This window comes from Pezoporus flaviventris, unplaced genomic scaffold, assembly GCF_033815535.1.
Source record: "Pezoporus flaviventris isolate CSIRO_AGI_PZ_B2104156 unplaced genomic scaffold, CSIRO_AGI_Pfla_v1 ptg000002l, whole genome shotgun sequence".
NCBI classification, from domain to species: Eukaryota; Metazoa; Chordata; class Aves; order Psittaciformes; family Psittacidae; genus Pezoporus; species Pezoporus flaviventris.
In genome coordinates, this window is record NW_026892550.1 from 28,728,685 (window position 1) to 28,872,863 (window position 144,179).

Consider the following 144,179-nt stretch of genomic DNA (forward strand, 5'->3'; position numbering starts at 1 on the left):
GTGAAATTTGTGACAGTGCAAGAAATCTGTGCAGGACTGTGCAATTGTTTTAATCAGGTGTGATGCCTTTGATATGGGGGTGCATTTTGTACAGTAGGAATTTAATTCACATGACAGCTGGCATGTGTTATTTGGTTACAGAGAAAAACTAAAAGCACCTTTGAATGCTCTCAGGCCCTAATTCTTTCTAGACTTGCCAGGAAGTCTAGACCAATTGCAGTGTGTTCATTTAAAGCACGGAGATTACTCAGTGTTAGGCAAATACAACAGTGTAGGTGGAATTTCATATAGTGTAGGATACTTGTATTTTGTTTTAGTTACCTGTGCCTTTAGTATTTCTTTCTGGTATATGTTTTGAGAACCTCTGCATTTTTAGTAGTTGGACCTTTCAAAAGCGAACTATAATGCCTTTACCATCTCCTGATCAGTTTTCGAGTTTTAGAAATTTTGAAAACATTAGCTAAGTTGAAGGTTTCTGTGCATAGACATGCATTACAAAAAACTGTGTATAAATATCTTTATTTTTATTGCCATTTGGACAAGTTCTGTTTGTATGTTTTCATTGAGCCTGGTGCCAAGTAAACTCCAGCTTCACCAGGTTTAGCTGGAGTCAGGGCAATGGATAAAAGGATTTGAATGATTAGGAGGGATATTTTTCTTTTGTGTTACCAGAAAGTAAAGCATGAAATGTGTTACATATCTTTAAGAGTAGTTATATTTTAAAGAACAGTAATGCTCATATCCATTTTAGCTTTTCTCTTTGTTCATATGTACATTGTAGTGATTATTTCTGTATTATATGCTGCTGAGCATATAAAATGTAGATAGAATGATTATGATGCAACTTAAGCTACAAATTCATATTTCATTGAAGTGCTCTACCAAAATGAGAAGTCCTGAATTTTTATGAATGTAAAAATGCTTATATTTAAGAATATGGTGCTTGTTTTTTCACTTTCACAATACAGTTGTAATCACTGGTATTTTTAGTTACCTTTGTTCCAAATTCTGAAGGAAATTACATTGCTCTTCATTTACTGTAAAATGTGCTTCATGGGACAACGATTGTGCACTTGTTCCGTATTTTTTAAATAAAGTTGAATATTACTTGTACTTCATACTTGTAACCTAATTCTCTAACTCTGTGACCCCTGTTACCACTGTAGTTTTAGTAAACACTAAAATTATCATTAGTATGTCAGATATCTCATGTGATGACATCATACAAACCATAACTCATTTAAAATGAAAAACATGATAACTTGTCTGATTTTACAGAAGGGCAGTAGTCTGGAGATGGGGATAGTAGCAGTGTTTGTTTCATACTTGCTTCCAAGACCTCAGGAAGACACTGAAATAGAGAATAACACCCTTTGATTTGGGCATTGTGTCTTACGGTGCCAAACCAGAGCTGATGACAGGTTTGATTTCCAGAGGGAGTGAACAGTCCTCAGCATTCATGGTGCTCAACATTCTGAAGCACCAAGCCTTGCCCTGGCAGCATCTAGCCTCAAAGCTGGATGGATAAAAAACCCTGTTGTCTCTTTTTTATCTTTTTTTTTTTTTTTTTGGGGGGGGGGGGGGGAGGCAGGGAAAGAAAAAATAACTCCCTGAACTTTGAACAGTAGTGTGGTTATATCGGGAGAATAAAAGCATGAACTAGAACTAGATGATCTTAAGGTCCTTTCCAACCCTAACTATTCTGTGATTCTATGAGTATACTGTACTTCTATGTAATTCCTTACAAAGATTTCAAATGATTAATGATTGTACATACAATTTACCAAGACTGACCTTGAAAACCATGGTCCTATGAAGAAGTGGTAATATGGCCACCGATTTAAATGAAAACAAGTCATTCTGCAAGTATCAGATTTAAAGCACTGGGCTGAAAAGATGTATTTAATGTATCAGTTTACTCATGTGGAGAGCTATGGTCATTACAAGAAGGTTTACATTAGTTCTTCTGATGTGACTATAAATGAAAATGTAACTTTTTTTTAGGCACACCCATTTAAAACTAAGAAAATTAAAATTCATAAAAATCACTTTATTTCTTCATCATACACATCTATACAGGGAAAAAGGTTGCCAGCTTAAACATGTCTTAAAATTAATGCAGTCTGAGTGTTATTTCAAAGTGCTATTACCATGTTTTCTAAAATATATTAACATTTGGAGCTCAGTCATCATTAGATCATTGGCCTACCATGTGTGTGAAAGGAAAATGGAAATTTGACCTAGGAAGGCACATAAGAATTTTAACTAGCAGTTTTGCTGATGACAGACAAAACCCCACTCTTTTCAGAATATAAAACTTGGTGGTATTCTAACAGTTTAAAGTGGGAAAGACTTTTAAAATACGTTGTAGCAACAAAAATATCATTTCTGCTCAATGTGTTACAGGTAACTGATGACATGTTCAGGTTACACTGATGTGTACTCAGGGCACTGCATAAAACCCCTGAGAATTGTAATAGAACTGTAGAATGAAAAAGAGACCATGAAATTTCATCATTTTACTCCACACCTGGGCCCTGCTAGCTCTTTTACTGGTAACCAGGTACCCCATGGTGAAGTCTTGGAGCAGGCTCAGTCAAGCAGGTCTGGAACTCCACATGTATATGTACTTTCGAGGGTAAGGGAGCATTATGTATATGCCTTCTATTAATTCTTTTTTTATTATGGATGCAGCTAAAGCCCAGACTTCCTTTAAGATCTGTAAATCTTCTGCTCTTCTTACATCTACTCAGGCCCTGGAACTGTGGCCAGGGCCACCATTCCCCAGGCACTTCACCTGCACCAGACTGTGGTCTTGTCTACTACAGGATGTGCCTGTGACTTCCGTCAGCCATTATTTTTCCTCCTCTCAGTCCAGTGTCTTCATCCTGCCCTGCATCTACCTTTGATGTCCCTCCAGTCACATTTTCCCAGCCCTTCTCCAAGGAAACCCTTACATTTCAATAAACAGCTTTTGAGAGCTCAGTGTGGGTGTAAACACACTCCCAGCAACTGTCAAATTTGCCATGTTCATCTCTTAGCAATGAAGGGATACCTGCACACAGTCAATTGTACATGAAGACTCTGTCATGGACTATGGAGCCCTAAATACCAATGCATAGATACTTCACAGTATCACAGTATGCTAGAGATTGGAAGGGACCTCAAAAGATCATCTAGTCCAATCCCCCTGCCAGAGCAGGAACACCTAGATAATGTTACACAGGAATGTGTCCAGGCGGGTTTTGAATGTCTCCAGGGAAGGAGACTCCACAACCTCCCTGGGCAGCCTGTTCCAGTGTTCTGTCACCCTCACTGAGAAGAAGTTTCTTCTCAAGTTTAAGTGGAACCTCTTGTGTTCCAGTTTGTACCCATTACCCCTTGTCCTATCATTGTTTGCCACTGAGTAGAGCCTGGCTCCATCCTCGTGACACTCCCCCTTTATATATTTATAGACACTTATAAGGTCACCCCTCAGTCTCCTCTAAACTATAGAGACCCAGCTCCCTCAGTCTTTCCTCATAAGGGAGATGCTCCACTCCCTTAATCATCTTTGTTGCCCTGTGCTGGACTCTCTCCAGCAGCTCCCTGTCCTTGAACTGAGGGGCCCAGAACTGGACACAATATTCCAGATGTGGTCTCACCAGGGCAGAGTAGAGGGGAAGGAGGACCTCTCTCGACCTACTAACCACTGCCCTTCTAATACAGCCCAGGATGCCATTGGCCTTCTTGGCCACAGGGGCACAGTGCTGGCTCATGGTCATCCTGTCGTCCACTAGGACCCCCAAGTCCCTCTCCCCGACACTGCTCTCTAACAGGTCGTTTCCCAACCTATACTGGAACCTGGGGTTGTTCCTGCCCAGATGCAGGACTCTACACTTTCCCTTGTTATATTTCATCAAGTTACTCCCTGCCCAACTCTCCAGCCTGTCCAGGTCTCTCTGGATGGCAGCACAGCCTTCTGGCGTGTCAGCCACTCCTCCCAGCTTAGGGTCATCAGCAAACTTGCTGATAGTACACTCAATTCCCTCATCTAAATCGTTGATGAATATATTAAATAATACTGGTCCCAGTACTGACCCTTGAGGCACTCCACTAGTTACAGGCCTCCAACTAGACTCCGCCCCATAGACTACAACTCTGGCTTCTCTCCTTCAGCCAGTTCACAGTCCACCTCACTACCTGATCATCCAGACCACACTTCCTCAATTTAGCTGTGAAAGATACTTCAGCTGTGAAAGATATCTTTCTACTCGAAAAATACTTCCTCTGGTTTTTCATTTTTCCTGAGAAAGCACCTGGGGATCTCTTTGCTGTGGCAGGCTGGAATGAGTGCAATAGTTTGACTGTACTTTTGCTGTCTTAGGCCAGCACTGACGTGTGCCTCCTGTCCACTCATAGGGTCACCAAGTGCCATATAACTTACCACTCCCCTCTGCAGACCCAGCTACAGGCCCAAAGACAAACAGTTTCCACCTATGCAAGGCTAAGTATGGCAAAGAGCAGCTGCCACCGATGAGCTAATTCCAGCACTAAACCTCTACAGCTGGCCCTAGGGTCATGACTGTTTGGGAGGCAGCCCGGTGTGAGTGCGCTGGGTCTGACGGCCGGGGGGTGGGCTTGTGTCATTGCTCTCAGCTGCCCGGTCAGGAGCTGCAGCAGAGGTGCAGCAGCAGAGGGAGGCCGCTGACGCGAGGAGCCCCGGAGTGACCGGTGAAACGCGGCAGCAGGTGTCCCGGCCTGCGAGGAGCTGGACCCGTCTGCCGCGGCGTCGCGGCTCTTCCCTCCCTCAGCCAAGCCGCGCTGGGCGGCGAGCGCGCCCTGGGGCACTGCAGTCGCGACACGCCCTGCCCAGCCCCGCTCCCAGTCCCTCCGCCGGCCGGCTCCTCCCCGCGCCGCGGTCCGTCGGGGCGCCACGAGGCCGCTTCCCACAGCCGCTCCGGCCTCGGCTCAGCCCAGCGCTCCGGCCGGTCCCGCAATGCGGCTCTGGGTGCTCCTCAGCCTGCTGCTGCTGCAGGAAACGCTGCCGCACGGTGAGCCGCGACCCCCGCCGTCCCGCCGGGTTCCCCGGCTTCGCGAGTCGCCTCGGGCTTGCCTTGCAGCTGGGTCCCCTCCCTCGCCCTCAGCGCGGCCGCCCCTGCCCAGCTCGGTCCATGCCAGGTTCTGGGGCCGGGGCGGAGCCATCTCGGGGTCGGCGGGGCTGCCGTCCTGCTGGGCAGAGGCTGGGGGAAGGCGGCCGGCTCTCGGTCTGTGGCCAGCGAGCCGCCGAGGCTTTGCTCCCGGGACTGAAGACGAGGTTTCAGTCTGTGTTGGAGTTGTGGGGGAGGTGTTCGTCCCCACAACAGCCGCCCTTTCTATTCAGGGTCGACGTTTGAACCTGTGCTTAAATCTCTGTGCGGCTCTGGAGGAGGGTCAATGCTGGAGGGGGTGCTCAGGTTTAAAGAGTAAATGAAGTGGTTTTTTGCATGGTTGTTGGGTTGTAGAGAGAACCAGACTCCACTCCTGACTTAGCTTCAGGTTGTGATGAAGTCTTGGTGGGAAAGGAGGCAAGTTTCTGACTGGAAAAGGATAGTCATAACCGTTCCTTTTAAAGACTATAACTAGGCAAGAGAGAGGCTGTTTCCATCTTGTAGAATGCAAACTTACTAAAATGTGTTCAGAAGGAATAAAAATAAAAATCCCTTTGTTTTGTACCACAGCAGGCGTGTGTAGCTTGTGGAAGGGTTTGTAGAGAAATCGGAGGGAGGCTCCGAGGTGCACGGTGGGAGGCAGAGAGGTAGATACCACCAGCAGCCCAAGAGGTTATCAGGGAAGAAAGTTCTTGTAAGAATGTAAGACCTTCACCCTGAGAGCTCTCAAGCACTGAAAGAAGTTACTGGAGGAGGCTGTAGGGTCTCCAGCCTTTGGGATAGTTGGACAAGGCTCTGAGCAACTGAACAGGGCAGGAAGGGACTTTGAGAAGTCCTTACTATCCCCATCCTTCTTATGACTTAAGTGCAAAGGAGTTGAACTCCAGACCAGTGTGGTGCAGGAGGTGATTTCTGCTGGAAGACCCACTCTGTGGGTGTACATTACCTCACAGAATCATAGAATCATAGAATCGTTAGGGTTGGAAAGGACCTGAAGATCATCTAGTTCCAACCCCCCTGCCATGGGCAGGGACACCTTACACTAAATCATGTCACCCAAGGCTTCATCCAACCTGGCCTTGAACACCGCCAGGGATGGAGCATTCACAGCTTCCCTGGGCAACCCATTCCAGTGCCTCACCACCCTTACAGTAAAGAACTTCTTCCTTATATCCAATCTAAACTTCCCCTGTGTAAGTTTTAACCCATTACCCCTTGTTCTATCATTATGGTCCCTAATGAATAGTCCATCCCCAGCATCCCTATAGGCCCCCTTCAGATACTGGAAGGCTGCTCTGGGATCTCCATGCAGCCTTCTCTTCTCCAGGCTGAACAGCCCCAACTTTCTCAGACTGTCTTCATATGGGAGGTGCTCCAGTCCCCTGATCATCCTCGTGGCCTTCCTCTGCACTTGTTCCAACAGTTCCATGTCCTTTTTATGTTGAGGACACCGGAACTGCACACAATACTCCAAGTGAGGTCTCACGAGAGCAGAGTAGAGGGGTAGGATCACCTCCTTCGACTTGCTGGTCATGCTCCTTTTGATGCCGCCTGGGATACGGTTGGCTTTCTGGGCTGTGAGCGCACACTGCTGGCTCATGTTCATTTTCTCATTGACCAACACCTCCAGGTCCTCCGGACATCAAGAAAAGTGTTTCCTATTTGAGAGTCAATAAAAGCACAGGATGAGAAATGTCTTGAAACTTGAGCAAAAGATTTCCCAGGCCTGTGTTCTTAGTTTGTCTAGTTTATGTTGAGGTTTGACTGAGTGGTTCCCACTATATCATCCATGAGCTTAGCTATGGGAGAAGGTAACCTGGTGTGTTCAATGCTAGTTCCTTGTTTAAAGCTAGAGGTGTAAGTCGTCATATAGACGTTGTGATTTCAAAATAGCCATTCTAATTTAGCTTGTGTTATTAATGAACAGTGAAATATGTCCCTCCAGTTTGTGTCACCATCTATTGTCTTTATGAGTGTTTGGATTATTAGCTTTTCATTTGAAGTACTGTAGAGATGTGGCCAACCTGCTTTGTTACGTTAGTTGTGATTACAAAGGCTCTTGCCTCTCATCTTAATCCTGGTGGTTAAGAATTATTCTTTATGTTAACTTCTCATTTGATTTATTCTTTTTTTCAAGGAAGAATTAACCAGTATTAATGAGTTGAGAAGTTTCCGATGCTGCCAAGATGTAGCATGGGGCTGCATGGAATGGTAGGTCTGGCAGACAGTGAGCCCAATTCCTTTGTCCCTGTGGGAGACCTTGCTCATTCTGTTCTTCAGCAGTTCTCTAGGTGGACACCTGAATAAGATCAGGGACCTTCTTGAGTTATAACATGTGCAGCTATGAGGCTGATGGAACATGCATGTGGGCATAGGTGATGTCTGTCTGAAATCTAAACTGGATGCTTTCTAGGACTCTGTGACAAACACTTATTTGGGGATTGTTGTGTGTGTAATTTCTGTGAGAACAAGGGGCAGCAAACAGTAAAGGATAGGATGAGAGGAATACTGTGAACGAGGAGCAGAAGTGCTGCACTGTGTTATTTCTTTGGTGTATTGATGCATAGTCTCCTGCTTTGGAGACTGTTAGTAGGGGCCATGAATGTACTGCTGTGGAGGAAATCAGTATGGTGCATCTTAGAACTGACATTGGGAGCTGATCAGAGGTTGAAAGAAGTTTTCTCAATATTTTTCTACTAAGTCTTAATTTTTTATTTTTATTAATTTTATTAATAAGTGCCATTGCTAGATGAAAACACTGAGGGCTCTGCACATAAATCTAGTGAGACAATACCAGTAGCCCAACATGTACTTGCATAAACGAGCTTGTTGAGTTTGTTCCCTTCCCTGGGCAAGTCTTACAGTTTGGGTAAAGAAATGGAATTCTATGTTTCTAGAGGGATTTGATTGTGTGTCCTCTTTATTTTAGGTGATAGACTATGTTCCAGTTATTTTATTTGCTGGGCATAGAGATACTTAATTGAGTGATGAGAGAAGGCAGAATTGTGAGGCACAGAAGTGACAGTTTCAGTAGATACCTGGACAGGCTGATGGGGAGTGTTGGGGGAGGAGCACAGTCACTACTTGCTTGGCAATTCACCTCTCGGATGTGGCAACTGAGGCACGGACTCCAGTTGTGGTGCAACCGAAATAGTTTATTATGTGAACTTACAGGCTTTTTATAGACCCCTGCCTAGCGGTTAGTAATTGTTAGTACGGGTTAGTTTCTTTTTGGTACTTTTTGCAACATCATATGCTTTTCCCAGCCAATGACATTACTGATCACGCGCCTTTTCAATTAATCACATTATTGTCCACGTGCCTTTGCTTGAACAACTTATTTGTTCTTAGATGTATAAGCAGGTTTTTCTGTTACCACTTTCTGCTACATTATTACTTTCCATTTTCCTTGAACACGTATTTTTTTCTCCCCTCAGCCCACACTGGAGACTTTCCAGTAGCTCCTTGAAAAGTCCCGGGTACAACGTCTCATCTTTGTCTTTCAGTAACTTTCTTTGTTTCAATATCTACACTTCTTGGAAGTTATCTCGATGCTCTAACTTTGATTCCTCTTGACTCCCGTGGTTTGCAGCTGATGAGGGTCAGGATGTTCGTGCTCTCGTCCAGGTCTGCTGGCGCAGCTTCCTGTTCAATATTCCCCACACTTGGGCAGGTACAGCAAAGAGGCAGAAGCAGGTTTTCTCTGTAGGAACGTAAAAGCTTCTCTGATGGTGTTTTCTGAAATGCCCCTGCTGTCACCTGCAGGGAAGTCCAAGGTCAGACAGACAAGAGTCTCACTGTGTGGCTGGGAGTTGGTGTAGAAGGAAAGTGTTCAGACTTGCTGGGAGCTACAGGAGTGTGGAACAGAGGGAGCTTGTGCAGAAAGGAGAACCTTCGTTTAGAGAAAATCAAAACCAGGCTTCTGGCAGTTAAAATTGAAAAGCTTTCATAGGGGAGCCCTTAGCAGTTTCTTAAAGGCAGAGTGTCAGGTGTGGAAGAGCACACAGTTTGGGATGATGCATTTGCTTGGGGTGAGGTTTTATGATCCATGTGCCTTCAAACAAGTGTCAGGTTTGAGGCTGGTGGAATGTAGTAGAGGTGATCAAGAGTAGTTTAAACAAATAGTCCAATTTCAGTAGAGTTTGGGGTAAAAATAAAAGGGTGGCTGGACCAAGGCTTATGCGCTTCTAACAGACAGATTTGGAAAGTGCAACAAGGAATAGGAACAGCGAGTTTGAAATGGGGATGCTTAGCTGTTTATCAGGTCTGTCAGTGGGACCTTCTAATACTAGGGCACAAATTACACAGGAAGGATGGAATAGCTCAACCCAAAGGAGAAGTGGCAGTATGTGTTGAAGAAAGCTTTAGTGTTAAATCTGATTCCTGGTGGGTTTGGTCAGCAAAAGTCATCTGGACTGAAATACCAGCTCAGTGGAGAACAACTAATGTGTTAACTGACCGCCCAGTGTGATGGAGGGAATGACCGCTCTGTTAAGGAAAATCAGAGGGGCAGGAAGGACTGAATAGGAAAGAAAAAGGAAGAATTACCCTCACATAGGTTGGATGACACATGTCGGGTTTGATGCCAAGTGCAATTGTTTAGATGCCACAAATGATGATTTCAGAGAACCCCTGAGGAAAGCAGCAGTTCTGGACTTGATCTAGAGCAGTGCTCAGGTAATTGGTTTCGGATGTTGCTTTAGGTCAGCCAGACAGCAGATTTAATATTCTTGCAGGAATAATAAAAGCCAAAGAAACAACTGATGCATTTAATTTTGGAAGGGGGAGTTACATAAGATGAGGAGGCTCATTAACTCACATATGGGTTAAATATAAAAAACAGAATAAGGCAGATGAAAAGAGTTTGAGAAACAGCTTGCACAAGGGATAAAACCAACCATAAATCCTTTTCTTCCTGTGATGTGCTGGGGTGGAGCAGGGGGAGATGGCCCCAGAATTTGTAAGGCTGGTAGGAACAGGGATAAGAAAGAACACCTACAGAAAGTGAAACTTAAAAACTCAATTGTGTGCACCTATGGAGATGCTTAGCGAGGTTTTAATGGAAAATGGTGACATGGATAAGCATATTGGAAACCTTGAGTGCAGTATTCTACTGAGCACTGTAATAGCAGGCTCCAAGGCAGAATGTTTGCCTATAGGGAGAATCATTAGAGGACATTTCTCATTAATATGCCAAACTAACTGGCTTTAGAGAAAATCAACAACATGAACAGCGTTTAAGTGCAGTGAGTTGATGATACACACCTGAGACTTAAATTTGAATCTGATATCGCAGAAGTCTTAACTTGGATGCATTGCCCATCACGTAACTGTTCCTTTCCAGGGAAAAAATATGCCAGTATTGTAAGATTTTTGAGGGAGGTATGGGCACAAAGTCAGATCTCTGTAAATTGAACTCATGAATAAATAAATGAAATACAGAAGTCAGTATGGCTTTATATGGTTGCCCACCTCTCCCCCTTCAGAAATGTGTTTTGTTTTGTTTTATAGTTATACAGTGTGGCCATGGATGAGCTGGTTGAAATATTTGGATTCCTGAAGGCTTTTCATAAGCCTGTTGTTAAAGGCTTCATGGGAACTAAGGTGCTGCAAGACCTCTAGCAGCGTAATAACTAATAGAAAACAAAGAGTAGGAGTTAATCTTCAGGTTTTGCAATGTGAGCATAGAATTGTTTTTATCCAGCTGAATTTCACAGGGATCTTGTAAGGCACATGCTTTTCAGCATATTGATAAATCTGCTAAAAGGAAACTTTCAGCAAAGAGTTGCGGAAGGATTACTCCATTTTGAAAGACTGGGTGGTGAAAATTGTGTTGGTAGATGCAGAGTAACACAGATGACTCGAACTTCATACACACATTGATGTGTTTCTACTTAGGAATTCTAACCAATGATTCATACTTAGGAAAGTGATCTTGGAGTTATGCTGGATTATTCTAGAGAAAGTCAGCTCCTAGTACTACTTTCTTGAAAAGTAATGAGCTCTTTAGACATGAAAGAAGACACTGCTAATATGTACAACAGTGATGTGACTGTATCTTGAGCCTGGTGTGCAGTCTGCTTTTGTCTTCATTACCCAAGCTTGTTGTAATTGAACTGTTGTAACATGTATTCTTTACAGGGAAAAAATAAATAGAGTAGGACTTGTCAATCCAGGAAGGATATGTTTGAAAGACACTTAAATTTTGCTAAAGTACAAGTGCTGCAGAGAAAGCTGTTGAAGAAACCATGGATATTTATTCAGTTAATACAAAACCTAGGAGGCATCTAATATTTATGTATAATTTATGTAGCTTTGAAAACTGACCAGTCTAATCAATGAACGAAAAATCCACCAAGGACAACAAAACAGCAACTGCGATTCAGATTCCTTGAGCTAAAGGTTCTTGGGAAAGAGGAGACTAGTCTGAAAGGAGCAGAGATGGGTGCCCTGTTCCCTGGTTGACATCTAATGCTGGGTGGTGTCAGTGCAAAGATGTTGGCTAGGCAAACATTTGGCCTGACCCACTGTTGCCTTTCTAATGTAATGCAGGTATAAATGCTCCTGCACCGTTTGCCCCTGTAATACACACACTGTGTCACTTGCTAGGGTAATGTGCTCCGAGTGACTAGAAAAACCCTACTTCATGCTCTGCTGTGGGAGGCAGCAGCCATTCTCTGAAATTTTCCTTTCCATCATTCCCCCAAGTCCAAAAAAGTTCAGAATGCATTGGGCAAACCAAGGTGATTACAGCGTTGCTGTCTTCCAGTTTATTTTCCAGTTGGTGTGAGACCTGAAGGCAACTGCTTCTACACAGGCAGCCGTCATGGAGTCACAGAATGGCTGAGATTGGAAGAGACCTCTTGGAATCACCCAGTTCAACCCACTGCTCGAGCAGGGTGCCTAGGGTGCTGTCCAGCTGGGTTTTGAGCATCTCCATTGATGGGTACTCCACTACCTCTCTGGCAACCTTGATCACCCTCACAGTAAAATGTGAAATGTTTTCTTATGCTCAGATTGAATTTCCTGTTTTTAAAATTTGTGCTCATAAGGCTCTGTGCCATTTAAGGGATGTGGTGTACCTTAGCCTGGACTTACAGAAGTGGAAGGCTGAAGCAGTGCAAGATATCCAGGCAGGGTATGGGAAGTGTCATGGGAGCCATCAGTGGCAGGAGTCTGAAAGTGCTGCTGTTCATGCTGCAGCCAGTACCGGTTTTAATTCTGTTAACTCAATATACAGCAGGGCTATTTTTAATTGCAGAGGGAGCTTTTGGATTGATTTGTACAATAAATTACCCGAGCATTTTCATGTGGAAAGGCAGTGTTCAATGTGTGAATTAGCTGTCAGGCAGTTATTGGAGTTTTTGGTGTCTGGGGCAGAAGTTTTACACTCATCTTGCAGATCTGTGCTTCCTGCCATCTGTCAAAGTAGGAGTTTTCTTTTACCTTTCTTGAATTAGTGACACCTCACTTTTCCCTTGCTTTGTTTTTAAAGGCAGCAGGACGTCCCTGTTGTATCTAGCAGGTAGATCCACTGTTTGCCTCTAAATAAGGTCCTGTTTTCATCTGGACTGTGAAAATAAATGGCTGCTGCAGCAGAGAGGTGATGAATTAAATACTACCTCCAAGTAACTTAAGTGCAATTTGTGTTTTCACAGTACTTAACTGAAAAGAAGAAAGCTACATTGCTGTCAGTATATTATAAATCATCATAAAGCTTCACACTTGAAAGTTTCTCTTCATGTGTCTGTCTTGGTAGCATGGTGTGTGAAAAGGCCATGCAGAATTGATGTGTGTGTGGCATCCTTATGAAGGTGGAGAACTTGAGTAGTGTTGTGCACTAAATGGCAATGACATGAGGTAGAAAAGACAAAAGTAACTGGAGATAGAAATGCTGTATTTCTTTCCTTTCCCATTTCTAAAGTTTTCATACCTCACATATTTGTCTGTTCATGTCAACTATTAAGTATAGATTTTTCCACATGTTGAAAGCTGGTTTTTTGTTGTGTTTTTTTTTTTTTCCCTCAGGAAAATGGGTCATGCCAGAGACTTCAGAAACTTATGGAAATTAGCTCTTACTTGTTTTATGAATCCTTTATAGGAAGAACAAAACTTTAGTTATTTTATTCTCTGTGGTGAGGAAGATTTCTTTTTGCAAAATGACTGTGTAACCTTTTCTGAATCAATAACATTGCTACCTTTTCTTTACTAGTTATGGGACAGCCTGCGAAGAGTAAGCATCCCAAAGAACCTGGGGAAAACAAAATTAAGCCTATTAACAAAAGAGTAAAACCCAAGGCTTCTAAAATGAAGGAGAGAGAATCTGTTGACTCCTCTTTGAAGTTCCAGTCCATACTGACACAGGTGATGGATAAAGGTCACTACCAAAAACTAGCTCCCACTTTAAGCCTGGCTGCAGGACAAAGCATAGAACTGCGATGCAAGGGGAGTAATGTTACTTGGAACTATCCTTCATACTTAGACACCTTTAAAGACTCCAGACTCAGGTAAGCTGTTTTTCATGGTTTTGAGGGGTTTTTGTTTTGTGTTTTGCCACCACATTCAAGACTATTGGGGTTTTCGTTTTGTTTGCTTGTTTACATTTTTACAATCAAAGTATTTCATCTCGTGATTTCTAATGCCAGCAGAAAAGGATGAGCATCTTTCAGACATCGCGAGTTACTGCTGTGTGGTCTGCACTGTGGAATAGTCTTGTATGTGTGAACTAGGTTTCCCTCAAATAGATCTGAAATAGAAGATGCAGTCCAGCAGGACACCAGTGTGCTCCAGCCATGGACAGGGAGCCATATTAGAGCTAGTCCAAAGTAAAACTCTCAGTGGGTGTGATGTCAGGTATCACTACCAACTCTGTAGCTCTACAGAGGCCTGCTACTGGTGGCCTGTACTGGTTGCCAGTGTGGCTACCACCTGAGACACTAAGATTAATTTCCTGAAGAGGCTCAAACGAGATACTCTTGTAGCATCTGAATCTCTCAATTAGCAAAAACATACACCAACCACCATGCTATGGAGCAAGTAAGAGCAGTCTTTACTTTTTCAGTCAGTTATCTTTGTATGACAAAAAAAAAAAAAGGGATTGTGAAGTCTGTGGTGTGGCAGAGTATAATGCTGAAGATAGTCACCTTGGGGTTGGGAATGGTTTTTCTTCCATGTAGTGACATCTTAAAGGAAATTGCATAAAGAGTTGTTAGAGACCCCTTATCATCTTTGTGGCCTTCCTCTGGACTAGCTCCAACAGCTCCACGTCCTTGTGTTGAGGACACCAGAACTGGGCGCAGTGCTCCAAGTGGGCTCTAACAGAGCAAGAGCAGAGGGGCAGGATCACTTCCTTAAAGATGAAAGACAAGTAGTGAGGAGACTGTGGAGCACTGTGAATGATGCCCTAAGAATGAACTGTAAGGAACTTTTCTTTCATTATTAGGTGAGAAAAGCACAGAGGTATGAGGAAATCGACTCCTGTTGTCCTTTTGTTCCTAAATTAAGTGTGTATGCTGTTTGTAAACAACTGGCTGAGGTTATCTGAATCTCTGTAATCCATTTCCCTTATTTACAGTATGATGCTACAGTCACACCCAGTTAATTAATTTTTCAGATATATTCCTCCACTTAGCACTTCTCTTTCAAAGAGTGTTGAAGATTGGCAGTTATACACTGTTTTCTCGTATATCCTGACATTCATAAGCCAGTTCTTCTCGAGTATTTATGTGCTTGTCCCGGGATGGCTGAGGAGTTCAAGAGCTACCCTGGCTGAATAAACCTCTGTAGCTAGTGCAGTGCTTCTGTCGTAGTAAGTTACAGCAGCAAGCCTGTTTCTGCTGAGGGCTTATCGCAGCAGCAGCTCTCAGATGATCTTGTGTCCCGTTTTAAACAACTATTGCTTTTTCTTCTGCATTGTTTTATCTGGATGTATTCCAGTAGGTGGCGTTTATCAGCTGCAGGACAGACCTGGCCTTCAGCAAGCCAAAGCTGAGCCTGCAAAATAACATCAACAGGAGCCATATGTGTGCTGGTTCTTGTTTTCAAGCGTGTCTTATGTTTTGTGCATTTGCAAATAGGTTGGTGGAATGATTTGGTCCTGTATATATAGCGGGTCATGCTGTCTGAGTATTAGCATCTGGCACTTAACAAAAGTAAGGCAAGTATTCACATTTTTGAAGAGGACTGTGAATGCTACTTCATTATTTGACTGTCTGTTCCTCTCTTGCAAAATGAAGTACTATTCTAGTGATGCACATGGGACAGAATACCAGTATTTACGGTAGTTTTGGGTTGGGGGAAGGTATGGATTTCCTAAGCATGTAGTTTGGCATTTTGTAGTTGAAGTAGTTTGGGGTTCTGTTGCTTCAGCAATTTACCTTTTCTGTTCTCAGTCATGTTCACAGTATTTGTAATTTTTTAACCATATTACAGAAATTAATAATGTCAGACAAAAAAGCTATAAAAAATTTGTCTGGGTGGATATAACTTGTCAGAGTATTCTCTTTTAGAAGTATGCTAGGCTTATATCTAAGGGTCTGTATTGAAATATGATGATCTTTTTTTAGAAAAAATATTTTGAAATAAGTTGTTGAGGCAGTAAGTGTAGACTGTAAGTCTACATCTAAAGACTGTACTCTAGTGTATATCTACATCTAAGTGTAGCTATAAGCAGAAGGTCCTGTAATCAACTTGAGAAATTGAAAGCATAGATGAGTAGTACACTTCAAAGTCACAGAATAGTGATAATTTATGGTGACAATTGACTGAAGGATCACGTGCAGTTACATTTTTCATCACATTTTTAGCGTGACTTTGGTAATCATCTCAAGATCTTTTCTAGTGTTAATAGATGCACGTGGAGCAAAGTCTGCTCTACAGAATGTGAAATCTGTATTCTGTGGGTTTAGAAAGCTTTGATTTGAATGTAAGTAGAAATGGCATAAAGAGGGCGTGTTATTTAGTTAGCTCGGTTGGTAAGTGTATTGGCAGCAGCAAAGGTTAACTCAGAGGAGCCTAATGTTCCTCACAGCATACAAGACCATGCACAAATAACCAACTGCAACAGGCAAAACTTGAAATTACATTCATTATTTAAAAACAAAAACTGAATATAGGGCAAAGGGGGGGAATCAGAAAAAAATACTATCAAATGACCTACAGGAAAAAGTGGTTTAATTGTCTAGGTAGATTTATGTCCTGTATCTTTTAACATTTTTTGAGTGCATAAAGACCAAGTCTGATGTAATCCCTTTGTTGCCAGTTAGGTGTGGGGTAAAACCCAAGCTAATTAACTGGGCTGAGCTCTTTTTACTTTGTGTTTTCATGCTGGTCTTGCTGGAGTTGGGGCATTGGTGCAAACAAGAGTTGGTGGCTGCACCAGGGGAGAAGTGATTGAGCTCTGAGGCAGTAATAGAAAGTCGAAGAGCCTGTTGCTGGGCTCAGAGGGTAAGTGTGGAGGAGGGACAGTAGTGATGAGGCCCATGCAATTGCTGTGAACTAAGGACTATGATTCTTTTGTTCATTTGTAAGTGTACAGTAACAGATGCTCAGGTATCCAGTTCATGGTTTTCCTTTAAGTAATGGGAGGGATGCACAAATTCAACTTGTCTGGTGGGAATTTTAACAATAAGCAAGGTGTTTTGTATCTCCTGGAAGTGCTAACGTCCTCTAGCTGCTACTAGAGAGCAGGATTTAAGGACCCTGACATCTAACAGAATTGCAATTAAAGGAGGCAGAAAAGACCTTTAAGGTTCAGGGCAGTGAGGGCATTTGTAGCTTGGTTGCAGAGTTTGTTAACTCTTCTTCCAGGCCAGGAGCTGACACTGAAGAGGCTCACTGTGTTCTGTTTTCCTGTCTGTAGCTGTGGGAGAAGAGGGTGTTTTGTTTTGTAAATAGTTAAATTTAGCATCTATATAATGTATTTCCTATGGATAATTGCAGAAAGTAGGGATAAAAGCCAGATGTTTTGTTTCTGTGCCATGCTTATCATATTTTTAACTCATCCATATGGTAAGGAGAATACAGCAGCCTGGAGGACCATATGACTTTTCAAAGAAGGAAGGGATTATTATTAGAAAAGCCATTCCTGTAGTATTAGTGGCTGTGTTTTCTTTGAGTTTGTCTTTTTGGGTGTACTTTACAACCTGTTAAATAAGATATTTTTGCTTGCTGTACCAGAGAGTCTCAGGTTTTAATAGGTCTGTAGCTGTTAACATGTTAAAATTACCATATGAGTGGAGGGGAAAGATGCTGAGTGAAAGGAGGAAGGAGGTACTTTGGCTGTTTCTTTTTGAGCCGGAGGAGAAATCCTCTCCACTATCCTAATTGGAGTAAATAACAGTACACACTGAAATTATTTACTTTGCTTTAGTGACTGCAGCATGCAGTGCAACTCTGGGGAGGAAGCTAGAATCATGCAAAGTTGGCTCTTGAGTTAAGGACGCACAGCAGCTTTCTCCAGGTCTAGCTTATTATCTGTAATGCTGTCTTGCCTTTTGCAGTGTAAATGCACCCTGCAGAGAACTTCTAGTCTGAAAATTTTGTGTACTGGCTGAACTGGCCGAAAATCTGGGGCCTGTTAATGATCAAAGGTAGGTCATGCACCTCCATAACAGAAGGGCTGGAATGCTGTTTTATAAGACTGTGCATAACAAATTAATGACAGTAGGCTGGCCTAGAAACTGGATCTGCAATGTATGAGAAGGATCAGAAACTGACAGGGATGAAAGAAAAATAAGAACAAGCACATTTTCCTTTTCTCATGTGTTATAGCAAAAAGCTGCTCTAGATGATGGCAGTCTTAACTTCATACAGTCTCTGCTCTGCCTGACCTGGAGTTTGAGTTTCCTGATGAAGACCAGCTGTTTTTATCACGGGACTTTACCTGATAAGTAAACTCATGTGAAATGGAACTGCTTCAGTGGAAGAAGCTGGGGCAAGAGCTGGATATGCATCGTATGTGTGTGCAGGGGATGTATGGACAGGAGCATTCTCGCAAGTATTGAGGAACCTGTATGTTGTGGAGGGCAAAATTAGACTGCTTTCAGTGAATGCGGGCTCCTCCTGGCTTTGTGGGACATCAGTTATGTTCATGTGTAAGTGAATTCCATTTTGTTCCATGTGTTCTGAAGTCTGAAAGCTAGGATTGGTTTTTCTTGCGTGAAGCAGCAAGACGCTATGTCCTCTACTAGTGAGCTGTGTTGGAGATAAGCTCTGTTTTGTTGGTATGAATGTAGCTGCTTGAGAGGAGTTTGCTAGGTGCTCTGCAAGTATGCAAGTAATGCTGTGTACACTGATTTCTGTCTTTTTTTTTATTTTATTTTTAAGCTTCTAAACTTCGCATAATTTTTCTGGCAAAGATCTTTCAAACTTCAGATACCTAAAGCTTAATAAGGTGAATATATGGAATAGGATTTTGGGGTAGTTTTCTAGTTCATTTAAATAGTCTTGAAATGTTTGTATATACGACGTTTCTACTTAGTGATATGTAGAGCACAGCAGATTTTTGGCTTTTGAGTCAGATTTCCCAGCACCTAAAACAGTACTGAAATGAAAATTATCCTGGAAATATTGGTCAGCTGCAGGATTTACTGTTTAGAATTTGCTCCTTATGGCCTGTTTTGTCTGCTTAATGTGGTCATGTCACAAGTTTCATCACTTCAGCTCTCTGTTCCCAGGTTTTGTTAGTGCATGCTTGTGGATGACTACCTCGCTAGACTATTTCCATTGATTACTGGATAGCAAAGTTCTCAGTTAAGTAGAACACACTGTACAGTAATTAATTAACTCTGACCTTATTTTTTTCTGTTGAGATTTCAAGCTATAGTTCAGTGTCTGCATTAATGGTTGGAGGGAAAAATGTTCTGGCATAATGATATCTCTGTAGTGTTAACATTTACTACTGAATACCTGCAAAATATTTTATGCTAATATAGTCATGTAGCCTATGAAATGTGAACTGTGAAACTAAATAATAATACACAGTAGGACATGTTTTGGATTTCTCTTCCTGTTGGTTGTGATACACAACATGATCTGTTGCATGAATAGGAATCTCTCAAAGCCTATCCAAAACCTGAAGATCATTTATAATGCAAGGTAGTGTATATATTAAAAATAAAAATGCTGCTTCTCCATGATTACATAGAATCATAGAATAGTTAGGATTGGAAAGGATGTTAAGATCATCTAATTCCAAAACCCCTGCCATGGGCAGGGACACCTCATGCTTCTGAAAAGTGGAATTGAACCATGTCATGTAGGACACACACATTAGCAGGTAAGAAACATAATTTAGCTTGTTTCCTGAGGCAGGCCTCAAAACTGCCCCATGGTGGCTGAGTGTACTAATGCTGTCTGAGGGCTTTAATGGAAGAGAGAATTCTCAATTAGCCGTGTTTGTATTGTGTATTTGGTATGCGTTTAATTTCTAAGCTACTGGCCTTGGCTGGAGGCCAAATGTTGGGTTGCACAAACCATTGTTTATGATCGCTGGTAGTAGTGCAAACTGCTAGCAGAACACCCAGGGAGTCAGAAGTCTGGGAAGCTCATGTAGCTAGAAGTAGTGGCCTCTCTGTTTAAGCAGTTATTCTGCCTGAAATGCAGATGTAAACATAACATAGCATTTAGAGCATACAGTATTCAGGCATGTCTATGGCACCACTCTTATGTGGTGACAAGGTGGTGTAGAGGATAAGAATTTCTTCAAAGCATGCTAATCCTCAAACCAAACGATTCAGTCAGGCACATGCCTTACAGAGTAACTGCCACAATAAGAAGAAATGGGAGAACAACAAATATTCAGAGAATAACAGATATTCAGAGAATCCATAGCTGAATGAGAGTATGGAAGCTCTTCAGACTTCATGCAGAGCCTGTTTGAAACACCAAAAAGAAGTTCACTATTGGATGCTTAAAACTGGAAAGATATCTCCTGACTTGGTTAGAACAGAAATGACCTTGTAACTCGGTGTCTTGCAAAAGAAAGTAGAGAAACCTTCATGCTCTTGATGTGCTACCATGTAAAGCCAGTTGGTTGAAAATAACTCTTTTTAAGGGTCAGAGCAGCAGTGAAGTGCATCAGTACTGACAGTGGCTGTCCTCACAGGGTTCCCCAAGAAGTGGTACTGTTGCTCTGTTGCTTTTGCAGTCCATCAAAGGCAGCACATCAGACTGCCAACTGTAACACCATCTGTCTGCAAGAAAGAGTCAGGGAAAGCAAACCTCAAAATAGAAAAGAACAAATGAGACTGTAGCTGAAGAATTTCATCTATAGGACCTTTGACCCTTAGAAACATTGCCAGTACCTACATTATATATATCTACATATTTAGAAATAGTTGCACGTTTGTGAATGTCAGTCCACTGAGAGATGTATCTGGGAAGTTCAGGAGGAGAAAAAAGCAAATCAAGTCTGAAATAGTCACGCAGGCTGTATTTTGTGTAGTTACATGATGACACTGCCAATACGCCTCCAGCAGTTCTCGGGGTCATGCTCTGTAGTAGCTGAGGGGTGATGAGGAAACTTGAGTGAGATGATGCCAGTGAGGTGGCTTAGGGCAGAGGAGTAGGCGATGTGAAATGAATGACTTGCAGAACAAATCCAAGCTGGGCTAAAAGCTCTTTAATGATGGTGTTTGCAAGTGGAAACTTGGAAAAGTATATTAAAGATGGGAAGGCGTCCGCAGTGAAAGCAGGCATAAATCATCAAACAGACTCTTTAATTAAAGTACCTGCTATTTAATGGTCCTGAATTATCTTTGTTACATACTATTGAAGCAGTGGTACAGTTAATGGTATCAAAAAAGGACTGGAATGCTGGCAGGTTAACTTGCAGCATGAAAATACAGGCTTATATATGGACAAATGGAGCTAAAACATAGATGAACAAGTTGTCACAGCAGTTGCAGCCCAGTTTCAAAACAGGGACTGCAAGAAATTCAAGAATGAGCTAAGACAAGTGCTAGCAAGTGCTTGTGTGTAGTTGAAATCAAGAGAACTACTCATGTAAGCAGGTATTTGCTGAAGCAAAAGGGGAAGTTTCAGCATAGCTCTGGAAGCAAAAGGTGGGTCAATTGCAGAGTAGGAATAAAAAAATAAAGTAGAAATGTACACAGACATATATCTGTGCTTTACTGTGCCTTTTGTTTTTCTTCAGTATAAAGCAGCTTGACAGGTATGGTCAGCTGATCCTCGCAAACTCCACTGCAGCAGATACAGGTGAATACAGCTGCTGGCTTCAGCTGTGCAATGGTAACAAATGCAGGAAGGATGAGACTAAAACAGGCTCAACGTACATCTTTTTCACAGGTAATTAACTCACTGGGGGTTTATTAATGGAAATATATTTGCTAATAAGACAGGAATAAAGTTACATCAGTGATTTCACTGTCAAGATTTTTCTTCCACAGTTTTAGTGGCTGTTAAGACGGTGCTGGTGAGCAGAAGATTACTTGCTTAGTGTGATTAATGAGTCCATTTTCCCTATGGATTATGCTAAATGTGTACCCAAAATAATGTATAATGCAATGGAAAGCAAATACTTCTGAAAATACTAACATGTTCTGAGCATCCTCTAAAAAATGAATTAAAAAATGCTTTATTTTTGAAAATGTGTCTGGATAAAGAAAATAAATCCGTGCAGATGATTAATCTTGTCACAGCGTTCAGATGACCCCATGGACTCTTCTTCCTCCTCTCCCCACCCCTTCCAGTTACCTGTAGTGACTTAAGTCTTGACCTTATTGATCCTTGTAAGGCCATTGTTTCTCACAAGAGTCTGTGTAGCATGTTGAGAGGCAAAACACTCTTAAGTACATGTGTTGCCCAGCAGAGCTTGAGATTGACTAGCCCTGACACTGCACAGATAGGGTCATAGTATGTAACTGTGCAGAGTTTACTGCTACGTGGTACATCAGAGCTGTAATCAAGTGGTTCACTTATTCTTCTCATGGAGAGCATTCTCAATGGTAAAACAACGTCTGGTGCCTGATCAGAGTGAAACCATTTTTGGCTAGCAAATATTTTAGTACAAAATCCTAAACTAGGGTTGCTTGTGATATGTTTTGGAGTTAAATTAGACCATGAGACTGTGCAGAAGCCATTGATCAGAAGTGCTTAATGTTCTGATGATACATTCCTTTAGAAAGGCTGGAGCGAACTTTCCACTGAAGTTATTATATAAACACTTGTGCTGGAAAGAGGAATTTCAGTTTCGTATTTCTAAGAAGCATGCCAAATATGGAACTACTCTTTAACTTTCATTCTTAAAGTGCTAAGTATTTTACCTACTTAGAGAAGCAAATCAAACAGTTGCCTAAAATTATGTGTATGAAAAGGCTGTAGCTCCAAATAATATCTGTTTCTAATACTTATCTTACCAGTGGTGGTGGGGGTTTTATGTGTGCTATCCTTTAAAAGTGGTTGAGTGAACAGAATTGGATCCAGATGAGTATTTGGAAACTTGTCAAAAAGGAATTCCGAAGATTTTCACAAGATTAATAAAATTTGATTACAGTGAGGAATACTTTTCTTTTTGATTTAATGTGTTTAATGCAAGCTATGTAAATATATACTCGCAGGTTAGAAAAGTTGCTATTTTTTTTTCTTCTGTGGATGCACATTTAAAGCAAAAAGCTTTGGGTAATTTTTAATACTGCTTATAGCTATTTTCTCTTGTCATATGTGCTTTTGTTTCTGTTAAGCCAAGACGTAAATATTCCAACTGTATCAACTCTTCTGCACAGATAAAGAGGAACTTTTTGTACCTACTCCCAGTTATTTTGAGATTGTATACCTGAACCCAGATAAACCTGCAGTCATCCCATGTCGTGTTACTACTCCTTCAGCAAAAGTAACTCTGCACAGGGAATTTCCAGCAGAAGAAATTGAAACAGATGGAACTGATATTGTTTATGATGTGAAGAAGGGTTTTGTCTACCAGCACCCTACTTCTGATCATAAGGGTATTGTCTACTGCAAAGCAGAGTCACAGGGAGCACCTCAGATTTCCATCAAGTATCACCTACTGTATGTGGAAGGTAAGTTGCAGTTCTCTGTATGCTTACACTGACATTCTGCTGGCGTTGTTTAGAAAACAGTACTTAAAAAAAAAGTAAAATATATAATCACAGAATTTTAAAATGTTGATTAGAAGCATATGTGATAAAACTGTAGGTTTAAATTCCAGCAGTTTCCCACTGTAGAGGGGAGAGTTGCAGGTGCACATCACTTACTTGTTGCAATAAGGAAGCAGAGGCAAAAATTGACTCTTAAGCTTTATCAGTGTATTTAACTTCAGAAACTAATTTTCTTCTTCCAAACACTGTCTTTCTCTTAGTTCCCAAGGGCCCGCCCTCAACCACAATTTCAGCATCATCCAGCAGAGCAGATGTCAGTGACAGCATTCACGTAATCTGCACAGTCCTTGGTGAGCCGGATGTAGATGTGAACTTCAGGTGGCAGTACCCAGGGCAAGAGGTAAGAGATGCATGCCCTGGCTGAAATGGTGTGTGCTTTGTAAAGGTAATGTCTTCAGTGCCAGTCAGTGTCTAGAGTTGGAGTAAAAATTCCTTCAGATTGTGGTGTCTGACTCTCCCTAGCCCGGGCATGCTAGCAGGAGGAGGCAGCACGTTCCTTTTGAATTTTCCTTGTCATTCCCTGAGAGCCTTGAAGTAGCACAGGAACAAAGCTGGAGATCTCTGCCCATGTTAGTAAAAATCAAGCTCAGCAGAGCTTGCTCTTCCCTCGGGTTTCCATTCCAAAGACACTTGGCCTCTGGCAGCACTTACAAAGAAAATCCTCAGACGGGGTCAGAGCCAGCCAGCGTCAGGAAGCTATTCTAGACCAAGCCATAAATCCTCACTGATGCCTCTGCATTTGATATACCTTCCATCTTTGTGGCTCAGGCACATGAATCATCACAGCACAGAATCTTTTAAGTTTAATTGCTACGCACATCCAGAAGCACAGAAATCTGCTTCTGCCCTGCCTCATCTTGAAAGAACCTGTTGGAAACATCCAGTGAATCTTAGAACTTTGGTCCTTTTTCTTGCACAAAAGGTGTATCTGATTGGCATCTTTAGGTGTATCTGACTGGCTTCATTGGTGATCCCCTCTCTTCTCCCTTTGCCCACCCTGAGCAGTTACAGTAGAGACTTATTAACCAGCCTCATTCTGCTGCTGTTTATCCTGAGCAAGCCAGGAGCAAAGGAAGGACTGCTGGAAGATGGAACCCTTCATCAGAGGAAAGGAATCCTCTATGACCTGAGAGTTTGCATTGTATTTCACTTGCTAGCCCTCCTGGTGCTGGGTTGTCAAGGGACCATGTAGAGCTTTCTGAGGAGGTATTTGTATCAACACTGAGGCAGCAAAGAATTAAGTAATTTAACAGCAGAGGTAATTGTTTAAGTGGGAGGTTGGAATTTAGTGCTTACTAGGCTTGAGAAAATTCAAATCTAAAGCTCAGAGGTTTGCTGTAGCTGTTAAGATAGACACTCTAGCACTGATTGAATATGAACAGCTACATACATGCAGGTGATCTCCCATGAGTGTAGTGCATGCTGCAATACAGGGCACATGGTGGCTGGGAGAGAGACTCTGGCCTGTGACCTGACTCTGCTCTAGGAAGGACTGATCATTAGACTGAACAGTCTCAGCTCCAGCTGTGCGTGGGGATAGGGAGGGAAAAGTTGTGTTTGGTTTCTGACCCAGCAAAATGATTAAGTAGATGTCAGAGTAGAAGCACTGCATGCATGTTGGAGACAACATTTATTAAGGAACTGTTCTCATACTGCAAAGGTAGGGGTGAAGGGAGAAGAGAGAGAACAATCAGTCATTCTGGTCAGATACACCTTCTTTTGTGCGAGAAAAGAGACTGGCAGAATTCTAAGGTTTGTTGGATGTTTCCTTTCACTGCAGCTGCTTTCAATGCAGGGAGCTTAGTGACAGCTTTTGTTCCCCAGCACCTGGCGTGTCAACTACCACTTGATCCCTGAGCAGAAGCATCACTTCAATCTCTGCTTGCTGCTAGGTACATTGCATTGGAGAGACCCCCGTCTCTGTAGTCGCTAACCTCTCCCTCGTACATTTTTTTTATCCCTTGCCACTCCCTGACAACTGCATTTGGTCATTCCCCTGCTGTGAATGCTTACTGATGCATACCAATCTACTTCATTAATATGATTCTCTGAAACTAGCTTCAAAGCAGAAGGCAATTAGTTTGAGGAAAAACTGGGCTAGCAGGAGCCCAACCTGGCAAATAGCTTCTGCCATACATGGCCTTTGCCTTCACTTTCACTAGGGTCAGGGAAGTTCTCTTTGCTTTTTCTAAGAACTAACTTAGTCTTGCATTATGTGTGTGGTAGCACTTGATTTTCAGGCTGGCAACAGGTTTGTGCTCTGCTAGGTAGAGTTCTGCAGAGTGGCTTGAGTCCTTCTAAAGGGTTAAGAATTTCTGGGTGAGATGACCATTGTAAGCAAAAGAAGTTCTTGCTAGCTGTAAATGTGTGTCACTTCTTTAGGCATCCCCTGAGCTTCACAAAGACTGGCGGCTTCTCCTGGACTGGTCATTTTGCAAGTGTGAGACGGTAGCTCTGGCACTAGATAAGTGTCTGGTTTACCCTCTTGCTACTATTAGCTTAAGCCTCATAGGATTCATGTTGGTAAACAGCTAAACCATCTATTTTATGAAGCAAGAGGAGATGGTTTCCCAGCAGAAGCCTCTCTTACCAGTTTTATCCAGGTTATTGATGGAAGCTGCTGACTAGCATAATGGCTTTTGGAAGGGAAGAGACTGCCTTATTCTATCTTTGGGCCAGTTTATTTCATGCAGGCCTTTGCAAATTTGTGCGGTGCCAGGGAGTGTGACCTGATAAACAGTCCATCAGAGAATTCACTTTTAGAAAAGCGGGGGGGTTAGCACCAATTATATATGATACCATTGCAATGTAAGAACATCATTCTAAGCATCCTTATTCATATTTTTGGCTTTGAAGTTGCACATTCTTGAAAGCATAATGTGAGGATTGATTTAGGATTTGTGAATTGTTAGTTTGCTTGTATGTTATACAGTGTTTCTGAAACTAGAGGTGGGGGAATTAGTTTGCAACACGTGATTTAAAGCTATTATCTGTGCTAAAGAGAAATAGGTAAAGCTTGGGGAACCCACTGATGCTGCTGCTGTCTTCCTTTTTGAGGCATGCTGAAATTCAGTCTGAAAATAAGCTCACGTCTTCCCTGATGTCTCATGCAGGATACCTTGCCTATTTGTTCAAGTACCCAAAGGCAACCTTAGTAAGTGGCCTACACCTGCAATCAAGTTCATGTATATACTCCAGGCAGAACTTTGGCAGGCCATTGCTTATCTAAAGATACACAGTATCCGCACTTGAGTGGAAGAGCTGCTGTATTTAGTCTTACTTGGTGTAACTTGGTGGTAGGTAAATATTTAGTGCAGGAATGTTGCTGCAACTGCCAGCCACCTTAAGTTTCCTCACTTAAGGCTGTCTATTGACTATAGGCTTCCTGCTATCTGATCTCTCAGGGTTTGATAAGGTGATGTCACTAAATGCACTTTGCAGAATCATGTATTTTCTTATGTGGTTGGTTGTTTTTATTTGTTTCTTTTAAACAGTCTGAGAGGCCTGTGATTATCCAAAACTTCTGGAGATTGATAAACAGAGGAATTGGACATACCACAAGAATCTCAAAGAGTATTCTTCTTGTTGAGGGTTTTGAAGCCAGAGATGCTGGAAACTACATTTGTATAGCTCAGAACCTACAAGGAGAAACAACAGTAGCTACTAAAGTTGAACTGAATTGATCGGAGAGGCTTCTGGACATGGAACGAACTGTACGTTATTTGATACTATAGCCATTTATTTTCTTTAGTAACATTTAAGTGACATTTTTCTCTATCGCTGTCTTTTTTCATGCACTATCAATGCATTCCATATTCAGTAGCCTGACTGGCCAAGAGAGAGTTCCCTATGCCCAGCAGTAGTGAGTTAATAATACTACTGTGAAGCATTAAGGTTTAAGCCTGAACATGCATAGGGTTTACTTTATTTAGGAATAGGTGCTCTTGGGCTTTTCTTTGCATATGATCTTTTTCTTCAAACTCTTTTCTAAGGTTAACCTGCTGAATGGTTTGTGCCTTTTTTGTGTATGTGAGAACTGAGAGGGTATGAAATATCCTCAGAAATTCACCAAGCAGGTCTAGCTCTCCTGGTGCAGTGCAATTTTAGAGTTGAGAGTACTGTACATGTTTGAAACAGTATCAAAACCAAACAAAAAACACCTCTTTTTATGGAATTAGCCAATAGCTAATGTTTATTTTGCAAGAGTAATTAAATTTCTGAATATTATGAAAATGTAAATGTATGTGTGTGTGTGTTTGCATTTCATGTTTGTACAAAGACAAACACATAGAATTCTCATTCCTGGGGAAGATTAATCCTAAATACATATTAAGGTGCTGGAGGGCACCTCCACAGACTTGTAAACTGTTGGCTACTATGTTGGATTTTTCTTCTGTTGTTGCATTCTTGCAGTCTCATACCATGTAGCTTACTGAGAGTTCACTTATGCTTACTAAATCATATAGCAGAGTGTTTGCTAAAGGTAAAACTTGCATTTGTTTATATAGTATCATATACAAAAAAAAAACCCAACCAACAACTATAACATTAGAATAATGTTTGATTATACAGCAGAATCTTTTCTCAGGTTAATAACAAGTGCAACTTGATTGTATTACTTTACTTAGAAAACTGATGTGTCCTAGAAGAAAACTGATGTTTCTTAGGAAAAAAAAGATCTCATTTACACAGAATTGTATATGGATAAATAAGCAACTGCTATCTTCATCCTGGGTTTAGTTATCGGTGCAAGGGAAGAGACTTTGCAGAGAAGAGGTAAGAACCTGGTAAAATGTTGTTGGATATTTTGGCAATGTTTTTTCTTCTTGGCCTCAAGCACAGAAACCATGTAAGCTACACCTTCCAATACAATCAAATCAGTAATTGATTTCCTTCAAAATAGCTAACAAGTGGGAGATGTGTCACCTGCTCAGGCTGGTTCAATAGCACAGTGGATCACAAGGTAGCATCATTTCCTTGGTGACAGTTCAGCAGGAGTGGAAAAGCCGATGCAGATCCGTTGTTGCATCATTGCTTGAGTAGTGACCCTTGGGTGAAATGGTTGCATGTACCAATCACAAGCAGTTCTCAAGACTCATTATGGCTACAGAAGCAGTGCCTTTAAGGAAGAATTTTTGGTGTTTGGTTCCCCCCCTGCAGACATCAAAATGATTTCTGTAATTGTCAACAATGAAAATTAGCTTACTTTGTATTTTACATAGTTCTCATTTTACTAAAAGCCTTCTGGGCAGGCCTGATTCTTTTTCACATTGATGCAATTACACATTTCCACGTAAGTGAACAGTGACATGAGGGAAGAGAATGAAGCCTGGGAACTGAAGGAAGTGACTTGTCAAAGTCACATGCCTAAGCCCACCACTATTATTTCGATGTCTGTACGTTGGTCACTGCTCTGCTATGGTAAGGTGGCAGCAACGGACAACAGGTATTTGTTTCTTAAGGCTTCAATGATTATTCCAGCTTTCTGATTACCCCTCAACTCCAGCTCAGCCCTTAATGATGTCCTGGCTGTCAGGCAACTACAGTTTTAAAGAAAGATGAGTGGTTACTCACTGTCTAGAAGGAATTTCCTGGACACGTCTTTGGTGTTTGTAATGGGAAGCTTCAAGTCTTCAGTTAGCATAAGGAAATGATTCACCTCAAATTTTACTGCAAAACTCATATAAAGACCTTTACAGAAAAGTACTGAAGAGAGGTGAACTATATTATGAATAGTTTGAATGGCTAGAAACTATTTGGTACAGATATAAATGTGACTTACTTCCTTTGAAATGTAGTATTACAGTGGGAACTACTAGTTAAGGCTTAGTACCTGAAGATAATCACTTACTTGCATAACTAGCACTAGACCTTTGGCATATATTTATGGCAGCTGGTTTCTAGCTTTTCCTTGAAGGAAAATTTATGCGAAAGAAATTAACAAAAAACCATGTACAAGTTACTGGATCAAACAAAGCCTTTGTTAACACACAGTATTTAAGTTAAAGCTTGACGTATTAATACTTAGGGAAAAATACTGAAACTGTGCTTACAGGTGAACATAACTATTTAATTCTTCTGAACCAACAGAAGAACCACTAAGCGTCTATTTCTGTAGTCTGATTCCTGTAGAAAAGGATTCTTCATTTCTTTGTTAGACCATTAAAGATTCTACTTGCAAGAAGTTTAGAAGTGAAGAAGCTCCTGTATTGCAGAGGAAAACTATCAACAAATTACCAGTCTTGGTGTTATTTACTATGACACACTTTTCTGTACTAGGAGGTAAGATAAGCTTTCCTCTGCTGTTACATGAAGGGGCACACTGTATTTGATCTTCAAACATTAATATGCAATCTCCTTGCATGTTTCCTTTGAGGCAGTAACATTGCAACCAAGAAAATAAAGTTCTTACGTCTGGCTAGACAGCTGTTCTTGTGACATGACCTGTAGACTGCTAAACTCTATTTGACTTCTCTCACATAACCTCAATAAGGTGAGCATTTTAGTAACATGAGTCCTCTAGGATGCCTTTACAGGCAGATGCACATTAAGCCAACTGTACTCAAGTGTTTTACTATTGCTTCATTCTGTAATATTACCTGCATTGTCTGTCCTTTTTTAAAAACCCAGCTGAAAGTGAGTTGCTAATAATCACAAGCAAGCTCTGTGTAACCTCTGCCTACATAAAGAGTTGCAAGGGTAGAGTTAAATTTTTCTGTGAATGTTTTTAGCTGAACATTAGTAATTTGTTCAGTGAAGCGTCACTATTGGTGTTCTGCTATGATGAGCAGGTACTAAGAGTTTGTAGTACTTGAAGGAACGTTCTTCCTCCTTACTTAAAGATCCTGTGATTAACAGAAGCAGGAGAAAAACCCTTCAATTGGTACAAAAAAATTTATTTAAGCATTCAGCTCAAATACATGTAATCAAATCTTTGACCACAGAAAATAAGAATGTTCCAAGATACACTTTAAGCCCAGCTGTAGCCTGCAGAGGATCTTTATAGTTCAATTTGAAACCCCTAGAAAACATTGTAAGTACTGACACCACTAAAAAGTGGTATTGTACAGTGCCTTAAAGAAGATTAAAAGAGAGCATAATACTCCATAGCAGTGGCACCCCTAGCTTGCACATTAGGGAAAATTAAGTAAATTTTATGATTAAATAGTCAATCACAAGTATATTACAAGTTTTACTTACTGTATGAGCACTGCTAACAACAGTCTTGTTTATATCTTTGTGTTCCTCATTACTAGCCAAGAATTTTCAAGTCTTGGGCAAAATGCTTTGAACTGGTTCTCCAGCTGAGTTACCCAAACACTTCCCACCCCCTTCATTCCTGCCCCCAAGCTACTGAAAAAGACGGAAACTCAGCAGATAGATACCATTTACCAGAGCAGTTACTAGCAAAGCTGGCTAACACCATTAACTAGTCATGTACCATTGGTCCTGGAAGTGGTGCTGTAAACCTCAAGCTACTGTAAGCTTGTAAGAGGCTGTTCTGTAAAACTAATTTGAAGTTGAACCTGTGTTTAGTAGGTACGATGTAGACACCTTAAACAGGTCTGACCAAGGGTAGAGCAAGGCTACATGATTACGTTGTTGAAGCTGAAGCTGAGCACATGACACTTCCAAAAGTGTCCAGTTCCAGCAGCCAGGACAATTTTTTTCCCTACTCTACAGAATCTCTTGCATAGGATCTTTTGCCACATGAACTGGCAACACACTGATATACTCCAATCTAAAAGGGAAGTTATGGCAGAATTAGCAAGCTAAATCGACAGCTGTCACTTCTCTCTTCTCCTGAGGTGGACTTTGCCAACCCTGAAGGTTGTTAATACAAATGCTAATGATTAAAAAGGCAAAGTGTGTTACCAGATACATTGGAACTCACAAATTACTTCAGATTCTTCTTGAGAACTGATTTAAGAATGCACCTAATGACAATTATTGCATTTTTCTCTTTGGCTTTCAAATCTATAGCTAGTTTATCCTCAGCAGATGGCCTCAGCAGTGGACATGCTGTTTTGGGGAAATATGCAATTCCTTTTCAGCAGGTACAATGAGAGATCTAGTTTTCTAAACCTGCAACTTGACTGGTAATCCATGGTTCTGACTATAGCCTTGGAGCTTGTAAGCTGGAATTCACTGCTGGAAAAAGTGTCCCCTTGTAAATGGCAGAGTTGTGCACGGATGTTAAACTGAGAATCCATGCTGCAGTTCAGTCTGTTTTTGAAATATCCGAGTTGCATACTGAGGTCAGCCAAGACACTAAGGAGTCAGTTAACAAAGCTTTTCAGGCCTTTTTCTTACTGAGCAAAAGCCAGAAAGATGAAGGAAACTAACCTAAGTACTAGTGGCAGTTTCTCCTCATTCCCGGGTGAGGGTACTCTCTGCTAAACGCACGCATCCTGACAACAGCGTTAAGGAAGTACACATCAATGTATAGTCTTCAGCTTTTATCCTTTATTACATACACAGCAAAGAAGGCAGCATTAGACACACGCACAGTGTGTTACATCCATTCTGCACATAGCATACGCACGCACACACGCATACACACAGCCTTAAAAAAAGTGTCTATGATAGGAACATATTATAAAGGTGGTGATCTTTATCTCTAAGCCCCTGAGCTTTTCCTTATAGTTAGGTGAAAAGGCAATGAACAAGTCTTTTCTTGCTCTGTAAGTGCTTTGTGCAACAATGTCCATAGAGGTCATAAACAAGTCTTTTGGGAAGAGCAACATGAATGTCTTACTCCCATATTCTCCAGCTCTTACCACCACTTTTGCACCAAATAGCTTCCAGTTATGTTTAGTTGCCACACTTGGCTAATATAGCTCTTGTGATTGAAGTGAGGACTGGTTCTGCAGATCACAATTGAAATGCAATCCCCTCTTTCTCTCAAGAGATGTCATCTCGGTGATACTGTAGGACTAGAGAAATTACCAGAATTCCGTGGGGACTGAAGAGGCACAGATGGAGAACTGGGAGAGAGTTTTCTTGGGCTGCATAGGTCACCATTGTGCAACTTCCACAGCAGTTCTTCATTTTCCATTGACAAGCGCTTGTTCACTTTTGATTCTTTCTCCAGTGACTCCTGTAAAACAGCTTGCTCTGTAGAAAGTTGCCTGCAAGCATAAGATAAGATTCGCACGAGAACATGAAACCCAAGTCGGAGGTTACAGTACTGAACTTAACTGCTAAAGAAATGTTTGAAACTGCATAGACTCCTGGCTGGCTTACAACTACTTTACTTCCTTAGAAGGAGGATTTATAGTTCTCATCCTTGCTGGATTTAAACTGGTAGCTTGCAGAAAGCAGGAGAAAATCCCAGTGAGAAACATCCTTAAAGGCCAGAAAAAGCATCTAAAAAGCAAGACTTGTTCTACTTGAAAGGACAGCAGCTTTTTAAATGGCCATCCTGGAGCCTTCAGGTCTTGTTGCAGGCTTAGCTTTACATAGAGGCTGCATTTCTGAAGTTTCCTTCAAACTGGAAGAGTTTGCCCATCCATTTAAGCAGTAGTTGAAGTTGGATGGATCTTGGACTCATGCATGTCAGATATTCCTATTATTGCTAAATAAAACACACCGGTCTTTTCACTGATCTAAACTGGGGACACATCACTCAACTGACATGGTTAAAAATAAAATCAGGTTTAGCTCACAAGCCTGTAATACTTAAAGAGCCAATCCATGGTAAGATTATATTTTGAGTAGACTTTTCTTCCCCAAAATACTGGTTTGGGGCACTGAAGAACATACCAAGCCTTTAACCCCTTATGATCTGTTCCTGCTTGTTCTCCTACATAGGAATGCACATATGCAGAGATACAAGTGGGGAAGAAAAGGGATGTGTTCTTCTACAGAGGGCCACAAAATCCCAGTCACTAATTAAACAGAATTTTCTCTTGGTCACAGAAACACCTTCTCCTGGTTCACAACAACATCTAAAAGTCCACAGATATTTTTCACCTTGAAAGCTCCATGTGTTTGTCCATCCGAGCTTTTAATTCTTCATTTTCTTGTTGAACCTTCTTTAATTTATCCATTAGGATTGTGTTGTTCTCCAGCTTAGGAAAAAAGGTCACAGTTTAAAACAAAACCCATACCTGCACTCATCAAGACAGATAGTGACTGAGCTATCACAGATGTTCATAATCTGAAGTTTACAGATCTTGTTACAGTAAGTGCAAAAGCCTGGAGTAATGTGAGGCAGACCTGCTATTGTGGCTTCATGTTCTGTAACAGTCAAACAGATCCTGCATGCCTGATCCTTTCATAACACTGGCATTCTGCCCCTTGTGCTGATCAGATGTCAGCAAAGGAGGGCTGGATGAGGGATCTACCAGTTAACCATCACGTTCCAGACACCTCTGCCAGGAATAGGCAGCAGTTTTAGAAGCTGCTGCAGGTAGAACACTGTTGAGAACCCATGTGCTAATCTGACAAATTCAACAGCTACCCTGTGGAAACAGCTCTCCTGGCTGCTCTCCCGATTCCACTTCACTGCTGCAAGATGTTGTCTAAAGGAACAAACAGTGATTAAATGGTCGGATGGTCCAAAGGCTTTTATACTGTGACCAGAGTCTGTCAAAGATGATGAAGGTTTATTAGTGATTTACTGGGAACTGTAGACAAGGGCAACTTAACGATGCTGTGCAATACCAAACAACTGACATGAATGTATTCCTTCTTATCCAAAAGTCTTTCTGTACTTCCCCATTAAAATCCTGTTTAAGCAAGCATTACAGCAGCATTTAACTGCCCTGCCCAGGGTAAGGACCCTGTTCTGCCACAAACTAGAGCATGCCAAATAATTACATGTTCTGCCCCCAAAGTTAATTTTCATGTGGAATTATGCACAGACCAGGAGCAAATCCACACAGCCAAACTTAAAGATAACAGCTAAAATGATTGTCCTAATCTAACCAACTCTAGATTAAAACATTCCATTTCGTATTTGACCTCTTCTTGTTTAATGAGTATCATTTCCATGTTAATGTTTTCCTGACAGTGCAATCTATCCATACCACTCAAGCAAACATAGGAGGTAAGGATTTTTTTTCCCTAGGGAATGAAGGAGAAGGAAAGGACATGTGGAAGAGGCTCTCAGATAACCCTGGACTAACCTAGCAATAGTTTATCCAAACCAGTAGTTGCCTTAAGAGGTTAGAAGGTCATTTACAGCATCTGGTGATTCTTTCCCCCTCTTTACCCTACAGCCTGATACAGTTGTAATTGTACAACATGCAATGTAAGCATGTCCCATCATTGTTTCATGTTTCCTTTTAAACAAAGGAATTAATCTTCGTGCATAAGCCTGACCAGCCCAAGTTCATTATCAGAACACAACACAGACGTGGTCCCCCAAGGAAAACTCACCAGTTTCTCCATCTTCATTAGCTTTATATCCTGCTGGTGGAGTTTCTCATTCTTGATCTCCAGCACTGCTTTCAGGCTCTCCAGCTCCTGTTCCAGGTACATAATCTGTGGGTTTTTCTGAAAGATTTACACAGAGTTTGCTTAGTTCCCTGGATTTCAGAACAATCTAAGTGTGTCTCTGCTATTTAGAAAGGGCAAGAAAATAAATACTGTAACAACAGTTACTTGTTCTAAGCAAAATCAAGTCAAACAGTTTAGAATAAAGAAGATCTGGTATCACTTTCCCCTCTGATTTTGTGTGTCCTTTGGTGTAGATGGATGGCTGCAGTTCTCCTTATGTGCTGTTCAGAAAACGCTTCACACACAAACATGGAAACCCTTGTGAGTCAAAGCCAGGCACTAAAGCTGTCACAGCAAAACTTGTTTTTCAGGAGTGCCCCAAGGCTCCCTTTAAGGCTAGGAGTTCCAAAATATATTTCATATTACTCATAACCCATCCCAAGAAGTAATTACGAGTAAACATTTGAAGAGCTTCCAGATACGGGAATGGTTCAAAAAGCACCAGAAATTGAGAGCTGTGGACTTAACTGCAGCTGATTTTCCCTGGTTTGAGTCCAAAGGTAGCTGGGTTCATAAGCAGAAATTGAAAATTCTTGGGTTTACACTCTTCTTAAAGCCCAGCAATGCAATTGCACGTAAATATCTTGCTCTGCTGTACATCCATGTACTGCACAATACAGGAAGCTAGGGCTTTCTTTTCTATTTTTTATTGCTGTTTTTTGGGAGGAGGAGGGGGACACAGCAGGGTCAGATCTGGTTTCCTCACAGATTCTTTTCCAGAGTAAGGACCCATTCAAACACTGCAGAGTAAACAACATTCTCTACATTGCAAAGGCAAAGTCACAAGCAAAAATTAGGAAATGAAGAGAACTGCAGCAAGTGTCAATCCATTTCCACATAGTGGAATAAAGAGAAGTCAAGCAGTGATCAAGTGTGTTGTGTAACTGAGTTTATCTTTAAAAACAAACAGAACTTGTTTCAGCATATTTGGGTAAGAATATTGGTGTACTGCATTGAGTAACAGGTTCATTGCTGTGCCAGAAACCCAACACTGGGAGGGCAGTGCCTGCAGTTCTGTGGGGCACAGTCCCTCAAGCACAGAGCCAGCAGCTCTCACTGGTAAACAAGGCCTCATAACCTACACATTTCATTCCCCTGCCTGTTTTTGAGGACTAGCATTAGCGATTCTCGTTTAAGTCCTACTTCCGAAGCACAGCGCAGGTGAGGAGGGCAGGGTGTGCTGTGCTGCGCTCCCTTGGAGGAGGAAACAGACAACTTGAAGTTTGTTCCTCCCTTTTGTGGCTTTACATGGAATCTAGAAGCTAGCAAAAAAAAAAAAATGATCGCGAGAAGTTTAAATGCAACTTACAGTATGTTCAAAACTCATTTTTTTCTTCCCTTCTCTGCCCCAGTGGTCTTAAGATGATCTTTTTAAAGTTAAACTTGAGCCACCACATTAGCTACTCATAGAAGAACACAGAGCCTGATAAAGAGACTGAAAGGCATATGTAAGATTTTGGCAAAGAAGCCGGGCATATCCAGTGACACTAAATAAGTCTGGAGAGCTGGAAATAACACCTCTGCCTTCAGAGGACTAATGGGAATTCAGTAGTGCAGGATTTGTGTTTAGTACAGAAGAACATACTGGGTCAAATCTCTATTTTTCCACAGAGAAGCATCAAGCTTGCGATATGTCTCAATGTACATTTGCAGCTGTGTAAAGGCACTTGACTATTACTCCTTTAATTAAACACCCGAGCATGCGTAGGGAGTACAGTTCAAACTCCCAAACACAGTGTACAACAGGGTCTCTTTGGTATCATCTTGCCTAACTATAGCTACATACTGTGGTTGCAGATTCCTACAGCAGCAGCTCTATCCTGCTGCTAAAATCAGTGGTTAGAGAGGAAAAATACAAATTCCAGAGCAAACTAGGGCAACTGCTACTAGAAGCACTTTAAGTGAGTTTTTCTGTATGGAATTTTTCTTGGTGGGATATGCAATAGTCCTGGTATTCCAGTTATTTCCAGGTAACTAGAAAGAGAAGCACATTTGTGTCAAACTCCCAGTGCACGAGAAACCTCTCTCAGAGCACACTGCTGACCCAAGAGCGTCACAGAACACAGCAGCCTTGGGAGGAAAAGGGGGACGAAATGAAAGTTTACCAGAAGAATAAATCAGAAGTGAACCAATGTTTGAATAAATGCATTAAAGACTTAAGTACAGGAGGAGAGTTTTGTCACAGTGATATAAGCCCACACGGGTCATAGCGCTGTTAGAACATTTATCAACTGGCCAGAATACAGCTCTGGTTCTTTGTGCATATAGGTCTTCAATTTAACTTGGGCTATAACTTATACCACTGACCAACAGCTTCACAGATTTGTAATGGTAAAGTTCATACCCAACATTGTAGTGCTTGAGAAAAACTTTTGGCTTGCAAGCCATCTACATAAAATGAAGTATGGGTGCCCCATCAATCCTGATTGCAAAACCTGTCATATGTATTAAATAAACCCGGGCTGGCAAGATCTGCTCATCTGCATTACTTTTGAAGATCAAGACTTACAAGATTGGCTTTTTCTTTGGCTATTTGTTTTTGCTCTTCTAATTTCAACTTCTCACTCAGAGAGTCATTTTCACATTTTAATTCATCGATTTTTTTCTGCAATGAAAAGACAGGGTACAGTTAGGGCAAAAATTCAGTGCACATCTCCAAACTGCGTCTTCATTTTCAGACTGTTGCAATGACCCCAACCCTTAACAAACCTCTAGCGATTCCTGCTTCTCCGTAAAGGAATCTTCAAGCGACTTCCTTTCAGATTCATGAGCACTCTTGAGCTCTGCAACAAATTCATTTTTTCAGATTTTTAATACCATGTAAGACATGAAGATTCTTGTTGAAAAGCCAGCCAATACACATAAGCACAGATGCAGTCAGTGACAGCGCAGGAAGAACATCTATCATCCACTCATCCAAAGCATGCACAAAGTATCAGATTTATTGCTGCTTCCCATTTGTCGATTGCCCCTTGCATATCTATTTCATTAGCTGACTGTGTCAGTTTCGAAAGCATTCAGCTGCATGCACTGAGCAGGAGCCACATCTAACAAAAGCTGAGTTTCTGAAGGGAAACACAGCGAAAGCTGAAACTATCTTCTTGCAAGCTTCTAGAAACACATTTCCTTTCCCATTTTGGAGGTGCCATACAGAGGAGTTTGCTCTTTGACTGCAATGGAAGCATCATCAGTTTTGATAATGCAGAAGTATCACTGGAAACTTGCTTATCAGGTGAGTTGGAGGGAGGATGGAAAGCATCAATTAGATGCAATACCATTTAACACTGAGCACACCCACCAAACCCTCCCTGATAAACCACCTTTGTCCCTGTAGACTGTAAATAGTGTGTAGTATTTCTCAATATTCCCAAGTCAGTCTGGAAAGCACACAATACTACTTATCCTCCATTTCAGTTCCGAGGTGCTCCTTATAGAACTTGGGGGGTGGGAGCAATTACTTATTAACATGAGATCTTGAGAGCAGACTGCGATTCAGACACTTTTTACTGACAGAAAAGGTCATCGCCACACTTAAACCATTTTCCAAGTTCCATTCATCTACAGGTCACAATTATTTCTGTATGTAAAATAAGACTTGCTGATTTCCAAATGAAGGAATTCAGCCAAGGTTTTTAAAGACAGCTGACTGCCAAGAATAACGAAGTGGACATACAGATGGAAAAGCCTGAATATTTCTGCTTGTGACTAGCAGTACTACAGCATTTATATTTGAACACAAAATACTTGCCTGAAAAAGAGGATTCATACTCCTTTTTCAGCTCCTCTACTTTTTCTGAGTGGCTCCTTTCAAGTTCCAGCTTAAAGTTTTCATGTGTGATATTTAAATTGTCCACCTGCATGCAACATGACAACATGATTATTTCCCCTTACATGTGTCAACCCTCATTTAAAGTATTGTTCCTTAAGACTTTATGCAGTACATAGAGTACATTTTAAATGGCCTAGGAAGCACTTAACAGATGATCACAGAAGAAGCTAAGCCACATACAACACTCAGTAGATGAGAACAATACCTTACACTTAACCACTACCAACAGGTTGATGTATGTATCTGTCACGCACATGGAGTTGTTGCAAAGCAAGGTCCAGGCCAGGTGCGTTTCTGTAAATCTTAAAACTCAAGCTGCTTCAAATACCCAGTGGAGGTCTGTAAGCCACTGAAGCTTGCAGGACACAAGGAATCTCTACCATGTTTAAACACAAACTGAAGATCTGGACAGCTTAGTGCAGTAATGAGTGCATAACTGCAACAAAGTGGAGTTTCAATTTAGATGAAAATAACTCCATTATTGGCAAGCCCAGCATTCCATGAAGGCTCCTGTGTAGCAAAGCCAATTGCTAGAGAACACTTCTACTTCGAAGGTTACAAACCTGCTCTTGGAGTTGCGCTTTGTACTTCTCAGCTTCTTCAATGCATATGCTTTGGAGTTTCTCACATTCTGCAGTGTAAAACTGTTTCAGCCTCTCCTCCAGCTCAGCCAAATCATTGTGATGTTGCTCATTTAACTTCTGCAAAAACCCTTCATAAGCAACCTGCAGTTCATTCCTGTCTCTCTCCAATTTCTCACAAGCTGCAGAAGTGGTTACTAGAGATGTCAAAACAGAAAAAAGTAATTGGGTCAAATTCAATGCTCATTTCACCATTTTCGTTACAAGTATTAAGGATACAAACTGCACAGCAACATGGTTATACATAAACGAACATAATTTATCCATGAAATGAGTGCCTCCTCCAAGGACACACGGAAAGATCTCTGCAAAAATACTGAATTCAGTGTTTCTTATGCTGAGAATTAATTGAATCTAGTTAAGCCAGAAACTTACACAGAAAGCACAAGTGTGATGGTTTGTCATGACAAAGAGGAATGAATGTCTCACGAGACACTGGAGTGCCGCAATGAAAAAATTAATTGGATTTGCTACTTCACCTAATTTGATCCCATTTCTGAAGCGTATTTATCAGAGTACTTCACTTTTTGATATATAAACCACTTAGCTAGATTTGAAAGTCTTAATGTCCTGAAGACCATCCACTCAACATGTTACTCTCAGACATGTGGCACAGAAGCAATTCTAGCCTGACTTGGGCTGCCCAATACAGAACTGCCAATCTAAAACGTGCTAACATGCGTGTGCCCAAGATATTTAAATACGTGAGATACAGAACAGTTTCAGGCAGAAAGTGCAAGAGCATCAAGAGAAAGAGGAAGAATCGCCATGTAGTTCTCTTTACATTTATATTAACCCAGGCCAGTTAAGACGACTGCCTTGGTTTGTCTCCCCAGATCTCCAGCTGATTACAAGACAAAACAGAAGTTAGTAACTTGGAACTTTTGAGTTTGAAATTTAGCATTCCTGATTCCAGACAGACAGGCCCAAATAGGAAGAGTCCTTCTCCTACGGTTAATATGACTGGAGCAAGTGCCTCATGCAGTTCCAGCTGCACCCAAAGCCTGGAAGCAAGGTGGAACAGGACCTCCAACACAAGCATAGGGTCACTGAGCTTATGCAAAACTGCTTACATACAAACTGGAGTACTTGGGTTGAAAATAAATTACTCAGATGAGTGTCTACTTAAGAGAAAAATCAACTAAAACGCTAACTTGACCTTCAGTCAAATAGGGGACAAGTCACATGTACATGTACTTTACAGCAGCCTGGCACGCTGCCTGAACAGTCCAAATATAAACTCTGTGTGAAAGCATGGGAAGATTCAAGGATTTTTGTACAGGCAGTACAGCGAGTTCTCATCACAGCTGTGTCTTAGCCTTAACATGTAAATCAGTGTCTTCAAGGACCGATTCTCGAAGCAGTACGGGGCTAGGCTCTAGGGAAAGCAGCCTGCCCCTGCAGAGTGCCTTAAGTTACACACGTGTGGGATTGCTTCTTTGCTACAGCTCATTAAGTGCAAGTAACTCGATGAATGATACTGGCGCTCTCTTTTAAGGAAACTCTACAGACGTCTCGGCCCTCCTGCCATCACCTGGAACCTGCAGTTGACCTACAGAGTGTAAGAGCGTGAGCTGGACTGCATGGGAATCAATCTGTGTGTCTACCCGAATTAGTTTTAACAGCAGGCTTAGCTCTGCACTAGGTCTGTGTGAGAGAGCTGCTGATCAGGACCGATTTAAGCCAAGCTGCTCATCCCATGACTGGCAACAATGCAACTAAGGGCTCAAATGTACCACAACATTCTGTGCAAGCCAAGCAGATTACAGTTTCCTATATTTCCTATACCACCACCAAGGAAGGGTTTTATTGCCATTTTTACTCCTTCCACAAATCTCTAAAAAAAATTAGCATTCATACTTCTATCACATTGCATTGGCTTAAAGTTATTGAACATACTACTCTACATTGTCAGGTTTTGGGGAAGAGGAAACGTTATAGGTAGGGGACATTATTTTACACTGCAAGGAGCCAGGCAGCGAGCCAAACAGGTATTACACAGCCAACCACATGCAGAATGCATCTGACCCTCTCTAGCTCAGTAAGAGGAGTATGTACAGCTGAGAAGCAGGCAACTCCTACGACTCATCTGCAGTAACCCGTAAGGTAGCAAAATGCTTCAAATGATCCACTTTAAAACCAACAAAGGAAGAAGCAAGCATCCAATTCTTTATTTGTAAAGCCAGGGCCATTCCTTTGCCTCCATTTAGCCAAAAGAATGTGCTATCACCCTATCTTCAAACAGCAGCACACACAACTTCAGATGATGCAAAACACTTCATGAAAAAGCAAACAGCAAACCACACCTTTGTCAAAGAAAACAGACACATCAGCTCTCCTTGGGCCAGCCTGCAGTTCCCATTTAGGAGAACACTAATGTTACAAAGGCAAACAAAAACTTCAGACTGGCACTGGCAGTCAAACGCTGTGTTATCTGGAGGGCAATGCCTGGTCTCCATAGAGCTGCTGGCTCCAAAGCTTCCTTGCACATCCCAAGACCTGACCTGACTCCCTGCCATCCACACAAGGAGCAGAACCTACACACAACCAGTGAGCCCCTGGTGTTGTGGTAGTGTGAGAAACTGCACGTGTGAAGCTTCAGCAAAAGCACCCACTGAGGAACTGTCAATTTGAAATCATGAGAAGTCCTGTAAACCAACGTTTGCCCTGTACTTGAGATTCAGGTTCAATTTGAAATCATGAGAAATCCTGTAAACCAACGTTTGCCCTGTACTTGAGATTCAGGTGTCTGCAGCAAATGCTTTGCACAGCTCCATGATTTTCCAGACTGAATCATGTATTTTATGACTGTACATTGCCTTAAGAGAGGGACAAGCCATGAAAAAAACAATTCCTTAGTTTGGCAATTCATCCACTGTAAGGAGATGCTGCAAAACTCCTGACTAACCAACCTTGATGGCTACTCAAGAGTTTTCTCATTAAACTGGTGCTTGATCTTGAACAAAAATCTGTAACTGGAACATGTGCTTTTCCAGCAGAACACAGAAAATCTCTATTTCAACTTCTCATTCACTTCAGAAACACCTGAAGGGCACACTTCAGAGCTTTTGTACACAACTACTGTGCTTCCTTTCCTTTAATAAAGTGCTTCTCTCTGCAATTCCACACCTGCATTATGCCATGCATCAGAACAGACCACAGAACTTGAGCAAAAAAACCCCAAGAGACTTGAGAGAGAAATCAAGCCATAAAGATGAAGAGATGTGCCATCATTTATACGTTAAGTTGTTCAATCTCATCTGTAACCCTAAGCAGTTTTAAGCTTTAAAGATGGAGCACATGGAATGGAGTACTTAGCAGCCAGAAGCAAGATTTACTTTGTTACTCAAATAGCAAAGCCATTAATATTTGTCCCCGCTTGGTTGCCCCAGCCTCTCCTCCCAATCAGACAACACTGTCTCTCCCTATGTTATTACAACAGGGAGCAATATTAATTTGTAATTTTAAGCTTCCTAACACCTGCTTATTATAAATGAAGAGCCTGCATCTTTGGGACTGAACCATGGCCTCTGGCAATCAGAGGAAGTTTCTGAGATTTGGCAATAACGTATCTTCAGATCAGAAATGCTGGTTTTGATGTGCAAAATTAACATTCATCTGTAGTAGCTGACGGTGGCCACCTGCATCTTGGGCATTTCATTGCAAAGCTCTGCATGTGCCAAGCCATAAAACCAAACACCTGCGAAAGAGAAGCGTGGAGAACCAGGCACATGGCAACTCCCTGCAGTTGTGCAAATGGCAGCAGATCCAAACTGCATTAACAGCAGCACCAGCTCGAGAGGACTGCAAGAGCTACCTTGGTACTCCCAAGAAACCCATTTCATATTTTCACTAGAAGCAGCCAAGAGACAAGACCTCACAACTGTGCAGTATCTCCTTCTCACAACATTTAGGGGTTTTTCTTATTTTAACTATAAAACATTCATCATCTAATTCAGTCCTTATGGCTAAACTGCTTACATAAAAACATTTTTCAACTTGAATTCCATAAAGGTCATCATAACCATAGCTTTAAGAGGATAGACCATAATAGATTTTTTTTTTCTTGAATCCTGAATTAAATTGTTTTGAAACAATAGCTATCTTCATAAAATAGTCTAGGTCACTCGCTGCTCTGGTTATGATTTATTAAATGCCATTAGACTGTCTGAGATTTTGAAATAGAGGTCACTAGAACAGTAAACTAGCAGCATTTTAATAGAAGTGGGGGATGTGAAAAGCGGTAATTACCAGAAAACATCGAGTATTTAGCACAGTGTTACTTTACTGCTCTTCGTTATTTCACACTGTAAGATCTATTGTGTATGTTCCACTGATCACTAAGTCTACTACAGGCACAAAGGCTCATTTACTTCTCCATATTTTTTTCTTTGGTTAGCTAGCAATTAATTGATGTTTCTGGCAGATTCTCAATATTGGAAATTCTTCTACCAAAAGAGGCTTTCAAGTTTATGACCAAGTTTCTCTTGGTGTTACTTCTATAATATAACATGCTCCAGGATGTTAAGCTGCATTTCATGGCTTTGTTCTTGGTCAAGTTGAAAAGAGGCAGGTAGACCAGAAAAGCATGCTGTAAGCTACAGTGAAGGGGGTATGGTTGAATGATTGTGTGAAACATTCACATACCCGCCGGGAAGTAAGCTCCTATCCTCTAATGCTGCAAACACTACAGTGCCAAGGAGGCAGGCAAGTGTATGACTTGCGGCAAGTTAGTCCCTGCCTCAAATGATTGACAGAAATGCCTACCTACTATTAGGTGTTTTTAGGGATTGCCAAAACCTGAAAACCAAATCACACTCAATCTGTCCATAAAACACAACAGTCTTCTTTAACCCCATCTCCAAAACATTCTAAAGGTCATTTAGTAATGAAAAAAGTCATGAAGATATTTTGAAGAAAATATTGCTTACGAATGGCAACAGCAAACGGAGGGGAGGGAAAGGGGTCATGCATTTGGCTGGCTGCACTGGGTACACATAAACCTCTCCAGCCCAGTGGAAAAGGCTCACAAGTGGCAATTTTCAGCGGGCCAAGGCAGGCACATGCTGAGCCAGCTTTACACCTGTAGTTCCATAGCAGCACTGAGCTGGATCACATCCAGCACAGTTGCAAAGAGGGTCCCAAACAATGTGGAGCACAATTAGTTTAGAGGAGTCATTCTGTATCTCCCCAGAAACACGCAGCTCTTGCAATTTCTACTTACGCAATTAAACAAGTAACCAGAAATGATTTACACACTAGCCTGCATCTTAATTACAAAGGTGACAAACAGGACACCTGTACCTACTCCAGGCTCTCAGGTGTTCACATTCAAACTCCAAAGTACAGTCTCTGTGGCTGGAGACGTTAAGGAAACCCAAATTCAGAACCTGCCTGCTAATGAGTTTGAACTCCTTTGGAAAAGCCTATCCCCAAACCATTACTGTTGCTAATCCTCACACGTTTCCAGCTGCCGGGAGCAGAAAGCAGGGCTTGGTAACCATCCACCCCACACTCTGCACAGCCACATGGTCACTGCAAAAGGCGGATTCTGGGATTGCAATGCCTATTTAAATCATTATACAAATAGGTATTTTGGTAGAAAGGGTCACTCAGAATAACCAGGCAAAACAGACAACCTGACAGCAAACCGCTTTGGTTTTGCAAGGTAAATCAAGGAGCTTTGGAAACTGAGGAGTCCAGACCATGCTGGGTGCAAGCTGCGGGGCGACTGCATGATCCTCTTACTCAGCAACACACAGGACACACTCTACACCTGGTTCCTCTTTCTAGACTGCCTGTTCCCAAGCTGCAAACCAGCAGACACTGACAACACAGCAGCCAAGGCTCCATGAAACATGTGTGAGTGTCCACACAGCCAAAGTAAGATTTTAAATGTACACTCTGAGCCAATCTATGCCTAGATAATACTGCAAATCAAGATTTACAGAACTTCCATCAAATTACCCCATGAAAACCTTACATTCAGCTATATCCATTTAACAGTGGCAAGAAAAAGCTGATTAGCAGGTGTGTATTTAAACATTATTTTTAGCTAAAGCTATCTTTACAAAATGCTTTTCTCACACCTTGTCAACGAATGGCATCTGGCTGGATTTGTTTTGTTTTTTAATTTGAAAAACCCCAAAACATATTTTTAAAGGTAGACAGAACTGAAGACCTGTGTAGTCTTTTCTGATTAAATCCCCTTTACAAGCTGAGGGGAGAAGTACAGACAAGCTAGGCATGTGACGTGGTTAAGACAAAGGAGCTGCATGAAGATAAATGCTTTGCTGAAACCACGGTCTGGAAAGCTCACAAAGGAAGTGAGCCCAAGGCTGCCATTCCAATGCTCTTGCGGAGCTTACCCAGTAAGATGCGCTCCGTGAGGGGAACAGCTGATGACCTCGTCCAGCAGCAGAACAGCCAGCATCCCTGGCTGACAGCTCTGTGCACTCAGGCATCACACATCCATCAAGCTCTGTTGCATTAGATGGGGGTTGTTTTCTAGTTATCTAGCTACTGAACGGCATATTCTTGTGTCAGGAGTCCCGCATAAAAGCTCTGCAGGCTGTTAATCAAAGCTAGAAGGTAACAAGTTTGAAGGAAGCTCATTTAAGAGTGAGGCACCCTTAGAAAGAACTAAGCTTTCAAAACAAACAAAAACCCCAAACCCTATCTGGTCTGCCCATCTATGCTGAATTTTCCCTTTCCTGGTGAATACTAAACATAGTACCTAGACTGATAAAGGAAAAATCATACTGAAGATGCACATGAAAGGATAAAGAGCTTCTTGCTATATAGCAACCCTTGTGAAGTCATTTTCATTAGAAGGTAAATAAATGGGTTTACCCAGAAAGTCACGTGTATGTACATAAAAAAATAAATCTAGTTTATAATGTTTACAGCACAAGTTTGCAGGAATGCAAGAAGCCTGTTTCCACATTAAGACTCTAGTTCTGTCATCACTTCAGGGTGGAAGAAGTGCTGGCTGCAGATGACAGGGGACACAACCCTCCACCCTGCTGCTTCTCCCCCTTCTCCTGCTCCAACACCAGTGCTCCTCTAGCCCCACTCTGCACCAGGCCAAGGCAGCTTTAGCAAAACAACACTTCAAGCCACCAGTTCTCAGCTGGCTCAGGTCCCCAGGCAGCTCACCACACAGCTGGGCGCACAGCTGCCGAGGCAGCAGTGCTGGCACAGGGCAGGACAGAGTGATGAAATGGCAGTAGAAGGCCAAGCTCTTTCAAAGCCACCCCTACCAAAACCTGCCTGAAACTACTGCAGAGCAGTAAGCCAGGTGCTTCATCAGTAGGAAGGTTAGAAGCTGCAGCTTGGCAGATGCCAGACTGCACCAACCTCTAGAAAACCCTCAGCCTTTTAGTACTATGCTTCCAAGAAAGAAAATGCTACATATTTCTCCAGTATCTTTGGTACTCATCTACCTATTCAGGCTGTAAGGCTTTCTCTGCTTGTCATACTCCCTATTCACACATTTGCAATTTTGTGCAGTACCAAATAAAGCTCCCCAAAAGCTGCATTTTAACATAGCCCTCTAAATTGGATGACAGCAATAGTGACAAGTGGAGAAGATGTACTCATTGCTTCAGCTGTGGGGAAGGGAAGACCTCTCCCTCTTTACCACGCTTCCAACTCTGCCAGGGAATGCCTGCCTTAATCAGGGCTAAAAAGTAAATCTGAGCATTAAATACACCACCTGCATGTAACAAGACCTACATCCATGTTCAGGTTTGGCTGACACAATACTCAGCCTCCAAAGCATGTGAAAATCAACATTTCCAACTTTTCAATAACAAGTGACGTATCTGAAACTGCTCCACATGTGTTGCTTTTGCTTTCAAAGCGTTCTTTTCTTTCTCTTTTTTAAAGGGGCTTCACCATAACAGAAGTGTGCTTTTCTAAAATGCCAGCTTCACTTCCAAGTGCTATCATTTTCAACCCAATGACTTTTTTGCACTCCACAAGATGATTCTGCTTTGAGGTCAAAAAAGTTACATGAAGTTACCATTGAATGCAGTTAAATCAAGCTTCAAAGTTGGCACAACCAGCCCCTGCACATAATAGCTTAATTTCACGTTATAGCTGTCCACTAGGATGAGTTCAAAGATTGAATCTCATTAGCCTCATAGCATTTCCTTCTGTGAATTTTACATTCATTCACCTACAAGCCATTAAGGCAAAATGTAGATTTTGCACAGCATGTTTTACAGGTTTACGGATCTTTGCCAACAGTTCTCTAGAAGACAGCACACAAATAAATTGGGGATTAACAGAAGTGTATGTACTGTCAGCCATCCTCCCATTCTTAAGGAAGTGAGAGCTTTGGTCATCAGACGCATGTTTTTCAAGGAGGCCCTGCTAGGCACAGTCAGATCAGTGCCAGGAATCTGGTGAACCTGGGGTCACACTGTCAGGCCCCAGAGAAATGCATCTGAGAAGAATTCAGGCAGGGAATTAAATGACTGCCATTACAATACCAGGGCATCTGTCTCTCTGCAGCTCTGTTTTGCTGCATTTCTGTTCTCATGTAGGGTACAAAAATAAACTCTTACCTAGTTCTCCTCGAAGGTTAACCAGTTCTTGAGATAACTCTTTGCGCTGCTTCAGTGCTTCCTCCCTCTGCAGAGGAAAAAAACCAACACAAACCCAAACATTTGGTTACTAGTGATCTGAGCAGGGCACCTTCCAGTAATTAACTTACATGTCTTCTGCAGGAAAATAAGAGAAGCGAGAAGCCAAGAAATGAATCATTTAGGATAACAGATCTGCTGTTACAAAATACACAGATGTTCTCCTGTTGTTAAGGAAGTTACACTTTAAAACAAAGAATAGCTTTTTCCAGGATAACACTGCAATCACTTTGCAGCAATTAATTATATATTTTATGATGGGTGCAGCAATATAAGCCTCCAGAACAAATCAACTGATAGCTGTCAAGGGCACACAAGTATGGTATATGTCAAAGAGGCATGCATTAAATATTTATCTTAAGCTTACTCAAACACAAACCCCAGAACTCTGCTAAATGCTCAGTCTTCCAGGAAGAAAAGGCAGAGATCCCTGTGCAAAGTTGAACACAGCCCACCCCACTGCTGACAGTTCTTAATTTTAAGATAGACGATGGGTTTTATACTGACAATCACTGCAAATCTGTGCTAAAACACGCAGAAGCACCCATCTTCCTGCTCTGCCTAGGGGCTGCCTCCAGTCAGGGGAAGGCGGCCGCCAGGCTCCTCTACCCCCAGACCCTCACCCCAGGGAGCAGCTCAGTCGCTCCGTGACTCGGCGACCAGCACCTCGCACCCACGGCGCGCAGGTGACAGGGGCCGGGCTTCCCACTGCCAGGGCGCGTTCACCTTGCTCGCTCAGTCCACGCTCCCGTCCAGCTCCCTGCCCTGGGAAAAGCAGTGCGAAACAAACCCCGGTTACCCTTGCTGCAGCACACTGGGAATAGAGGCACAGTCTGCTGCTGGAGCAGCCCATCTTCCAGCGCCGGCAGCCCCCCGCTCGGCCCCACTGCCCCTCATAGGCGACGCGCAGGTGGCGGCTCCGGCTGCGGCCGAACGGCGAGGCTGGACCTTGGCCCTCCGCAGGTTATCCCGCTTCCGTGCCGATGGCTCCGGCAGCGGCAGATACTGCAGCTTCTGCAATTGGCACAGGCAGCCAGCGCTTACTTAAAGCCACAGCCCTTCTTTTATGAAAGGCGAGCCCCAGACATTACACTGATCGATCTCCGCTTGCTCGAACGGCAGCCGGGATCGCAAAGGGAATGCTGCCCTTCTCTGTAGATAATGGACCTTATTTTTAGCCGTTCCAAGCTTGCTATACGCTGCTTTCACACTTAATTCACTGATGCAAAAAAAAAGCCACGGGAGGCCTGAGCTGAATGGGAGAGCCACAGATACAGCCGCTCTGGGGCTGTCAATGCCCCAGCTCATGTTCACAGCCCCAGCGCACGCAAAGAGCTTGAAACTCACTTTGCATGCTTTTCCTTCAGCTAGGATACATCAGAGGAAAACAGTAACAATGCACTGGCCCCAACATCACATGGGCTCTTCCACCACTGACCACAATAGACGAGTTTGCACACTGGAACGGCCACGCCTGCACCTGGTTTTCCCCAGAGAAAACGTTACCTTTGCCGCAGGTTCCCCATTTGCCCCCCATCACTCTGGCCACAGCTTGACCCCAGGCTAACATCTTAAAAGTGCCCTGTCCTGGAGGCAGGCAATACTCACTGCATGCCTGCAGAGCAAATAAAGCAATAACATGCATCATTCATAAGAAAAAAAATAGAAGGGATGAGCACCAGAAACCAGTGATGTATTAAGACCTGACATAATACTAATCAAAATGAGTGATTTTTATGCATACACTCTCATCTGCTGCAAGTTACAGGAAATTACTCTGCAGCTGAAAAGGCAGGTTAGAAGAAAGGGCAACCCTTTAATAGGAATACTTGGTTTTGACCTTGTGTGGGGAAAGATCCCCTTTTAATGCTAACGGTTACGTGGACACTGTCACACTGGTATTAAGTAGCTGTGCTGCAGTTGTACATTAGGCACTTGTATTCTTTCTGCAGCGGCGGTGGTCTAAGACTGAAAACCACGCCTCTCCTCACAGCGAATCCTCAGGAGAGCAGAGAGCTCAGTTATGGAAAGGACTCGCCCTGCTCTCCCCTGATCAGGAAGGAGAGATGAGTCATCTCGCTCCTACTCATCACCAGCTTAGGCTACGGACACAGCATCCACTGATGAAAACCTGAACGCTGCAGTGGGGATTGAGCTGCGTCCTAGCACACTAAGACGCAACCACATAAGGGATGTGCAAGCAAGGTAACTACCAAAGCACTTTCATTTTCATGCTGCAGGCTCCACATGGGATTTCCCAAAGCTTTTATAGTAACTTTGTCCATTACCAAAGTAATGTACAAACAACACGTAGATTTTATGTTCACCCTCCCCTTGGTTTGCATATTCATTCTTTATTCTAATTCTCAAAAAGTCATCCTTGAACCTTACTACTTCCAGCCCACTCTGTTCGTAAAACAACTCAAATTTCCCCCCTTCAGCTCAGCAGCTGGACCACACTGCAGGCCCTTTGGAAACACTGCTGATTTTAGTTCGTGTTTCCAAAGACCCACTTCACAATCCATGTATTTTGTATTTCTACGTAGAGCAATTTGACAAGGGCACAGGAGATCAGAATATACCAAGGACTGCCAGAGACTAAAAACACAAAATCAAATAATGTTGCCTTACTATATTTTTTAGTGTTTTCTGCTTTCTGCTGCTCTTAGCCCTGTTGCTTTTTACTGGTGCTGACTTTGTGCCTCAACCTCCTGCTTGTCCATTCATAGTTCTGCAAACCAAGAAATCCAGACAGACTTGTTATCACCTCCTACTAAAGAATATATTCAGAGCCAGCCATAGAGACTGCCAGCCTTAAGTAAGTTGCTCGTATGGTTAAGCAACCATATGAACTAGTCAGACTGACTAGCAGTTCATTCAGCTTTTATGGGAGAGAAATGAAGCTCCAGGTGTGGGGGTCTCCCCAAGGACAAAGGAATGTTTGCAAGACCCAAAACACAGTGAAATACTGAAGCCCACTTGAATAATCCAGTAAGGACCACCCTCAGTATTTAAAGACAGGTATGCAAGTGCTTTGGGCTAGAATATCAAGCAACCTTCTTGTTTATCCTTTACAAGATTTTACTTGAGAAATCAGTATCAGAAATTGAAGGAGCAGAACCAGGATAGAAGCATACAAGACAGAGCAATTTTAGCATTGTTCACTTATCCAGATAAGTCTGGCAATAGGGTTCATTCTTGTTTTGCTGTCAGAGACCCAAGGAAGACCTTCATGCAAATTTAAAGCTGTTTCTAGCACAATTTAGGAGTTTATGCCAAGATCATGTAGATTACTGGGTAGCTGTTTTTCTTAGGTCAAAAGAATCTGTTGTAGGTGTACAAGAAATCTGGTTGAGTTTTAGCCAAAACTTTCCCACCACCATAAACATGGAAGCTGTAGGAAGGAACAAGAAGAGAGGCTGGGGATAAAAGCCTTGCCACAGGCAGTAGTGGGGTGGTGCCCCTCTGCTACCACATGCTATAGAAAAATTCTCAGCATAAAGAAGGAGACTTGGACACTTCTTGTTCTGAGGAAGGTTAGGCAGTTCTGAAACTCTGACAAGCAAGTCCAGAGGGCTGTGTGCCCACAGCAAAGACACCTGAAAAGGTAAGGTATGCTCCACTACAACTGGATGGAAACAGAGAGTGTCCAAGGTAGGGGCTTGGAGGATACAGCAGTTTCAAGATCACATAAATGACCAAGTCAGGAACAGAATAAATTACAGAACTTGTCATTCATGTTTGTGTTACTGGCAGTTATGTAGCCTGGATACAGGCTTAAGAGTATTTTTCCTGGCAACCAGCTGTTTTTGCTACCTCTTGAGATTCAAACAGCCCAGCCTAGGGTCATTTTGGATAACGAGGGTGAAGACACATCAATGTCTGAATAGTTTCCAGCACTCTGCTTTGAAAGTGGGAAGCTCTACGGAAGTCCACATCCTAGAATGAACAAAAAAGGTATTTCTACCAAGCATGTAAGCAACCGGCCTTCCTGGCTGTGTACCTATACCAAATCTTCACACGAGTTAAGACACAAAAGACACCTCTGAGAGCTCAGGTTATGAGCAGTTCTCAAGCTGGAATGGGTGGTTATTCCTCAAGCATCTCACAACTCCTTTGCAGATCCCAAATCCAGGAGCTGTGGGGGCCCACCCCATGCTCTGCCTGCAAGTCAGGGCTTTGAGAGCTACAGATAGGCCCTGTCTGGCTAAAAAGCCCTATTCTGCAAGTTTTGCCTCCAAGTTAAGAGCTACAAGTCCTTCAACACCTACTTGTTGTAAAAGAGTAAACCATGACAGAAAAGTGAGGTTTGAGTATGTGTGACCAAATAAGCTAACACTATCCATCTGATAGTAATTAGCCAGACATCATCGTTAGCATTTTAAACCACCACATTCCCTCTGACAACAAAAGGCATACTCTTTTGGAGTTGTACTACAGAAGGAAGAATTCACAAGCACCAACACTGAAAAGTTTGCATTTATATACCAAAATATGGGTTGGTTTAGTTTTTCGGGTTTAATTTCAAGCAGCTATATCACACCAATACCTCAAAAATTGTACTCATTCAAAATCTTGTATTTTCTGGCCATTAACAGGCTCAGAATAGGCATTATGCATTGCTGGAACCAAAAACTGCAGAGCACTGGTGCATTGCAAAGGAACAGAAACAACCCTCTTCTAGGTATGAAATATCCCAGGGAATCAGGTTGTGTCATGCAACCTTGCCCATGACACAAACATACAGCAGCCATACTGGAACATTCCCCTCATAGTGCTGGGATGTGATGTGGTCCCTGTCCAGAGAAGGTGGAGAAAGCCCAGACAATGCTGGTACCAAGCACTCCATGGCATACGGGCAGGCAGCCCTGAGTGTTATGCAATGGGCAGCAACTGCACCTGTCACAGGCAGAAATGGCAGGTGGAAACACCTCTGATCTGGAAGGTTGTAGATGAGCCTTTTAGTTTTATCAGCAATACACTTTGTAAACTAGTGATTTCAAAAGTCAGAACTTAGAGGAGGAGAACATTAAGCGTTAAATATAAAAACGCTGCAATGCTTTTTTAAAAAGCATTTTATTAGACCAGACTAAATAAACTTTGTTCAAAGCATGTAAACCAAAAATTCATCAGCACAGCAAAGAGCGGAAGCAATTAAATGTATTTTACTTAAATGTGTTTTGCAGTCATATACAGGGCCAAATTAATTTTATTCTGGGAAAGGAAAGCCTGATATTTGAAAGCCATGTGCTGTCAAACCACAAGCACTTACTCCTAAAATCAAACTTGGAGAGAAGCACTGAGCATCTTAAAAACATAATAATAAATTGTGGTTATTTGCAAGCACTTCTGTAATGTGCACTTAGATCTTACAGGAGATACGCTTAGATTGTATGGAAGAAAAAAATCATTACTTAAATATTGTTTAATACTGGTACAGACCCAGTTGTCAACTGATATCAATACAGGATGAGTCTTTTTCACCTGAGGAGGTATTGCTCTCATAGAACAGCATTAGAAATTGGAGCCTACTCCATCCTTGTGCTGCACCAGGCATGAAAGATGAACATCACCATTGGCTGTAATGTAGAAACTGAGTCACAGCTTTTCATAAAATCCAGTCACTCATGTGTTATCAGCTATAGCCTGGAAGTAATGATGAGGGGTAACAAAAGGGCCATTCATATCCGTTATGCGGTATTAGATTTATGTTTCTTATCTTGGTCCTTATACTGCAGTATTTGTACCAGACCCTGCTCTTTGCTGGCAAAACACCATCCTCTAAAGAAATCTTCTAATTAGAAGTCAGCAAGTTTAGATTTTTTTCTTAAAACCCCTTTGAAATGTCATTTCTTTCACATCACTTAGATGCAAAAGCAAGCTAAAGAAATGAGCCAGCTAACTACCAGATTCTGAGCCAAAGAAGTGGCCGAACAACAGGATGTACACCCTCTGCTCCATGTATATGTTTGAAAGGAGCAGCAGACTATTACTGCAGTGAAATGAATATATCATTAACCATCTCAAATCAATAAATATGCAGTGAAATGACTACTTCCACATTACTCTTGGCCTTGTTAGTGTTATGCAGTGCCTCCTTACCAAATAAAATAAGCAGTCAGCTTTCACCCTATTATCTCAAACAGAATTCAGTTAAGCCTCAGAATACACCACTTACATGATTAGCTGGTAGAGACCCACTGTTATTTCTAATATATTATTTGCTAGGTACATTTATGGAGAGTCAGATGTTTATTCCCTAATGTTTAGTATGTGAAACACTAAAGCAGAGAGACAGCTAAACAGGATTCCTATGAGTCACTATATATTTAAGACAAGCTATATACTTACAGGCTCTTTATGCTTTTACAAGGTTTACATGGGATCTTATAGTCATATGGGATCCTTGTTTTCCCACTTAGAAGTGATGTTCACCTTCATGCAACAACTTTACAAGTTGTCACATAGAATGACTATGACTTCTCTATAAAAATTCCAATCTTATAATAAGTTTACCCTACCAACTGCTTACTATTTAGTATTTTCTAGGTTTTTTGAGTCTGTTCATCTCATGGGTATTACACAAAGGCTCCATCAGTTACCATGCAGCCCTGACAAGTTATACTGTCATAACTTAAGTTCTCACATCTAGAAAATTATAAAGTTCTCTGAAATGTTAGAATGAGATCCTATGCTTGAGAGTACTACCGTATTTTCTTTACATCATTCCATGCTTAAGGCTGTTTAGAGTTTAATCATAGAAGGCAGTACAACACTAAAGAGGGAAACAAGAAGCAAAGATGCTCCTTTCTTTCTTCCACTAACTACTCCCTTTAATTTTGATGTTGTAACAGACACATCTAAGTTTGATACTGTCATTAATTCTGCATCTTCTTGGAGAGAGAAAAAAAAGAGAAGAAAGAAGAGAAATAACAAGGTAGTCATGAGAATCAACTTCTGCATGGAAAGCAACACTCGGTGCCTGAAATACCAAGTTTGTTTCAAAGATGTCTTTTCTCATGACACCTTTTGCTAGAAGTAGCTATCGACAGGGACTCCTGAGCCTCTCCAGCTGTAATCCATCCTGAATACCCAAATGCACCCAATAAATTGCTTAACTGAGGCGTCTTCTAAAAAGTTATTTCCAAGAGAGCCTAGTTTCACAGTAATTAATGGATTAAAATCTTTTTCTGACATTAGAATTCACAAATCTTCAACCTGTTGCCAGAAATACTCTTGTCCAGCAGTGCTCACACGTTGTAGGAACCCTGAGAATCATTTGAAGCTTCCTTGCTTCCCAACAGCTATGTGTCAGATATGCAAGCTGCCACAGCCTAGGTGTTGCTTTACAAGGGGAAGCTACTGTGTTATTACTGAAATACTCTCCTTTACTGAATGGAAAATAGTTGAATTCCTCAAATTCAGGATATTATCTTTTGACTTCTAAGTGATTTATTTTTTTAAATCTGAACAACAGAAAAAAGCTAAATTAAATATCCTTATTCTCGCTTGTAAAAAGTTACAACCATATTTTGGGAGGCCAGGTTTAAAGAGCAGAACACACTGGATGAAAATCCCAATGACAGCTGGCCAAGTTTGACGTTAGGTTCTAGAAAATCAAAACTACAAGTTTTAAGTCAAAGCAAGCTGTCCTAAACAATAGGCCTGCCAACATAGTTTGAATTTATAGGCCAAAAATCTGACTGTTCCAAACCTCTTCCTTTCACTGTAAATGGTTTTGGGGTTAGCAATGCCATGTGTGCTCCTCTGCTCCTTAAGCCAGATTTGCATTTCTTATTTGATGAATATTTTCTGCTGAACTTCTGTAAAGGCTAGGGCAAACTTTTCTGGTACATGTGTCCATGTATTCCAAGATGGAAACCCCTCCTCTTTCAAGTGCTAAGAAGCTGCAAAGAAAACTACTTTCTCAACTCTTAACTTCACCCACATGTCAGGAAATGCCAGTTATAGTAGCTCATATGCTAATGGTTAATTCCCATTTCCACCTAGGATACTGAAGCCTGTTCCAGCCACACAATTACTAGCACATTCCTGTGTCACATCCACGATTAGTGGTATCTACATATTATTGTCAAGGCTCTATAGCCTCTCAAATAGCATTTATCAAGGAAACTTCTTGAAGATGTCACCACAGTCATTCCAAAGTAAAGCTGGAACTGTAAATATCAGTCTTCCCATAACCACACCAAAAGAAGCACAAAAGTGGAACTTGGTTTCTGTTCATCTCTGTAGCACCTTGGAGCACAGACACAAATTTGAGGCTCATTTCTACAGCAGAATCCGTTGAGAGTTCTCAAAACACTCAATTAGATTCATTTATTAAACTAGAAGCACAGAAACGGGTGTTTATCATAATTAAACACTGTACCATCTAAACTGCCTGAGCAGTTCTGAATGTGGCAATTTATGCATTAAAATAAGAGGATGGAAAAGGCAATATTTGTCAATTCACCCTGAACAGTCACAAAGCTGTTCACGTCACTAACCACACGTTACCGTTTCATTCTAAAGCTAAACCTCCCTTAAACAGTCAAAACCAGATTTAAACCAAGCAGGTACTGTGCTGCTAAAACAAATACCCTCCACCACCAAACACAAAAGAATTTCTATATGGCAGCAAGTTAGAGGTTCAGGCTCCCCAGCTGCAGTGGTCATGCAGCCTTGCAGGCAGCAGCCTTGAGGCAGGGCAAGGGGCTGAGCATCACTCAGGAGGCAGAAGCAGGGGCTCACAAAGCAGTTGTCACAGCTGGTGATGTACTTTTGCAAAACATCACAAAACCATCAGAGCTTGGGGTTTTCCTTCCCAAAGGAGCACCTGACTTGGGCCCACAGCTGCAGACCTCTGAGGTACATGCTGCCACCCCAGCACTGGTGGCTCCTCACTCCCACTCCTTCCCACAGTGAACCACTGCACAGGGGCATACCCATAACACTTTGGGTATGGAGAGACCTATAAGACTAGACCCATCATTGTTTTTTCTGCCTGACTGGATGCCTGAACTGGCTCCTCAAGGCCAGGCAAGCACCAACCCATGCAGACATGAGGACCATAGAAGAAAGGGCAAGTCTGTAGGAGTGCATCCATAGCCTGCTTTGCACAGATGGGCTAAACCATGTATTTAAAGCCTCTGTGAACACATCTGTTACTGAAGAGATGAGAAATACATTCAAAATTAATATGCACAATGAATAGCAGGGCTGCTAAAAGATCAACTCAAACGCAGTGGTGCAAGCAGAAGGCAGCTTTCCTTGGCACTTCATGCACTTACTGTAAATGGCTGATTTCACCATTTCCTCTGTACTGCCACTTTTCCTTTCTCATTTGAGCTTAACAAACAGGAAAACAGTTATGAAGTCACAGGAATTACCAGGGGATGAGGAGGGGAGCAGTAGTCTAGAAAGACTAAGCTTGCTTTTGTGATTAGCCCACAGTTTGACACATGGTTCTTAACACTGCCCATGCACATGCAGCTGTCTAAACAGAAAAACTCAATACAGCATGGTGTTCTCATCAGCCACACACTATTCATGCCAAAAAGGTTTTTATCTGGCAATAACCAGTGCAGCAGTAGCTCCTGCGATGCAGTAACCAAGTTTCCAGGACTTTGAAATTCAGAAGAGATTTTAATTTCTGAATTTTTAGATTCATTCTAAAATGAAAAGCACAGAAACCCCCTGCACAAAGCCTGAAAGCCTGACCGTGAAGGTATTATCAGAGGCGGCTGTTAATATTGACAGCTCCAAGATAATGCTTGTAACAAACAGGTTTGAGCTCGGGCAGAGTTTTGTGAGAGATTCTTGCTCGGCTAGAAAAAGCACGAGCAGCATTGCTCAATCTCCTTTAACCCTTCAACAGCAGCCTCTCGACTTCACTCCAAATGGTCTGGCTGCATTCTTGACAGAAGTCATTGCCAGCAAGTCCTGATTTCGTTCACAGCCATATCCCATTTCCAATGAGCTCGTAAGAAGTAACTTTGAACATTTTTGCAATCAGGATGCACTGGGACATCTTGGGGGAGAAAAGGAAAGCAAACCCAAATGAACCCACAGCTGAATCACCTCCCGGTAACTTCAGCTTTGCAGGGAAAGTGGGAGAGAATGGGGCAGGTCTTACCAAGAAGCTGGGGCTGCCTCTCTCTGCTGCACAGCCTTTCTCCAGCTCTTCTCTCCATTTGGCTGAGCAGCCTGTCCCTGACCCCATCGCACCCTCAAACTGACTCTGACCGCACATTTAGATGGTCCATGTTGCTAATCTACCAAGGAAATTCTCTCGCACTGGGGAGTCCAGAGCGGGACCTGCCCCTGGTTACAGCAAGCAAGCTGTTTCATCATCTTACAATGCGCTGTGTCACTTCGCGCTTGCTCTACTGGGAGAAACAGAAGCACAGTTCTGTTCTTGATATAATCAGCTAAGCATGTTTATTTTATTGTACTTTTAAAGAGAAAAGCTGAAGCTGCTCTCAGTTGGCTCTGAAGTAGTTAAGCTATGAGCCCCTGCCTTACGAACTAAAACCCAACTTTAAATTTCACCCCAAGTTTATCCAAAGAGTTTGCAAATTGCATCAAAGGGATCCCCAAGAAAAATAAATGTATGGCCAGTTGAGATTACATTAGCGACACCAGACCCCACACATCACCATAAAGGAAAAAGAAAATCCCAACAAACAAAACCAAAACAAACCACAAAAGCAAGGTTAACACTTCAGTGTTCCCTGAAACACAGAAATCCTACGGGATGTTCCCCCAGCTAACTAACAGATTCTTGAGTATTCCTTATATCGCTATGGCATTAGAGTCCTTCTCAGCCCTACAGTAAATACACAACAAAACAGTGACTCTTCAGCAAGTGTTGTCTTATCCTAGGAGAGAAATCCTCAGTACCAATAACTGGTATAAAAGTCATATTTAGCCCAGCTTCATAGACTTAGATTTCACGCTCCAAGATTACTGATTTTACACAATTTAATAGAAATACAATTTCTTTTTTCTTTCCATCTTCAAAAGAATAATGAAGAGGAAGAGCAAATTGGCCAGTTTCCTGCATGCAGTTCTCTTCCCTCCATCTCAACACTACTCACCACCCCCCTTTTTTAAATAGCCATTCCCATTCACAGTGCTTATTATACAGTAATTAGAAGATTGCATAGGTTAGCAGTAAGAGTTTCACATATAAATTTCACAATTCATATCAGATGACAGGCACCCAAAAATCCCCTTTCAAATTGCTTTGAAGATCTTGAACTAGTTCCTTAGCAGAGAAAGGTGTTCCATTCAGGAGTTTAAAATGCCCCACCAAACCAAATCCACAAGTCACTGCTCTTAAGAGCTGAACCAGACTTGGGCTTAAATGCAGTATTTCTGTAGAAGAGCAAGCAGATCATCTCACAAGAAGAGAATGTTACATTTCTAGTAGCACACTAAGACAACTCAGTCTATTTTTAATATACCAGACTGTAAAACCTGCCATATATCAGAACACCTGAAATAAAATTGATACCAATCTTGGAACTTTCGTTATAAATGCAACAGAAACTGCTATTAAAGCTTGCATCAACAGTTGCAGTATAAATCCATAACTGTTATAATTTCCATAACTTCACATTTTCCTTCTTTCAAAGGTTTTCAAGGCAGACCAAAAGTTTCTAGTATAGTATCAAATTGGTAAGGTCATTATGCACGTCAAACAGACTAGAACAAACAAACATTAAACCACATCAGATTAATTCTGTTCTAAATTCCAGGGGCATTTCTAATTTCTTTTTTTAAACGACATGTTGACAGTTTTCAGACGCGAAGAGTAACACTGTTGGATTCAATAAATAAAACCATTAACTCATGCTTTATTCTGAACAGCTCAAAAACATATCTACCCCTTGCACACTCTTCTATCCAATGTCAAATAACAAAGCAAGGTCATGCAGATTACCTGTTGAAATTAGTCTTTCCTACAAGGGCAGAACCTAAAGTATATTCTTGGAATGGTACTCAAGCCTGAAGGACCCTATGACTATAAACATTCAAAAACTCATCTTTTAAAAAGGATGTGAAGCTGCAAAGAGGCCATAAACCCCAGTGTCAGGTTTTTTTTTTATCCAGCTGATGCCAGGAGCAGGTTTACTGCTGCTTCCACAGGAAAACAGAAACCACTGGAATGGAAACAGAGATGTTCTGTATCAGTATGCTCGTATGTTCAGACACCCTTGTTGAGAAGAGTTCAAACAATTAAAGCCTAAATTGCTTAGCTGTGTGTTTTTACCTCGGACTGCAGGTGCTGGATCACAACTGTTAACGCTTCAAACTTCTGATTGCTGCTTGTCAGGAATCTTTTCAGCTGCAGGATGATTCCACTTTGGGTCTCACATTTTGTTTTGTACTGTGTCAGCTCTGCTGCTTTTGTACCAAGCGAATGAGCATCTGAGGAGGCTTGAGTTGGTATGCACGAGCTCCTGGGACTCCGCTGCTTGCCCTTGTCAACTGAAAAGTCAACAATAACTACTTAATATGCAACTTATGTTGAATTATCTCACCAACACTTAAAGCACAGATGCAAAAGAAAGTAGTTATAAGTTCTTATATACACAGTTCCTGAAACACTAACTTGGAGAAAGGGTTATTTCAATAGCCCTACAGAGCACATACTGTCATCTGCCAGGTTGATTTCTAGCACCATATAATGTTTTGCAGTTCATTCTCACCTTCATATATACTATGGCTTATTTTTCAGCATGCTCTTCACACTGTGCTCTGAATAAATATTGTCATAAAATGCAAGATCTCCATCATCCTACCTAACCAGTAATTTATTCCTAATGCAAGAGTTGACCAGTTTTGTTTGCAACATGCAGTTATCTCCTGCGCTCTAAAGTACTGGTGAATAAAAACCAAAACAAAACATTTTCCCTACATTTACTTGGCCTTTCACTTGCTTTCAAGATTTTTATTGTAAAGCTCCCCTCTCTGCAGCTCACATTTGAGCTCCATTAACTAGGAGTCTTGCAGCATTTCTGTGTCAGCAATTGCAGTCACAAGGATGAGACTTTTAAGGATGAGACTTTTAAAGATGCTCTAAAATGAATGCATTTCAAGTTTTCACTGCCCCTATTCACCAAGAATTACATCGCTGATTTAATATTCCTACTTATGCTGCAACCTCAATACCTTCATAGTACACAATCACCTCATGTCAGACCACATAACATAATCCAGCGCTTGACTTACAAACATCACAGAGGTTACAGGTTTCTCTGCTGCTTTCAGACTGGAAAGCGAGAACAGTATTGCTGTGCAGATAGGGCCAATCTTACCCATTTGATCACACAGGGAACGAGCAAACACTTTTGCAATAAAAGGCTGATGCAATATATAAATATCCCTTGGCAATTTAATGAAAACACCTAAGCAGATTACTTTGTACAGTTTCAGCTTAACAAGATTTCTTCCAGATAAAGTGAAAAAACCTGAGAGGTGAGATTTAGAGAAAAGAACTGTAGGAATATGTGGAAAAGAAGGGGGACAAACTAACCAAATGAACCCTTTCTGAAGCCCAAGCACTTGAAGGTTGTCAAGTGACTCTGGAATAGTCCAAGCAGTTTAAGGTTCAATCACACAACTGGAGACAGTATTAATAACAAAAGCTTTGCTTCTTAGTCTCACTGACACATCAACCATTGTATTATTACATAGGTCTTGCACAGCCTTCACTTGTTTTCAAAGCATTTGAAAACAAGTTTTGTCTTCAAAATACTGATGTTCTCTGTGCCTCTCTTACTGAACCGGGTATAAAGTGCCTCTTAAGCCCATTAATTTTCCAAATACATCCTCTCTATGCAAGATTTTCCATCATTCCTCATAGTTAGGGAATTGTCCACACATTGCTTTATCATGTTCAGATACTCTTGTGTTCTTGGAGATTTCACTACACTTCTGCTCATAAGATGCTGACTGCTAAAGGGTATACTGTAAGTTAGAAAAATACCATCTTGCAGTTTCATAGTAGAGCTGTTGAAAGACGTAACAACATAATAACCCAAATCAAAATGCAGATCGGGGGGGGGGGAAGAATCAAGGTTGCCTGACCATTCTGGTTATTTTTACCGCTATTTTAACTAATGTGACCACTTCTTTTCTCACAGTGCAGACATAACAACCTTTGAGTAGACCTCTTTAAATGAATGACAGTTCACACTTGAGAGCAATCATGTCAGATTTCCAGCAACCCTGTGGAGAATACTGTGTTTAGGAAAATACTGGTTACCTTCTGAAGCTCCTTCAAAAATCACAAGAGACAATCAAGGAGAGAGGGGAAAAAGAGCAGAGAATAAACATGTACAGTCAGTCCTTCCCTGCCCTCCTGGGTCACATACTCCTACTCTCTCATATATTCCATCTCCCTTCCTGAATGCTCCACTTAAAGTAAGTGGAAAACTAGAGCATTCTTCTTGATTTAAGGGTACTGGGTAAACCCACTGATACAGATGCTAATGTCATCATTTAATTAACTGTATGAAATGCCTTTTACATCCATTTGTAGGACTCTTGACAGAGCTGTGTTAAACCTGAACAAACGTTTGCAGACGACTTCTATTCTGGAAAAATATTACATCATACCTATCACACCTAATAAAGTTATTTAAGTACAGTGATAAAGCAGCTACCCACAAATGACACAGGACTCCAGATACCCACTGTTTCCAGTGTTCAGTCAGCCTTTATCAGTTTGCCAGTTTCATGGCACTGCTTTTATCAAGGTGCCCAGACTACTCAATCCTTTCCTAGAAGCTCATTCAAACATCCAACCAAGCCAGCCCTGGACACTATACTAAAAAAAGCTGAACAAAAAACAGGCACTAGAGAAATTCAGTGACATTCCTGTTGGCAATTTATCATAAACATGTGCTACACACAGCCACTTCAAATGTTGAAACGTGCTCCTCTGCTAGCATGAACGTTCTGTAGCATGAACTGCCTCTACAGATTAACACCAGTGACACTCCGATGCTTATTTATGTCCTACATACCTCTGGGCAATGACAGAGTGTTTCCAGATTGGTACAGAAAGCATGCTGTGATGCCAAAACAAAAACCATGCTTTCATTAAGACAAAAGCATCATGAGCCTAATTACTGATACAACACATCAGTGATAAACTCTAAATTAAAGACAGTACTGGTTACCAGCCTAAGTCCTCCTTATGCTGGCCTTTTTACTTGCCACCTTTATACAGTCAGGCTTGTAAAGCAGAACAATTTCCACCCTTAAGTTGGATTCCTCTCCAGGCTTGAAAACCCTGTACCAAATCTAGCTGAAATGCTCAGTTTCTGAAGACTGAAATCAGATTCGCAAGTACCACACACAGCACAGTAACTAGGAAGAACCAGCAAAACAAAAATCAGCAGGGATTTTGCAAAGCCTTTTGATCACTGAATCATTCACAGAAGATTTGACACCTAGCTGGCAAAAATAACCCCCGACCTTGGAAAAGGTCCAAAAACCCTCCCACCCCCTCTACAGTCACTATGGAGATGGCAGCAGCCAACTCCAGTTCCTTATGGAGAACATTAGACCCATCCCAAGCTTTTCAATGAAGAAAACCATTTACCATAAATAGCTTCTCTAGTTAACAAGCATTCAGAAGCGAGAAATACACAACTGTCTGTACATTAGGGTGTGTTTCATTAAAGTTACATTTAAGTGCTGGGATATTGCCCCAGTACTTGACATTGTACTTTACTATCTCAGAGCTTGCCTGGTACCACTGGGTTTCTTGTGCACTGTTCCTGGATTACTAGACGAACCATCTATCGACCACTTTTTGGTTTGCAGAGCCAAATTGAAGCCTTCCTTTGTTCCCATGTACTAGGAAAGTGTGCAGTAATGTCTACACCAGCTACAATCAGGGTTTTTTAAGCAAGAGATCAAATTTCTAAAAAACTACATTTCTTAGAAGCATTTTCAATAGCCTGAACAAACTACCTGACAAGCACAAGTAGGAAAAACCTCATTTCTCTCCCCACACTTCTGCAATCACTATTGTCTTACCCCTAAGCACCTTCTTCTCACATTCCTCATCCAAACTGTTAGCTTCCACAGGTTTTTCAAAACCCACGTGTGAGTTGCATAAGCAATTTTCAAAGAAAAATCCTTCCTCAACATTTTCTCTTGTAGGAAGATGCAGGCTGGTAAAAACCTTCTGCCTCTCCTCCATTTTCTGGAAAGCCTTGTCTACACATGTTAAATTGGTGCTCACTTCTTTGATCAGTAAGACCAGATCAGCCTGAGTATTTAATCGAGCTTCCATTTCTTCTCTTACTCGCTGGATTTCCTCAAGCACAGTTCTTATATCCAAGTGACTGGACTTCACCTCTGCTCGGAGATCTTCTTTCACCTGTTGCTGGCTCCTCTGCAGTGCTAACACTGTTCTGATTTCCTTCTGGGATGTTTCCACGTCATGCTTTAGCTCCTTCTGCCCAGCCTGCATCGCCTCCTGGCTAGCTTTCAGCTCTGCCAGCAGAGCCGCGAGGCACTCCATCTTAATCCCACAGCAGTCACAGGTCTTCCAGCGTCACAGCTTCCAAGTGGTCAGGGACATTGGTGAGCTGGTAGCAGCTTTCCCAGACAGCAGGAGAGCTAGCACGTAGCCCTCGCTATGGTATTCTACCACAGCATGCTGCAGTGAACTAGGTAAAAGTCTAGTGCAAGGCAAGACAAAGGCAGTAAGAGTTCAACAAGCAGGGCTGTGAAGCCGAGCTGCTTCTCAGGCCTCAGCAGAGCACTAATCAGTTTAATTGGCAGATTATGCCACACCTGAATTTTTTAAAATCTTTTGCTGACATCACTGTACACGGAACGTCACCCAAAAGCCACTCCCAACAGTCACTTGATCTGTGCATCAATCAAAGTATGCCTGGGCATCAGCAACCAGGTTTGTTGCAACACAGGCAAACAATCTGCAAGAACAAGGCAGCCTTTCCTTTCCAACACAAAGGCTCAAGAGGAGCCTGAACTGCCTGCAGGAGCTGAAAGACAAACAGTTCAACAGGGCTTAGTTATTTCAATTGTATATTCATCAAGGTGATTGTGCACCTGTCCTTCTGCTAATGTTTGCAGTGAGAGTTCAGGAGTACCTCTGTGAGCATGATGGATATTGCCTCGCTCCCACCGAGTGCCCTTCTCATTCCCTCAGCTAGCAATGCTCTTTCAGCAGCCTTTGGAAGAACCTAGATCCTGAGGAAGCCCTCTAGTGCACAAACAATAAACAGTTACCAGAGCAATATGGGAAAACTGACTAATGAAGTGGTTTTGGCAAGCTAAGGAGGATAAGCCTTTTAGCTACCAGGGCTGAGTGTTAACTTTTACAGAGAAAAGCTAAGGCTTCTTACTTTTAAGCACAGAACTCATAAAAGGTGTAGGCTTCACGTAAAACCAGGTAGGTTAATGACACCAGGCTGTTAGCTGTTTTTGTTACACAGCAATTTAATTACCCAGTCATTGGATTCAGTTGGAAAAAAATGACCAACACAATGTAGATTTTGGTCTACAGAAGGCGTCACTCTCTCCCTTCAAAGAGCTGAGCTGGTACTCAGCACAACACCAGCAGAGCAAGACCTGGAGCAGCACCCAGGTTTGAGCTCAGAAAAGCTTTTACACCACACCTTTGGAACTGTCATGACTCCAGGATGCTTTCGGAAGCAGTGATGATCCCACAAACACCCCAGAACAGACAACCTATCCATTTAAAACCACAATAATCCCCATCAGCACTCATTTGGGCTGGGAAGCATCACTGAGAATGGCAACAGTTCGTGAATGCACAGATGCAGGATTTCCAGCTCGGCACAGTGCCTCTGGTCAACAAGCCAAACTGTGGAGTCCCACTTGCAGTCAGTTCGCCTCCTACAGTAGTCCAGGCATACTCATACAATCAAGAAGGTATCAGAGGCGCATCCATCACACAGAGCACCTCACAGCTTGCAGGTATCCCCTGACTGTCCTGCCATTGCGGAGGTTGTAACAGCCCCTGGTGGGCACAATGCTGATGGTGGTGCTTTTTTCCAAGTCTCTATTACCTGCCAGAAGGCCAGACATGAGCTTTCTGATGGGATTTCCCCAGCACAGCTATTAGCCACAGGTGTGATTCCTCCTCCCCTCACCCCCATGCCCCATTTCTACCTGGATAGCTATCCCAAGAACTCCTAAGTCTTATTATTCACATATAGTCACCACTGAAGACCAGTACACAAAACAGACTGCAGAAGCATAATCTGAAGTTTGAAGGTAACATCTGTGACAAAAGATTTAGGTAGGTGAAGAGAGCTAGGTATGAGCACTAGCAGTACTTCTGCATCCCTAGACCAACACCTGCAGTAACTCTTAACTCAGCAGTTGAGCTCTTCATTCCAACCTTCACCATACCTTAGCAGTTGCTAAAAATTTTAGAAACAGAGATGAAGCACTTGCAAAAGACCTTGTCAGACACTTCCTGGCAGCAAATGAGTTGTGGTCAATGGCTCAATGTCCAGCTGGAAACAAACGGAAAACTCATTACTAGAAAAGAGTATCAAGTTGTGTCCCTCAGGGATCGGTGCTGGGACCAGCCTCGTTCAACTTCTTTGTTGCCGACATGGACAGTGGGATTGAGTGGGCCCTCAGCAAGTCTGACAATGATACCAAGCTGTGTGGTTCGGCTGATATGCTGGAGGAAAGGAATGCCATCCAGAGACAAGTATCATGCACAGTTCTGAAGTCAGCACAGAAACTCACTAAACCATAGCAACAGTTTTGTTTTACAGTGTTAAGTAATACAGCACATTTGAAATATAAACCGAAAGAATTTACACATAGCTTACAGTGAATCATACAGAAAAAGTCCATTACTTTGACTTTCAGGGTGGTTTCATGTTCTATGAGGTTGACCAGTTCATACAGCTAGGACTGGGGTCAGACTTAAAACAGCAACCAGATATTTTCACTTCCCAAACATGAAAGAGGAAGCCACAAGTTGCATCTGTATACTAACTTCTCTCTTTTTCAAAAGGTTTGTTACACCTAATTATAATTGGTATCTGAACACACTTCCCCAGTTAAAAAAAAACCAGACCAACGAACTATAAACACCACCCCACAACCACCCCTGAACTTCCTAGCATTAGGCTGGCAAAGAGTTTGAGAGCTAAGGAGAAAGACTAAACTAAAAATGAAAACAAGAGTAAAAACTAGAGAGGGCTACAGAACAGAGTACTTGCTAAAAGGAGAGAACACTCAGATAAGAATATATCCTTGCAAACTAAATACATACTTGTATTTAAGAAATCAGCCAAGTTACAACTAAAATACTGAACTAAAGGAAATGCTGCCAACACATCCCACAACACACACTGAACCAAGTTATGGCAAGCCTTATGAAACACGTATCCTCTACAGTATTAGCAGTCATGAAACACTTATAGTTAAGTGTGTTCAGTGGAGTTTTGAGTTTGATCAAAATTTCCTCAAATATACCGATAAATACTAAAGTAAACTTGAAGGTCCACATGTTTTTATTAGAGCCGGAAGAACAGACCTACACCGCTGACCTCTACTCTAGCTGAATTTATCTTTTCCTCTCCTAAGCAAGCTTGTCCCTTCGATGCAGTACTGTGCGACCCATGAGTCTGATTCTGAGGTTTTTTTTCCTTCAGGAGTTATCAAATCTCACTTTCACATCTGACCCAGCCCCTAAGCAAGTACATAACTTTGCCTTGTATGTTAATCTTTAAACAGCTAATTCTGGAGCCTCAACAGGGCTCTACAATTCTCCTGCCTTCCCCCCTGCCACTATGCACACAAGCTATTCAAGCAATGCAGCAGAAAGACTGATCAACAGTTTAATCTCATGGGTTTGATTTTAAAGTTGGCCTCATGATAAGGTAGAGCACTTCAGAGAGGGAGACTTAAGAACATCCATACAAATAAGGAAGCTGTTAGGTTTTGTCTGAAGCAGTACATATGCTGTCTTTGAGAGGACCTGGAAATTTGGCTAGCTGTAAATTACCACCTTCAATTCTTTCAAAACTCCTGCTCTGGGCTATAAATGCAGGAAGCAGTTTCACACAAATATACAGGGAAAGCAGTCACAAAACTAGATTAACGGTGTCTGACAGGCTAGACTTGGGTGGAAGTGTTCCAGCCTCCCCAGCCGCTCCACAGCTTGGGCAGCTGTAATTTTTGCCTATATCATCCAGTTTGGTAGGTGGCAAACATACGCCTTCCTCCTGCGCCTCTCCAAGCCCAGGCTGGTGACTACACAAACACAGACTCTTGAAGGAGTGATGTTTTGATTCTAAGCTGTGCCTCAGGCCTGTCTGTATAAGCTGGTGCATACAGCCCCAACTTGCTCTGTTCACACCTCAAGCACATCAGTCACGAGCCAGTTCTAGTCCTCAACAGAGCGACTTCATTTTTCAGAGTTCTGCCTGAAATAATTGCCCAACTGAAATGCTTAAGAAAATTCTGCATCTCAGGCACTTTTCTAGCTACTTGCTTAGCTGGCCTTGTATCACAGCAGCTGGGGGGAAGATTAACAGCACTTCGCATCTTCCATCTCTCTCTGCACCAATATGGTCTGAAGCCCAAGACAAGTAGATGCTTCCTAAACCAGCATGGCAGCTCTTCCTCTCCTTTACTCTTACTGTAACCTTTGAGTCTCCCTTCTTTAAGGTCAGGCACTAGTCCCTGCCCAGAACATCCAGTTATTTTAGCTGTCATCAAATCCTCCTCAAGTTGTTCTGAACAAAAAATCACAGAATACGTGGTTGGAAGGCACCTCAAAAATAACCTGGTCCAAACTTTCTTGGCAAAAACATGGCCTAGACAACATGTCCCACCACCCTGTCCAGCTGAATCTTAAAAGGGTCCAACACTGGGGAGTCTACCACTTCCCTGAGATTATTCTAATGGCTCATTGTGAAAACTGTGAAACATTTTCCTCTTGTGTCTAATCGGAATGTCCCCAGGACTAACTTGTATCTGATACACCTCATCTTTTCCATATAACTCCTTATAAAACACAAGTCTTCTTACAATCTTCTTCAAAGGCTGGCTACAAATACTGGAATGTGGTGATAAGGTCTCCCATAAGCCTTTTTTTCTCCAGGCTGAACAAACCCAGTTCTCCCAACCTTTCCTCAGATGGCAGGCTTCCCAGTCCTTTGATCATCTTTGTGGCCCTTCTCTGGACCACAGAGTGGTTTTGCACTATCTCCCTCCACAAAAGGCTCAGCAAGTCCAAGCATTCCTTCAGAAGAACCCTTTACAAGGGCTCCTCTGAAGACAGATGCCAGCCTACTCCTGGCCAGTCAATCTGACACATACTTCATACTCTTTCAGGCTCTGAAGTGATAACCCACAGGGTGTAGCAAGCCCTCTGCCCTACAGTGTGAGGGTCTGGACTCTCTGTTGGGTTACAAGCATGCCCCTGCCATCTTTCCATGAGGGAAGGAGTGCCTTCCCTGCATGAAGAGACACTGAGGGCAGCCATAAAACCGAAGGCAAGCAAAATACCAACAATCCAAATGTGACATTGCACTGAGGCTCCTAAATAAGCCACAGTACATTATCCTTCCAGTTCCTACCCAACAGACTCTTACCCACACAACAGCCTTTGAAGTGGGCTCCCTGAGGATACATGCCCATTAAAACAAACTATCCATTAAAACATCAGTATTTCTCAACCAAAAGCATGCCTTCTGTTTAAACACTGACATGTCTTTGTTTCTGTAAGATGTCACCTGTCCTATGGTATACAGCTCTTGAGCCTGTACAACTCTTTTAGTACATTGTCAAACCGACTGCCCAGAACACAGTGCTTTCCCCTCCTAGAGGAAGCATGCTAACATTTTCGTTTGCCATTACTTTGGTATGTTCTGCTCATATACTGATTAAGCATACACAATCTCCACATTTCATTAGCCTTACTAACATATCTGAAGATTATAATTTCTGTTTTAAAACCTACATTAACCTTACACTGAAGCTGTGAAAGGAGTTAAGACTATGTTTCTAAAGATACCTAAACCACATCTGAGGAAATGCATTACCCTCCAAAGTGCTGATGGCTTCCCAAATAAAAGCACAAAGACAAGCGTTAACCCAACTTGTGTCATCAGTGCAACTGGCTGATCAACCAGCCTGTGCATTTTTTAAAGAGCAAGTTTTGAAGGGAAGCCTGGGGATCAAGACTCTCTTGAACTGGGCCCTACGCTGCCTTAGTGTTATGTATTTCTTTGTCATTTCACCAGTAGCTGTTTCTTTTCCAGTCTTAATGATGACAAAGTGAGCATCTGGTGAGATGATATCAAGTGGCCATGCATTTTGCCAACCTGAGTAGTTGTGCACTGGCAAAGGCCATGATGATGGCAGGAAAGAATTAAAAAAACAAAACAACAAATAACAACCCAACCAAACCACAACAAAACCCCAAAAATTTCAAAATACAATGTCCAAGATTTCAAGCAGTTCAGAAGATTGGAAGGGATAATCTTTACAAGTCATGTTTTACAAAGGACTTAAAGGAGTCTCAGACTTGAACATTAAGTGTGTAATACACTTACCAGATAGATGTCTGCCTGTTAAATGTGTCTGACTAATGCTGAAATTTCAGCATTGTGCCCATAACACTTCTTACCTTATATGCCACAGGACTCCTTTACAGAAGCACTGTCTGAGTTTTGAACACTTAACATACAAAGTGATTTTCTTTTAAAACTGCATTCCCAATATATTAGTCTATTAGTCAAGTTTACTGGAACTGTAACACTTAGAATTGAATTGGGTTTTCAGCTAGCTAGTACATATTAAGCATGAATGAGCCACATATCAACTACAAATATGTAAAACAAATTAATAAGTCCTCTCTATGCTCAAATATGACTGCAAACTAAATAACCAAATTTGAAATACCATGTAATTTACAGAAGACAAGTCTAACAAACACCAGCTAGACTGCCAGTGGATCAGGGTTGTTCTAGTTATTTTCTCAGTAACCAAGAAAAATACTGATGCTTGATTTCTTAGCTCATTCTGAAATAGGACAAAGCCTGACACATGCCAGTAAACCATACAGTGCTACCTACCTCTGTCCGTGGGAGAAGAAAAGGAAGGAGAAGATAGTAGAACTAGCTTATTATACTAATAATGCCAAGCCTAGAGCATGGAAGTTTTGATATGAGGAACCTGCTGTATGTACCCTAATGAAACAACTCTACATCCATCTTAAAAAAAAAAACCAAACACTGCTGCAAGTCATCCATTTGTAAGGACACAGATGACAGGATGGAAAATAACTGCATGAGGATGTGTGTTGATGACTTGGCCAGTAAGGACCAAGTTAAAGTTTGACCTGTATCTCAATCTATTATCTTTGGTTTAGGCACTTGAATTTTGCTACGTCAGTTTAGCATATATGCCACAGGCAACTTTAAATCTTTGAATTCCCTAGATTTTCAATGAAAAATAATAGCTAGCAATTCTGTTTACCTAAGGGGTTTACATTGAAGTTTCCAGTTCAGGTATTGCTCTGAGTAAGCAAACAGACATCTGAAGCACTCCTGTTTTTTTCTGCATACCTTCTTACAGCTGCAGCAATGCCTTCTCATCCCCAAAACACACACCTGCCCAAAGAACCGAGCACAGAGTGATGTTGAAGACTGATGTTTGTTACTCCTCTCTGCTCTTATTTCCTCTCCTTTTTCTTTTCTCTCCATTTCCACCTTCTATACAAGAAGTTGCTCCTTGTTGCCTGGTGCCCTCTACTGCTTCATCACCAATACAGGACATCACATATTTTTTCCGTTTGCAGCCTGTGTCTACAAAGTCAGGACTCCGAGTCGAGTTGAACAGGGAATCCCACCATGGTTAGTTCATACCATCCGCAAGCCCTTTCCAGATCCTATTAACTGCCTCCACAGTGCAAATCCTGATCCCTCCTCCTCACCTCTACATCCTTCTTGAATACACTTAGGGACACCCATTTCCCTGTTTGCAGATACTTAAACACAGGGTATCATCACACCCAGGAAAAGACTTTCAGGGGGGACAGCGTCTGTGTTTGTGTGTAGTGTTACAGAAAAAACCTCACTGTATTATCAACGTGTGTGGAAAACCCTCACACAACACCAGCGAGCAGAATGATGTCAAGAGAACCTTTCTCCTTTCCCAGCCTTTCTGAAGATGCCAGCTCTTGCATGCAATCAGGGCTGAAACACAGTCAGAAAGGAAGAAGCTGTCCAAGTCGCAATGCTTGAACTCATTCTTTCCCTAATACTGTAGTCTACCCTACCCTGCTCATCATCAGGAACACAGGGCTGAAAGAAGCCTCCAGAAACCACTTACATTAATCCTTCTTGAGGCAAGGTAAGCACTACCTAGACACAAAAGACATTTCACCAGACTGCTCAACTGTTTCAAGTATTACCACAATACACCCCCCTGCATTTTTTATGATACCTTTTCTTCCAGCTCAAGCCTGATCTGAATTCATGTAGATTACATCACTGACTATAATCTCTCTACATGCCACATATTTCATCCAGATATTAACAGGCTAGCTGAGAAGCTGCTCTCACACATGCACTGCAGTCTCCTACATTCTGGGAAGTCAGATATGTAGACAGTCTTAACTATTTTTCAACTATTTTTTAACATGCTTCCTTCCAAATGGGCTAGCAAGCGTTATAAATATGCTAGGGATAAACATCAAGGAACTGGGAGAAAACACTGTTGCTCACAAATCCCAGTAAAAGAAAGTTAACAGCTTATTTATTTCCATGATAAATTTATTCTAGATCTACGTATCAAACTTGGCTCCAACAACCCTAGGTTTTAACAGCTAGGAATAGAAAGAACTCCAAACAAATCCAAACAGGATTCTTGTAGCATATAGAATTAAGCTTTTAAGTTTTAAAGTCACCTTCTGCTTATGCACTGTGGAGGTCCACTGTGTTGCAATAAAGGCAAAGAAAATCCTAACACCAAACGACCCAGAACTTACTTGGAACTTTAACTGAATCACTGAACTTCATCAGTTATGCCTGCCTCTAAATCAATGAAGCAATTCTTCCTGCACAACCCACACATGATTAGTTAACTGCCGGAACACTTATTAGCCCAGCTTAATATTAGATTCAAGAATTTGGTATTTTTCTCTTTTTTCCTGAACTACTCAAAGTCTTTCAGAGTCAGAGTCTATGCAAAGCTCAGTAATTTGCAAGGAAGCATAATCTTTCTTGAAAACAACTGCGCAAAAGAAACCTGTAAACCACATTTTTGACCACAAGACCAGAACATCAATATGCACCATTTATTCTACAGTACCTGCAGCTATCTTGGACAGAGAGGACAGAGTGGCTTTTAGTTTGAACTCAGAAGCTATTTATTCAATCACACTAGTATGAGCTGATCTTATATGACTGTAACAAATGTCACTGACTTCAGTGTGGCACTGAAATACTGCCTAAGGGATATTATGGAAGAAAAAGTAGGGCAAGCATTAGAATTTAAAGAGCTTCAGTTATATTTTGTATTAATGCGCTTGTGCCAAAACTGTTTCTAAACGTATCCAACAACAGCTTCCTGTGTTTAGGAAACTCTACATCCATTTAAAGACAAATAAATCAGATTAGACCCAAATTCACTCAGGTTGTTCTTTAAAATGTGAGGTGATAGCACTTCTAAGCACGCAGGAAGTACTATAATCACTGCTAAGTTATCCATAATAGTAATACTTTATCTAACAAAACAAACAAACAAAAAAAAAAAATCGCTAAAAAGTTCAATTCCAACATTTTCCTCAGAAAACAACACAGCTGCAGTTTGCAGTTTCAAGTTAGGAAATAAATAGCCAACATCCAAATTTTCTTTTTGGTATATACAGAGTCACTTTTTAGAGAAGTCACAAATTTCTGATTATGAAATGAAGTATAAAGCAATTCAGAGACAAAGCTAGTACATGAACTTTGCCCATGGATTAAAACCCCCCTGACCTTCAAGGATGATGTAGGCATGATTAAGCTTACAGGTTGGAAATAAAACTGAGAAAAGTTTAAACTGCTCAACTGCCCAAATCCCTTCAAGAATCAGTCCTAGAGCTCTTAGGAGCTATACAGAAAATGCTAATGGAGCATTTTCTACACTGTTCACTATGGGATAATGCACCTGTGCTATTCATCCTTTTGATTACACGTATCACTACAGTTAACATGAAGTGATGTCTCTGCAGAACGAAGGAAAATTTAAGCAGCCACCAAAATCAGAGGTAAGATCACAACCTCAGGAAAATGCACTTTAGGAGGCAGCTGCATAGCATGTTTTATTAAAATTAACCTTGAAATGGTACTTTAAAGCTACCCTAGCTGTGAAGCACAATTTGCTGGTCAACAGAATAAAATACCATCTTAATGGAACCACTTCAGTTGCTACCAGTTAAAATCGTCCACATGAATTCAATCTTCCATGCTTCAGTGAAACTGCAAGACAGAAAATGTGGCATCTCAAGTACCCCATACCAGTTCTAAGTGCTGCTGAAATATCCCCTTTTAAAGAGACACACAAAATGCACTTAGACAATTCCTGGCAGTCACAGCACCATAGTCAAGTACTTCTTTGTGTATTTCCTGTTATGTTAAACAGCTTTCCTGTTATTAAGCAGCAAGGATGTCTCCCCAGGGACATGCCTAGAACATTGCACACCATTGTTTCAGGAACAACCTCAGTACAACCTCATGGAGCCCACATGCCAAGCTGAAAACAAAACAGAACAGGGCAGCACCCAGTGCTTTTATTAGCCATAAGATGTAATATGCCTCCACCCTTGGAGAGGCACATAATCCTTCTGCTGCCTGCTGACTGCACCTGGAAGTTAAGGGACTTCTCTTCCCAATGACTCCTACCCAAACTGTGCAACTAAAGATCTCTCTGGAAAAGGCTTCCCAACAGGGACCAGTGCTCCCCTCAAGGAGCAATTGCTTGCCATGCCTGTTGTGGAGACCAGGCAGTTCCTGTGGAGGATATTTAAAACATTAATCACATCATTCTTTGCATTCAATGTTCCCCAGAGTCTCTTCTATTTAAGCTAACAAAGAACCACAAGGATGGCAGAGCTACATTTTTGCATAATTGGGTGGTGGGCAGGGAGAGAAGCAAAGATGACTACAGAAATATTCTTGAGGAGCAAATTCCTCAGGTAAACTGGGGTATGCCCATAACTTACCACAAAGACCAGAACCCACATGCGAGGTTAATCCCCATGAAAGATCTCTAACTACAAACACCTCTACCTGTGTCATTAATAAGTGCAGCAAGAAAAATAGCTACTCCACATTATATACGCATCTTGTCTTCCCTGACCCTAAGTCCTAGTTGAGAGGTCCCTCCAAGACACAGAAATGTATGTTTAACAGGGTTATGCTATTCATTTCATATTAGATCACCTTTTTTTTTTAGGTGGCAAAACTTCTTAATTTGGTGAGTTAAGAAAGTGACAGACTGTACAGTAATAGTTGTGGAAATAAGTGAACCTTGATTTTATACTGATTATACAACAAGTGGCCCATGCTTACAGCTAAGAAAAGCAATGTTTTCTAGCCTTCTGTTTTATTAGGTGTAATTTGCAATTAGGTTAATAGGTAAATTCACACATTCTTCTGCTAGAAGCATTTCCAATACTCCTGGTTTACTATCTCAAATATTTGAAAAGGCTTAGCACAAAGTCTATTCTTGCAATAAATACAAACATAACATTTTTAATAATTTAAAGTGCTTGATATTAGCAATATCAAACATAGAAAAAAACCAAAGGCATGAAGTGAATTCATTAACAAGTAGTATTTATAACACTTTCCCAAATTTTCTACTGAAGGACTGCTAGTTCTCTTTAAGAAAAGGATGAGGTTTCATTAGAAGAATTTCACCACAGATGTTCCCTGCTGTCTTATTTCCTGCCTAACCAGAAGTTTTTCCACAACATCACAAACTGTTTACACAAGCATCTTGAGGAGGAACCTTTAGTTGCCATAAATGCACAAGCAGCATACTACCATGACAAGAAGTAGCAAAAATAAATTTAACCAGGAGTTTAACACAGGACACAGGGTTATTAATGTCCTTGCTACAACCACCAGACATCAGTAAAGATGATGCTGAAGGAGGGTTCATAAATAGCAACTGCAAAGAAAAACATCTCAGTCAGATACAAGCCAGGTCATCTGAAGTGGGTTATTTCTACATGTGAGTATATGGACAGCTAAACTGAATAGGAACATTTTTTTATTGAAGAAGTTCTAAGTATGTAAATTATCCTGCTGATACATTCATTTCTCAGAAGATCAAATGCTATTTTACATTCATTTCTCAGAAGATCAAATGCTATTTTCTTCTCTCTGTAGAATGGAGAACAGAAAAATTACTCCATGACCAGGAAAAGGTAATGGAATGGGGGAGAGTGCTGTTGGTAGACATTGTTAGAAAGGTGCTAGTGATACCATTAACTGTAATCTAAATCATTAATAATTCTGCAGCACTAGTTTATCACATTATCATGGTAAAAGTAATAGCTTTGCCTCCTCTTAAAAATGAGATTTAATTTAATCAAATCTTTCTGACAACAATACTACTCTGTGGGACCACAGAGAGCACGTATATCTAGAGAAGAATAAACAGTCATACAGGTAAACTCGGGAAGCTAGACAGCTTGACCAATGCAGCCTTCACTGAGTTTTGTTCTGCAGGAAGATAAGCCAAGAGAGATGGGATCTGCTTGCAGATAATTTTCCAAGCAAGGTAGTTTTTGGTCTGACATTTGGTGAAACAGTCAAGAGCTGTTTGAAACGCCAGGACTTTTCCTACAGGTATCAAATCCATCAGCTCTGGACCCAGGTTCTTTCATTGCATCATGCCACTCAAGGAACAGAACTTCTTAAAATACTACAAACAGCAGAAACACTGCTTCATTACAGGACACTAAATTAACAGCCAATCTATAAATAGAAATTGTTACTGCTTGCTATTGACTGCAATGAGAGCGCTGTCATCCCAATCTACACAGTACTGCCTCCACAGTAATTAACATACGATTATATTTGATTAATTGAAGATACAATAAACTTTTTTGCCTTCTACCCCTCACCTACATCAAAGTTTTCTGTGCCAACAAAGAAAGAAGAGTAACACAAAACAGCCAGCCAACTGGCTACAAATACTCAAAGCATTGCATTCTAGCACAGATTTCATGGCATCCTTTTCCTCAAAAAAGCTACTGCTTTATGCCTTAGAAAGTTGAAATTAAAAGGACCGAGTAAGTAGAAATGCTTTATTTGTCTGGATGTTGAAAGCCATTTCTACTATGGTAACAGACTCATTTGCAAAAGTTGCAAAACTTGTAGAGGTAGCTCTGACAAGTTTTAAATCCAGTTTTACCACACTGGAAATCCCCTGAGGTAATTTAGAAGCTATTCAGGTTTTTAATTGTAATTACAGCTGCCTGACACTTTCAAACCCCAATCTACTTCACGGCAACATAGGTTGCAGCCAGACCCTTTTCATCTATTAGGCATATCAAGTGGGAACAAATACACACTTAGAATATGAAATGGTATTAGCAAAGATAATTTGCTAGGTCTTTTATATTTACTTGCCAATTAACTATTCTTCTATGAAGTTGAGTTTGAAGCAGCAATTCTACTTTATTTCACGTTGACAAATACTCAAGGCATCCTTCACATATAATTAATCTCTTTAAGAGATGGAATAAAAATCCAACATCACTCACTGCAGAGGAACCAGAATGCAAAAGCTGCCATCCATCTGCTTTCACAGACTCCAGCTCTTCTTTCTCCAAAGATTTTTTATGAGCAAAGCCCCTCATTTATTTTCTTGCTTTATTAAATATATGCACAGTTTAAGTGTTAAAATCACAGAGAAGTTATTGGTTTGACTTTGGTGTGGTTTTTGGGGGTTTTACATGGCATATTTGTGGTGGTGTTTTTTTTTTCAGCAGCTCATTTCTGCTGTCCAGGAACTACTGCCATCTTCATTTTATACCTATTGTAAGTGCAACAACTGGATAAGACAGTATAGAGTACGAACTATACTTACAAGCTCCGAAACACCTGCCACCTGAAAATAAGGACCTCCATTTAGCTATCACCTACATGCCTACTGAAGCTATGACCTGTTAAGACTGAAATCAAGCACATCAGGCAAGGCATTTAGCACCCAGTCTTGAACAGATTAAGTCAGGAGCAAAGAGCCTCATGGACTTCAACAGAAATGTGATTAAATCCAGAATCTCCCATGACAAATTGTTTCCAGTTATTCAACTTCTTCTGCTCAGAACAGACAAGCTGGTTTTACTTCTGAACTATATTTTTCCTTGGTTAAGTGACGCAAATTTTTAACATGCTTGACCTGTATCAAATCTCTCCAGCAGATTTTTAGATTTAGAATTCTTAGTAGGGTTGACTGTGTTGGGTATGCTTCTACAATTCCATATTCAACTGTGGTGTCAGACGTTAATGGGCATTTCTGTTATTCTTCTGAGGTGGAGAGGAAAGGCATATGAACAGTTAAGCAACTCATAATACCTGAGGCTTTCAGAATCCTCCTTTAAGAGCACTTCTTTGCAATGCGCAAAAGTAATTTCACAGTTCTCAATGTGATCTGAAGCAGGATTTAGGGAAGGAATCATATTGGAAAAGGATGTCATGTGCTTAAATAAACAGGTCTGTAATGTTTGCTCGTTAGTAGCAATACAAAAAGGGAATTTTTTAAATCAGTACTCCTGAAATGACACTGGCTACTGTTTGTCCTGACACACCTCTGACTCCGATGGTAGTAAGAGAGTAACTACGTTTAGTAAGCAATGGAAGTCACCAGCAAGATAAGAACGCTAAGTACAGTTTGCTTAGGGAAAGTAAAAAAAATTAAGGATGAGCAGCATGAAGGGCTGGATAAAAACAGTTCATCACAAAAGCATCAGTACAGTTCAGTATACAATCCTTAGAAAACTCTGAACAAAAGGTACAAAAGCTTTGACCTCCATTTGCAAAACCAGTTTCTTGTCTAGAATTTTATCTTCATGCAAAAGAACACACTAGTAACTCAAAATGAATGTTTCGAATCATTCATAAAATAATGTCCCTCTCTGGCAGTTTATACAGAGATGATGATTTACTCTGTCACACCACTGATGCATGAAGAGTGTTAAGAGCACTTCACCCTTCAGTAAAAATTTGTAACGGTTTGATAAAGGAACCAAATGTTTTATTTCATCACTGAAAGACACTGGTGCATGCTTAACTCACATCTATCATGTTTATGCAGTTCTGAAGCATTGAGATATTAGTTGCAGTTACTTGGTGAAAATAAGTTTTACAAGTCACAGGACAGGCAAATAAAGCATTTCCTGATCTATTTCAGTGTTTCTGGTTTTGCTGAAGAGGCCATGCATTAATACACAGCTAATAATGCAGGTGTACTATACTTAACAGTAGCAGAAAAAAATGACATTTTGATGTCTGCCTACATTTAAAGGGAGAAGAAACTTCTGGATATAGTGACCTTGACGCAGTACAGAGCATGTGGAATTTAGACATAAGGCAACAAGCTGAAGGATAAAACAAAAAAAAACAACCCCCCCAAAAATCCACTTTAAATTTTACAGCAAATTTCCCCTGGATTTATTTCATTCATGGGGGGGGGGGGGGGGGCAGTAGTACTTGGTTTTCCCTGAACAAGCTGTATGCTAACGCTGCAAGATACTTTAATTACTCCAGTTACTCTGACACCTCCACCTGGACAAGATGTAGGAAGTGCAAACACACTTCAGCTAAAGGATCAATTTAACCATAAATGCAATGACTAATCTAGACAAACTTAACACCAGTGTAAGTAACCGTACATCAAGCCGTGCTACACACTGTGAAGAAACTGCAGCAGGCCGCTGCAAAATACCCTCAAGTCAAAGGGTATTTTGAAACTTGCAAAAGGGGGTATTTTGAACTCACAAGAGCAAGTTCCATCCTCTTCCTCCCAGTAGTGCTTACATCCTAACTTCACCAAGTTACTGCACCTCAAACCATCAGTCAGGACATGGTAACAGAAAAAGCCAACTTGACCTGTACTCTAGACCACTTTAAAACTGTACATTTCAACAACTGCCCTAAGTATCTCAAGGATGCTTTGCAGCCATACAAGGCAGTTGGTCTATGCTGTTATGAAGGCGAACAATAGATGAAATCCATAATAATGCCTATTAAAGTGCAGTCTACACCAAAACCAGAACTGAATGTTGCTTACATAACACACACATTCCTAAGTGGACCCCGAAATTCCTTTTTTCAATTACTCTGTCCCTTATTTGTTGACACAGTCCCTAATATATTCTATTTCTCATTGCTTATGTGACCTTGGAAAGAAGCCACATGTCATCATGTCATTTTAATCCAACTAAACCACTACAAGAAAAGATACACTGGTGCTGCAAAACCAAATATGGCTCCTCCCAGCATTTAACAACAACAAAAACAAGAACCTTCTATGCTTATCATATATATTGACATTGCCTGATCTACTGTTGCTGAGCTATGAACCCAAAATAATCACTAACAAGCTTCAATGCATTCCACTGTGTCTAAACCCCCAGTGTATCCTATACATACTTGCACTGTGCACTAGAGTATGACCTGGTTTTCAGATGCCCTACTTGCTTGGCATAGTCAGCTCTAGCTAAACACTGGTCAGCTTTCTGCTAACACCCCAACTTCCTATAAGACACAGGGACAGGAAAGCAGAAGGGGAAGGCAAGGCAAAACCCCCTCTAAGCTTTCAATGATGTACCATTAGCCTGTCATATTGCACACAAACACACAAAAGGTCTATTCAGCACTTCTTATTTAGTGAAGTGCTACTTAACTAGAACACAGGGCTAGCAGTCTATTTTACATGCTGTTATTTAACAGAGGCATCCTGCAGGCAGGTTTTGCTTTCACATCCACTCAAACGAAATAAAACCACAAATGGATTCTTGCAATTGTAAAATTCCCTTGATACACGCACTGATACTTAGTTTTTCAAAATTATACAAATTTAAGTAGCAGTTAATGAACATTATCTCCTCCCCTTCTCTTTTAGGCTTTTTGTCCCTGGAATATATACTATGTGGATATTTCATACTGTTAGCAACATCAAGGATGTGGGTATATGCACAGACTCCCTTATATAAGGACTTCTAGCATCAAGGTATTTTAATCCTAGCTTAAAGCCATGTAAGCAAGCTGCAAACAGAAGTCTGTATCGTGTTTCATAGTTGGCCTATATTATATTCATAACTGAATTTATCATCCAGGAGGAACTGGGACACCATATTTACTTTGCCAGGACAGGAAAGCAAGCTGACTGGTAGACCTGAACTCCAAATAAAAGCAAAAAGGGTGTTGTCAGGAGAGAGAGGGAGGAAATGCCTGAGAGTAAGAGCTTCTGCAAAACTAGTTTATGTAGCTGCTTGCTCCTCCCTAAGTAAAATGAGAGAAAATTACAAATAGTGCCGTGCAGAAAATGCCTTATGTAATATGCAGGCTGCCACCAGTTTCTTTAGATGTCATGTATCTCAGCTAAAACAAACTAACAACAAACAATGCCACCCTCCACCAAAACCATGCACGTCCTGGAACAAAACTCAGCTTCCACAGTCTTGTTCCCACTCCAGATACTTGCTTTATTTACTTTACCTGCCACTGAAGATGAAAATCAGGTCAGATGCAGCTAAGAATTTTGTGGCGCCTGTCACTGGATTGGGTTTCTAGGGTTTTGTTGTAGTTGTTTCTGTTGCCTTTTTTTTCCTGGTGGGTTTTTTGTTGTTTTGGTTTGGTTTTTTGGAGGGGGGATGTTTAAGCACACACTTCCTTGAATGTCTCTAACACTCCATAATTTCTAGGTTTGTATCAACACAAGTGAGCATTAAAGCTTGCTTGTCCTACTTGCAAATAAGATATATGTAACATGCCATGTACTGTAACAGATATCTACATATCTACAAGTATTCAAATATTTCTCACAGACAGAATGCCATATCACGACAGCCCCTGTATCCATTCCACTCCCCCCCCCCCCCCCCCCCCCCCCCGCCCCCTTCTCCCCATCAAGGTATAGAAAAGACAGCATTCCCAGCAGAAAATCATTAAAATGATTAGATAAATATTTAATAGCACAAACTTCCTGATACTATTTTTGGACTTGTGAGAAGAAAGAGCAAATTCTAATTAGCATTTCATAAACAGAATAACCATCTCCCAAATGAGCAGCTCAGTGCTAGTGCACGAACACACAGACTTAGAACATGAAACTACTTTGCTCAAAAGTCAGGCTTCTCTATGAAATTCAAAAACTTTCATGCCCCATTGCTGCTGCTGAAGTAAACAAGATATTCCCTCAATGCATGCTCTAATCATCATATTAAGAAACCACAAACCTGTATGAAATATAACAGTGCTTTTCCTGTAGCCAGAAGGTAGACGAATGTTTCGGAGCAACCCCTTTGCTGTCAGCCTTACACGCATGTTGGATAAGGAAAATTTCGGGGACCATAACATGTCTTCAGTGCAAGTGGAAGATAGACAAGCAAGAAACAGCATCCATGTACTGTCACATAGTATGTTTTTATATCACTATTAGCAGAAGTGAGCAGCTCTTGCTGAAGAAAACAGGCTTGAAGAAGTAGTCAAGTCTCCATTCCTTTGCTCTCTTTCCTTATGCACAGACAAGCAAAAAAATCAGCAGAGGCAGATATTCACAGCATAAATGCTGCTGGCAGCTTCTCCTCACCAGATGTTGTGGAAACAAAGCCTGTCCTCAGAATAAAACCGACTTAGTTATTCGGAAAACCAACTGCCTCTAAATTACATCACCGTGTTGATGCTTAATCTGCTATGGGACTCTGTGGGAGCTAGGAAAGGAGAAGAGGGAGGAGGAGGATGAGGAGGGAGGAGGAGGAAGTGGGTGGTCTCCCCAGCTGAATATATCATCCAGCAATGTCACAGACCATGTAATTGTTCTTTGGAGACATTAAGGAGATTATTTGAATATTCCTGGAGGCATATTTCAGCTCTCTTCTCTAAGAATCCTTTCAGGACGACTTATTTTTCTTTTTTAAACAGTCTCTTTCAATTGACATGAATTTATCAGAAGATTTATCAGCTAACACTTTTTACCAGAGGGGTTCTTTCTTGCATTAAATATTATGTAAACATTTAAAGTCTTCACAAATCTAGAAACACATCTATTCTCTAAAAACAATTCAGTACTTGTCATCTGCTGAAGGGAAATACTATTCAGCTTGGCAGCTCAGCTCTGCAGATACTTCCGTTTATGAGAAGAAGAGCAAGGAATCAGGCATCAATTTCATATTAAAACACATCTCTGCCAGCTGAGTTTTGAAGGCTCCCAAACGTTGCAGCAAACAGGCAGTGGTGCAGAAGTTCCTAGATGCTCTCTCCGTATTTAATTAACCCTCTTAAAAATGTTTCTCCTTGCTATTTAATGAGTTCAAAAGTTTTGCACATACCTTGGTCCCTTTCAAATGCCACTAGCAAGAATGAAATGAGGAGGACAGCTAGAAACTAGAAAATAGAGGAATAACTTTTACAGATACTAGAAAAAGTCACATTTTTCACCTAAGACCATGACTATGAATACATGCACTGTCCGCCTTTCTGTGTAAAAAGAAACATTTCACTACTTTGCCTTGCTAGGCAGCCACAGGAGCAAGGGACCCCCACATATCTCACAGCCAATACAGGAGACAAGGCAGTAACAGCTCATATCTTCCTTTGGATTGCTTGAAGAGCTGCCCTCTAAAGCTATTGTATCTTTTTAGGGACAAAAAAATTAGGTACTATTCCAGTGATTCTGTACTTCTGCCATTTCACCAAACTCCAGTCAATGCTCTCTAGCACCTATCCCTCTTGACATTTTTTCTAGTTCCAGAAACAATGAGCCCCACTTGCTCTGAAGGAGGCATAACCCAAAGCAAACAGAGTTTCATCCCAGAGGTGCCTTACCTGTCCGCTGCTTACCACAAATCTATTATATTTTGATAGCATGTCTTTCTTGCTTAAAATGTGTAACATTTTAAGTTCTCTAGTGCTTATTTACCATGTCAGCTAGAATGTCTCTGGGTATCTCTAACATCACACAGGACAGTGACAAAAAAGCAGTTCCTTGTAAGAGCAGCAAAAGAGCTGCAGCCCAGCATCAGGACTATCAGACTCGTTAAACCAATCTCCACAGTGTACTGTGAGAGAATACTGCTGAATGTTTTATGATCATGTACCAAAACATTTCTTTCCCAGCACAGTGATGTACCACCAACTCTTAAGAACCATAACATGTCTTCAGACTGCACAAAGCCATTCAAAGTAAGTACAAAGACAGTAAATTAGCTTTTCTTGTTTGGTTCCCAGGGCAGCCTCCGCACACAGGAGGGCATGCATGTCTTTACTGCTATAAAATCCTATTCCTTCTAGTCTGAAGAGCTGTGGCACTAGCAACGTGTATTCATCTGCATTTGCAGCAGCGTGCAGATCCAGACCCTTTCCCAATCTAACACCAGTATCAAAGACACGCCATCTTTTCTGTGTTACGGGATTATCAGACTTGGAAACCATTCTCAGCAGTAAACAGAAGGCTTGTTACAGCACATTGGAATAGCCTTGCGTATTCAGCCTAGTTCATTAGCCCATCTCCTCAAAAATATTAGATCACTGCTGTCAAATGCCTTCTTAATGAAACCATCTTGAGATTTTGACTGGGCCTACAGCCAGTCTTCAAACACCATTAATGTCCAGCCCATGCCAGGTTTTACCCTTCTGCCAGGGCACCCACAGGAACTCCCTTTGGTTTTCCTTCTGTCCCTCACAGCTCCCCAAGGGAAGAACTGCTCTATGTAGTAAGTGCTCTCTCACCATCCCAATTTGATGCTCTCACAGACAAAAACAGTTCAGTCAGGGTTGGGGGAAAACAAACAAAATCAAAACCAACACCACACACACACAAAACCCCAACCTAAATCCCAGAAAACCCCACACAAACAAAAAAACAACCTCATACCCCCCAAAAGCAATTCCCCATCCTTGCAATAGTGCCTGGGAGAAAGGTAAAAACATCTCCTTATCCTGTAAAACCAGAGCAGCTGAAGTACTCACTGAAATCATAACTTCCTTCCTAGGAACAGGAGCAGAACAAAGAATCTCTAGAGGGCAAGCGTGATGTAATGAAGCACTCTAGAGACTGAGGAAGGAATAATCACGAGACAAAATATAAGCAGATAAAGGCTCTATATGGACATCAAAATCCTTGTAGCAGAGACCAAAACTCTTCTTACAGCAACACACAAACAATACTTACACCACCTCCTCTTTCCCACCCTTTTTGGGTGGAAATAGGCCATGAAGAAACAGATACATCACAGTATCTCTTTCTAAAAAACTTCTGATTTGAGGAAAATGCCTTTCTAGCTTCTACGACTGAAATCCTGCTAAACCCCAGAAACCTAAAACAAGTCTGCTTCATAAAGAGGTAGACCCCACAGCACTAAAAAAAGCAATAGATGCATGTCAGTCTCATGTAGCACCCAACGCTCAAAGAGCACTGACAGCAGCTGGCAACAGGACTGCCCATCCGTATCTGAATAGCTCCAGGAGAGGTTTAACTCACAGAGAGGTTCCTCCAATGTAGCTGTTCCAGAGCCCTGAGTTACAGCATGGTATGCTCCACTGTGGTTGCTGTGCATCTGCTCTTTCCTTGGCTCAGGAAAAAAGCACCTCCAGGTCCATGTCTGTATTCCTACGATGACCATCAAGTGCCTGCCATTGGCAGAGTACAAAGCCAGGAAATAATCCATGGGATCTTCGCACAGCCTGCCAGGAACATGCACTGTCTACATTTCCTGCATAACATGAGGATCAGAGAGGTCTTTTTCTATCTTGACATTGGATAAGGGTGACAGAAAATAGCACCAGAAAGCAGCGGGATAAAATAAGAAGTGATATACAGCCCAGAAAACAAAAAGACTGACAGATTTTATTTACTAGCACCTTACAGCTGGCTTTTCTCCAACTCCAAGGGCAAAACTGGTGATCAACACGGACAGAGGGGCTCTATCCTGCTATGATCATGTAATTCAGTCTGGGTTGCTAAGTGCATCAATACCTGATGACACCACAGCACCAGACGGATGGTGAGGATAGGCCTATTTTAACCCCAGAAGATTTAGTGTATCTGCCACTCCCTAGGAACATTAGCAATGTGACAAAAAAGGAGCAAAGGGCAGTGGCATCTGTAGGATCTTCAGCTCAGCCTCGTGAGGTCAAGTCTGCAGTATCTGTATGTGTTTCTGCTGTCTCTGTCCCTCCTTCCACATCTAACAATCACAAAAAAAAAGCCATCAGAGCACAGTTAAGTGTCTCATTACAAAGAAGTCTAAATCAGAGGCTAGATCTTTAGATCTGCGAAGCCCACACAGAGGACACCTGTCCTTGTGTCATAAGACAGCAAGGGCAGTGCAGAGCAGATGGGTTTTACTGGCATGCTTTACTTCAGGAAGAACTGAGACATGATTGCTTATGCAAAGAGGTATGCAAGAAGCAGGAGCCTACTAAGAGCCAAAGGGTCACCTATGTCCTCGTTTTTATTTCTGGAAGATGACTGTGCTCTCTCCGCTTTCCTGTGACCACCTTGCTCTAGCCAGTGCTCTAGTTTGAAAAGCTAACCTTCCTGCAGGCAACAGTACCCACTGCCATGCCTAATGCAGCCTGCAGCTTTGGGACTTAAGCTCCAATCCCCACCTGAAGAAGAAAGCAAACCTTTTACGGCCACAGAGCAGGAACTAAAATCCTAAATAATTTAGTTTTCTTCTAGGACACAGAAGCTTTTAATCATTATAAATTTAGCAGCCTGTCAAACAGAAGGTGATGCTGTAGTAGATTCCTAGTCAAACAGCTACAGGAATTAGGCTTACCTGTGTGTCTCTCACATAACAGTGGCAGCATTTACACTGTCTGTACTCCTGCAGAATTGAGAAGAGCCACAAAACACTGTAAGAATAATTTCAATTTTCAGTCTCTGACTTAAGGCAGCAGCAAGTTAATTTCCACGTGTAGGATGTCCCCTCCAAAATGGCATTTTTGTTAAGACTGCCTTCATCTAAATCCTACAGAGCTTTGAAAAAACCCTGCTACTCTACAGCAGTGAATAATGTCACTAACATTAGGGTAACAGACTTTAAAATATCATAAAAATCACAGAGCAATTTGGATTTAAAGGGACCTTAAAGATCATCCAGTTCCAATACCCATGCCATGGCAAGGGACACCTTCCAGTAGACCAAGTTGCTCAAAGCCCCATTCAAAATGCGAGGCATCTACAGGCTAGGCATGTACATAAGTCTTCCTGAGCTCAGGCCTCAAGGAAAAAAGGAAAAATAAGTTTTACAAGCTGTTCAACCATCTTTGACACAAGTTCCATGAGTTACGAGTCTCTGGGACATTTCCATGGTCTTTCAAGTACTACATCAACTTATATCTCCCGAACAAGGGCCAATAACAAAAATATGGCCAGCTACTGTATCTGCTGAAAAATATCTTAAGAAATACAGGGAAAGAAAGGACTTAAAGAAAGCCAGATGGAACAAGTCAGAGGACTTCAAAATGAAACTTAAAAAAAAAAATAAGAGGATATTAAGAGTCAGCTTTGGGATACCCCATACACCTCACCTCAAAGTTAAGGAAGAACTCCAGCAGAATGACACCCCATTACCCACTGTTTACTGCAAACACAGAGAACATCATTCTGTGCACAACTTAAGGAACTCTACAGAGTCAAACAAAAAAAGCCAAGTCTAAGAACATCAGAAGAGATCCGCATCTAGGTTTAACTGAAGAGGGAAGGACTAAGAAGATAGTAGAGAAATAACCAAGTACCAAGGATGGCATTTTCAAGAACGTGATATGACTTGGCACCCAGTATGGCAACTCAGTTTGGAATGACAAAATAAAAACTGTTGCTGTAGGTACCTAACCCTGCTGGTCAGCCAAAGCTTTAAAGTCTCTTAACAAAAGAAGAACTTAAATCACTCTCTTGATCACTGGGGGTGGGGGAAGTAAGAATTTATATATTTTAAAATTCTAGCTAATTCTAACAATAAAGGCTACAATTTAAAGCAGTTAGGACAGACTTCCATGCTAGAAAAGCCTCGAACTCCAGCTCCCAACACTGGGAAATTTTCTTTAAGCATCCCTTGGATCTGATACCATCTGTGCATATCCATTTCAGCTGCCCCTTCTACTCACACAGAGGTTGGCCTATTCAATGTTTACACAAGTGTGAGAAAACCACAGCTCTGTGTTCTCCTCCTGTGTGGCTTGTTACTGTGAAACATCAAAATAAATTCCATGGAAGAGAACTACAGACATTCCTCCCAACATCAGAATAAACACCAGAGAAGTGAGCTACAAACCATCTCTCCATGGAAAGTCTGCATGCTTCTGCGTCACCAAGAGTTCGAAGTACAGCTGTGTGGAGCTGGGGAGCAAGTTTCTCACAGAAGCTTGGCATTAAATAATAAATAAACATTTGTGAAATATCTAATTTACAATCAAGAAAACAGGTCCTTCCTTAAAGGCACTAAACAGAAGAAACAGACCATGTAAAAACTATTTGGGTTATGCTACAAAAGGCCTTAATGGATGACACTTGCTGTAGGAAAACTGGCAGGATCCACATCAAGTCCTCACTGCTGGGGTTGTAAAGATAATCCCAACACTTGCAGTTCACTGATTTGAGAAACTGCCAACAGAATCCCACCATTTGAACAGAGCTGGCCCATGTGTTAACTCCATAGCAAGTCCTGAGATGTCAAAATTCACTGTTTCTTGTAAGATATCTGTTGAAGGTACAAGGAGCAGCGCTGACTTCTAGCAAGGAACAAGAGACAACCTTCTCAAAGTGTTACTTTTCAGAGGATCAAGCTTGGGAAGAACACTAGGCACATGCACACAAATACACTGATACACTTACTTGACAGCTGTAAGGACCAATCTGGAATACACTAAATACGTGTTGTCATGCGTCTCAGGTTTTTGCATTCTATTCTCTTACCCTGACAAACATGCTACCCCAGGAAAACACCTGTTATTGAAACAAAAATTATAAAACCAAACACACCACCCAAAACACGCAAAACAGCTAACTGCGGAATTTAAGGTGACATCCTCTGAACATCAACACCAGCCATTTCACTCTGAAGATGTCTGGAGCATAGTAGTTCTCACCTAAGGAATTAAATCCCAGGATCCAGCTGTTGTATTGTACTTTATTTGGTAATGTTGGAAAAGTCTGGCCAAGAAAGGAAACAGCTATTGGGTTTCCAAGGTTATTCCAGGTTTACAGATATTCCCTTAACTCTTCAAAATAAAAATCTTAATGAATGCATTCATTAGGGAAACATAATGAAAGTCAAACTCACACAGATTTAGATTAAGTCTGCATTTATTTATATAGAAATGGCAAAATGAAGACCTACTTTTATAGTGCGTTCACTTGTAATAGCTACACCACTTAAGCAGCTTTGCTGTCTGTTTATAAGAACATTCCTTATTAGCCTGAAGGTATTCTAAGGCTAGATCACGAGACAAGTCATTCACATAGTCCTCACAGTTCACACAGATGGAAAAAAAACCAAAAACTATCTAAAAAAAAAGACTATAGCTGGCTTTTTCATCACAGCTAGAAAGACAACAAAATAGTCCAATGCACAGGACTATATTTGTGACAAGAAGTTTAAGAAGTCGCATTTCTGTTGCTTTTCAAGAAATAAGGAAAAAGGACTAATTTATGCTATTGAACTCACAGAAGTTCCAATGTGTAAAATATTAACTACATTAATACTGAATCTCATTTTGTTCCTGTGTCACAAAACTCTTCCAAGTTTTTCCACAAAATTTCTAGGCTTTTCTTTTGGAGAGAGGGGTAGAGACAGAAAAACTGGCAAGCCCAACTTATTTGCAAGAGATGTAGCTCTGAATGTGAGAGATTCAGTCTCAGCACATCCATACTGAAATTTCTGGTTAGAACTAGTCAGAGATGCTCCTTTTGCAGCATGGAAGACCTGCACCAAAACCCTCCCTGCACGGCCCAGTTTTAACAAGCAGTTAAACACCTCCTTTCTACATCAGGAGTGCTTTCAGCACAGGACAAAACTATCAGCTGTTAAGCAGCAAAATCTTCCTCCTGTTTTTAACTTCACTGCACAAGGTAGCTAGCTTATTTCAGTGCAGAATAGGAAAGAGCTTTGAAATACTTAAGCTATTTACCCATCAAACTGTTTCCTGTGTGAGTCTTAAGGGAATTAATTTCCCATGAGCTGAAGAGTACAGTTTTACAGGACGCTGAAAGAAAAGCAAAATGGGTTCAACAACAGGACAACAAAGTTTTATTGCATGGAAAAATTCCACAAACTACCATAGGATGGATTTTTATTTTTTTTTTAATGCATACCTGAAACCTGAAATTACTGTTTAGATAATACTGACATATTGTTTGTCCTAAAACAGTCACATAGAGCTTTGTAACATATGGTCTTTAGCAGAACTGTTGGGATTGGGAAAGGGAGATTTTTTTTTATATGAAGGCACATTCTAACCTGAAGAAAATTAATTTTACATTTAATAATCTTGCAAAGTTAGGCACTCAAGAAAAACAAAACAGATCTAGCTGTATTCTGTAGCAATAATCTAATTATGTTTATGTTACACAGTAGAAAAAGGGTATTAAAAGTAAATACTAAGATAATGCCACCAAAGAAAGCTCAAAATGCAGAGACAGAAGCAGCTTGCTCCATTTTCTGCATGTAGCTAGCATCAGTTCTATGACCTATGCTAGAATTGCCACCTGTTCCTATTCTTCCTAACTTGTTTTTAACTTACGTAAGCTCCCCAGTCCTACCTGCTCTGCGATCAATCATATAACACTTGCATTAGAATGGAATAAGCTATTTCAGTTGGAAGGGACCTACAGCAATCACCTAGTCCAACTGTCTGACCAGTTCAGGGCTAACCAAAAGTTAAACCATGTTGTTAAGGTCATTGGACAAATGCCCCTTAAACACTGATAGGCTTTGGGCATTGATCACCTCTCTAGAAAGCCTGGTTCCAGTGTTTAAGCACCCTCTCAGTAAATAAATGCTTCCTAATACCCAGATTAAACCTCCCTGGTGCAGCCTTGGACCACTGCCACATGTCCTGTCACTAGATACTAGGGAGATCAGCACCTTCCTCTCCACTTGCCCTCCCCAGGAAGCTGTAGAGATCAAAGAGGTTACCCCTCAACTGCCTTTTCTCCAAACAAGACAAGCCTAAAGTCCTTAGCTCTGCCTCACAGGACATTCCCTTCCATCATTTTGAGAGACATTTTCGCATTTAGTTCAAAATTACATGTCTCAAGCGGCAACCTTTTCAGTCCTATTTAAGACATTACAGTTAAGTACAGATGTACATTCTTACTTCAAGTTATCAAGTTAAAAAATATAATAAAACACATTATACCCAGTAAGTTAATTTTGCCTCAGCTTCAAAGCCAGTGCTGAAGCAATACACCACAGAACTTGCAGAAATTACTTGATCCACTGGAATAGCACCCGTGAAAAATACAGAATTCACAAAAAGAAGCTTTGTGAATCTTTTAACATGAACAGTTGCAAATACGTAAGTCTCTCCAATCTTACAGGCATACTAACAGTATGCTGTGCCTTGCTTTGTCAAACGGATTCCAGCTTTGCATCATTGCTGTAAGTGAATGGAAAATGGATAAAGAGCACAAAGAACAGAGACCATATCCTAGAAGCGCCTGCTATTCTTCCATCTTTAAATAATGCAAAATGCAACATTAGCAACTAAGCAGGCAACTAATGCCTTAATATTGTAATCAGTTATCAGAGTCATATTGCAATAAGTTAGTCCTGACTTTATAGAGCACATGAGCAAGAAACAGAAGTGGGGCTGGACCTCCTCACTGAGTGAGGCTAAAAACCATAGAGTTAACTGTGGCACTGAAACAAAAGAACAAAAGCTTTAAAGTAGCTAAAATCACGAGAACAAAGCTTCACTATAGTATCAAGTCTGCAAAAAAAAAAAAAAAAAAAGAAAAAGGAGAAGGCCCCATTCTCCATGGTACCAGCTGGCATTATTTCAGTTCATTTCAAAAAGATCATTTGTCTTTCCTTAAAGTGCAGGATATTGTACTGCACAACATTCAAGCAGCCACAAAAGGATTTTTATTCTGCAAGAACTATCTGCAATAGTGAAGATGGAAAAAAATCCTTCTGAAAAAAGAAGAAGTGCTCCTTCAAAAAGCTTTGCATTCATAAATGGGAAATTATATTAAAACTCTGTACAAGTTAGAAATGTTGAAAGTCTAACTTACCATCCAATTTTGGAAGCTGACTTAGTACAAGAAACAGTACAGGTTTATTAAAAACTCTGAAACACAGCTATTCAACTGGCAAAAGCATGCTGCTAAAGACCATTTGATAAAGATCCACTAAACACTACAGCTAACTTGGAATTTATAGCTGTGTTTTTACAGCATTTTTTTATATTGAATGTAATACTGCAAGGCTATGTAGCAACTCTCTTTACTAGGTTGGAAAAGATGAATCACAAGAAAAATTACATTAAACTAGTAAAAAGGGGAGGGAACAGTAATTACATTTTTTGGATGGAAAACAGGAAGTGATAAGCTAAATTTAGGGGAAAATAAAGTTATATTTTAAGACTATCATAAGCAAGTGGAACAGGAATCTATTTTTCCATTTCTAGAGCAGAAACAGATTTTGTTACTTATCATGAGTTTCCTCAACTGAGCTAATTAAGACATTATGCTGTTAGCTGTAGCATCCTCTACACTCTTAGTTAATGGACTACACATGAGCTCATGATACTTGGTATCAGGCTATACCTAAACTAACATTAGTTCAGCCAAGTATCAATAAAAGTAACAAGCAAACAGAATAAGCCTTTCATGCAAAGTCTTATGCTTGCTGTATGACAGAAGCCCTCATTCTTAACACAAGGTATCGAAAAAACTACTCAGTAACAATTAATATGTAGATACCCAAGAGAGTAAAAGGGCAAAAACACTGGACTCGATGTTCTGACTACAGGAAATTAAAAACATACTGCCACAGTACCAGAGTTACAGGTCAGAACCTATTCACCCAGTAATTCCAGACTCAAACTTGTAACATCTGCTTGGCTACAGCACATCTTTCAGAAATACATCTGCTATTCACTCAGGGGACACAAAGCTTTCCAGTGGTCTTCAGTATCTTTCAAAGAAGGCTTTTCAATGAGTAATTAATTACAAGCAGCTTTTAATTCAGCACATACGCACTGATGCTCAAGCAACTAATTTGGACAGCCAACTCTCTTGAAAAGACCTGGAAATTGCTGTAAGTAGAAACATCATCTGAAGACTTTTCTGTCTCCTGACAGATAAAAACTAGCACCAGGTGTCCTCACTTGCATAAACACCCAAAACAAACCCAATATGAACTCCTTAAAATTCTGCCAGCTTTTGGAATGCCATCTGCTACTTAATCAGCTGTGATTCCTCCCTCTGCCATACATGCAGACATACACACATCAACACACTCAGATAATTTTAATTTCTTATTCAAGTGTAGTCTGGAGTGACACACAGAGACAGCTCACACCAAAACTGTACCTACTGTGAACCTTCCAGAAAAACCTGTTATACTGCATGAGACTTCTATTTATTTTTTTTTAAGCCAAAACACATGAGCTTTAATCATTACTTACCTCAATGTGGATAAACAGCAAAAACTACATTCAGGATTCACTGTCATACTTTCTATTACAGTTAAAGCCTCCTTAGACTTTAATAGAAACAGAGAGAGTGACAGCACAAACTGCATATTGTAAGAGCTGGGTAGCCTAAACACAGTAAGTAGAAAAAAACCCTGGACTTTTCTCTATATCCCTTGAAACTGAAAACAGGGATGGTTTATGGAATTATCAACTGCAAAACTGCTCTTCAAAGAAGAGAACCAATACACTAATATAATGTATAAACCTAATTTAAGTTGCAACACAGAAAATGTAAAAATGCTTTAAGCAAACTCACCAGAACCCAAGCAGGATAGGCTTTGGTGTCCATTTCTTCCTAGAGTACCTATGATATTAAGGGGGAGGAAGAAGAGCATTACACTTTAAACCAGTAAGGAACAGTTCCACATAACCTCCTCAAACTTGACAATTTCAGTTTCTTTCTTGCAATGGCTGATGGCATTTTCAACAGCAAGATTTAGCATTGTAAGGTTAAACTACCTGGAAAATGCATGACGAATTCCCAATAAGCCAAACATTTTCTTTCAATTACAATTATCATACTTCATTTGAAGCCAAGTAGCACTGCTTTATTTTATTCATTCATAGCTAATAAAAAACTAGCATCATAGTAACTTTTTTCCACTTATAGAATCCAGGTATTTTATTTATATAAAGGAGGTATAAATTCACAGCACTTTCAAATGTGCTAACAATCAAGATAAATACAAATGAAAGCACTGAGGAGGTTAATCTACCTTTTCTGCATTGCTTTAGAGTCATGTGAAAACTGACTCTATTATAAAGTTCATTACATTATATTATACAGTTCATTACAAAAATATTAATTAAATGAAAGCAGTCTTTCAGACTGCTAGGTCTAAGAGCAAAAGCCATGTGCAGAACTTTGTAAAAGATCTGTTGACAACACCTATCAACTTTCTCCATGATTTACAAAGAGTGTGTGATCCTTCAACAGATGTTTCAGTAGTTGACATTCTGCTTTGTCCTGCACCGAACTTGCTTCCCTCACCTCAGCCACACAAATTAACTTTTCTCTCAACGTGAAAATTTTGTCTTACAAAGCCTGACTCAAGATTTTTATCTAGTCTTTTGATTCATGCTGGTAAAAATGACTAATTTCAATTGAAAGTTGAAGATAAAACAAGCATCTGATACACATAAATACTATCCTCAACAGCCAAACCTGATCAAGATGCTCTCACAAGAATCTTGCTTAAATTAAACACAAACTTGGGAAATCTAGTCTGGGTTGTGTCTTGCAAATATATGATCTTATAAGCAGGTGACAGAATATGTAACAGACATTATCAAGTATTCTGAACCCTCAAGGGATGCAAGTTTAAAGCAGATAGTAGACAATGATGCCCTGATTGCCACACATACACCTGACCTGATACATAAGGATACAAATACATACGGAACACTTTGAAGACCCAATCTCCAATACTTTAAACTACAAAGAAGAGCAGACTACTACCTCAATTACTCTGAAGTCATAAAGCACAGCTGCTCTTTCTCAAGACAGAGGGATTCAAGAATGTAAGTGAAAAACTGACTTCACCCAACAGCTGATTACCTCTAGTCTCACTGACTTTCCTTGCTGAGTGCAGTGGTCCAGGTAATTTTGGGGTGCACTGGTTCAGTGAAACAGACCTGGCCTTGGCTCCTAGAAGTAGAAGCTTAGATCAGGTTTAAAAGTATAGCTATGTCAGCAGTTAAAGACATGACAAATATTATATACTTGCAGTTAAGCAGAAGATGCACAAATCTACTCAAACAGCAAAAAGAGACACTACCTAGAATATTTAAGCTATATTTATCACAACTCACACTGGAAGAAAGAAAAACACAGCTTTAATAAAGCTTCTAAGCAGAAGGAAACATTAGTAGATTCCACTTCACACTAAGATTGAATTATGTAAGCCTCAAAACAGCAGCAAATACAAGACAGCTACATAAACATTGTCTGAAAGGGAACTCCAGAGGCCAACTATCCAGCCTCCCACTCAGAGCAGGGCCACCACCAAGACACACTTCTAAAACCCCGGTCACTTTACATGTTGCACAGTGCACACTTGTGTTGCATATATTAGATTGTGTTTGTTTCAAAGTGATCTATAGTTTGTGGCACTGTTTCTTTTCACAGTTTAGCAATTTAAATCATGACATTTGGCAGGTGTCTCTTATATTTATTCTCAATTATGTCAGATACCAGCTTAAAATTTAAGCCTAAAACAGGAGCATTGTGTTTAATTAGGTTTATCCAATTACAGTAACCAGTTCACCACAAAGACGGACAAAAGCCAGCTGATTATAACTAGGATTTACAAGAGAGAGACAGCAAGCTTGTTTATCTGCTCCTGTTGTGTCTTTAATTTTGGCCAGAGAATGAGTTGTCAGCTGCTGTTTCTAGCTTGAATGAAGAAACAGTACTGGCCAGTTGAGGAGTCCTGGTTCAAACAGGAACAGGAACCATAACAGTGTTTTATACAAAGCCAGTAAGCCCATTTAAATTAATGTTTTCTTTAGCACCAGGTGACGAAACACAATTGTCTTACGCCTATTAGAATTAGAGAAAACCTCTGCTTCCAATTCAGTCAGTAAAAAGAACATCAAGAAAAAGAAGCATGAAGAGCTAAGCTGTTTCTGGGACTCTTCCCTTTGAAAGATAGAACAGTGTTGTCCATCTATGAAAGAAGATACTTCATCTAAACAAACTTCATCAAACAAACATCCCCATCCCTTAATGTCCTTTCTGTCCTGAAAGGGATGAAGATAATGCAAAGTCTGCATGAGGACAAGGACAACCACATAGTCAGGATAAATTGAAGGTAGTTCTGCCCTACAAACCACCAGCAGCCACAGTGTAGTAGCTTTACAGTAGTAACTACAGTTTCACTCTATCTACAAACAGTCTCATGTACCTTTTGGGGTTGATTTCAATGAGTGTAACCTAGGTCTTGGTACTGCTTTCAAAGGGACAGGAGCAGAAGTACCATTCTGGCAGGCTGGTTTTGTAGGCCATTCTCCATTCTTGATAATGACTGTGGCACTTGCAGCTGCAACACAGAATGACAAAAAACTTGCTCTAGGCAGTATCTAGTTTTCAGAAAATTAAATCCTTAAACAAGACTGTTTTACCCAAGGCTAAAGTTAGGAAATATATAAAAATATTACTACCGCATCCAATACATTCAGTACATACTGAAGACCTGTATAACAGATCAGTCTATGACTGTTATAAACATTTCTCAGAACTAGACATACAGTTTCGAACCATGCTTAAGTGAACATACATGAAAGTATTTGATCAAGATACATAACAAGGAGTCTGATCTTGCTGTAAAAAGTTAATAAAAAACACATTTCAGTTTAAGCCAAGAAAAAGTATCATCAGTATATGAAAACATTCTGGCCAAAGAACTGACTGTTAAAAACCATAAAACCCAAGCAAAACTCGGACAACTTCCTCATGCAACACCTTCCCCTGTTCTCTCTCATTTGAGCTGAGCCTGTTGTTTTAATGATATGGCACACACACCACCAGCAGACTGCATCCCTTCCATCCCCTCTGGGAAGCACTGAAAAAGTGTGAGCCCAACTGCCCTTACCAGCTACTAAACAAGTTTTGAAAAGCTTCCTGTAGTCTCCGCTCATAACAGCGGCTTCCTTAATGACAACAGACCTCAAAAGACTGTACTCCCTACAAAAAGAGGTAGACATGCCCTAACAGGGAAAGGCGAGAAAATACCCAATTGCTACCTCATACCCAAATTGGGTGTCTAACTTACAGGGAAGTTGCTACAGAGGACATTTGGTTCCATCTCAAAGGAACATGAGAAAGATTTGGGTTTGTCATTATGAAGATTATTTACCTTGAAAAAAAGAAGACTGAAATTTGGGGAAAGCATTGGTTTATTTTTTTTGAGGAAAAAATAATACTTCTAAAGCAAGTATAGACTGAGAACACTTTGGTTCAGGTACTAAAAAATTACATATACTGACACACTGAAGAGTAAGAAACTGACATTACATTTACCAAAGACAAGCAAAATCTAAGTTATACTGGAATAGCTTCTCACACCTGCTTTTTCCTGTAGTCATTTAAAGAAAAAGAGAGTGGGATCATATCAGGTTTGCCTCAGATTGATGTTTTAATGAAGCTAACTTTTTCTAAAGGTAAGGTGAACTAGATATCCAATACTGTTCACCGAAAGACAGAACATACAGTCTTGAGATAATTTTAGCATCATTAAATGCACTAGCATAAACCATGTGAGTTACCTGCTTCAAAAAGATGCTTTTTGCCCACTAATCAATATATTTTCAATCTCAGAAAGAGGGACAGAACTGCTTTCTCTTCTAGAAATATGCAACTGAAGTCCTCCTCTTATTTTTTAAATAAAGCTGAAGCCTCTCAAAAAGCACAGAAGCTAAATACTTGCAAAAAAATCTAGGAACAATTCATGTAACACATCAATAACACAGTTATTATATGGATATCCACTGATACAACATCAGAGGATTCAAACCAATTTGCTTTCATAAAGCATGAGGCCTGAAACAGTCCTTAAGTCTTTCTGTAACTCACTGAATTAAGGATTTTTGCTCAGAGTTCACTGCAAGGAGCTAACAACTGCCTACAAACTGCTGTGGTACTTCTGAGAAGCATGCTATGCAAGTACCACATTGGGTAAGTGAGCACACTTCTGGTGCAGTTAGGGCTCCGTTTTCTCCTGTTATAAGCTCTGGGATCAGCTAACCAGGCTGAGTGCAGAAAAGGGCAAATTTGCAAACTTTGGTCCCTATATGATTCAAAGGTGGTTATCCATAGAATTTGGAGTAGCTAGTGCAATCTTGATGAAAGATGGACAGGTACGAAGTTCTCTCACCACAGCTAAGATCTAAAGGGTTTAAAAATTCAACTCCTTAAAAGCATTTAGTCAAGTACTGACTGCAGAGAAATGCAGCTCCAGGTCAATCACTAGGACCAGCCTTTTCACTTCTGAAACACTATTTCCTTTCCATGCGATTATATACTAATGCAGTTCGTATTTGGATTCTTGTTGCTAACCTCAGAGTTTAAACATTTCGGTATGTTCAAACGACAGTACTTTCAGCACAGCTCTAAAATTGAGATTTGTCTGCTGTTAAAAAAAATAAATAAAAATCAATCTTTCAATGCTTGAACTGACAGCTCGTGCACAAAATACACTTTCATTAACAACATTTCAAATTCCATCATTTCCAAACTTCTCAAATAGTCTTTTTAGACTAAAAAAAAAAAAACAAACCTCAAGTGCTCATTAAAAAAAAAACAAAAACAACCCACAAACAAAAAGCCAAACAAACAAAAACAACACATCAAAAAAACCCTAATACTGCCACAGGAAAATTCTAATCCACGGACACCATAGCAATCCATAACAAAGGGCTGAGCTGACACAGCAGGAGAAATGCTCTCTTTTGTATTTTTTTCCCTGCTAATACAAGGCAAACTCCTTAAGCAAAACAAGCCAAGCAACTTTGTAAATTTAATACTCTTGACAGCACCACAATAGTTAGTCAAAAATTTCAGGATGTTCACAGCATAAGGCTCCCATCTTGATCTTTGTGTGCCCCACCCATCCAATAAAAACATTTTAGGTTTACAAATAGAGATTTATTTTTCCTGACGTCACTGTAGAGTAATTGAAAAAATAAAAAACAAGAAGAGTACTGTATTATTAGAGTACAAAGTAAATTCATGAGTTTTTTCCAATTTGACTCAAACTCAGAAACTTCACTTTATAAATTATATGTAACCTATTATACTCAGAGAACCTGACCACCAGACATAAATCACCCATCAAGTGTAAGAAATTAACTAAAGAAAAATCATCTCACAGAAAATCAGCAAGTCAAAACACTGCATGCATTTACCAACCTCCACAAAACAAATGCTTTAGAATAGAAATAAAAAGGAATACAACCTACTTCTTTTCCCAGTGAACGTGGCTAACAAAAGAATAATACAAAAGCTGTAAGATCCCACTACCAGCAATGTCAGTAAGGTAATATCAAAGTGGCTTCCTGAGTCAGTCGGTGGTGTTAGTGTAGAATTGATGAAAATAACAGGAGAAAAATTGGTTTCTGTGCAACTGCGGAGTCCTCCTGGTATAGTCATTTAAAAAAGATCAAAGCAAGCTCAGAGCCAGAGAAACCGCAGCCATGTCCAACAGCTCATATTGCTCTTGCTTGCTCTTTGTGAATCGGAGTGGAAAAAATTATAAGCTTGAAGGCAGTGGACAAAACAGATTAAATCGGCTACCAAGTAAGGCTAAATAAGGAGTCATCTGTTTGGATACTTAATCTGAATACACTTCTTTGTTATGAAGCGATGACCCTTTCGTTTGTTACACGAGGGAGTAAAATTAAGAGAGAACAAAGCTGCTTAGGAATACCAGACACAATCCTAAACCTGAACAGCGAGAGTCAACATGGCTGTCACAGTAACGGAACCGACCTGATTACACAGGAAGATGTACTGCATGCTTTATTACACACTCGTATTTCTTTGAGGAAAGAAGTCTTCATTTTTTAACAAAGACACTCCAGCGGAAAGAAAAAGGGAAAAAACAACTCAAATACCAAGAGAAAATGTATTTATGTATGCATATGCGCATACATAAACTACAGACATATGTTATATCACCATTCCCTTTTTCAGCCCATTGAAGACAGATTTAAACATCATCTGGCACTTAGTAAAGGCCTTTGCCCAGTCTCCAAGATGTAACAGATGATGCAATAGCAACAGAATATTTAAATGTACTCATTTGAACATGTACAGCTGGGAATACTACTACGTCTGATAGTCAGCTGTGTGTTATGTCCTTCATATTTTTGGCCTTAGAACTCCCACAACTTCTGGTACAGACCATTTGTAGAGCTTCAAATCAAAGCAAGTTCTGTTATTTTTCTCCCTACTTTTAATCAAAATGGAATTGGTTCAGGTCAGATACCAATGTTTACAGTTACCTTAGAAATTATAGAAGTCTACACATGCAAAAAATTTAACATTCTAAAAGCAATTTGACTTACCTGCTTTTCATCTGATCTACATATTTTGTCTTAAAACTCTGAAAGCAGATAATCTAGTCCAAAAAGAGCATTTAGTATCAAAACCCTGTAACATGCAGTATTATGAGAGGTAATCCATTCGCACCATCCACTTCCTACACTACATGTAAACACAAAGAAACTTTCATTGAACACAAGCCTCGCTGTTTTTGTAATGTTACATTATGAAAGAGGAGCTCTACTGTAGCCTCTAGCCAGGAAACCAAAATCCAGTGGCATATTTCAAGATGAAAAGTTGTAAAGTAAGAGGCAAAAAGTCTAAGATCTAGAGCTATTATATAGTAGAACTAGAACCAACACAGGCCTTCTGTCAGACAGCACTCCCTTCAAGGGGATTGTTTTTGTTTTCTTTTCAACAAGCAGTTGATGCTGACTATCAGCTAAAACTCATAACCCTGATAGATACTTACAGTTACTGCTGAAATGACTTGGCTCACTCTGAGCACTGCTGACTGATGAGATGCTAGGAGTTCTCTCAAGCACTGATCTTTTGACAGGCACTTTGGATTTGGTGAGTGGTTTAACGGAGCCAGCCCAGGAGACTGGAGAATTTTTCACAGAGGCATGCCTCTCTCTTTGCAAAGATCCTGTACTTGTCAATTGGGGGGAAGGGGTAGGGAGAAAAAAAGAACAAAAGGAGTTGGAAAGAACCTAAAAAAATTGCTTCTTCCATATATATGACCACAAGTAAAAATATTTACACATTAAAAATACACGTAAAAAAGCCTCATCTACCTCATATTGACACGCTAAAAAATGCTGTAAATGCAGAAAAACAGTTCCAGGGATTTAAAGAGTCCCATTTCACCTGCACATTGACATCAGGAACAAGTCAAGAGCTTTAAAGACTGGCCTTTCAGGCAGAAATATGCATGCACAAAGTTTTTCCTGCATTCTCCTACCTCTGTGTATTATGGCTGGCTGTACTAGCGATCCCATAAGAATATAAACTCTAGCTCGAAGACAATCCAAGAAAGATTATTTCATTTGTTACCAGCCCCAAACCAGAGATTCCTTCCTATCAAGGACAAACAGCACAAGAGTATTAAATTGTGCTGTACTCACATGATGCACTGAAAACTGACTAGTTCCCCAGGACTAGTTAAACAGCACTCCCCAGAACCAAGTTCTTAGTGACCAACTGGTGCAGACACATTTTTGCATTAAATGCTGTTTTCATTTGAGCTTGTTGAATACAAATGCCCAACAGCTAAATTAATCCAATACAAAGACTATTTATAGATGAGGCCAGTGTGCCATCTTCAGATGGGAGCTTGCTCTTGTACTATTAACAACACAAGTACAATTTCTGCAAGAAAAAATGTTTAGTTAAAATAAGTTTTTAGTTTTTTTTCAGAAAAAAGTGCACCCAGATTAAAACTACAGTGGCCCAAAGGAAGTTACGTACACACAGACTTGTCTGGCCAGCACCAAGTTGTCTCTTGTCAGCTCCAAGTGTCAACATTTTTATACAGTCCTCTAACTATGGAAGAGGTTTTCATTTTTGTACAGAACCACAGATATGGCAGACAGACTTTTTTTCTTTTTTTAAAATATTGTTGGTTTTGGTGACAAAAAACCTGGTCTCTGTGTGGAGACCTCATAGCAGCCTTCCAGTATCTGAAAGGGGGCTACAAGGATGCTGGGAAGGGACTCTTCATTAGGGACTGCAGTGATAGGACAAGGGGTAACAGGTTCAAACTCAAACAGGGGAAGTTCAGGTTAGATATAAGGAAGAAATTCTTTACTGTTAGGGTAGTGAGGCACTGGAATGGGTTGCCCAAGGAAACTGTGAATGCTCCATCCCTGGCAGTGTTCAAGGCCGTGTTGGATGGAATCTTGGGTGACATGGTTCAGTGGGAGGTGTCCCTGCCCATGGCAGGGGGGTTGGAACTTGATGATCTTAAGGTCCTTTCCAATCCTAACTATTCTATGATTCTGTATTTTGCAAAACTTGTGATGTTATTGCCATTTTAAAGAGTGACAGATATAGTTTATCTTACTTGGAGAGACAACTATAGTGTTTCAGATTTGACTTAGAGCAACCAAGTTTATATTTAAAGGGCATACCCTTCCCTTATTCCTGTCACTTTAAACCAAATTTCAATTTTGCTTAAGTTATATAAGAGACTATTGAAATACAACAAAATTAGCTAGCGATTCCACTTTATTCAACATTAGTTTTGCTGCAGGACCTCCACTCCTAAAGACCAAGAAATCATCAATTTGCACTAAGGCCAAGAAAGAGTGACATTAGGGCATTACATTGAGGCAAGAAAAACACTTAGGCCCAATGTCTGCTTTTCAACAGTAGGTGGTGTGCCAGGATTAGATAACTTGTCTCAAAACATACATTACCCAAAACCAGGAACAATACTAGTAAAAGGAAGGTATGTCCAAACTATTTCCTAGTTCAGATCAACTCAGCAATGAGAGAAAAACCCTACATACAATATATACTAAACATGCATTAGGGTATATAGGCAGACAGTACTGGTCACTGAATACAACACACAAATTTCAATGAGTCATTAAACATGCTTTATGTCAGACCTCACTTCTGAGGTGCACTTTTACCACTTGTTTGGCATTACTACGCACAGCTGTGATTCTGCATATGGCTTTACTGTAGATCTCCAAGACAATTATCAACCATATTTTAGATTTTTTTGTAAGTTACTGTAATGGATCCTTGATTATCTCCAGCTCACTAAAGAGCATCCAGCCTTTGTCATGACACGAGAACACAAACTCACACTGACTAAAACTACATCTGTAACACAGCACTCCAGACAACATACCTGAAATAGCTTATGTTTGACCAAAATACATTTCTGTGACATCTGAACCTCATATAATAAATCTGACAGCTTTGTAACACACTTTCCATGTTGTTTTATAACACCTTGTTTCATTAATGGGTCAACATACCAGAAAAGTAATTAATCCAGACCAGGCAGAAATTCCTTTTCTAAATAGCCTCTCAGCAGAAAAGGTGCAAAACCCAAACAAACTTCACGCCCTCAGAACAAACAAACAGAACAAGAAAAAAAAAACAAAACAGAATATAAACCCAACCAACCAAGCAAAAAAGGGGCTGCTGCAAAAATGCTGCATGTTAAGTTCAACTTAGTAATTTAAAGCTTTACATTTCAAAAGGCAGCTAAAAGAAAAAAGGTAGCTTATCAGCTGTATTTTATTGTCTAAAGATGAGGGGTAGCATGCTTGACTACTATTGTGCTGGACTTGTTCATCCAGTTCAAAAGGTACAGGAACAAAATCCTGTTTTGTTCACAGCGAACAAGCATATGAAAACACTCAATCTCTTCTTGCACAGTGTGATCCCTATATATGACTTGCAGCCAGCCTGGCTTCTCTGCAGACACTGGAACGCAGCAGTGCTCCAAGCCAGCTGTGAACTCAAACCAATTCAGTGAGTGCAGCACACTCTAGGATGACCAGTTTCAGAAGCAGTGAAACAGATGACCTTTGCTCTTTACTTAGTTCTTCTACTGCTTGGTGCTTTTCTATAATGCTTCCATTAAAGTAATTACTTCAAGTACTCAAACACACTTTTCAAAAGCCCAGCTTGAGGGAGAATTTCTTTTAAGTCATGAAACAAGATCATTAAGCAACTACTCTAAGTGTTACTTGGGTTTTACAAAGTATTTTTGTAAGTACCATTCCCTAAGAAAGGAGTCACACAGAATTAAACGTGAAGGTTTTGAAGACAGAAGCAGGAAGATAGGAGATATAAACAAAAGGACTGGAAACAAGCACAAAAGCAGTATATTTAGTGAACCATTACTATGAAGACAACAAGCAACATCAAAGTAGCAGGCTTTCATCAGTTATTTAATCTAGTCACTGAAGTGCAATACTAGAAATACCACATTCCTCTACAGTGAGGTAATCAGTTGGCAATTCTTTAGAAAAAAAGTCTCTATGCAACAGCCACATTACTTCAAGTATGTTAAAATATCTCTTGTATCGCAATGGAAATAAGCAAAGAACAAAGCTCATTTTTCAAGAAGCTCTGAAGTCAGCTTTCAGATCCTTACACTCAAATAGTCATATGCTCATATGAACCCTTCTCATAGGTGGTTATTGTCAAGAATAACTTAAAGCTTCCTTCAATAGCACTGGAGTAAAAAATAAATAAATAAATAAAATTGAACTGAGAATATAAACAATACGCTAGTAGTGGTGCCTTGTGCTTTCCTGACTTCCCCCGCAAGTTTAAAAATCCAGAGTGCCCTATTTTAGAAGTGCTAAATTTCATAGCTTTAAAAAAAAAAAAAAAATCATTTCAAGCATGATGAAAAGGTGCAGTCTAAACCTACTGTACAAGGTCTTTGTAAAGCAAGAGGAGTAAACCTTCAAGAAAACATACAAATTTTTGGCATCTATTGAAAGGAGTAATAAATCACAGAATGACAAACTAGACTTTCGTATTGTTTCCAGCACACCAATCCTAACATAGCTGTAAGAGCATTTATGGTTGCTATTCTGAGCACTGTAAATCTCAATAATAACAGATTCCTGATGGCTGCAAGCTCCCCAGGTTGCCCGATTGGCCATTCGGCAATATTAGTATTACTGTATTATGCTAAATCTATATACGCATCACTGTTTGTTCAAGGAATAAAGAGCGGTTACAGCACATTTCATAATCCTACTAAAGATACACAGATAATCCCTTTCTAGTTCTCTCCCTTTTAAAGTCTCAAATTACTACCAAAATTACCAAAGAAAAGGCAGGACACAGTTATGTCACATTGCTTGTAATACCTCAACTGATAAACACGTACAAAGACATGGAACGTTAAGTTACTGGTGGGTCTTGAAATATTAAGATGAAAGAGATTTATTTGTTTAGGGAATAACAGCTGATCAGAGAACAGTTTACATTATTAAGGCAAGTCCCCATATGACTCAGACTTCCACAGTATTGTTCCCATTCACCTACAGTCCTTAGGGAAGTGCTCCTCTTTGGCACAGACACCAATCAGCAGCAAGCTAGTGCCAAAAAACATAACCAGGATGCCAGCAGCCATGTGGGTAGGTATTGATGTGCTCTTCCTATTGCAGCTCAATATTCTTGGACTAAAACTGAAAAACGGATCATCAGTGCATTTTATTAGCAGCTAACAACCACCAAGCCAACCCTGTTAATTCTCCTACACACTCCTGCTGTCAGAAGAGTGATCAGGGTGTTTTCAGTCAGAGGAAGAGAACACCACTCGTGTACAACTACTGTTAAATTTCACTTTTTCCCTTCCTATTTGTCCCAGCTTTGAAATGTCGCAGACTTCCTCCCAGTTAAATCCTTCCACTATCAGAGACTCTTCCCTTCCCTATCTTCCCTCAGGCTCAACTCCCTGCATGTCACCTCTCCAGCACCTGGAAATAGCCTTTCTCCTTCCCAGCCTCAAGTCCAAACACACATCTGCTCTCCCATCTCCAGCGGTGTCTGCCCCCATACTACCTGCTGCATTGACTCAATGTTAGGTTTTTCCTTCTGTAGGCTGAACCAGAGCACCCCCCCAAGAGACCACATCTGCACAGTCACACTGTCATCTCCTACGACCCCAGGCAGAGCCACTTTCCAGACAGGAGCTTTGCACCAGCTTCATGGGCAGCTGCACAGTGGTAGCAAAGCTTGCCCATGCCAGCTTTGCCAGGAGTCTGTTGTAAGCTGTTTGCACCCCAACTTAAACAACCCCCAACAGCTAGTTTTACACAGCTATTGGAAATCCCTGTTTGCTTAGGAGTAGTGGGCACAAGAAGTCAAATCAACATGCTATGGGAATAGCTGAGGCAAAAGAAAACCACCAACTGCATCCTGTTACACTTTCATTATTGTCCTGCTCTTTGTACCACACAACCCTTCATGTTATACACTGAAATTTTTTGATAGCTTGCAACTTTTATATCTATGTTACCTACAAATATTTTGAGATTTCTGCTGCAGGAGTTTGTGCATTCCTTGCATGAAGGAAGAACCTCCCTGCAGCAAAACATAAATACAATTTTCTTCAGAAAGACAAGGATTCCTCTTTCTCTCCTCCTTTACCTCTCCCTTCAGAGAATTCAAAACTAACCAGTACAGGTGAAGAGTTATTTGAAGACACACCGGCATGTCCCTGCAAGTAAATGACAAAGCATCAAGAAATTTCCCTGCAGGGAAATGGTGCACACCTCACTTCTTAAGGAGAATATTCTTACAGATGCATCCACATTTCTGGCAGCATTGATATGTTTGACTGTTAGTATCAGCTTCTGCAAGTATGATCATGCTTCCTGCTACAGGAATAACACATTAAAACCCCAACTGGGCTAGTCATAAATCACCTGTAAAAAGTCTGGGAACAGAATGGCCACTGATGGCACCAGAAAAAAAGCTGACAGAATGGAACGCTCCCAGAGTCCAGAGGAGGGTCGTGGAGATGCACAGAGGGCTGAAGCACCTCTCCTACAGAGACAGGCTAAGAGAACTGGGGTCATTCAGACTGGGGAAGAGAAGGCTCAGGGGAGACCTTAGAGCAGCTTCCAGTGCCCAAAAGGGAACCTTGAAGAAATCTGGAGAGGGACAGCATGCAGTGATAGGACAAGAGGGAAGTGACTTTAAGCATAAAGATAGTAGATTAGATTAGAGACATTATGAAGAAATTCTTCAGTATGAGGGTGGTGGGACACTGGAACAGGATCCACTAAGAAGCTGTGACTACCCCATCCCTGGCAGTGGTTCAAGGCCAGGCTGGACAGGGCTTTGGGCAACCTGGTCTAGTGTGAGGTGTCCCTACCCACAGTAGGGGGTTAAAACTAGATGATATTTCAGTTCCATTCCAACCCAAACCATTCTATGATTCTTTGATTCTGCAAGCTGGAAGTCAACAGAATACTGGAAAACTTGGAAACTTGGGAAAAAAGATCATTTAAGTTCATATTCAAATGTTTTCACCACCAGCCCCCTATTCCCCCAAACCTCAGAGGAACACACCAAGGATACCAAACCAAAGATACATCAATAAACTTGCTTTGACATCATTCATTATAACAGATCCTGTATTACCTCGCAAAAAAAAAAAAAAACCTTCCACTTTTACTCATTTCTCATGATCAATTTGATTTCTAAAACTAAACAGGATGTTTCAAATGGATGTTTTTATGCTGAACCCCCTCTAAGGATTGCAAAACAGAGCAGTATCTATCCTATGATATGAGCTCCTTGTTAATGAAAAATAATAAAAGGAAATTGCTGTCAAAGTTATAGCAAGGTTTTTTACTAGTGTATATATTCAAAGCTAAAAGCAAATTGACTAAATTGAGTTCAGATTACATAATTTTATGGCTCCTTTCTGGCTTCACATTGCAAATTGACCATTTTGTACCTGAATGACCCACACCTGAGGCAGAGGCTTAGAGGTCAATACTTGGCACAAGGATGTGCATAGCTCCAACAAGCTTTCAGCAAACCACTCCTGTTGAGAATGGTCAGGAAGAGACAGCAAAATAGAGTGGAAACGTCACCAGGGAAGTCCAACTCAAGCAATCACAGAAAGGATGACCTGCAAGGTTCCTACACCCTCACAACTTACACTGTTTTCTGAACTCTTACAAACTGATCAGCTGGACAAAAGTCTTTTCAGACACATGGGGTAAGTTTTCCCCCCACCTCATACTGTAAATTAGAAGAGAACAGAAGAGAATTGGTTATGAGACATATAGTCACTGTGCAGTGGAGCGATCTGGGTGAAGATGACCAAAAGAGGGATGACAGACAAGCTTTACATCATACTATAGACTACAGACCTTATGCTCCATGGAGACCCATGCATTGGTTTCGTCCTTCCTGCACCTCTGAAGGGGAATATGGGAGTTTAAAGCTCACTTTCAACACAGGCTTTAATTACTGTAGTGAACCCCTACATATGCAGTACGGAAAATGAAAAGGGGACTCCATAATCTGGACAAATAATAAAAGGATGAATAATGATCTTGGATAAGTCGGCACATGAGAAACCTGCTTTTAGGATCCATAACAGAAACCAGCTGTTCTGCAAAAGAAAAGGCATAAAAAAGACTGGGAAGTAATGCCATCCAGAGGGACCTTGACACGCTTGTGAGGTGGGCTGATGCCAACCTCATGAAGTTTAACCATGACAAGTGTAAGGTCCCAGACCCGGGTCAGAACAATCCCAGGCACAGGTTGGGCAGAGAGGAGATTAACAGCAGCCCTGTGGAGAAGGACTTAGGGGTGTTGGCTGATGAGAAACTTAATGTGAGCTGGCAGTGTGTGCTTGCAGCACAGAATGCCAACCGTATCCTGGGCTGCATCAAAAGGAGTGTGACCAGCAGGTCGAAGGAGGTGATCTTGCCCCTCTACTCTGCTCTTGTGAGACCTCACCTGGAGTATTGTGTGCAGTTCTGGTGTACTCAACATAAAAAGGACATGGAACTGTTGGAACAAGTCCAGAGAAGGGCCACGAGGATGATCAGGGGACTGGAGCACCTCCCTTATAAAGATAGGCTGAGAAAGTTGGGGCTGTTCAGCCTGGAGAAGAGAAGGCTGCGTGGAGACCTCATAGCAGCGCTCGAGTATCTGAAGGGGGCCTATAGGGATGCTGGGGAGGGACTCTTCATTAGGGACTGTAGTGATAGGACAAGGGGTAACAGGTTCTAACTTAAACAGGGGAAGTTTAGATTGGATATAAGGAGGAAATTCTTTACTGTTAGGGTGGTGAGACACTGGAGTGGGTTGCCCAGGGAGGTTGTGAATGCTCCATCCCTGGCAGTGTTCAAGGCCGGGTTGGATGGAATCTCGGGTGGCATAGTTTAGTGTGAGGTGTCCCTGCCCATGGCAGGGGGGTTGGAACTAGATGATCTTAAGGTCCCTTCCAACCCTAACTATTCTATGATTCTATGATCCTATGACTGGTTGAAATTAAATTTTAAGCCTTATTTGTAGACATTGGTGCATTTCAGACTTGTTCATGAGAAAATCTATGGACAGCCTTACAAGTAACTCCTCATTCAAGCATTTTGAGAAAAGGTCTGACTGTTTCAGGCCAGAGAACCTGGAAGTTACGTTTGCCTTTTAAAATACTTTGCTTCCTCTTGGCAATAGGTCAATCCACCTTTAAAGAGTCATATGGTAGATGGCAGGAATAATACAAGGTGAAAAGTGATTTTCACAGCAACCATGTTGGGTTTAGCTCCTGGGTCAGTGTCAGCAGAGAGACTCAAGGATTGTGGGAATGCTTGCTGGAACCTAATTGTTTCGGTTCTGCTTCACTAGTATTGCAAAAGGCTATAAAGTCCTAAATTACCAAGTTTACATATGTTTCCAGCTGTATGAAAAACCCACTGAAACCATTTGGTTTCAATTTTCCATATGAAAAGCCTGCCTTTGTGCAATAAACAGGACAACACTCAATAATGAACACAGACTTAATCTGTCACGGCTTGTTCCAGTTTTAGTTTTGGAAGCTTCTCTGAATTACATATAAGTGTAAGATCAAGCCAAAATTCAACCAAAGGAATTTCACAATTATGAACTAATAAGCAAATCAGTATTTCAAAGTATCGCTATGGTCTAACCCAACATAAAACGTATTTCCTATAGTATATGGGGCATTATTTTTCCTGTGCTTCAGTTAGTTGCAAAACACTGGAAAAAGACCTTCAGTATCACCAAGTTTTCATATGGTCTTAGTTGTACAAAATCTTCAAGGAAACACAGAAGAGATGTCAAGCTTCTCTCTACCCGAGCTTTCATTACTCTAGTTAAATGCTGTGAAAATACTAGCAGGAGAGAGAGGGAGTGCCAATGGATTAGATATATGGAAAAGATAAGGAAAGCACAGGGCCACAACTCTGCTAACTGGGTATTGGTGACTTAAGTCAGAGACAAAATGGCACCCAAAATGTCAGAAGTAATTGTCAAACACTGAAAAACATTTTGGTTACAATGATGATTTACATGGCTTCCATTAATTTCTGGAAGTCTTTAACAGAGGAACAGTATTTGTGATGCATTCATATTCCCAAATAGTTTCAGTTACACTTAAGGCTTGACAGAGCTCTCACAGCTAAGATTCAGTAACAATGTGAAATTTCATACAGTGGGAAGTAATTTGAAGCAACGGTATAATTTCAAGGCAGAAGCGTAGGTGAAGTTGTAACATATCTGAAATCTTACTTGCTGGTAAAGCTCCTTTCTTTTACATACTTACCGGTAGGTTGTAATCAGCAATAGGAGAAAAAACATCAATGGTGAGCATTCACATTTTTAGATCTAAAGTAATTTATATCCCTATTTTATGCTGTTCAAACACAAATTAAACAACTTCCTACATCTCAGACTGTCACAGTGCTTCCACCCAGTTGCATGGGTGGTAACATGTGGCTGCTGGGGCAGGCTGACAGCAGGACTTAAGAGCTATGTTCCATGGGACCACCAAAGCTCCTTGGCTTCTCCATTCCCCTTCTACTTCAAGTGAAGGGCATCACTCTTCCCAAACCATAATACCACAACTATTAGCAGGTTATTACTCCTCCACAGTGGTTATGCACACCCAATTAGAAGGCGTGTGTGTTTGCTGGGAACAAAACCAATAGTTTCTTTCATTTCAGGACTGGTTCAAAGTCCTGAACCAGGGTTCTAAAATTACATACGCCTTCCAGTAAAAAACAGGTAACCCGAACACCTTATTATGTGTCTTGAATTCTAATAAATGCTTTCCCCAATAGAAAACTAACATAGTAAAAGGCACTGCCTGCCATCCAGTATTACAGAAATCTATGTGTTATGAAGAAATAGAGATAATTTTGATGCATCTCATAACTGTGACCCAATTTCTAGACTGCCATTTCAAAAACCACTTCACTATACTGAATCAAGTCAGGTTCACCCTTTAGAGAACCTATTTCTAATTCAGCAAAAAACTCCAAGTTCCAGCCACGTTACACCAATGCTGGCAAAAAGCAGTCAGCAACCATTTGGAATTAATAAAAAAGTTATTTCTAGCTTAACGTGCTCTGCAAAGAACCTCAAGAAAATGTAACGCTTGAGATATGCGTTTTCCTCTCCTGCTGTCTTTTGTCCAGAAGAGGATCAGGGAATTTCCTTAGAAGATACGCTTCCCATTGGTTAGTGCATTACCACTGAAAAGCTTTAAGGTTTAAATCCACAAGACAAAAAATATTACTAAAACCTCAACTCCTGCCAAGTTGCAACAATTTTATAATTAGTGTTTTATTCATAGCATTTTGTCTTTTATTTCTTGGTTGTAGGGAAGTTTCCCACTTCCCACTTGAAATGACAGTGCATGACACAATCCACTGCTCACAAGCCCATGATTATACATACACTAATACATTTTGGCTAGATGGACTGCTTCTCTCCCTCAACATACACATGTGAGAGATGACACAGAGCAATACTGTCAGAGTATTTAATGGACTCACTGAACTGATTTTCCTTCCCGCCTAGCAATCCAAACGCAGCCAGCAACTGGTTAAGAATTAGCTACATTTATGTTAGCACCTCAAGAAGCAATGAGGTCATTAAGATTTTTAAGACTCAGATTGACAAATGCCTGACAACCTAATCTGAATTCAGTGTTTGACCCAGTTACAGGCAGGGAGGGCTGGACTAGGTGACCTTGAGAAGTCCTTTCCATCCTGAATTTAGCTAGTCTCTCTGTAGTCCAGAGAAATCCTGACAGCAAACAACTGTACAGCTACCAAACTATTTTTCTGGGCTGCTGGAATTATACCAACGCACGAGTTTAATGCCAAAGTTTTCAAATTACTTAACTGGAAGAAAGAGTTACTCCCTACAGGAAGGCTGTAGCTAAAAGGGGCAACTGGGTTTGGTTTACAAGCTGCTGCTTGGCCGCAGTCAGCATATGTAGAGTTCTACTTCAAGAATCTTCAGAAACAGATGGGGTAGGCAGCAATAGATGGAGTTTTACCTAAAAGGTGTGGCCACAAAACACAGCAGGGCTTTGGTAACAATACCAAGTAACTCCTTCCTTTCCCCATCCTTGCTTCTCCCACCCTGCACTCCCCTCTTCTCATTTGTGCCAGTACTGTGTTTACCAGGGAGCAAGGAATCGTGGTTAAGAACTCCCTTAGCAAAGGATGTGAACTTAACCTGACACAGTTTAATGCACAAAGTCCTACCCTGCAGCACCAAAACACTGCACAAGCAAAATGGAGAGCAGAATGTGCTCTTAACTTTGCACATTGGAAGCGGGGCTGGGGAGAGGGCAAGGAGTTAAAAAAATTAGTCTCATGTGCAGCATTAGAGTTCCATTCTCATAGATCATACCACAGATTTGACATGTTGAGGTGCTGCTTCATGCTCTTACCTTAAGTAGCCTTTTTCCAACAGGAAAAATTCAGAAGGTATTCTACTGACTACCGTAATTTCAACATAAAATGAGTTGGAGAGGGACAGGTTTAGCTAAACAAACTTGGGCAGTAAAGGGTTTTCTTTTCAACAGCAAATGACATCTTCTGAAAGTGCATCTGTTTTTTTTGGTTGGTTGGTTAATTGGTTGGCTTGTTTATATGAAGGAAGAAAGTTATTCCTATACCCCAGCCATACTTACATTTATTTCTAGTGATAGTATCATAAGTCTACTCTGGACTAATAACCTAAGAGACAAATATACATCTAGATCTATATCCATCTCAATTCTTCTAAGACTATAATTACAGATAGGAAAACTCTAAACTGGCACTTAGGGAGGTGACGAGTCTTCCAAGAAACTGGTGATTTACAAGCAGGTACCTAGTTCACCGAGCAAGTCGCTCACATTAGCAAGGCTCAATTCAGTGAACAGCCTATATCCACTTTCTTTCAGGGACTCATCCCATTAAGGACTACTGATACAGATTTTATCATGCTTCAGCACCTGTACATAATTAAAAGGAGCAGACTGGACTGTTTTATAATCTTAGATTAAGTAGGTTAAAAAAAACCAAACAGGTTTTACTGGGTATAGAAGGGTGTGCACACTTCAAAATTACACTGTATTGTAGTGTAGTCGTTTATAGCCAGGATATCTTTGCCATTAGCTATATTACCACACTTGATTAAAAAAGGCACTAACCTAGAAGAGCATTCCTGACTCACTACAATGCAGTTACAGAACATATTTTCCAGTCACCAGATTTAAACGGTGGCCTACAGACTAAAGATCCCCCCCAACCTTTGGTATTAATCAGTCTGAGCTTAATTAGCAACTCAAGCAGTAGCCTCTCTTTCAATTACAGTTTCTAGAAAGGGGAGGACCTAGAGCTGGACTGAAATTAGGTTGAACAAAATATGTTATGCCTTGAAATAAGGGCTCACTCCCGTTGGGATAGCATACAGTTGCTTATCATAAATGCTTTGTACCCAAGCCCTGTATTTTCTCCTCTTCAGTCCTACATCTTTCAAATAATTCTAGTTCTAATTCTGCAACGTTCCATCATATAACCAAACTATAAATAATACTTAAATATTCTTTTATTAGTACCACATCCTCCTAAACAAAAGATGAGATTTTACAGTAATGAGGTGTAACCTGCCTTGTTTCATCCCATATATTAGCAATCTGCAATCTAGACAGAACAGTCTAGACCAAAACTACAGCTCTGTAGCATTCTAGAAGAGCATTTAATATGATATCCTAATTTTAAGAAACTGGTTAAGTGGTAATATTTCAGAGAAAAATTATCTTACCAGAGCTTGATGACTGAACAGCCCCTTTGTGAGGTGTTTTAACTGCGCCAATAGTTTTATTTTCACATCCTCTCTTCAAGGGCAACACAGATGGCACCATTTTAACCTTGGGAGTTGATGCACTCTGTAGTGTGAGTGGACCTTTCTTCAGTATGCTTTTCCCTGATGTTGTCCCATCCTTCACAGAAGGCATCTGTTTTTTAAAAACAAACAAAAACCTAAAAGCAAAAAAACACAACAAAAAACCCACACACCACCACTGCGAGAAGTCAAAGATCCCCCTTTCCAGCATCTGTAAGGAAACACTGACAACACAGGTAGGGGGATATGCTTAGCTGTTTGCTGTCACATTGTCCACATCCGTAGTTCAGAACCTCAAGTATCATCGCCTGAGTGGCCTTCAGCAACATGAAACTATTAGTTTGAAGCTAATCACTGCTAATGACAAACACACTCAAGAGGTTACAGAGACTATTTTACATCAGAGTTTCTTCCTCCCCATACTCCAATTAAGCCATTCAATTACATGACTGCACCCAACCTCAAGATGAATTCTTCACCAAGCAACTATGCAAGTTAATGCACTGAAAAGATAGTTGTCCCGTACTACCTGAAATGTCACAGCCTGTACAATAGGTTTCTTAGTCTAGGTCTTATGTTACAACACCAAAACAGTTGAAAAACTTTCACATTCAGGTGCCACGGATAGAACAAATTCAGGAGCAGACCCAGGGCAGGTTTAAAATAACCTGTTTACACGTAGTACTCCTCTATACCCTGTTTACACGCAGTACTCCTCTACACCCTGTTTACACGTAGTACTCCTCTACACCCTGTTTACACGTAGTATTCCTCTACCATTCCTACAGAGTTCTTGTTCCATTTTATATAGGCACTAATTCATGACCACTCATGCTCTAAAGTTAAGCCTATATTGGTAAACTTACAAAAATGTACAGCTGTTCATACGCTTTTTTTGTGACTCAAGCTGATATGCAGCAATTTGGTTATATGAATGCACTTTGCACTTCTGACTCCATTCCCTGTCATCTTTTTCAGAAGTTAATTTGTACTTTCAGAAGAACATTTATTAAGTTTAGTCCAGCTGATTGGTCCACTGCACGTTTTATAGAATTTGGTCTATCGATTTTTTCCAGGTAGCAGAAGTACAACGAATATCACAAAGGTTTGTATCTTAGCAATGGAGTGAATTAAAAGCATTCCTTCCAACCCTCAGCACCAAAAGGAAGGAGTGAAGCAGAATCCAAGCTCTGAAAGACTTTAGCATTAAAATAGACAGTCTTTGCTTTCAAGTTCATTTATGTTCTCAAGTTATTATACCATATAATATTACTAATTTCTTCTGTAATGTTTCAAAAATGGATAGCTGCTTCTGCTTTACCTGAAGTACTTTCCTCCACACAATGAGCTTTACTAAAGTTTTTCTTGCAAATCAATAAAGCCTGACAAAAACTCAGACAACACCTATTTTACCAGTAACAGCTAATGCCTCCATTTCGCTGTCTTAATACAAGCTGTTGAATCCACAAGCAAACAACAGAAGGCACTCCATACAACAGCAGGACTCCAACTCTGTGTCCCTACCTCCCAAGGTCTCAGCCGGCGAAATCCCAAAGCCCTTTGCTTCTTTCCCACAGTTCCTTTCATTTTAAGCTTCTTTCAGAGTATTTGGAAGCAGCACGTTTCTTCTGACAGGCAGCTGACTCATCTCAAAATATTTCCCAACCAACCAGCACACGCATACCTCCCGGCCAGGAAGTTTGCACCTTCCAGCTGGCTGACTGCCCACAACCAGGTATATGCCCTCTGCATGAGAAATATTTCCTGGCTACTCTTAACTATTCAAATGAGTCCTAGTTCTCCTTTAAATAAACAACCTCCCAAATTATTTAAAGCAGACAGCTAAATTAAGATGTTAAAAATAAAATGCTTGACCAAGTTGCTGGTCTTCAGGTTTTATATGACTTAATATTACTGTTAAGATACACACAACATTTCTGTAAGCAAATTTAAGAAGTGTAATTTATTTCTAAAGCATGTTTTGAAATGGAATACTGAAAACAGCAATTTAACATCTATTTAAAGTTAGAGCACCACTAGAATTACCTTGACGAATGTGCATACTAAAAGGCATATTCCGAAAAACTTCACCAAGTTCTGCTACACAATTTTACCAAAAATTTTACCAGTTTGACAAAATTAAGACTCGTGTTTTTTTATTATAAATCTTAACAATTGCATTGTCTTAAAAAGACTTTATCAAAAAATTGTTTATACCATGGAATAAGACACTAAGTTGCACTTGAGCGCAACCAGTTTGTAAACCAGCAATTTCTTTGTTTCCTTTATTAGGGAAAGCCTTCACCTCAGAAATCAACGCTACAGTTACAACTGAGGACACAAAACCCATTCCTCCATTTCCATTCAGCACGGTGCAACGTAGAATTCCCCTTTATCAACTGTGCAAAACATAATTATGTAAAGAAAAAATCTTACCAAAGGAACAGAGTGCAGGTCAAACGTTTCATTGGCCACATCTTTTAACAAGGCTGCTTCCAGAAAGATTCCCATGTTGCTGCTTTGCTCACTTTCATCTCCAGCCAGGTAGGTGTTCTGAGCACAGGGCTCCACTAGAGAGTCTGAACTTTCCATTTTATCATTCAGCATTTCTTTTGAGTTCTCTACATATGCTGGAAGCACAGCAGAAGCAGAGGAGCATGCCGAATGGGTAGAGTTTGCTTTGCCAGTGTCTTCCGGATTCTGTTTTAATAGAGGTGTCTTTGAAGACTTGTGGGAAGCGTTTCTAGGATGCGTTGTGGCATGTACATCTTGGCTAGTGAAGAGATGTTTGTTAAGATGTAGCTTGTGGGGCTTATTCACAGGCAATTCCACTGCACTATCTTTAGCAAGATCTATTTTCTTTTTCAGCACTTTTATAGAGGGGGACAATCGCCTTGGGGAAGCAACCAGTGAGGGCGAGGAGCCAGCTGATAGCTGGGGGGACTGGGGAGACTGTTTAAAGGCTGCACTGTCTCTTGACTGTAGAGAAGGTCTAGACATAACCTTTGGCTTAACGTTTTTGAAATTAGGTCTGGGAAAACTAACAATCTCCGATTTCTTTGCTTTGGTTAGTGTTGACACAATAGGAGACCTGCCCACTGTTTTTCCTGCAGTTTGACCTGAACTAGCCTTACGCAAAGGCTGTCTATTATGCCCTCCTGCAAATGCCTCATTTGGTCTCAGTTTGGGAGACTCATCTCTGGGTTCCACCAAGGCTGGAACACAGAAAGTTGTATTTTTTGATAGCTCTTTAGGGGTTGAAGTACATAGAGCTGGATCGCTTTCATCAGCCACAGGACTGAAGACCACAAAAGTTGCTTCACATTTCAGATCAGGTGTAACAGCCCTATTTAATTTTGGTACGCTGTAAGATACAAAAGAGGTGTTGCACGTATCCTGAAGAGCAGCATTTCCAGAAATATGCTGTTCTCTGGTTAAGAGTTCACTGGTTTTCTTCAATAGCTGCTCTTCATCCATTTTATTTAGTGGGAGAAGGGGCACACTATTTACAGGACCACCCATGCACGTTATAGCACTGGAATTCCCGTTTTCACCATGGTCAGGCGTATCCTGTGAGGATCTGACTTGGTCATCTTCGTTAAAATTAACACATGGTGATAATGCATCTTGCCTATAGGGATCTCTACATCCAACAGCTAGTTTTACAGACTCTGCTTCTGTTTCCTGTGATTCTTTATCAGGTTTATTAGTGTTATTTAGGTAGTGTTTGATGCCTGCAGGGGAAGGACAATAGACTTCAGCTTCTGAACGGGCATCTGGGCTTTCTGGAGCCACTACTGCAGAGGAGAAATTAGGTGTTCTTTCCGAGCTGGTTCTATCAGATTGCTCTCTCATACATACTTCAGAAGAGATTAGTGTTTCTCTTGGATACATGTCATCATTTTGATCAGTTCCCAGAGTTTCACCTACAACATTAGTAACATCCAACGTGGTCAGGTGGCAACATGCCCTGTCATTTCCCAGGGACTGTGTGTTCTGTTCTGAAGCAGGAGGAGGTAATACACACTTAGAGTCAGTCTGACTGTAAGGCACCGATTGTTTGATGCTCTGACTTTGCGTTTTTGCCACAGCAACATTACCTTTCAGTAAGTTTGTTGCTTCTTTCAAGTCACAGTTTAAAGGATACTCACAAGTCTGTTCAGTCATGGAAGACTTGCATGCAGCATCTGCATCTCCCAACAGAGCTCCTGTGCAGTTATATTTACCAGGTGTCTTCTGCAGATGAAGTGCTTCAATACCCTGCTGTTTTAAAACAATACTTCTGAAGTCACTGTTATTTTCAAGAATGGTGGTATCATCTTCATGCTCAGTCACTGTATTTTGGTCAGTCCAATTATTGTCTGTCTCTGCAGTACAATTCTTTAAAGAAGGTGCAGCTCTGTGACATGCGTAGTTATTTCCATTTTCATCCCTTATAAGTAAGGAAGACTTCAAGCCATTCTCTGCTTTGTCATCTGACTTTTCAACATTCATTTTGAAGGCTAAGCTTTAAACTGTTTTCATTTTATACTTATTTTAAATCCCAGAGAATGCAGATTCTTCTGAACTTCACAGTAAAAAAAAAAAAGCAAAAAAAACCAGCTTTTCTCTGGAATGTGTCAAGGGTCCTGAAAGATATTTAAAAAGTAGATCTTTGTTTTCATGTTTCCCAAGAGGATTCAAAAATTCTGGAATTAAAATAAATACATAAATAAAATAAAATTAAAAACTATTAGCCAAACCAGGATTTTAAGATAGTAAGCATTCTTAAACTAATAGGTCTTGAATCAAGTGCAGCCATTTTGACCAACTTCCTTAAGTAGATTAGGCTTTCACAACAATGTTGTCTGTGCATGCTAACTTTCATAAGCAATTTCTGCTTCCTGACTGCCAAGCAACATTTGAACCCTCTGGTCAACTGCAATTAAATGTCACTTTAGGGTTGCTCATTGGCAGAGGTCAGGTTCCCAACTGAAGAACAAGGAAACTGGAGAGCTGAATCCATCACTCCAGATGGGTGGTGGTGTTCAATACTTGTGCAAACAAAAAAACAACAGAAGAATAAGGACACTTGCCATCAAAAACAATGAGCAAACAAGTCACTGGTTTTTAACTAGAATGCAGACACCAGAGTGCGACGTCTTTAAATGAGCATAATGATATAATGACATATTTGAAATCTGGAGAGAAAAAAGTAGCAGGACATGAACATCAGGGTTAAGTACACAGGGTGGACAGAATAATGCACACTAATATGCGTGCTAAAATCTGAAAGGATTTGACTGTAACCACAAGGAGTATCAGAGTCCCTAAAGACTAAAAATCCAGAGCTGGCAAAACCAGAATACTTGATCTGCACTATCAATCTTCTCAACCACAGTGACAAAAGTGGTTGCAACACCCTGAGACAGGTCGAGGAAGCTACAAGATCAAAGGAAAAAAAACAAAAAAAAAACAACAACAAACCACAAACAAACTATTTCTGCTATCTTGATGTTTGTTAGACACAGTGAAGAATAATTCCCTGATCATATTTTTGTACAGGAATCAGTACCTGCTTTGGGAAGAACTTTAGAAAAGTAACTCTTGATTTGTTATCTAACAAAGCAATTCAAATCCTCACAGAAACCATATAAACCATTTTGGAAACCACAGCAAGGGAAAGAAAACAAACTCTTAGCAGCAAATACTTTGGAAAGTGAAAAATAAACCCAGCACACTAAAAGGTGAAAGGTACGTTACTAAAAGGAAGAATGCATCCTTCAAAAAGCTGACATTTTCCTTTATTTTCTTCAGCTGGAATCATAGCATTCAAAATAAATCCTGTCTCATATCAGTTAAAAGTATAAAGGCTTCCAGAGGGGCTGCAGGGCCTGCAAACAGTTTTGAGTACAAAAGCAGCACACAAATTAAGACAGTTCTAGAACTGCAGGAATTTGCATGCTCATGATGGGCCAAACACAGAGTGGGCTCTGGCCCATAAGCATGTCTTCACATGGGACTCCAAACATCTGCCTCAGATTGAGAATAAAAAGATCATGGAACAAGGAACCAACAAACTGCCAAGATCAGACAGTAACCTCCTCCTCCCCTGGGATCAAACAGCTTTAATACCTTAAATCTCCTGGTTCCTTAAGGCTGGTCTAGATCCTTTGCCTACCCACTGTTATTCAGTCCCTAGAGAAGCACAAACAATTTCAGTACCCTCAAATATGAGGGTACTTCCATTAGGAAACTTAAGGCAGATTCAACAGTTCTTCCAGAAAAGTCTTCCCTGAAGGCAGGGCAAGAACCTGGCCTAAATAATTTTCCATTGATTTAAGTCAATCACAGAATCACAACTGCTGAAAGATATTTGCAGACTTTGCTTTCACTGTTGTTTTGACACATTCAAACTGGTTTCTACTTGTCCGGAGACTAGCCCGTAACACAGCTTGCTCACCTAGGCATGCAACAAAATGTTAAAGATTGCATTTTGATTCAGCATTAGCTTAGATCCAACCAGCAGTCTTACCTCTTTCAAGAGCTTTCTCACTACAGTAAACAGGGAACTTCAATATGTCAAGACTTAGCGAGACTGAGATCCCAAGAATTTAAAGAATGACATGTTAGCTTACAGCATTAATAGCTGATAATGCCAAGATTTTCAACAAAACAACAAAAACAACTTAATAAACCTTGATTCAGTCAACACGGAAAAAATTTCAACAAAAATAAAAGTTATTTTGAGACTGAGTAGAGAAACACAGAACGTGTTACAGTTGTATATATAGATGTACACATTCCTATATGCAAGTCTGCTCACACAGTGCTCTGGACTGCCATGTAACTAGAGAACATATAGTAATAATCAACTCATTCAGTTATCTTTAAAGCAAGTTTTCACTTTAGTAATCAATACTTTCATGAGCAACTAAACCAGCTAAAAACACAGCTTCACATCCACATTTAGAGTCCTGCATAAAAAGTGAGATATTCTAAGGATTAACTATAGCGTATAAAAATCTGGTACCTAGATGAACATTAGTCCTCAAAAAGTTACATTCTGTAATTCTGCAGGTACTACTATGTTCATCAAGCTTATGAGAACATTTCTTGGTGGTGAGAAATTCTTTAGAGTTAAGATCTGCCATAGGAGGCTGAATGAAAAGTTAACCTCAGCCAGCACCTCCATAGGGGAGGCCAGTAGCAGATGCACAAACTATTGCCCTTCTCAAGAAAAGTCCTTCCCAATACACTCTTCCTGGCAAATAATGACTTGCAATCCTCTAAACTAAATGCCACTAATAAACTCAAAGAGTTTGTCTTAACATCAACAAGCATTATGCATGCCTGGCCTCCACAACACCCTGTAGTCCAGCACAAGAGTTCACCTATTTTGTGCCTTCAGTAAAGCTCAACTTGCCAAATTTCAGTTGCATGTTTCAAGGGCTTACACGTTGCAAAAAAAAAAAAAAAGTCTTCATTACCAGAGCTCTAAGCTTTCCTGTTCCTCAACAGATAGGAGAGCTTGGGGTAACAGAAAATATCATGGAAAAAAAAAAAGACAGGATCTTGGCAAGCAGATTCTCCTAAAAGGAGATCAGCTGCCAGCAGCCTCAGATCCAGGAGAAATACACTGCAACATGCAGAACCGGGCTCACAGCAAGATCTTGCCACTTCTACTAACCTACGAGGGGCACTCAGGGATGTGCTGTAAAAGGGCAAGACAGTGATTCATTCAGTAGTGGATAAACAGGAATCAAACCCGTATCAATTACAATCAGTAATCCAAGCTACAAGTTTACAAGTTACAACAAGAATGCAAGTCGGTTTGTGTTAATGACACAATGTACACAGTGATAATTTACGCTTTTCCTGGTACCCCATTTGGTTCTTTCACCTACACCATCAGACACTGTTTACTCAAACCCATCAGCTATGTTTGTGCAGCCTGTATAAAGGAGGGTGGGTAGGGAATAAATCTGAAAGGAGGGGGTGTGCCCAGACATGCAGGAAGGCAGTCTAAAAGAGCGCTAACAAACTGAACACACTTTGATACCAGACAAAATGCATTATCAGCACCCATATTTCAGCAGAAAACAGTATTGCATAGTCAGGATTAGCACAGTCACTGAAGTCAGACATCATTTAAGGCATTTCATATGTCTAACAATGTGTGTTACACTACAACCAGTTTACCTGACCATGTGCTGGAACATGACACAATCACACAAGTCTGACCTTTTCAGCACATACACCTGAAGGCAGAGATGGCAGCAGCAGGAAAGAGGGAGTCTGCCATGACCAGGCATCCCTCCCAGCATGCTCTGTCCAGTGTTGCTCACACATGGTTCCAACAGGAAGGACTGGGAAAACATGTGATTTCAGGTGACACTGCATCTGCACAGGATCACAATTCCAGAGTTCACTGTACAGCCTCAGTAATGCCACATCCTGATGTGAACTAGCCTGCTGCCAAGCATAATTCAAGCTGTTAGAAGAGAGAACAAGTTAAGCTGCTAAAACAAACATCACACAGACATTTATAACATGACAAGTACAACATACTCCTTTAAACGCTCATATGCTAATTGCATTGCTTGCTTAAGAACATACGGTATCATCGGTGCTGGCACTGTGAAGGTGCTGTGTTTGTAACAAAATACCCCAGCACCACAGGGTAGCTAAGTGACATCTGTGTGCTTTACTCAAAGCACAATTTTAAAAAACAGGATCAATGTGAGACACTTGCTATGGTAAGCAGAAATTATATGCAAGTTACGTCTGCAAGCAATCATGCAAGCACATTTGACTGAAGGAGCAGTATCACTTTCACTGGCATGGACCATCAGGTCTTGCCTCCTACTTGGCTATTTGCCAGCCTGCTTCTAGACTTAAGCATCAGCATAACATACAAGTGATAGTAACCAAGGAGTATGAATTTAAAGCTTGGCACTAAGGTACGGAAGAAGTAGAAAGGGTGTTGAGCATACAGCTGCAGAAATCTGACATCTTGAAGTTGCGCAAGAGGTGCCGACTCCTCACAAGAAGTTCAAACCACAACACAATACTACCAGACTACCTCAAAGCACACGACTGCTGATGCTAACAGGTGCATCTACTCTAGTAGTTTCCTCCTAACTAGTGACGAAATGGTTGTTTAGAGACTGAGCAATGCTAGCACTTTCCCCAGACTCATGGCCTCCAGTCATTATAGTCCTCACAGCATCAGTTCAGTGGAAAGCTTCAGCTGCTTTTGGGACCTTCTTTTCCTTGCCCATAGTCAGTACTTTCCTAAGATGAAGATTCCTTACCTATTTAATTGTTCATAAACTCTGGCCATCCTTGTTAGCCCGTCTTTAAGAATGTTAGGCTGTTGTCGCCATCTCCAAGCTCAGACTATCATTTATAAGCACATAATACACTCAGATATTCCAATGGATTCATACAGTGTCTTGATAACACAATTTTTCTTCCTTTAATAACTGCCTACTTCAGATTTTTATTGTAAGCTAAGTTCCAGCAGAACTCTGTATTCAGAAATGGAAGACTGGTCCAGGGACTTTTCTTAAAAGTTAGTTAAGTCCATCTTTTACTTGGATAATAAAGATGCTTGAAAACAGTGGCTAGAAATGGCATCTAATATTTTTGGGATATTGAGGTGCAACACCCTAAACCAGAAGTTCTGCAAAGGCACACGCCTTTCCTCTACTCTCTTTTACAGCAACTGACAAGGTAGAACTCTGGGAAGTAACAAAGATAAGCTTACACAAGCCAGTGAGAAATGACAGCTATTAAGACAGTGCAAGTAAACACATATACTTTACTATTTTTTATTAAATGCATGATCAAACAAACGCAAAACCACCTATTTGAATGTGCAGATGAGAATACCAACAAGCCTCACACTTCACTTGGATATTCCAGCATAGAATCACAGAATCATCTACATTGGAAAAGACCTTTAAAATCATCATATCCAGCCTTCAACCCAGCACTGCCAACGCCACCACTAAGCCATGCCACTAAGGGCCTCATCTACAGTTTTTGAACACTTCCAAGGACAGTGATTCCACCACTTCCCTGGGCAGCCTGTTCCAATACCTGATCACCCTTTTGGTGAAGAAAGCTTTCCTAATATTTAAACTCTCTTACAACTTAATTAGGCTCTCATTTGTAGCTGCAATAAGACCGCATTCACTGCTGAAAGTGGCACAGACCACTCACGAGGGTTTCAAAGTACGGTGCAGCACACAACTGCACACATGGTCAGTTATATACTTGGTTATCGTTCCTTTATCCATTGCCAGCATAAACAACAGCTGTCCATGGTTTCCCATGAGATCAATATTCAATCTGTCACTCTTTAGGAACCTGTATGAATGACATTCAGTTATTACTTCCTGGTTAGTCATCAACTTTTCAGGAAGATGCTTTGGGGTTTCTTTTCATTTGGTTGGTTGGGTTTTGGGGGACGGGTTTAGGTATTTTATCACAACTAACTTGTTTAGCAGAAGCCTGTGTTCTTGTACAAAGAAGGATAAACCTTCAGGTCAAAATGAAAGTAAGGAGCTGGATCTTAAAAGCAAAAAAATAAACCCAACAAAACAAGCAATAGCACATTCATTATGGCACTTCCTTGGAAGGTCAAGATTAAAGCCCTTTTTGGAAGATTGAATAGCTAAGCACAAACAAGACTGAGACTGTCAGAGGCCTATGTTCAACAAGCCTAATCAGTGTTCAAGTTCTGTGACTAGATGGGGTTACAAATATTGTTCACTTTCTCCATTTCCTGGAATTCAGTTAAACTGATTTTCTCCATTACTACCATTCAAAGGGTGCATTTATTCATTTTGGTATCTTCAAGTTAGGAAACAGTGAACCAGGATAACTGACACAAATTTTCCCTCTAAGACTGAAATATTATCTGTGTAGGAAGAACAGTGGTAATAGATTATAAAGAACAAAAAAGCTTTGTGAATTGTGTGCTAGGTCTGCCCAGCCACTCGTATACACCAAATAAGTGAAACTTTAAAGCTGAGCAAAAAAGGTTTCTGCTCTTCAAGAACATCCTCAAGTTTCAAGATAGCCTTCAGATATCTACCAGCTTTCCTGAGGTCTCTCACTGTACATTCTTTGTCATTTCTCATTCTTTCAGGAAATTTCAGCCATCAGCACCTTTGCTACCCATCCTTCTTTGAACAAGCTTCAAACATTCAAAGTAGAAGTTGGGCTGACCTATCCAGAAATAACTTGTCAGTCCTCTCAGCAACCTTTCTACTCTCCATTATATGTTTCTCCTCGCTGTCAATCCTTTCAAATTGCCCTGTCTTCTTCAGTTGCTTCTCATTCCAGCTAAAGTCAAATCTAGCAGAGAAGCAAGTACACAGGGAAGCAGCCCAGAACAGTCATTACACCTTGGATTCTCAAGAAAGATGGGTGCTGCTGGTGGTGTTTTGGTGGTTTTGTCCTGGGTTTTTTTTTGGCTTACTTTTTGTTTTAAAATATGACCTCCAAGTATTAGGTCTACAGACACTTAAGTGAAAACTTTGTGGGCTGCTAATCTCCTCTTGACTGACAAGTATAGAAAGCAGAAATATACTCTGCAGAAGCAGTACCGTGCTGCAAACTGGTGTCTAAAATACCAGTTGTAAGGGGGAGGGGGAGGGAAGAGAATAAAATAGTTCTTGTTTTCTAACAATGAGCAACAACATAGTCATTTGTTTGGCAAGTCAGAGCAGAGATGGCTTTAAGCATTACCCCTGAAATAACTCCTGCATTAAATATTTGCCTTTAAAATGAAGTTTTAGTGCCAAGCAAATACACGTCAATGTGCTAGGCAGCATACAGTGAAACTACTCAAGATTATCTGCTGACTCTAGACTTTCTGTGTTCCTGAGCTATTTTATGAAGCATCTGTAGCCCCAGCCCTAGCATGAGTGCTACACAAAATGTAGCTGACACTATCAGTATTCTGGCTAGTACAGTGACTGCATCGATGTAATAGGATAGTTAAGGCCACAGAAAAAATCATCTGCTCCTGTGTCCTTTCAGGTCTACACCTAAAACTGTTCAGCAACTGGCTATATTTAACACCAACATATAACATGAACTAGTTTACAGAGCATTTGGAGTACTCTCAATATAACCCACAGTGAAGCAAGATACAGTAAGTACAGCAGCATTACTTAGCTCTAGCTGATTATTCTACGTAACAAATCTATAACCTAATTCACCTGAAAAAGCAGATCAACAGGGTCTCCAACAACTGAAAAAGCAGTTCTCTTCCATGATATCCTTTTGCAGTACAAATTGATGAATTAACCAAGATGCTTAGGATTTCCCATGTTAACCAGATCAGAAGTTTAATCAGCTCACAGTGGACGCAAAGATGCTTGCTGTGCACAAATGGGCATTCATTCAGAAAAGACTACAGCCAGCCAAGAATAGTTTCCACTTACTGCACAAGGAATTCTACCACTGAGTTAGGACTGCCCTTCTGCACAGCAACAGCATCACAGAGGATTTTAATTCTGAGAATGCTGGACTTACCAATTAAAGAACAGCTATTTTTTCTTTAATATTAAAGACTACCAATTATATACAGTGAACAAAATCTAGTAGAACTGCAATAAACCAGTTACATGACATAATATTTTGGTAGAATACAGCTCCAGTCCAACAACTGAAAGAACTAAAGGTGCAGTGGTTGTTGAGGATTTTCGGTAAGTATTGCTGAAGAGCAGTTTAAATCCTATCAAACTTAAGTTTCACCAATATTTCACCTGCAGTGTTGCACAACTGGCATCTGGATTAACTGGGCAATTCACAACCACTATTCTAAATGCTGTAGCCTCAGGAGAAAACACACAACACATAGTTTTTATATTCACAAAATGTTACGTTCCCTACAAAGGAAACTTTCTCACACTGAGATAAGTCCTGCTACAAGAGTTTATTTCTATGTTGTTATGTTTGTTTGCCTTTCAGTCCCAGAAGACACAAGCCTCCAAATCCAAGATGGACCAGCCCTGCATGGCTGAACGCAGCACAGCACCTCTGCAACAGACACATGACATGAAAGATGCCATGAGACAGCTTTGCAGAGCTGTTCAGAGAAAACAGCTTGATTTATGCAACACTATTAGGTAGCAGGCTGCAGTCAGTGCTCTCTTGAAAGCACGAGCTCCCCATGCCGCTTGACATGGCTGCCGACAGGCTGCCTGCAACCCTGCGAGAGCCAAAATTCCACCGGCACCTGGGGCGTGAAGGACTGGAGAAAAGAGGGAGGTGGGCACACACTGCTTGAAGGCTGCCAGGGCAAGGTTACTTATCTCACCCAGGCCATCTGGAAGGAATCCAGATGTGCAGCCTGCTGCCTGGCTCCCTGCAGATCCACCCTGGCTCTGAGGAAGGGGCTACACTTGGACCCTGAGCAGCAGCACTCCGGCAGACGGTTCTACATCTGCAGGGCAACAGGAGGACTAGAAGCTCCCACACAGAAATTGTCCTGTCAGTCTCTCTGAGACCCTGCAGGAACACAAAGAACCATAAATTTATTCCTTACGACTCAATCGTGCAAATCCATTATTTTAGTATTTTTCCTTGAATCAAGTTGCTTAAACTTAGGCATCAAATCCAAATGCTGCTTATTACAGCCTACGTTTTGCTCTACAGCATAGCTAAACCTCAACACCAAAGCTTCAGTTACAGAGCTGAAAAGTGGTGTTAACTCCAAATGCCTCTCAAAACAGTTCTCCCATTTCAACTCTTAGCTGACTTGACAGCTTCCCACAAGAGTAAAGCATATATACATCACCAGATAATTGCAGACACCCTGGAACTACAGTTATACATTGTAAGAGAAATTAGCTTTCATTTCAAGTCAGGACTGACCAAAATCAGTGCCACAGACAGTGACAGAAGCATTACACACCCATTGCCACATCTATGCCTGATGTTCCCTACTGAGTTTCCGCTTCTACTACAGCTTCCCCCCAAGACAAGAGACGTATACAACTAGAGGACATTGCACACACTGGCAAAATACTGTCCCTGTGCTACAAAGAGACAAAGCAGCACCCTGGTTTTATAAAAAACTAGATCATAACCCCTGAATAACTGACATGAGGAGCTACAGAATTAACAGGCAAAAACTGCCTTGCTGTTCCTATGACTGGCTTTTGAGAGAGTCAGCTCTGTCTTCTGCAAGGACCGATTACACATTAACTTTCACTGTACTGCCCTCTTGGCCAGATAACTTGTTTGTACGCTGGTTCTCTGGAATCTCTAGGATGTGGTGCCATGCATAAACTACCCAGTCTGCAATACAGCTCATTCACATTTAACCCTTTAGAGGCTTTCACTTCACCTGTTGTATAAGTCTAATGGAGGGAAAACCTGAACTGCATATAAGCAGGAGCAGCAGCATCACAATATGCTGAAAGGACATTGATCCGGTACACTTTAAACAGTAATTCTACAACCAGATCCCCAGTTTTCTGGGCAGCAACCTATCAAATACTATTTATTGGGTTAAAGGACACTTAAGACATGCAAATCTGCAGCAGAAAATAATTGGGAGAACATGCAGATAAAGGGGCTTTCCATTACTACTATTTAAAAATGTGTTCATGGAAAAAACAAATACTGCAACTTGAACAGACTCTGCACAAGGACAGGGAATACAAAGATTCCGATTGGAAGATACCTTTATATTACAGTCAAAGCTTCACCTGCTCAAAACTGGAGAGTGCCCCAGGATGTACAGCATCATTATGCACAAGCTTCTCCAAAGCTGGGCTCTCCAGGCTGTTCCTCCAAGGACACAACACATGCATCATGAAGAGTGCAACATAGAATTATTTCTGGATTTATGTTGGTAACAGACCTTCATTATTTAATTCTGCTAAGTATCAACACCATATGTTGGGCCGCTGGGTCAAGCAGTCAAACTTGACCGTACAGACAGCCACAAAACTATCATCTGTATCAGCAGCAAGTCAGAAACACTAGCATTTCATAGAGCAAATACTTCACCACTCTGCAACACAGGTGGAAAACTCCTACACATGCTAACACAAATAAGCGTGCTTGGATAACTTCATACAGTTGACGTTAATTTGGGACATGGATAAGCAACTCTGCCTCCTGTGTTTCAGCTTAAAGAAGCAAGAAAACACTGGGAAAGGTATTTGGGCTGCACAGAGTATAATGGGGGCTGGTGGTTGTGGGAATAAGGAAGAAATTCTGTTAAAATAAGTTGCTTAGGCACCTAGTCAACTGAACTTGCATAACTCAGTACTGCCCTGTGAAGGGTGACCAGCTTTTTTATCAAAGCAGTATCAGTAAGCCTAAGTTTACATGACAGATTTCATCTACCATCATCAAGTTCACTGAAGCATGTTAACAATGCTGCTGTTCCTAGATTTGTATCTAGAAACCCACCAGTTCATGGTGCACAAACAAGGATCCTCATGTCCTGCTCAATCAGGACATGTTTGATTGGTACAAGTTTGTTGATACAAGTTCCCTGGTAAATGAAATCCCAGAATGCTGGAGCAGCCTGAACTGAGAGGGTTGCCTAGGCAGGGTGAGGAGGAAAGAAAAAACCCAACAAAACAGAAAAACCCCAAACCACGGGCACACACCCACTGCTGAGTAATCTGAGAAATAAAGAGGGGGAAAAGTCACAAAGCTTTCCTTGCTAGGAAAACACACAGCCCTAACTGCTGAATGCTGAAGGGAAAAAAATGGAGCTGAGCAAACCATCCAGGAAGAATCCACAAGGGATCTCCATACCCAGACCTCTTGTTTCCATTTCTCTAATTTTAGAGAGTATTTACTAGTTTAAGTGCTCTCTCCCTCCTTCATCAGGTATTGGGGGATATTCTTGGAAGAGGAAACTCTTTCTAACTGTGATGTTTTCCCTTCAAATACACCACTGGGGTTCTGTGTTCTCCGAGCCAAGTTAAACATACCAGAGGTGTTTTCACAAGTCATTTGCTCTCAAACGTCAACTGCCAGCAATTAGTGCTGCATTACAAACTTTCTCCAGAGGAAACTGCTTCATAAGAAGCAGGGGTGGAAGGGACTGGGGTACCTGGAAACCGCTTGCTTCAGTATTCTGGGAAGTCCATGTACAGCTAAGCCTTCAGGGTGGCAAAGCAGTATTTGGTGGTTAGACCTAAAATTATTCGGAAGTTTTCTGAAAAAAACAGAGGAACAGCAGTCTACAAAATAGACCTATGAGTACACTGGGTGCAATGCACTTCCCTGGGATGGGTTTCTTGCATCTACAAAAAAGGTTCTAGTCAAAACTAGGTATATGCCAAAAGTCAGAAGGAGGGATGGTCCCAGCAACTGGGACACCTGCCATGCAGGGGGCCAAGGTTCAATTTGCCTACAAGTACAAAAAGCTCAATTCTGCTCTTCAGATCTTCCACATCACAGATCAACTGGTGGCTTGGGTACTTCATCTGTGACCACAGAGAAGCTCTTAAAGAAAAATCAGACCTCAGCCAGATTCCTTTTTGGGTTTTTGTTTGGGTTTTTTTTTGTTGTTTGTTTGGTTGTTTTTTTGTTTTGGTTTGGGTTTTGTTTGTTTGCTTTAAACATAAAGGATCAAAATGCATATTCTCAAATGAGCACACGGCAGGTCATCAGCTTCTGAGGCATGCATATCAGTCTAAAAACCAAGCTGTATGTCAGACAATCAAGCCTCCCACATCAGTGAAAGCTGTTAAGACTGAGTCCTGTAACCATTTTCTTCATGAGTCACTGTATTAAAGAGAACAACAGATGTGAAAGGCAGCAGAAGTAACCATTTTCATAATATTAAACTGTACTGAAGTCTCTTGAATCATTACCTTAATTGTTTCACAGTCTTCCTCTCTCCACCCAAGGGGGAAGCAAAAGCAACTGCTTCTTAAGGTCACTGTCAAACAGTTTTGAGTCTTAGCAGTTTACCGCCCACCTCTGTCTTTTGTTGAAACAAATCTGGTTTGTGTTTCTCCCTATTGCATCCCCTAATTCCAAGTTAATACATTAGGACTGAGAATTTCAGCATTCTGATTATTCCTATTCAAATGTTGGCAACTAGCAAATTTAAGTGCTATGGACAAACTACACTCATTCCTAAAAATTATTGTAGGCATACAAACCATTAATTCCATGTACTACCAGGAGACTGTGATTTCACATAGCAGGTGGCACTACAAACCAAACCCAAGCAAAGCACATGCTATATTAGAGAAGCAGCATCTGGGGTACTACACGAGAATGCTTTTTATCCCCATTTGAGAGATTCAAATCTACTTTGGCTCCCAGAGACTCCACTGAAAGAACTTAAACCTTGAGAATAAAGTGGTATTCACATAACAAGCTGGAGAGCATATTCTGGTTTAAGCAGAGTAATCTTTACTAACACAGGAACCACTGCAGTCATCAGTGCCTTCGGATCAGCTCTAATGCTGGTACACCAGCTTAGTAGCCTGCTTTTACATCTCCATCCTACCACATTAAAGCATGTTTCAGCTACTTTGCACAGAATGGAGTGGATACAAGATGCAGCACTATCCTCGCTATGCTTACCTCAACAAGCCTACTCAGCATTAGCTTCCACATGCAGCAATAAAAAGGAACAAACTGCAGTATTCAGGTTTATTTATACGTCAGGTACCCATATGTTTCCTCATACAACCACACAATGGAAAAATGTTTTAAACGCTATTTGACAGAACAATCACAAGACTTATCATAGCCACAGATTTAGTACAGTAACACATTGGAGCTTACTGTAAAGAAAACTTTATGAATCAGATGCCTATCTCTACCTTAAAGTGTAACTGACGTATCCCGCAAGGAGAAAATACTAGTTCTAGTACAGAACTAGCATTTTATAGTTATGTAAGTAACACAAAATTTATTTACTAAGGTCCCTATTAGGTTAAGGATAAAATGTGAAACATGTATGCAAATCAACAGCTAGATCAGTGAATAATTCAGATCCCAAACCAACCACAGGAAAATTGCTTCTATTCTGAATCAAACAATGTAATAACAAAGTCAAAGTCAGGCACTGCTAACTGAAATCCGTGCACCAGCAACCATTAGCATCAACACCTCACTGAGCAAGGCGCTTTATTTGCATAAATTCACCCCATGGCCTGGACAGATTAATCCTGCACGTACCCAGAAGGTCAATACATCCAAAATACTCAGCATAGAAGAGGAAATTGAAGACCGCATTAGAGAGCATTCCTGTGGTCTCACCACCAGACCTCTCAAACTGAGCCGGCCGAGTTTCATGTATCTCACATTTCATGAGCCACTAGAGTCTGACAGCCCTGTCGTGCCATCAGTCTCTGCCAAGACGCACAGGGCCAGCTGAGGTCCAGGAAGGCTGACAGCTCCTCCAGCACAAGAGGAACCACCTCAGCAGCTTTTAACAGCTAAAAAGATGCAACTGCAGCAATCAGAGCTGCGTGCTCATTTAAATAGCCACAACTGCCAGGACTACATCATCATCAGGATAGGGAGACTCTAAAACCAGACTCTCCTTACTTGAAGGCTGCCACATTTTCCCCATAGCAAGAATAAACCCTCAAAAGTTGACACTCCTTTAGAAAGTTATGGATGCCTGAAAAATACCAAAGTTTTACTCAAGGCAGGAAGAAAAACTTGAGATCCCTCCTGAAAAAGGGTTCCTGAATAAAAGTCCCCTCCCATAGCAGAATGGTAGTGATGACTTTAAGATTACTGACTAGGGAGAAAAAAAAAAAAAATAAGAGGTGAATGAGTCACAAGACCACTTTCTGCTTAATTCATACCATATTCAAAAAGAAACAAGATGACAGTACTGTCATGCTTATTTAGAATGAACATATACAGAGAAATACCAGTCACTAGCTACTTCTCCCAACAGAAGGTGCCTGCAGGCTTTACAATACTGGTTAAGTGCTTAAGTGGCAATAGCAATTTCCTACACAGAACAAACCTCAGCCACTGTACTGATGCAAATACAAGTCATCCACTTTCACCAACTAAAGCCTCACTGGTAAAGAAGTGAAGTACAGAATAGTTAGGTTTGGAAAGGACCTTAAGATCATCAAGTTCTAACCCCCCCCTGCCACGGGCAGGGACACCTCACACTAAACCATGTCACCAAACGCTCTGTCCAGCCTGGCCTTGAACACCACCAGGGATGGAGCATTTACAACTTCCTTGAGCAACCCATTCCAGTGCTTACCACCTTTACAGTAAAGAACTTCTTCCCTACATCTGGAAGTCAGAAAGCCTCAGCTGCAAGACACAGGTGGGCACATTTGCTTTTCACTACATAATCACTTCAGATGCTATGCTTCCTCAGATCATAGTAGAGGAAATGAAGTGAGCAGTCCTCATTGCTGTCTCCACAGCCTACACCCCTTCACTCCATCTGTTGTGGAAAGGATCAGTTTTGGGGAGCAATGAAAAGCAGCATGCTAGCTCTGACAATGGTTTCAGTTTGAAAAGCGTTATCAATATGTGTTCACACACAGACACAGGTGTAGGTCAGAGCCTGCAGCAGCTTCACTGTTCCCATTTTGTTAAACATTTCACCAGATTCAGCTTAATGCACTTTTCCAGACCTCCTGGTTGCAGATGTTAACTTGCGGTGCTAAGGCTAACCCTGTCTGGCTGTGCAGGACACCTGACACTGGCCACAGTTTCCACTCTTCACTACTTAAGTGTATTAGACACTATTCCTCACATACTTCCTTACACTCTTCACCTCTCAATAGCAACAAGATAAGGATCTTAACTTAAGATTAAGCTTTTTTAGAAAAGCGCTGTTACCAGTCCCAGTCTATGGTAACAGAAAGAACAGAAAGCCATAGGTGAACACGAGGTACAGAAATACATGCATGAAGCTAGAACTATTTCCTCCCTTCCCCCTCTGAAATTTCAGTGCTGGAATGGGGGGCACTGAAAACAGATACTAATCTTAAAAGGTTGTAAGATAACCTAAGAAATAGTATCATAAATTTAAGCTATTCCCAATGCACTACAACCCTTCAGACTGACTTCTGGGATTGATGTTGAAGTAATTACTACTCTTACCTAACACAGACCCACACACAGGTGTGACTCCTGCATATATCTGTGTCAGGAAGAAAGGTAAAAGTCACAGTAGAGCTAAAAGCTAAGGTGATGCCGTGGCTACTTGTTTGCTTGACCCAAACCCTGAATGACAGAGGGAGGGGGTAGCAAGAGGGAGGGGGTAGCAAGAGGGAGGGGGTAGCAAGAGGGAGGGGGTAGCAAGAGGGAGGGGGTAGCAAGAGGGAGGGGGTAGCAAGAGGGAGGGGGTAGCAAGAGGGAGGGGGTAGCAAGAGGGAGGGGGTAGCAAGAGGGAGGGGGTAGCAAGAGGGAGGGGGTAGCAAGAGGGAGGGGGTAGCAAGAGGGAGGGGGTAGCAAGAGGGAGGGGGTAGCAAGAGGGAGGGGGTAGCAAGAGGGAGGGGGTAGCAAGAGGGAGGGGGTAGCAAGAGGGAGGGGGTAGCAAGAGGGAGGGGGTAGCAAGAGGGAGGGGGTAGCAAGAGGGAGGGGGTAGCAAGAGGGAGGGGGTAGCAAGAGGGAGGTACCCTGCTATTACCTAAACTGCAGTTTTTTAGACAGTCGCCAATTTGCTTGTGCCTATTGTTGAGCTCTATCCTTGACCAATGGATGCTTGTTTGTAGGTTAGTCAGTCCTGCCTACAAGTTCAGCTCTATTAAGACAGTATTATCATTTAATAATACATTCAAGTCAGTAACTGTTGGTTTAAATACATTCTGCAATATTACACTATTTTCCCCCTATTTCCCATCCTAGGTATAGGTGTTCTCTCTTTCCGTAAGAGGAAACACACGAGATTTCCTTTTCCACACTTAAAAGTTTGATTGATCTTTCCTTCTATTCAGAAATCAAATACTGGTAGCTCCTGTTTTAGTAGCTTAGCTAAAGTTAGGAGCAGACAAAAAAGCAATGCCTTGGCATGGAAAGATCAGTGATAAAAGATCACCTCAAATACTGACAATACCAAAAAACCCACTAAAAGTAGAGGCCTTTTATCATCCCAACTCTCCATTTTAAGAACTGCAACTTGATTGTTCTTCCCAAGCTTTAATAGAAAATGGCATACATACACTAGTTTTGCCAACACATCAACAAGCCTTCCAGGAAATAATGTGTCAGCAACATATGGAAACTACTTACAGAGGTTTTCTTCTGGCATTTCTCTCCCAGCCTGGCATGTTTTTAGCATTAATTGTGGAAGCCACTAATGCTTCTGTTTTAGCTGTTAAATTTGAAACACCAGGGGACATTAAATCAATGACAGTATGTAGTTACTGTTCGATAGAAGTCACCAAACCTCCCAGCTTCTATGTAAGTTTTGCAACTAAAATGTTTATTTTGGACTACATTTAGGCAAACAGCTTCAGAAAACAGAAGTAATCTCATTATCCTCTAAGTAGCAGAGGATAAACTGTAAGAGCCCCATATAAGAGCTGCTTCTGTATTTATGGAATACAGAACAACTACAAGTAACATTTGGAAAGTTATTTGGAATACAGCAGCATCTCACACTAGGGCATCTAGGGGAAAGAAAGACACACCACAAGCTACCTACTATAGTCAAAGCACAGGCCTTTTAAGGGATGAGTTGAGGGGAAACTAGATTGGTCATCAAAAGCTCTCAGTGGCATACAACAGAGCACAAGCAATCAGCAAGATTAAGGGGGAAAAAAAACAATACAAAACCAAACATATAAGCCAGACTGTATAGTCCTCTCACGAGATTTCATCTTTCAAAGATCAGCTCAGCCACACGGCAATAAAAGGCTCAGGCTCAAGAATTTTCCTTCAATTCTGCCAGCACGGAATTCAAGTCTCCCTGCATGCTAGCAACACATCCCAAGAGCAGGTCTGACAAGGACTTCACAGGTGCAATGGATGATAACTTGCAAAGAGCTATTTTCTGTACTGCTTCAGAACTCATTTACAGCAAGGGACAAGAGCTCTGTTCAACAAAGCAAGCAATTAATTTACCTGGCCTGGTGAAAGAGTAGGATGGACTTGCCAAACTCCCCTTTCTGTTACTGAGGGACTCTGAAGACTTCAAAAACACAAACTGTTGTTTTCATAATGGACATGGACACACACGTGTTTTCCCCCCTCTGTCGCCATCCTTCCACTGTGCACCACAAATTACAAGCAGCTACTCTACAAGACAATCTTACATTAAGAAGGCTGCAGAGCACAAATGTAATCTTAGCCTACCTCCAGATAGCCTGGGGAAAGAACAGTTGTTCAGAACAGTCATATTGCAACACATCAAACAGTTACTCACTTTTGCCCTACAGAACTAACAGTTCTCCCTCACCTTTTTAAGTGACATAAACCACAGCCTCTCACTCCTGTTTGCTGTCAGCAAGGAAAGATGGATATGGTGCTTCCAAAAAGCTGAACAGGAGACTCTCCTTTACTCAGTTTAACCACACCTTAGATTTACCCTAGAAGTGTATAATTTGCTGTTACACCTATTTACTGCAACCTTCTCAATTCAGTATTGAAGGAAAAGTAGAAGAAATAAAAAGCAAAAATACACTACCTATGTAAAACAGTGTTAAGGTTTTTTCACCCTCCAAAAGCATTTCTTTCCTCAGGGTATAAAAGTACTGCAATAAACAAATACACCTCAAAGTCAATTTAAATGTGACATTATGACAGCTATATTAAACTCCACTATAACATATTCATCATTCAAATTAAACCATTCAAGTGGCACATGCTCACTGACAACACTAAACACAAACAAATGGCTTTGGGTACACAAAGCTCAAGAGTTAAACATTTCAGAATAATTTGCATTTCTAAACAAAACGAGAACTTTCTCCATTCATTTAATTTATTCAGCTCAACAACTGGGTTTTCATGCTGTAAGAGATGAAACCAACTTGAAGTCTCTTAAAAGGCCACAAAAAACCCAAACTCAACCTCTAATACTTCTAAATAAAGAAGTTAGGAATCTTAAGATCAATGCACTTGTGCATCCTGTAGGTTATATGTAAGTTTCAGGAAAAAAATATGCAATTATCTTTAATTATAAATGAGAACTGATAATGCACCATCCTTAAAAAGTCACAGAATATCAGCTCTTTTTCCTACACAAAAATACATGAAAACTCTTGCACTACCAAGACATCCTTTATCAACAGATGCTAAATGAATTAAATGCTTACCCTTAGAACAGGAAACAACTCTATCCAATTTTCTAGATGACAACCTTTACCAATGAGTTTTGTAGCACTGTATGTTTTGAGGTGTTAAATGAACTGATTTGACAAATCCAAATCTATTTCTGTTCTTGAAAGAGCCTTGCAAAAGTTACCTGGATGGCAACAGGATCAAAACTGCATTTGATACAGAGCATGCTATAGGTCTGCTGACTTACCAGGGAAAGATGACAACCCTGGAAGAACAAAGACTGGCACTACACAGCTTTTCATGGAGATCCCATCTCAATGTCCCAAATACCAGCTCCCAGTTCATTGTGTTCACCATCAGAAAAATAGGCTGCACCAGAAACTTAATAGAAAAGCAGAGAGCTGAGCACCTGCAGAATAGGAATAGCTGTCTGCAAGCTATAATCATCTCTCAGAGCAAAAAAAAACCCACAGAAATCAGAAGGAACTATAGCAACGAGTATATATCCATTACCTCGAGAGATACTCAGTTTGAGAAAGCCCTCCATTCAGAGTTTCACTGGGTGGTAAGCCCCACTGCTGCCCATCTGGCACACAGGACAGAGCAGGAGGCATTAAACATAGCCATCTAATAACCATGTGCTACCACTACCCCACAATAAACACAGCACCAGCTGAAGCTTGTACATCATGACCACCCCTCCCCTGACAGGCCAAGCCTGCCATCACCTCCCCATTACCTGACCCTCCCGAGTCACCACTTGAACTTGTTACAGCCTGGTCATGACCTTGAGGAGTTCTAAAAAGCTGCTTTTTAAGGTCAGTCTACACTGAGCTATGGGCTGATCTCTCTGCTTTATTACTCCCCACTCTGCTGAACACAATCTTGCTCATGGAGATTAACCTCCTTTCACTCTATCTAAACAAAGCCCAACCACCTCCCTGCAAAAAAGCCATCACCAACAACTCTCCTCTCTCCCTCAGAACAATACAGATCCAACTTTATCTTCTATTTGACTCATCCATTCATATTTTCTTAGCCAATTAACCTGCATGCTTTGTTGGACAGACTTCTGGAATTGTTTCCCTACCACTCTGACTGCTACTGTCTTACCCCTTGCCTAAGGGTGCTGAAGAGTGCTGGTGGAGGAGGTCAACGTGTATTCACAAGAGAGCCAGGCAGGTATCACTGGAAGATTCTGAGAGTGGAGCCTGAATACATGGCTCTCCTTCATCCAACTTAGGCTAGGATTAGAAAAGAGCCTCTCTCTTCAGAAGTAAGATTTTAAAATTTCACCTTAAAAGGCAGGTATAGCAGAGCTCCTGCTAAAAGTTTCCCAAATGAGGTAGTGTCTTATTTCTTGGATGAAACCATTCACCATTTTATTATCCACCTGTAAAGCACTCAAATGTAAACTCTGGTGTTTTTTGTCTGATTCCTTTTTCCTCTGAACCACCAGACGATGACATGAAGAGGCTGGTCAACCAAAAACATGTCCGTCTTCCTATCCTGGGATGGCAAGTAAAACAGCTATTTAAGTAGAAATTTATTTCATTTATATTGAAATTCCCAAGTATATTAAATTATCATTACATTTTCTCTCCAACTGTTGACACAGATGATAGAAAAGAAAAACTTGTTCATATTAGTTTGAATTGCAATACTCATGCTGGTGATAGGAACGTGCTTTTTGGCACTGTGCATATTTCATAACCAATTACTTAGACACCACCCCTTTAAGCCACATAAATCACATGGTAATATGTGATGTATTAATTCTGTGCTGGCCATTTGCAGTATCATCCCTTTTTTCCCCCTACAGGATATGCAAACATGAGCTCAAGCAGTCAGCTGCATCACTGACCCAGAGGATTTCACTTCCATGCTGTAATACTAATACCACACAATTTGATCAGAGTTAAGCCAAAAACCAGTTTGTCCAAGAAACTGTGGCAACCTCAAATATTTATTTCATAGGCTGGAAGTTACAGGATTTATAATGATTTTCATTAAAGAGTTCTTAGGTGTGAGGTTCCACATCTATACATGTTGAAAAATTCACATAGTTGTTTAATTTGAACATGAGATTTGCACAACAAAGCAAGAAGAAGCTCTCCTTGCCCAGCCAAGTTTATCTTTTTGCACCTCATACATTGCTTCATTCCCTCAACTCCAGAGGACAACCAGTCACCAATGCAGCATGGCTGAGGCCTGGCTACTAATTGAAAATACTTGGGATACTTGGCAGAGAACCTGCGTCTGCATCATCTGGCACAAGAGGCAGAAGCGCTCCCCCAAGAGGGATTTACCAAGTGGGGTTCTTGGTAAACTTCAGGTCAGAAACGCAGACCCAAGGTCTAAGCTCTTGCCCCTCTTCCAGACACAGGCAACGCAGTCCTCTGGATTAAGGTAAAGAGCGCTAGACATTTTAAGAATGCCAGAGTGACTGCTCTTGGCTCTCTTCTTTAATTTTTTCCATTTCAAGTCATAAGTACTGAGACTCCCAAATTAAGTTTGAGCTTTACACTCACGAAACCCTTACTTAACCCTCGCATTCCAACCCAAAGCAAACTAAAAAGAAAGTTACCCAAATTTAACAAGTTACCCAGTTTTCAACAAGTTTCAAATTCCTTCATGCAGATCGGTACCTTTTAGGATTACTTTTACCAGAGTCCACACCAGCTTGCTTATGCTGGACTTTGACCCACAAATGCATGCTCCTATTTAACCTAAAAAGTTGTGATAGCATCTGTAAAATTTCCCTTCCCCTCAGGTAAACAGGGAAATTGGATCGATAGTTCTCCTTTAAGATACCCTTGTTAAGGATTAGCCTTAAATCATAATCCTTGAATTTACCAGATCACTGTACTACTGAGTAATTTTTTCTTGCTTCCCAGGGAACTGTGCGAGTCTCAGGGTTAAGCACACGCTGCTCTACCCAAATGGCAATAAGCCAAATCCGTTTAAATATTTAAACATTAACCTCGAAGTCACTGGTTTGTAGAAAAGCAGCCGTTAGTCCAGAGAGATTAAACTTGCTCACCAGGCAGTATCAGTACAAAGGCCATTTTGCCACTTCCTGAAAATGATTTCTGGGAGAAAGTGTAAGAGCATGTAAAAGGCACTGGAATAGTCATAATCCCTTTAGTGACAGACTTCTTTTCAAGCATGGACAGATGCACATTATGTGATATTTTCCCCTTCCGGCACTACAGAGTCATCTTCTGTGTTTAAAAACACTACTGTTCTGCACTGGGAAAGCCAGAAAAGTTTTGAAGATTTCACAAGCAAGATTTCCTAAGCAAGATTTCCTTTGGTTATTCCATGTCAAAACCCAGCTACTGAACAGTGGTAACCAACATTCTACAAACTGAGCTCCCATCTACATTTACAAAGCAAATAATCAATAACTAAAAGCTCAATGACCAAGGACAGAGTTGCTACACTTACTCTTCTTAATAGGCTGCATGATTACCAAATTATTCAATGTTATTTCAAAAGTTTAATTTGCCATTTAAGATTTCTCTGAAACTGTGCCCCTCAAACAAAACCAGAAAACAAACCACCACACACACTTGAAAGGCTATTATCAGTTAAGAGATTAAAGAATTGGCACCTCTGTGCACCACTACAACTATTTCTTATTTAGCTGTCAGTGAATGAGATGAACACAAATATTACATTTTTAGATTATTTTTTTGTGGGGAGAGAGGGGTAAGATCAGCCACAGAGGTACAGGGAGGGAGCCAGCACAGTACTTTTGCAACTGTTTCATAAGCTATCTTCTGCTACCTGGAGACCATGATTAGTCCTGGATACTGAGCTAGGGCATCTGGCTATATTTACAATCAACATGCTGAAAGCCACTTTTATATTAAGCCATTGGCTGGAAAAAGAAAACAGCCATCAAGAACACACTGCAACTGATTTTTTTTTCCTAAAACCCTTTTTTCCCATATGGTTTTTTTTTCATAACAAAGTTCTAGGCTGCCCCTCTACAGGAAGCTGGCATTCACTGAGTGCTTATAAATAATCAGTTTGTAACAGTAGCTTTACTCTGACACCGATCAAATATAAACAAGTTCTAAATATAACTTCTGTGGCTACTATGGAATGACTTCTACAGAACCGCACTTACTTATCAATGATATGCACCCCATTACAGAAAGGCTGATCCCAAAGTCCCCCAACCCACCTTCCACATGGTCTTTATTGAGAAAGCTAAACAACTGAAAGTATGTGAAAGCCTATGATGGAGTGACCCTGTACAAGCCAAAGTTTTCCCACTTACTTTGCACCAAAAATAGCCCATTAGGCTTACTATATTTAGATGACAACTTACCTACAGGGTACCCCACATGAGGGTAAATGCTGGAAGCACGCCCGCATGCCAAGCTACACCACTGAAGTGTCAAGCGTTCTGCTAGAAGGGCTGCTCTAACCACTACAGTTCATTATCTTTACTCTTCTCAGTTATGGGTACGTTACAGTTGCTCCTCCCAAGGCTCCACAATGCTTATTTAAAACGTGCATTTTTACAAATGCACATTTGTGACACACATCCCTGTAGAACTAAGCTTACATGGCAGCCCAACAGTGCAGCGACCTGTGGGATGCCAACAGCTCAGCTTACAGAAGACACGGCTATAAAGATAGCTGGGCACAGAAGGAAAGAATTACAATACTGACTGCCACTAGCCTCAGACAAGTGGAAAAATCCACACATTGAAATAAATCCAGAGACCTCAACTCATGTGGCAGGCATCAGGCCCAGTGCTTGAAGCCCACAGGCAACAGGGCAAGCAGGGAAGCTACTAGTCCAATACAACAAGAAAAAAAAAAAAAAAAACCCACACTCAATACTCTTCTTGCTAAAGTAATGGCTAGAGCTGCAATACCTTTCAGCAGAGGCAGCTTTTAGCAACACTTCAGAAGGTCTAATGATACAGCCTCCTCACCTGGGAAACTGAAGACAGCTGCTATTTAATTATCACATTGCAATTAAGTTCTTAAATGAACCACCACTTCAAGCTGGCTGAAATTTGGAACCACATTTACTAACATATGTTGAGATCTGGCACTACTAGAGTAGAGAAGCACAAATAAATACTAATACAACCATTAGGAAGCCTATGAGAAATTTGTGACACTAAAGACTTGCTTTATGGTATTTGACTTCAGAGCCCATTTGCTCAGCAGCAGGACATTTTATTGCATGAAATCCAAGGCATGCAAATTCAGTAAGGCCAGCTCAAGGAAAGAAAGTCAGGGAACTGTCCTAACCACATACAGAAACTCTGATATCTTCACCTGTGTGTTTGTGCAATAAGGTAGATACAAACTCCTACCACAAGTGGTATACATAATGAAGTGGATGACCAAGAGCCTTGATAATCTCGTGAGAAAACTGTCAAGCTCATGAGCTTTGTACTACTTGCTATTAGTACATCAAGGAGTTAGAAAGGACAAAGAAACCTTGGGTGAAGCAGCGCCCTGCACAGCTTTAAATGATTATCAGAGCAGGTGCTCATTAGATGAGTTTGTGTGGAGCAAGAACATTTATTCTGCAACTACAAATTCAAGCACAGTAAAATAAGTGAGCTTCCTAACTGCTTGGCAAGCCTCTGCAATCCTTCTAGGCAGATACCGAGAGTGCAAATACCTAAAGGCATGAGCTGCCCAAGGCCACCAACCCATGCCAATTGCAGAACCAGCCATTATTATCTCCCGGCATCAAAGCTCTAGCTGATCACATTACTATAGTAAAAGACAACACCCTGATGGTTCAGTTTCGTAACACTGAGCTATAACAATTCCTGAACAGGTTCTGTGAACTGTTTACAAGCATGAAACAAACCAGAGGAAACACAGATGCAATACAGGGGACATCTGTAGCTTTGAGACACAAGGACAAAACTAGACCAAAATGTCTGTGAGAAATTCCTTTCGCTTAGGGAAAGTTTGCAAAGGAAGAACTCCAGCAATCCAACCTGACAAAAGCATGATTACCCGCAACTGAGCATCCAATAAGATGACCCTCACTGCATCCAAAAACATGCATGATAGACATTCTATTATGTGAGGGGTAAAGTACTTCTCAGGAAGACAATGCTGGCAACAAATTCATTAAGTTGAGCCACATGTTATGCGATAACACATGCTGCTCT

General features: G+C 40.9%; 2 protein-coding genes and 1 long non-coding RNA gene across 11 annotated transcripts; 1 reads left to right on the forward strand and 2 right to left on the reverse strand.

Annotated features, from left to right (window-relative positions):
• Nucleotides 1-4,871: 4,871 nt before the first annotated feature.
• On the forward strand, nucleotides 4,872-27,505 carry PDGFRL (platelet derived growth factor receptor like). The gene is made up of 6 exons (XM_061473312.1): nucleotides 4,872-5,033; nucleotides 13,342-13,636; nucleotides 21,286-21,437; nucleotides 22,874-23,167; nucleotides 23,467-23,606; nucleotides 26,761-27,505. Exons 1-6 carry the CDS (start codon nucleotides 4,979-4,981, stop codon nucleotides 26,947-26,949), a joined length of 1,125 nt encoding a protein of 374 aa, XP_061329296.1. The 5' UTR covers nucleotides 4,872-4,978; the 3' UTR covers nucleotides 26,950-27,505.
• LOC133279523 (uncharacterized) lies at nucleotides 23,540-30,900 on the reverse strand. 2 transcript variants are annotated; one of them, XR_009746914.1, is made up of 4 exons: nucleotides 28,193-30,900; nucleotides 26,823-26,904; nucleotides 25,857-26,022; nucleotides 23,546-23,677 (listed from the first exon to the last, which is right to left on the reverse strand). It is a non-coding gene; the product is annotated as an uncharacterized LOC133279523 (long non-coding RNA). The 2 variants fall into 2 exon arrangements; XR_009746916.1 differs by lacking the exon at nucleotides 25,857-26,022 and having other exon boundaries at nucleotides 23,540-23,677.
• An 810-nt stretch (nucleotides 30,901-31,710) lies between these two features.
• On the reverse strand, nucleotides 31,711-119,424 carry MTUS1 (microtubule associated scaffold protein 1). Of its 8 annotated transcripts, XM_061473325.1 has the most exons (15): nucleotides 117,241-119,423; nucleotides 114,724-114,916; nucleotides 101,393-101,569; nucleotides 96,785-96,919; nucleotides 95,437-95,526; nucleotides 94,135-94,182; nucleotides 60,170-60,387; nucleotides 47,815-47,881; nucleotides 39,164-39,378; nucleotides 38,520-38,625; nucleotides 37,481-37,554; nucleotides 37,281-37,376; nucleotides 34,652-34,768; nucleotides 33,242-33,339; nucleotides 31,711-32,397 (listed from the first exon to the last, which is right to left on the reverse strand). In XM_061473325.1, exons 1-15 carry the CDS (start codon nucleotides 119,296-119,298, stop codon nucleotides 32,181-32,183), a joined length of 3,909 nt encoding a protein of 1,302 aa, XP_061329309.1. In that variant the 5' UTR covers nucleotides 119,299-119,423; the 3' UTR covers nucleotides 31,711-32,180. The 8 variants fall into 8 exon arrangements, with proteins under 8 accessions (XP_061329309.1, XP_061329318.1, XP_061329326.1 ...); XM_061473334.1 differs by lacking the exon at nucleotides 95,437-95,526; XM_061473342.1 differs by lacking the exon at nucleotides 101,393-101,569 and having other exon boundaries at nucleotides 117,241-119,422.
• Nucleotides 119,425-144,179: the final 24,755 nt, after the last annotated feature.

Coding starts and splice junctions, on each gene's coding strand:
- PDGFRL (XM_061473312.1), top strand. CDS start 4,979: ATGCGGCTCTGGGTGCTCCTCAGCCTGCTGCTGCTGCAGGAAACGCTG. Junction 5,034..13,341: donor GCAGGAAACGCTGCCGCACG/GTGAGCCGCGAC, acceptor TTTCTTTACTAG/TTATGGGACAGCCTGCGAAG. Junction 23,607..26,760: donor GGCAGTACCCAGGGCAAGAG/GTAAGAGATGCA, acceptor TCTTTTAAACAG/TCTGAGAGGCCTGTGATTAT.
- MTUS1 (XM_061473325.1), bottom strand. CDS start 119,298: ATGAATGTTGAAAAGTCAGATGACAAAGCAGAGAATGGCTTGAAGTCT. Junction 33,340..34,651: donor TAATGAAGATGGAGAAACTG/GTGAGTTTTCCT, acceptor TTTTTTCCTAAG/CTGGAGAACAACACAATCCT. Junction 32,398..33,241: donor AAACACATGGAGCTTTCAAG/GTGAAAAATATC, acceptor TTATGCTTGCAG/GCAACTTTCTACAGAGCAAG.